This window comes from Miniopterus natalensis, chromosome 13, assembly GCF_054644295.1.
Source record: "Miniopterus natalensis isolate mMinNat1 chromosome 13, mMinNat1.hap1, whole genome shotgun sequence".
Classification (NCBI taxonomy): domain Eukaryota; kingdom Metazoa; phylum Chordata; class Mammalia; order Chiroptera; family Miniopteridae; genus Miniopterus; species Miniopterus natalensis.
The window spans coordinates 41,671,717-41,793,612 of NC_142093.1; the positions used below are offsets into that span (position 1 = coordinate 41,671,717).

The 121,896-nt window shown below is 50.3% G+C and overlaps 12 protein-coding genes and 1 non-coding gene across 19 annotated transcripts; 4 read left to right on the top strand and 9 right to left on the bottom strand.

Annotated features, from left to right (window-relative positions):
* Window positions 1-6,505: 6,505 nt before the first annotated feature.
* DCTN1 (dynactin subunit 1) lies at window positions 6,506-36,008 on the bottom strand. 4 transcript variants are annotated; one of them, XM_016202564.2, is made up of 31 exons: window positions 25,146-25,193; window positions 23,178-23,423; window positions 22,833-22,911; window positions 22,646-22,680; window positions 21,919-21,939; window positions 19,637-19,654; window positions 18,179-18,199; window positions 16,741-16,935; window positions 16,195-16,392; window positions 15,849-16,053; window positions 15,694-15,772; window positions 15,423-15,582; window positions 15,198-15,302; window positions 14,837-15,028; window positions 14,631-14,747; window positions 14,247-14,399; window positions 13,240-13,400; window positions 12,967-13,135; window positions 12,648-12,716; window positions 12,353-12,415; window positions 12,089-12,238; window positions 11,759-11,920; window positions 11,543-11,674; window positions 11,216-11,341; window positions 10,835-10,977; window positions 10,391-10,557; window positions 8,790-8,923; window positions 8,487-8,679; window positions 7,924-8,003; window positions 7,351-7,440; window positions 6,506-6,969 (listed from the first exon to the last, which is right to left on the bottom strand). In XM_016202564.2, the coding sequence occupies exons 1-31, from the start codon at window positions 25,176-25,178 to the stop codon at window positions 6,832-6,834; spliced, it is 3,834 nt and encodes a 1,277-aa protein (XP_016058050.2). In that variant the 5' UTR covers window positions 25,179-25,193; the 3' UTR covers window positions 6,506-6,831. The 4 variants fall into 4 exon arrangements, with proteins under 4 accessions (XP_016058050.2, XP_087679775.1, XP_016058049.2 ...); XM_087823649.1 differs by lacking the exons at window positions 18,179-18,199; window positions 19,637-19,654; window positions 21,919-21,939; window positions 25,146-25,193 and adding an exon at window positions 35,941-36,008; XM_016202563.2 differs by lacking the exons at window positions 18,179-18,199; window positions 19,637-19,654; window positions 21,919-21,939 and having other exon boundaries at window positions 10,424-10,557.
* Window positions 36,009-43,885: 7,877 nt separating this feature from the next.
* Window positions 43,886-49,290, bottom strand: LOC107529227 (retinol dehydrogenase 11). The gene is made up of 6 exons (XM_016202517.2): window positions 49,081-49,290; window positions 48,666-48,905; window positions 48,288-48,377; window positions 45,267-45,455; window positions 44,678-44,784; window positions 43,886-44,532 (listed from the first exon to the last, which is right to left on the bottom strand). The coding sequence occupies exons 1-6, from the start codon at window positions 49,256-49,258 to the stop codon at window positions 44,344-44,346; spliced, it is 993 nt and encodes a 330-aa protein (XP_016058003.2). The 5' UTR covers window positions 49,259-49,290; the 3' UTR covers window positions 43,886-44,343.
* Window positions 49,291-49,970: 680 nt separating this feature from the next.
* On the bottom strand, window positions 49,971-58,366 carry C13H2orf81 (chromosome 13 C2orf81 homolog). The gene is made up of 4 exons (XM_016202516.2): window positions 58,349-58,366; window positions 52,087-52,308; window positions 51,776-51,997; window positions 49,971-51,619 (listed from the first exon to the last, which is right to left on the bottom strand). The coding sequence occupies exons 1-4, from the start codon at window positions 58,364-58,366 to the stop codon at window positions 50,381-50,383; spliced, it is 1,701 nt and encodes a 566-aa protein (XP_016058002.2). The 3' UTR covers window positions 49,971-50,380.
* Window positions 58,367-58,931: 565 nt separating this feature from the next.
* WDR54 (WD repeat domain 54) lies at window positions 58,932-62,163 on the top strand. The gene is made up of 9 exons (XM_016202514.2): window positions 58,932-59,207; window positions 59,364-59,426; window positions 59,828-59,894; window positions 59,986-60,039; window positions 60,334-60,461; window positions 61,324-61,424; window positions 61,523-61,685; window positions 61,847-61,921; window positions 62,000-62,163. Exons 1-9 carry the CDS (start codon window positions 58,986-58,988, stop codon window positions 62,129-62,131), a joined length of 1,005 nt encoding a protein of 334 aa, XP_016058000.2. The 5' UTR covers window positions 58,932-58,985; the 3' UTR covers window positions 62,132-62,163.
* Window positions 62,164-62,560: 397 nt separating this feature from the next.
* On the bottom strand, window positions 62,561-77,573 carry RTKN (rhotekin). 3 transcript variants are annotated; one of them, XM_016202560.2, is made up of 12 exons: window positions 77,435-77,573; window positions 69,319-69,518; window positions 67,244-67,305; window positions 67,093-67,146; window positions 66,869-66,986; window positions 66,357-66,566; window positions 65,510-65,604; window positions 65,302-65,408; window positions 64,956-65,084; window positions 64,101-64,269; window positions 63,832-63,936; window positions 62,561-63,247 (listed from the first exon to the last, which is right to left on the bottom strand). In XM_016202560.2, the coding sequence occupies exons 1-12, from the start codon at window positions 77,543-77,545 to the stop codon at window positions 62,919-62,921; spliced, it is 1,689 nt and encodes a 562-aa protein (XP_016058046.1). In that variant the 5' UTR covers window positions 77,546-77,573; the 3' UTR covers window positions 62,561-62,918. The 3 variants fall into 3 exon arrangements, with proteins under 3 accessions (XP_016058046.1, XP_016058047.1, XP_087679777.1); XM_016202561.2 differs by lacking the exon at window positions 77,435-77,573 and adding an exon at window positions 75,362-76,261; XM_087823651.1 differs by having other exon boundaries at window positions 63,157-63,434.
* Window positions 77,574-85,767: 8,194 nt separating this feature from the next.
* INO80B (INO80 complex subunit B) lies at window positions 85,768-88,135 on the top strand. Its single transcript, XM_087823652.1, has 5 exons — window positions 85,768-85,840; window positions 86,072-86,264; window positions 86,475-86,593; window positions 86,751-86,920; window positions 87,530-88,135. The coding sequence occupies exons 1-5, from the start codon at window positions 85,783-85,785 to the stop codon at window positions 88,058-88,060; spliced, it is 1,071 nt and encodes a 356-aa protein (XP_087679778.1). The 5' UTR covers window positions 85,768-85,782; the 3' UTR covers window positions 88,061-88,135.
* A 625-nt stretch (window positions 88,136-88,760) lies between these two features.
* WBP1 (WW domain binding protein 1) lies at window positions 88,761-91,075 on the top strand. 2 transcript variants are annotated; one of them, XM_016202558.2, is made up of 5 exons: window positions 88,761-88,880; window positions 89,198-89,299; window positions 89,816-89,918; window positions 90,051-90,227; window positions 90,399-91,075. In XM_016202558.2, exons 1-5 carry the CDS (start codon window positions 88,812-88,814, stop codon window positions 90,857-90,859), a joined length of 912 nt encoding a protein of 303 aa, XP_016058044.2. In that variant the 5' UTR covers window positions 88,761-88,811; the 3' UTR covers window positions 90,860-91,075. The 2 variants fall into 2 exon arrangements, with proteins under 2 accessions (XP_016058044.2, XP_016058043.2); XM_016202557.2 differs by lacking the exon at window positions 89,198-89,299 and having other exon boundaries at window positions 88,762-88,880.
* Window positions 91,076-91,184: 109 nt separating this feature from the next.
* On the bottom strand, window positions 91,185-94,959 carry MOGS (mannosyl-oligosaccharide glucosidase). Its single transcript, XM_016202556.2, has 4 exons — window positions 94,508-94,959; window positions 94,100-94,326; window positions 93,437-93,633; window positions 91,185-93,201 (listed from the first exon to the last, which is right to left on the bottom strand). Exons 1-4 carry the CDS (start codon window positions 94,857-94,859, stop codon window positions 91,458-91,460), a joined length of 2,520 nt encoding a protein of 839 aa, XP_016058042.1. The 5' UTR covers window positions 94,860-94,959; the 3' UTR covers window positions 91,185-91,457.
* A 2,011-nt stretch (window positions 94,960-96,970) lies between these two features.
* On the bottom strand, window positions 96,971-100,953 carry MRPL53 (mitochondrial ribosomal protein L53). The gene is made up of 3 exons (XM_016202554.2): window positions 100,721-100,953; window positions 100,509-100,621; window positions 96,971-100,407 (listed from the first exon to the last, which is right to left on the bottom strand). The coding sequence occupies exons 1-3, from the start codon at window positions 100,810-100,812 to the stop codon at window positions 100,274-100,276; spliced, it is 339 nt and encodes a 112-aa protein (XP_016058040.1). The 5' UTR covers window positions 100,813-100,953; the 3' UTR covers window positions 96,971-100,273.
* On the bottom strand, window positions 97,006-97,176 carry LOC148091663 (U1 spliceosomal RNA). The gene has a single exon (XR_015715604.1). It is a non-coding gene; the product is annotated as a U1 spliceosomal RNA (small nuclear RNA).
* A 21-nt stretch (window positions 100,954-100,974) lies between the features above and the next one.
* On the bottom strand, window positions 100,975-107,863 carry CCDC142 (coiled-coil domain containing 142). The gene is made up of 10 exons (XM_016202553.2): window positions 106,743-107,863; window positions 106,359-106,445; window positions 106,135-106,281; window positions 105,872-106,002; window positions 105,688-105,801; window positions 102,948-103,062; window positions 102,556-102,733; window positions 102,232-102,431; window positions 101,610-102,092; window positions 100,975-101,055 (listed from the first exon to the last, which is right to left on the bottom strand). The coding sequence occupies exons 1-9, from the start codon at window positions 107,806-107,808 to the stop codon at window positions 101,833-101,835; spliced, it is 2,298 nt and encodes a 765-aa protein (XP_016058039.2). The 5' UTR covers window positions 107,809-107,863; the 3' UTR covers window positions 100,975-101,055; window positions 101,610-101,832.
* A 215-nt stretch (window positions 107,864-108,078) lies between these two features.
* Window positions 108,079-116,254, top strand: TTC31 (tetratricopeptide repeat domain 31). The gene is made up of 13 exons (XM_016202513.2): window positions 108,079-108,145; window positions 108,296-108,384; window positions 111,789-111,891; window positions 112,010-112,239; window positions 112,401-112,484; window positions 112,942-112,998; window positions 113,110-113,190; window positions 113,300-113,494; window positions 113,832-113,883; window positions 113,978-114,068; window positions 114,159-114,300; window positions 114,520-114,621; window positions 114,803-116,254. Exons 1-13 carry the CDS (start codon window positions 108,106-108,108, stop codon window positions 115,112-115,114), a joined length of 1,578 nt encoding a protein of 525 aa, XP_016057999.2. The 5' UTR covers window positions 108,079-108,105; the 3' UTR covers window positions 115,115-116,254.
* Window positions 116,255-119,828: 3,574 nt separating this feature from the next.
* Window positions 119,829-121,423, bottom strand: LBX2 (ladybird homeobox 2). Its single transcript, XM_087823858.1, has 2 exons — window positions 121,219-121,423; window positions 119,829-120,220 (listed from the first exon to the last, which is right to left on the bottom strand). The coding sequence occupies exons 1-2, from the start codon at window positions 121,421-121,423 to the stop codon at window positions 119,829-119,831; spliced, it is 597 nt and encodes a 198-aa protein (XP_087679984.1).
* Window positions 121,424-121,896: the final 473 nt, after the last annotated feature.

A 121,896-nucleotide genomic window follows, 5' to 3' on the forward strand; every position in this document is an offset into this window, starting at 1 on the left:
AAAGATTGCTATTGTATTGAAAGGAATGAATGTTACTATTTGTGAAACAATTTTGTGTGCCAATTATAAACATTACCTATAAATCAGCATTAGGGAAAATTCTACTTTCTTAACCTATTAATACCAGGAATTAAGTATGAAAAATTAAATAGAAAAAAATGACCCTGGGGACACAAATCTTTGAGAGGTTGGGAACCCCTTCCCTCAGCATTTATAAGTCCAGAATTTTGATGAGGACAGGAGTGGAGAAAGACATCTTTCCTGGTCACTGGTCTATAGCCTTCTTCACCACATCCAGTGCTGAGTGCAGCTCCATCATCCTCTCGTGCATTTGTATGTCTCTTCCTATAAAAAGAGGGCATGTTGGGGGCTCCTCCACTATTTCCTGTTGGTTGGAAAGTGAGACATCTTTGGATGAGTTGGAGGGTTGTAGCTTCAGCTATTGGACAGGTTTCCCAAAGTGAAGGCTTTGACACCCATCACCTAGAGCATCTCAAAAGCCAGTTGCTCTCCATCACTTTCCTTTCTCCCTGCCTCGACTTTCCATATACAATCCTTCTCAGCTGGACAGGCACTATCTAGTTGGTTCATTAATGGGCAATTTGAGGCAGAAATAGAGGTTACAATTTCTTTACATAGCACCTATTTGGATGCTGTTACAGACCGAATGTTTGTGTCCCCCAAAACTCATATGTTGAAATCTAATCCCCAATGTGATGATACTTGAAGGTGGAACCTGTGGGAGGTAATTTGATCATGAGGGTGGGGACCTCATGAATGGGATTAGTGCCCTCATAAGAGGCCAGAGAGCTAACCTACTCTTTCTGCCACGTGAGGATGTGAGAAGTCAGCTGCCTGTAACCAAAAAAGCACCCTCTGCAGAACCAGACCATGCTGGTGCCCTGATCTCAGATTTTCAGCCTCCAGAACTGTGAGAACTAAATGGTTGTTGATAAGCCACATGATTTACAGTATTTTGTTATAGCAGCCCAAGCTGACAGGTGCTTACACTTTGAATGAACGAAATCTTTGTAGTTTTGAAATATATTCTCTCTCCTTGACTTCCATCTTTTCTCTCTTCCTAACTTTGGGTCCATTTTCTTTTTTATTGTACCCTGCCTCCAGCAGCCCTATTCTTGCTGAGCCATGCAGGGGATCTTTAATAGAAAACGCTAAAAGAAAAATCTCTACTATCACTGGTGACTAGGTACTGGGACGCTTATGTTCTCAGTCTTCCTCTATGTTGTGTTCTTTGGATTCTCAGGATGATAATATATTATATATTCAAATTGCTGACACATTGAAAATGAAGTTTTAGATATATGCATCTAAAGCATATGTTGTATGGGTGCAACAATGGTAATTTAAAATATGGGACTCGAGCGACAACTATTTATAGTGTATTTCTTTCTCTTGAACTTTATCCAAATGCACATACTGTAAAACAAAACATTTATGGCACAACCAGGGAAATTTGAACACTGGATGTGTGATGAATTCTCTTTTTAGGTGTGCTAATGATATTGTAGTTTTCTTTCTTGTGAGAGTGCTATGTTTTAGTACTAAAATACTTGAGGATGAAATGATAAAATGTCATCTGAGATTTGCTTCCAAATAATCTGGCAGAGGGGGTGAAGGGAGGGTATCGATGAAAAAAGATGTCTTGAAATGATAAATACGGGCACATGGAGATTCATTACATTCTACTTTCTTCATTTATATGTTGGAAGTTTCTCATAATAAAAAGTAACAAAACACAAGGTGACAGACATATAGTTACTCTGACTCTAGGTCTCACTCCCAAACTCCCCAGCCTTCTGGACAGGAATGGAGGCCAACCTCCCAGGCCACTCCCTGAGCGCCTCAGCAGTGGTGGCTCGTCCATGGCAGCAGCGCTGCCGGTTTCAGCTGGCACGTGTGGCAGGGATGGAGGGAGGCTGGGTGCACGAACATGCTTCTCAATGTGCACAGGGGAGAGGGCAGCATAGAGCATGACACCCACCGGAGGCAGGAGGGGCTGCTGGCTTTCAGCTCCTGAGTTCTCTGGGTGCCTGGGCCTATTCGGCAGGGGTCAAGGTCTTCTGTGTTGTAAAGCTTCCTTGGTTGGAACAACATGCTCCTGGGTCACTTTCAACTCCAAGGCTGGGTAGGACAGAATTGGCCTAGGATTGGTGGGCAGGCTCATATTCTCTTTTGCCCCCTCTCCTGCTCCCCCTCAATGGTGGGGGAGCACAGAAAATGGAAACCAAGCAGGTAAATTCAGGTTGGCTAGGGGCCAGAAGTGCCACAAAACTTTGACTCTCCCTCAGCCTTGGACTGCTAACAGTAGGAGGAAACAGGCTGAATGATAGGAAATAAGATAGTAACCACCCATGGAAACCAGCCAAAAGCTGGGGCACCAATGACTGTCCATCTTTTGGGACCTAAAATCTGGTTATGTCATAAGTGGTTGTGTCATATCATGGGAATATGGCTATTTGTACTTCATTTCATTTTTATTTGTTCAATATCAGCCTCTCCCAAGTATCCTTTTTTATTAGTATCTATGTCAAACATACTATCTCATTTAGTCTTCCCCTGACATTACCTGAGGAAGGAATATCACCTGAGGGAGATGCTATTAGCCTCACTAGCTGAGGTCCAGAGGGCAAGCAACTTCCTCAATGTTGGAAGATGATTTTGGCCCTGGGAATTGGCCTGAGAACCCCCAAAACAGAGGAGTTCCTTGGGGACAAAATTGAGACAGCTCATACCCTGCCCCTGCCAACTGCCAGCCAGTCTGCATGTCACAACTGGCAGCTCTGGATTGGATGGATCGAAGGAGGCTGTTCCCACGCTGTGTTCCATCCTCAGTACACAGAGAGCCTGCTAGGCCTCTCCCCACCATCACATCCATTTCCAAAAATCTCTTGGGCCCTGTGAACAGCTCCCATTACCATCCATGGGCAACAAGGCTTGTATCAGCTATCTGCCATCCCCTGGTTGCCCAACCTCCCCGGCTGAATGTTGGACACAGTAATGCACATGTGCTACTCTCTCTCCTTCTCTCCACCATGACCCAGTCTCTGCTCCCTGTGTCCACCAAGACTGCTCTGGCTGCTTACTAGGTCCTCAGATGCCACCTTCCAGAACTCAGCTCACTTGCTCTCTTAGCTGTGGTAAGAGGCTGCCGACTACCTCTCCTTCCTGGCCTCTGCTCTAGTCAATGTGGGCTCTTTAATGCTCAGGGTTGCAGAGGGCTCTGCCGGCCTCCCTCCCAGGCCTTGTACACTCTCTTCAGGTGACCTGTGGCCTCCCCTGACTCCCAAGCCTCTAGCAACCTGCTCTGCCTTGACCAAGTCCTGTAGGCCAGTGCCCTTCTGCTCCTCTCACCAATTAACCCCCCAATGACATGCCATGCTGCAGGGCATGGGACTGGGCTTTCCCAGTGGCCAATTAACACAATCCCAGCAAATGAGGGGGACTGGATGTCCACAGGGCAGACTGGGAGCAACAGAGGACAGAAGACAGGAGGGAGAGCAGGGAACTTGCTCTCCATCCTTCCGTCAACCCCAACTTGACAATCCAGCCAGACACGATGTTTCTATAGTCTGTCCAGAAACACCCCATGGCAAGGGCCCACCTGAGTGTGGACTCAGTGGCTCAGTGGCCACCCACATGGCTCAGTGGCCACCTCACTGAAACAAACCTGTTTCCTTCTTCCCTGCCTAGCTTCTCTCTCTCACTGCTCTGGGATTGCATCTGCCAATAAGCCACCGGCACTTCAGCTTTGCCTCAGGCTCGGCTTCCTAAGCAACCTGAATTACAACAGTGCCTCACCCACACCACACCTGCAACCACCACAAACATTCTCAACCCATTCCCCAAATGTCCTCTCTAACCCAGACTTCTTTACTGAGCTTCAGACCCAATGGACATCTTCACTTGGACATTCTTACAGGCACCTCAAACTCATGTCCAAGATGAAACTCAGTTCTCCCCAAACGTGTCTTTCTCCTGTTTTGGGAGATGCAGAGATGGACACCCTAAAGGAGCTCTCAGTCTGTGTAAAGTGAGAGACAGATGTGTTAACTTACAATGAAGAGACACTTACAGGTACATAGTGTCGTAGGAGCACATACTGAACGAGAATGCCTGCCACGCACCACGGGGTGCTCAAGGCTTGCCTGTGTTATCTCATTTAGCTTTCACAACAGCCTTGCGAGATATCATTGTCCCCATTTTTCTGCGGTTGAGAAAGCAGACCAGAAATCAGAAACCCTGCTAAGGTCACAAAGCAACTAAACCCAAGCACATATGGGGAAAACGTTCATAGTCTTTGCTGCTTTCAGGAGAGGAGCACCTAATAGGCCACAGGGATTGGAGATTTCCTGGGGTGGCAATGCCACAGCTGTCTTAATAGATTAACAAACATGTCAGCTGAGGAATCTGGAAGGGTGGGGCAGGGAGGTGGGGTGGAGGAAGGAGTTAGCTGGCATTGTGGGGAGTGGGAGGAGGCCTGAGAGAGCACAGCAGGGCAAAGAAACTCTAGGGGTTTCCTACAGCCAGACCACAAAACACATGTGGAGTAGCCCCATGAGAGGATGGACAAGTGGGCAGCACCCAAATCAGGGATGGCCTCATGTGCCATTCTAGTGAATGTAAATTTTATTTCTAGTTGGAAGAACCATTTCAGGATCTAAAGTAGGGAGTGATATGGCCCATTCCGCACTTTGGAAAGGTGCCTCTGGTCCAGAGGCAGGGAGGCAGGGAGGCAAGGTGACCAGATTACAGACTGCACAAGTACCCAGAGCAAGAAATTATACACAAAGTTAGCAGCCAAGGGACTGGAAAAAAGTGAACAGATTTGAGAGATAGTAATGAAGGGAAAACTGAACAGGACTGAGTAACTAAATTAGCTAAGAAGTAAATTAGCTAATGAGAGTGATGGAGGTGTCAGAAATCCAGGTTTGTGGCCCATCACATCCAAGTCACAGAAGATGATTTCTGTTTTAGAAGTGCTAATTTTGACCCTGGCCGTTGAGCGTCGGCCTAGGATCCAGGCGATCGGGGTTCGATTCCTGGTCAGGGCACATGCCTGGGTGCGGGCTCGATCAATGACTCTCTCATCACTGATGTTTCTATCTCTCTCTCCCTCTCCTGTCCTCTCTCTGAAATCAATAAAGATATATTAAAAAAAAAAAGTGCTAATTTTGAGACGGATATCAGCAGGCAACTGGATGAATGAGTCTGGCGTTCTGGAGAGCAGCAGCCGTGAGACCAAGGCAAACGGACGAACAAGCCCCATCCTCTTCTCAGTAAGAAGCCAGGGGCTATCTGGTCTTGACCCTCAGTACCTTAACCACCAATCAGAAGGCAGGTCAGCAGCTTGGGGAAAAAGGACAGGAACACAATCCAATCCCACGGAAAGGACAGTGTGGCCTTCCATTTCCTTGGCCTTACAGGAGCCTGACTTGGAGTGTTGAGGTGAAGATTCTGCTATGCAGACACAGCAACCCTTCTCAGCCAGTTCTGTGAGAAGCCCTAACAGCCCACGGTGTCCCTCATGTGGAACAGATTCTACCCTGTGCATCTAGAATGGTATTAGCCACGTATCATCCTTCAGAGTACTGAGGAAAATCACCAGGTCACTTTCTCCTGGAACTCCAGGTGAGAAAGGCTAAGGTACAGCACAGGTACCAGACACCAGAGGGTGTCTGCCCTCCCCAGAGGGTGCTCGGCTGGGAACTGGGAACGTGCCAGACCACGGTGTGCGCTGGCTCCCAGCATGGAGCCTCGTCCTGTCTGCTTCCCTCGTGCTCGGGAGCCTGACCTGGCTGGAGATGGTTCTAAGTGCTAAGGTCTCTTCCTCCAACTGGATTGGAGCCTTCCAGAAGCCTGGGTAGGATTCCAAGTGGAAAATAAAAGAACATAAAGAGCCAGCGAACTAAACTGGTGCTAAGACCTAAAATGCCAGGGTGCTGCTTACTGGCCTAATGGGCCTTAAATCTAAGTGATTTCAGCAGGTCTGGGCCAGGGCACAGAAATCTGTAAACTTGTTAAAGCAGCTCCCCAGGCACTAATTTGTAGAGCTGGGCAACTTCTATCCTTCCTCACCAGTCTGTTACTTTGGCCTTCCTTTACTTAGTAAATGTTCCCTGAGAGAGGCCCAGGTCTCATGGGCAGACTGTGGCCAGTGCGTCAGAGAGCTGGCCGGGATGGTGATTACAACCTTAGCCCAGCTCCAAACTCTGGCCTGAAGAGCGCAGAAGACCCAGGGAGCAGAGGCAGGCCTGGCAGAGGCTGCACACTCGGCCCTCCTACTTCCATCAGTGAAGGCCGGTGCCAAGCCCTGGGTCTGGCCCTTTCCTCCCCTGCTCACGGTGCTGCATGTGAATCTGAGGGACATGGCAAGCCACTGGTCGCTAGAGAGGAGCCCCTAAATTTGGCAAAGCATCCCTTCTCCTCCACTCTTGCTCTGAGCCGAATGGCCCAGGACCCACTCCCAACACCACACAGAAAGCACTGAAGCAGAAGTTGCTTTAATCAAGGGGTGAAGTCCTCAATCAGGGGGACCTCACTCAACCTTTGGTGGTGGGGTCTCAGCCTATCCCCCAATGCCCTGAGGCCCCTCAGGAAGGAGGGAGCACCTGGCAGAAGCCAGACACTGGAAATAGGGGGACCCAGGTCAAGGGGTGGGGCAGAGCACTGCCAGGTGGAGTGAAGCTGAATTGGGGCCAGAACAGCTTTACACACACGCTTCTACCTGGGGGCTGGCCGAGGTGGCTGTGCATCAGGCAGAGCGACACCAGGAGGGCTGAGGGCAGTAGGGGACAAAAGGGGAAGGAGCACTTAGAAGATGAGGCGACTGTGAAGCTGGTGCAGCTGCTCCTGGGTCAGCACCAGCCGATGTCGCTGTCCAAGGCCAGCCGCACACGAGAAGGTCACTTTGCCCAGATAGACAGTGTCGTCCTGCTGCTCCTCCTTGGCCTGGGAATAGGTGAGAGGAGACCCCCTCAAGTCAGGGGCTCACTTGAACTGTGTGCCACTGATGGTCCCTGAGCCTGGAGACCAAGGCAGCCCTGGGAGACAGGTTTTAGGGTTCCTGGGCTATGGTGATCACATTTTCCAAATCAAAACTGGGGTACACAGTCGGACAAGGGAGTTTTGAGCTCCTCCTGGTGTCAAAAGGCACAGAAATTCTTATACTGGAAGCAATATAAGAACTCTCAGGTTGAAACCTGGCCAGATAACTCAGATGAGCAGCTGTTGGACCCGAAACCCCAAGGGCCTCTTCATATTTTGGGGAAGAGGGGAAGGACCCACCTGAGCCTCCATTCTGCCCCTCCCCCTGCCTATGCCCCCTCTTACCCTGAGGAAGGCTGAGGAAGGGAAGGTGGCAAAGTCCGTGGGGACTGTGGCTCCAGGGCGCTGCAACACAGTCTCCTTGAGGACCTCATCCTGATGGCAGATGAGGGAAACAAGGGCTCATTTAGTGGACCCCCACAGGCTAGCCCAGTATCTCCCCAGTTTCACAGGAACAGTAATACCAGGAGCAGGGACCTAGTCCCCTCTATCGCCAAACCTCTGCTCTCACCTCCAGCTCCACCCCCACCCCAACATCCTCATTTATAGATATTTATCCTTAAGGCCCAACCATTCTACCCTGCGGCGATCTCAGCTCTGACAGAAGCTGTACCTGAAGCACACACTTAAAGATGATCCTGCTCAACCCACTTTGTTGATGAGAATCTGCCTTCTGTTTGCACCGAGACAGTGAGCATCCAAGGCAGGAACCCTGCCCCCTCCCCCATGTGCCATGTAGCATAGGGCTGGGCCCAGAGGACTCTGGGAATGCCTGTGGATATGAATGTGCCAAGACTCCACCAGGGGATGCTCTAGAGCAAACTCTGTAGGGTGAGGAAGGGCAGGGTCAGAGCTGACCTTGAGCTTCTCGACAGTGTCACTTAGAGACTTGAGCTGAGCCATTTGCTCCAGAAGTTGGGCTGACGGGCTCTTGGCAGCTGTGGGAGAAAAGGCTGGTGAGGCCCACCAAGGCCCAGGTAGGTGGCTGTTCTGGATTAAGGGTCAGCAGTACAGGTACTGGACCCTCTTAGGAAGCAGGAACTTAAGAATGGATGAATCGTCCGGCTGGCTGTGGCTCAGCAGTTGAGCACTGACCTATGATCCAGGAGATCACGGTTTGATTCCCGGTCATGGCAGATGCCCGGGTTGCGGCTCGATCCCCAGTCGGGGGCGTGCAGGAGGCAGCCGATCAGTGACAACTCTCTCATCATTGACATTTCAACTCTCTCTCTCCCTCTTCCTTCCTCTCTCTGAAATCAATGAAGATATATTAAAAAAAAAAAAAAAAAAAAAGCGTAGATGAATCAAGTAAACTGAGCACTCAGACCAAAGGGCAGTGTGGGAACTGCACAGGCAGGGGCTACGTCCCTGGGGCAAGGGGAGGGGTGTGTTATTCATCTTGGGGGTTGGTGGGTCCATACCAGGGTTGGTGCGCGTGATGTCTACAACATGGATATGCGTGCTCAGCTGATTCAATGTCTCCAGCAGCTGGTTGGTCTTACGATACAGTGCTCCAGGGGCTAACTCATTGCCAGAGCCCTCACGGGGTGGGAGGGAGAGCTTTGCCACATGCAGAGGGGGCAGGGCTGCTAAGGAGGCCTTCATCTGGGCGCCCTGTGTGGGGAGAAATGGGGGTGATGGTAAGAAGTGATAGATGGCAGGGCCACATTGATGGGACACATATGCTCCACCTCTACCGCAGTCCTCTCCATAACCCCTCTCACCTTGAGGATGCTGTTCTCATGCTGAAGCTGGGAGATGTGCAGCCTCATGGCAGAGATCTGCTGAAGCAGCAGTGGTGAGTCCTTCACCAGCCCTGGGCCTGGAACAGACCCCAGTGCCTGCCCAGGCGAGCCTCCTGTAGTGCCATAAAAAATGTCCTCAGGTGGAGAGGGTTGAAGGTGGCTCCACCCTGCTCATCTCCTTTCCTTATCTCCTCCCACCCCCAATCCTGGTTGCTCCCAAGGGGAATGTCTCACTCTGCTCCCCCACCCCCAATTCCCACCAGCCCTGGCAACCCCCAGCCAGGGCAGGTCTCTACCTCGCTGCTGTTCTTCTGTGCTCAGGAGAGCCCATGGGGAGCAGGAAAAGAGGAGAGAGGAATTAGGTGATTTGAGAGTTAGGGGGACACACCAGAGGAATCCTGGACACACCTGCAGGAAAACCCTTTTCCTGATCACCACACCTTCTCTACCAAGACTCTACCTCTGCCTCCACCTTTGCGGGGAACAGCAAATGTGTGAAAGAAAGACAAGAAAGGGGAGTGAGGCCTTGAACCAGGCTGTGACGTGGTATGTTAGCACCCTTACTTCTCCCAGCAGCAAAGCTTACGTTGAGGATGCAGATGCATTCCTATGCTCTTCAGGTTCCCCATTGCTCAGGGGCAAAAGGACACCCTTTTTTGGTGGGAATATTCATAAATTCAGAACCAGTATTTGTTTAAAGGGCTTGTGCTAAAACAGTACAATGTGGTAATTCTGGAGTCCCCTCCCCAAGGAACAAGAGCCATCTGCACCATGGAAGTCTACAGTCAAGGAGGTACTTGGTCACCTCCCAAGATCGAGAGGTGCCAGTGACAGGGGCTTTGGTGAGAACAGCTGACAAGTCAGGTGCAGCAGAGGAGGTCTACAGATCCTGATGGCTAAATTCTGGAGTTTGTCTTTTGGAGGTGAGAAGGGTAAGTGAGAAACTAAAGAGCAAGCAAGAAGCAAACTCTAGGGCAGGTAAGAACTAAGATGGCAGTGGCCACCCCCTTGGTCAGGAAACTGGGGACACTGAGCCTATAAGTCAGAAAAGCTCGAGATAAGAAGCCCTGACAATACTACAAGATCAGGCCAAGGTCAGAACACAAGCCCCAATGAAACTAGGAGAATTCAGCCATGGAAGGGACAGCCACACCACAGGGTGAAGCCACATGAACTCTGTGGGGAAACGTGTCCAAACAGAAGAGTAATCAAGAGCAGGCATCAGGCCCTGCTGGGTCCACAGCAGTCAGCCCAGCTTCCTGAGCTGGTGACCCTCTGGGATGTAGGGGCTGGGTCAAAAAGGCCAGACTGCAGACCCAGGAGGGACATCTACTAGAGTCCAAATGTCATAATTCTGAGCTTCACTGACAAGGTTAACGTCCCACCTTGGTTGGAGGGACTCTGCACATCTCTTTGGGAATAAAATCTTGGTGAAAATTGCCCAAGTGAAACTAGACAAACACGTTCCTGGCTGAACATCGGGGGGGTTAGAAGGGTAGAGAAGTCAAACTAAAGGCAAGGACAGGGGAGAGGCCACTCAATCTCCTGTGAGCTGGTGCTGCCTGTCCCACTGCACTCACCACCAGCAATGCCAGAGACCAGGGTAGCAATACCCGAAGGAGGGGGCCCCCGGAGCCCCTCGATCGTGCGCTTGGACTGGCTGTTCAGGCGCTGCTTCAGCTCTGCCTTCTCTGCCTCCAGCTGGTCAATGTCCGCCTGCAGTGCATCCATCGTCTCCTCGAACTCTCTGTGAGAGGTAATCTGGGCTGGGGCAGTGTCCCTTTCCCGTGACCCCACCCCACTTCTCAGTCCTGACGGGTCCTTGGAGTAACCCTGCTGGTGAGGACCAGGGCAACACAGACTCAGAATGGGGTGATATAATGGGTTGGCAATGGGCAAGGAAAACGGTGTCTGCTTCCCTGGGAGTCTCATGATGAGAGGGCCTAGGCAGGGGATAGGTTAGGAGGCAGAGCTGCTCGTGAGAGGGAGGGCTGAAGTAAGCGGGGCTTGGGGAGGTGCCTGACTTCTCCTTCTTCCGCAGTAGAGCCTGGGTCTCCTCCAGCCGAGTCTGAACTTTCTCGATACGCTCGTCTGCATCCTTGGCAGCACTGTCCAGCTTCTTCTCCAGGAGGCTCAGCCGCACATTGGCTTCACTCAGCTCCTCCCCCTGGACAAGGACAGAGAGCTTCCAGTTACTTTACATCCTCCCACAGTCCCTCAGGGCCAGGACAGACCATGAGATAGAAAGCTCCTTAAGAGCCCACAGAGCTCCTGCTGATTAGGGCGCCTCTTCTTTCCTCAACCCCAACCGATCACCCATCTCAGTCCTGATCCCAAACACTCACTGCTGCCTGTGCCTGACAGTGCTCCCTGGCCCCCAGATCCTGAGCCTACCCTATGCTCACCTTGATTTTGAGTGACTTCTTCAACTCCTTGATAACTGTCTCTCGATCTTCAAGTTTCAAGCCCAGGCCTTCGGCATCTGTGATCTCTGCACGAAGGGCTGCAGCCCGCAGCTCAACAGGGGGAGGCTAAGGGCCAAGTGGGAGCAGAACGCAAGGGAGGGAGAGGACATCACCAACGTGTTTTCAGAGAGATCGTTTCTTGCCTTCTAAGCAGGATGGTGCTATCCAGACTCCTTCCTCCACCTCCCAGCCCTCCCACAATGCAGCAGCTCTGCAAGCCCTGCTCCTCCAGGCCCCAGGAGCCCCTCCAAGGAGCTCCCACCCAACCTTGCTGGGGGGCCGCTCTGCATCATACTCTCCCTCCTGCATTGCTGTGGCCAACTTGTTCATGGTACTGATGAGGATGTTGCATGACTGGCGCAGACACTCATAGGGGCTGCTGGAGGGGTTCCCATAGATCTGTAGGAGCCAAGAGCAGTAGTGAAAACCTCACAATGGCCACCTGACTCCCCTACCACCTCCTGCCCAGCCATCCAGGCCCACCTGCTCGCTTGCTTTGAAAGCCAACTCCTCCAGGGCAGCCACAGGCAGTCCCTCATTCTCCGCCAGTGGGGCAATGAGCTGGGCAGCAGCAGCTGCCACCTCCTGCAGCACAGCTACCACCCATGTCAAGTGTTTCCTGCAGTCAAGGAGTGTGTCGGATACCTGTGCAACAGGCTGGAGTCAGGAGCCCACCCTGGGTCCAGCACCATGGCTCCCAGCTACCTCAAAACCAATCTTGCCTCTATCCAGATCCAGATCTTGACATACTAAGACCCTCCTGGTTCTACTCAGCTTCCTTTCCGCCCCACCCCCCACCCCCCAGCCCTAAACCTGTGGTCCAAAGGCCAGTGCAGCTGGGATCCCAGGAGCATCTGTCCCTGGCATTCGCCTTCGGATCTTCTTGCAAAACTGGCGGATGTCACTGCATGATGTTTCCAGGTCCCGGAGCAGGAGGGCAATATCTGAGGCCTCCTGCCCACCCTACTCAAGGAATAGTAAATGAATGGGGAACCAAGTCAGCATTAGGGCTGGAGGTGAGGAGGCGGAGGAACTAAGAAGACAGAGGAGCTCAAACAGATCCAGTTGTGCTCTCACCTGCAAGAAGGCACGCAACCGTCCCACCTCCACGCCCATGCAGTCCAGAGCACTCTGGGTAAACTGTGAGGAAAGAAGCACGTGCTTGTCAGCACCTAGTAGGAGCCCTTCTGCTCCCTCATCATTTCTAAGAAGTCCCCACCCTCTGTGGACCCCCATACATAAGCAGGTTCTTTGGCTTCCCTTAGTGATTCTGTTCCAGCCTTATGTGACAACCTGAGGGCCAGACCTCTTGACCTGGTGGGCCTGTTTCTGATCTCCACAGGGGGCTCAACCACCAACCCAGACACTTCACCTTGATATGGTCGGCCAGCTGCATGGTACTGTCCTCAGGCTGTTCAGCGAGGTGGATGCTGTACAGATGCTGAGAGATGACAAAAAAAGCCTTTAGGCCTTGGAAAGATGGAGAATTCTTCCCCAACTGTAGTTTGAGCCCCAGTCATCATGGGACTCCAGAGGTATGAGAGAACCCGAAACCCTCAAGGGCTGCATCCTGAGGCGAGTTCATCTACAGCAAGCTGAGCCTCAGGCAAGACCTAGGCTATGCTGGCCACAGCCCCAGAAAGAGAAATCCACCCTCCCTGATGCACCAAGTCAGAATCCTCGCCCCAGACCTGGTAGTATTTGATGGCCTTGGTAAGAGGCTCGACATTGACAGTCTCATCCAGCTGGTCCTTGTGCAGCAGCTCAATGAGAAAGTCCAAGGAGCGTTCATGGGCACTCATCTCAGGGTAGAGGCTGCCCACCTTCTTATACACATCCACATTGCATTGAGAGAGGGCACTAGAGAGCAGAGAAGAGCCCTGTGAGGCCAGGGTCTGCCAGGCAATCTTAGTTCCAGCCAATCTGGAACCTGCGGCCTTGAATGGGGTTCAGGGGTCACTTACTGTTCATAGCGGTGGAGTGTGGCCTGCAGCAGACTCAGCGAGTAAACCAGTCCAGCGGCAAAGCTGAGCTGCTCCCCGACAGCTCCCCGAAGCCCGGGCCGCTCTGAACAGTTCTCACTTAGTTCAAACTTCTCCTGGGCCTGCTTCCGGATCAGCTCTGCCTGTGGGAAGAAGTGCAAGGGACCTGGGGCTCAGAACAGAGCATAGAGAACAGACTCAAGAATACAGAACACAGCCCGACCGGATGTGGCTCAGTGGTTGAGCATCAACCTAGGATCCAGGAGATCGTGGTTCAATTCTCAGTCAGGGCACATGCCTGGGTTGAGGGCTAGATCCCCAGCGGGGGTGTGCAGGAGGCAGCCGATCAGTGATGACTCTCTCATCATTGATGTTTCAACTCTCTCTCCCCTTCTCCCTTCCTCTCTCTGAAATAAAGATATATTTGGGGGAAAAAGTGATTAAAAAAAAAAAAAAAGGAATACCGAACACAGAGCTGAACTATGGTGGGGAGAGGGAGGGATAAAACAGAAACAGCTCTTAGGTGGGCAGGAAATCTCCCATGGGGCAAGGGCAATGATGTGGTGATTACTGGCAGCTGTGAGGATTTGAGATGTGCGGATGAAAGAAAAGGTAACCAGTGGGATCAAGCTCTTTCCTGAAAGCTTAAAACTGCTGTCCCTGCTACCCTTCCATTAGAATGCTACCTGATGGTTATCCTTCCACTAATTCCCAGTCACTTCTGGTCTCAGCTCAAATGTTATTCCTTCAGTGACATCCTTCCATCTAAATCAGCTCCCCAACTGTGCTCTCTCAAAGAAGATACCTCCCCTTCATAACAGGCCATCCGTAATATTCATCCATCTACAACTTTGTTGACTATGTCCCTCCACTACATCATAAACTATGTGTGCAGGGGCGCTGACTGCTGGCTTCACTCGGCTTCCTTGATGCCTGGTTCACCACAAGTTCGACAGCTTCCTGCTGAACGTATGACTGACTGGCCGTACCTTGCAAATGAGACGAGGCATGAGCAGCAGCACCAGGACACAATCATGGTCCCCACCTGGCCGAAGGAAGCTGTCGGGCATGAAGGCTGTCAACAGGGATGTGTGACGGTTGGCCTGGGCCACCTCCATCTGCCTCAGTTCCATCTCAATTGCCTGTGAGGTGGACAGGAAGGCAGGTGCTCAGCCAGCCTGGAGAGAGTCCCAGACCCACCATGCCTTGCTCCACCAGGTCCCCTATTTCTAGCATAAGCCCAGGCCAGCAGTTTTCCAAACCACCACACAAAGCATCCCCTCCCCCAGGAACCCCACAGCAAGCCAGTCCATAGCCACACTGAAGCTGAGCTCCCAACACTCTCCCCTCTCTGGCGCACTCGCTTTCCTGACCTTGGCATGGGCCTTTGTCTCAGCAAACTTGATTTTAAAGTCAAAAGTCTCTGGGGGTGGCTGCTGCTGCCGCTCCACAGATGCTTCCTGCTGGTTTGTCAGTTCCCGATTCACATCCTGGGAGCAGAGACGGACAGTAGGGCACTGCTGGGTGGTGAAGGAGCCCTGGGGTAAACATGGGTGGAGAGCAGGGGGAGAACAGGCACCTGCAGGTGGGCGGTCAGCTGGCGGTATTTCTTGATGGTTTGCTGGTAGTCTGCAACTGTCTCCTGGGCTGCCTCCACACGCTTCTGGGCCTCCCGTACCCGGGCGCCAGCCATGTCCAGCTGTTCTCGCAGCTCCAGTTCCGTCTCGCGTGCATTCTCCTGCAGCTCATCATTCATCTCATTTATTGCTTCCTGGGAGGCCACAAGGGAGTTGGGGCAAAGGAAAGGCAAGGTGAGGGTAGCAGGCCAGGGTGGGTCCACTCAGCATCCATCCTGCTCAAAGGTCAGGGGTCATGTGTCAGTCCCTCTCTCAGCAAGTCCCTCCATCCGGGTCAGAAGTCAGGCTCTGCTCTCCTCTTACCAAGTCCCCCACGGTCTCTCTCAATTCCCGCACTTTCTCTTCCAGATTCAGGTTCCGGTCTGTCAGCATTTCCACCATCTCCTCAGCACCCAGAGCAGCATCCACCTGCGTTACAGAGAAGGAATGGGAAGAAGGGCTGCTGAAAGGTGTCTAGAGAGGAGGCACCTACAGGAGTTTGAAGGGGTCTAGAGAGGGACTGTGGGCGAGGGGCTGGGTTCTCCAGACCTGCTCCTTGAGCTCATCGATGGTGCTCTCTGCCTGGCTCAGCTCCTCCTGTAGGCGCTCCCGCTGTTGCCTCACAACTTCCAGTTCTTGGTTCTTCTTTTCCATGAGCTTCTGGAGTTTCACATGCTCCTGCTTCTCTGAGGAAGAAAGATCCCGCATCCTGTGGGAAGCAGGGAGAGGGGGAGTATGTGTCAGAGTTGCTGGGAAATGGGCACTCTAATGCGTTTGGGACAGGAGTGGGCTCTAGAGCCAAGCAGTGAGAGGACCCTACCTCACCAGGGCATCCTTCAAGCGGGCGTTCTGCTCCTCAAGCTGCTTGAGCTGATAACTGGATGCAGCCCCATCTGAGCCTGAGAAGAACCATTAACACTGTCAGACATGAATCCAACCCCACCACCTGTTCCCCAGGAGCTCCTGGCCCCTTACCCTTCTCTTCAATCTCAGCCTTGAGAATCTCCAAGTCAGTGGTGAGCTCATCCACACGCTCCTTCAGTGCCTCCACCTCCTGCTGCAGGGACTCAGCCCGCTCTTCAGCCATCTCCTTGTCCAAGGTGGCCATCTCAATGGCATCAGCAGTGTCAGCCATCTCCTCCATGTAGCGTTCCTTTGCCTCCAGCGCCTCCTTGGCTTCCTGGGGGTAGAGGTTGGTGGAGGCAAAAATACAGAGATGCCTCATCTCACAGAATGTTCCAGGCTCCAGCTCCAGTTGAGTCTCTAGAGCACTGTTTCAGGCCCCATGCCTCCTTAGCACCCCCTTCCTCACGAGTCGCACCTTCCGCGCCTCTTTGAGGCGCCGCTGCAGGTCTGCCTGCTGCTCCTGCATTTTGCTCTTCCATTCCTGCACTTGCTCCAGCTGTATCTTGTGCTTCTCCAGCTCTTTCAGCTTTGCCTTGTCTTCTGCCCGTTTCAGCCGCAGGGTCTCCAGTTTCTCCTCCAGGTCCCGCACCTGGGCCCTCAGCCCCTCCTCCTCCTGCAAAAGAGAGACCCCTCATTCTGTGCATAGCCTCCCCTTCCTCCCCACCAAGGCTGAGCTGGAGGAGAAAGGGCAGGAATGTGTGAAAACATCATTCCAGTACCAGGGTCAAAAGCAAGTGGCATGTAAACATCTGAGAAGAGACCAAAACATATGGGGAAAGTATGGAAGAAGGGCAGAGAGGAAAGTATAGCTTAGTCAATGGTGGGATACCCAAATGCCATGTCCCCACCCTTCTGATCCAAGTTCTGGATCTCCCCCAACCGTGGGAAATGTCCAAGACCTGCCAGGGGTTACAGGCCTCTTTGTGTCTTGGTTCACCTTCACTCCAACTCCAGTCCTTACCTTGGAGGGGGAAGGAAGTGGGGGAGCTGCTCCAGGAGAGGTGAGGGCTGGCGTGGGGATGATGGGTGCTGCCAGTGGAGTCTGAGCCGGGGTGCTGGGCTCACTGCTACTCAGCTCACCTGCTGATGCTGAGCCAGAGGGGCCCAGGGAGCTACTGGCTCCGGCCACCCCAGTACTACTGGTTGGGCGGGTGGGCTATTCAGAGAGGGTAGGGGCAGACCAGAAAAAGAGTAGGGAACAGGGGTGGTGAAAGAGTGAAAGACAGAATAAGAGAATATGGCAAGGGAAGGAGACAGAAAAGGAAAAAGACAGAGAGTATCAAAGCACAATGAGAACAGAGAAACAGTGAAAGGAAGAAAAATGAAACAAGAGTCAGAGATAGTGACAAAGGACAGGGAGGAGTGAGGGAGGGAGATAGAGATGAAGGGAGGAAGGGATGGAGGAAGACATAAGATTATAAGGCTTCTCCCTTGGCACTGACCCCACGATCCTCCCAGCTCTGGCACTACCCCCTTAGAGCAGGATCCCTTACTCCCCAGAACTCCCTTCTGTGACCCACTTGTGAGCACTCTAGCAGTTTAATACTCCCAGTCCTATCATTGCTCCGGGCCTACGCCCTCCTCCCCCAGAGATAAAAAGTGCCTCGATGTCATTTCCAGAGAAAGAACAGACTGCAGTTTGTTCTCTTTCATGTTCCTAGAGAAGGCTGATCTAAATGTGGGGTACCAGGCTCTATATCCCTGCTAGGCCCTCCTTGCTCTTTGGGAGTCAAACTGACTCTCCCTCCCTTGGTCTATTTCAGGGGACCCTGCATGTAAAAGGGCCAAGGTGAAAGTTGTATTCCTAGACTCCCTCTTGAAACAAGGCCAGCAGAGCCAACCCTGCTGTCATCTCCCTCCACCAAGACGAAGAGGCTCTAATCAGGAACCACTATCCAGGCCTATGTAGAGCTGGGGCAGAGAAGCTGCCCTGAGGCCCCTGGTCCTGGAGCAGACAGGCCTGCCCAGTGCAGTACTGAGCTCAGAAGCTCTCCTGGTGGGCCGAAAGACACTCAGAGACCACATGTATTGACAGACACACCTACCTCCGTGTCCCCTGACATTTGTAAAGCCAAGTTCTTCTGCGCCTGTCTTTCAATCCCTGCCCCATTAAAACTAGTCAAAACACCCTTCTTCAAGAAAGCCTGCCTTAACCACAACCACTCTCATTTCTCTTTTGCACTCAAGCTCCTGGCTCAGACATCCTCCCCAAAGCCAGAAGTCATTTTCCCAGGAGTGACCTGTCACTACCTTCAGTCCCCTCACTCCTATGAAAAGAAAACCCAGGACGCACTGTGACAAACTTTTGCTTGGTCACACACATGCCCACATACATGCACATGCCTGAAATGTGTGTGTATGCTCTGCAATGGCTTGCACAGAGGCCTGTTATTTCTCACCTTGGGCCGCCGAGTTGTGGTCTGGACAGGCAACAGGAGCCAGAGGAGGAGGAGGAGTCAGGAAAGAAAGGATAATGGCACAAAGAAGGACAGCAAAAGGTACAGCAATGAGAGCAGAAGAAGTAACAGGAATGGGGCTACGATTAGCCACCCCTCCCTCACCCCCACCCCACTCCCTTCTTCCTCCAGTGAATCACCTTGTTCCTACTCCAGGAACTCAGAACTTTGGTTTCCCATTGGTTCCTTCTCCACTTAAGCCCAACCCTTGCAGACCTCACCACTTCAGACACCCTGGAAATCCCAGAACCCAGGTCTCCTTGACTGAGCCACAGGAGACCAAAGACAGCAGCTGGCGGAGGTCTCCAGAGACCAGGCCTTCTACAAACTTCTGGAACTCCAGCCCAAAGCCAGAGCCTCCACCCACCCACCACTCCCAAGGACTTCCCCAGGTGAGCCCCTTTCCTTCAAGTGCTAGACTCCATAGAGGACCCCCTAGAAATACCATGTGACAAGACTGATGACAAGAGGCCAGAAATGAGTGATACTAACCCAACAAAGGGAGATCAGGCTCCCAAGGCAGAACCATGCTACTGTCTTCCCTACCCCCAACCCCTGCCCAGGAAAAGATCATATAGCAGTCTCCATCCCTAGGGCAGAGGGCTCAGGTGTCAGGACCATGAATACTGCATTAGCCAGAAGCCCAGAGCTCAGCAAAGTAACCCCACCCAGCTGCAAGAAAGGAGGTGGGGGTGGGCAGCAGCATACATAAACTACTGCTGAAACCAAACCTAGAATCCCCTCAGGTTACTGCAAAGTGGTAAATAGATGATTAACTTCAACTCCCAAACAGCATTTTTGCTACCCAATATCTCCTGGCTCCAGCAAAGACTTTGGCCTGGGCCCCATTTCTAGGAGACACTGAGCCCAAGGAAACCAACCCCCACCCCTCCTACCCTGAACTAAGCCACAACGGCCGGCTGTGAGTCAAAAACTATTCGAGGGTCCTCATCCCACCCTGGGAATGCCCGCTGATACAAACCCTGGTGGGGGAAGGGTGCTGGGAGTACAACCAAGAGTCATTCTACCAAAGGTCAGGGGCGGTTGGTCTGCTGGAGGTGCAGAGACATCTGAACCTGCTTCCTCAGATTTTCACAGGACACTCTCCCAGACCTGCTTTGCAGCAGAACCTGCCTGAACCCCAAGCATGTAAGGCCATTGGGTACAAGGCCTAGAACACAGACTCAGTCAGAGCCAAAAGCAGGCAGGGCAGGGAGCAAAATGCCCAGGGCATAAGCCATGGGAGTGACACACACCTCTCCCTGCCCCCACCGTCATCTCTACCCTCCTCCCCCACCAAGGTAGACGGATGAAGTCAATCAGCCCCCACCCCCACCCCAGCAGCCTGCTGCCACCATCGCCCTGGCAACCCGGCAGCAGGACCAGAACAAGCAAGAGTACCTTTCGGGCTGTCGGTGCCTGTCTCATCATTGCAGAAAACCAAAGAAAGCCAGGACAGGAAAGAGGAGGGACAGAGGAGGATGGACACACAGAGGAAGGACAGACGGAGGGTGGGAGGGAAAGAGACCGAACAGAGGAGAAGGCGGCGGAGACAGGAGATTAGTGCATCAAATCCCAACAATGCAGCCTCAGCTTCCCGGCCAGCAGCTTCCCAGCCCGCAAATGGCTGTGGCTTGGATGCAGAAGCCCCGCAGATGCAGAGGAGCAGCCAGGCTCCTGCGGGCACCAGAGTCGCCCGGCCCAGTTCTCCAGCTTAGGCTTATGGCAACCTCAGTGGCCGCAGCACCAGCTCCACCTGACGTCATGCACCCACCCTCCTTTGCTCCTTGGGGGTGGAGCCACTGCTCCTCCGTCACCTAGCAACTGCCTGACTCTGCTGGCTCCTCCTCTCCTCCAGACTGGACAAAGCAACGCTTCTTCCTCCCAAGATCAAGTTCTGGCTCCTCCCTCTCCCCTCCCCACGTCCCCAAGTGTTTGTTCCCAGAAGCTAAGCTAGGGGCCATTCCAGAAATGGTACCCTCTGGGGCCAGCGCATCACTGGGCAGGGACGCAGGGTCTCACTGCTCCATCAGCCTTGCTCATACTCATACTCCCCTCAGCCCACAACCGTGTCAACTCTACTTGTGTCTCTTTTCATCAGAAACACACCAGAGCACCCCTCCTACAACAGCATGAACTCTGAGGGGCAAACAGTGAGATTCAGAAATCTTGGGGACCTTCAACAGTAGCTGAAGTGTTTGGCTCCTCTCTCAACCTTCCCCTGGCTGTGGGCAATTAAAGCCTATCTCTGAGGGCTTCCAGAAAGGACTGGCACCTTGCAGAGGCATCTGGGTTCTCTTCTGCCCTCCCTCTCAAAGCACATTCTTTTGTTCTGGAGTTAGCTCCCTCTTCTCCTTAAGAGTGAGAGCAGACACCCTAAGTGATCTGCTGTAAGAGAACACTACAGAGGGAGACCTGGGGGAATCTGACTGATACTGCACCATAAGCAAAAAGGACCTAGTCCCACCTTGGACAGCCCAGGCTGGGCTTTGACACATTTCCCCAGGCAGCTGCCAAAACCCCAGGATTTGGGCATGGCCCAGGCCCCACCAGCATCAGGTCAAGCTGTGGTGGTCAGGCTGTGGCCAGAGCTAGTTCCTCCATAGAGAGCAGACTGCAGGTCCATGCTCTCCCCTATCCAGGGCCCTAATGTGAGAGGGGAGCCCCAACCAGGAGACAATAATCAAGGGAAAAGGCCAAGTTTCTATGACCTTGGAATGGGTCCAGCATCCTTTAAAGCATTATTTTCCTTCTTACATTCCCATTCCCACCCAAGCCAGGACCCCAAGCAAATACCAGCATATGGTCTTCCATGGCAAGACTTCAAAGTGAGGAACCATCATCAACCAGGAGTCAAAAGGGAGATTGTTTTCCTCTCCCCTCCCACTTCCCCCATCCAGTAGCTCTCCATGCAAGGTCAGAAGGGCCTGAGACAGGTTGGCCACAGGACATCACAGAATCATACATACAACACAATACATACAGGTCAGACAGGCACATGCTGGTCAGAGACAGCCTGGGCACAGGCCCAAGGCAGGGGATGGTGTGAGGAAGTGGTCATGGCAGCAACTGAAGAACTGAGCCCCAGTCTAATAATAGTTGACGGGAGGCTGCAAGGGGTAGTAGGTGGGCCTCAGGCACACCACCAAAGGAAGGAAGAGGCAGGGAAAAACTGGTGGAGCAGAGTGAAGGTGGGCATTCATGGCAGCACCCACCCAGAGGCAGGCACACAGACTCTCAGGCTTTCTAAGTTGAGACTGTTCTTACTGTGATCTGACCTCCCACCTCCTTGCCCAACCACCTTACTTAGTACTTTCTGCATCCCCAGCCCTCCAGTCTGTCCTCCCACTGCCCCAAGCTCAGGCTAAGAAAGAACCTGCTGTAACCCAGTGAAGGCTCTAGGCCATGCTGCTGCTATTTACAGTCAAGTGACTGCAGTTTGTGACTAGAAGACCTGAGGTGAGATGTAGGGATTGTCCTAAAGAATACTACCTGGGCCTGGACACCGAGCCTGATATCCTTACAGCCCTCGAAAGAACTCTGAAAGCAAAGGCCACCATTTCCTCTGGCCATCCCAGCCCAAGGTCACACACAGATGCATGCAGCAGCCCTAGACATGCAGGACAGCTGGGGAGGGGGCTCATGACCCTCATCAGCCCAGGCACAAATAGTAAACACACCACCTTCTTAGGCTTCAGTCCCCGCTGCGTGAGGGGCAGGAAAGGAAAGAGTTAGAGAACAGACGTCACACTGTGCTAAGCGGCCAGACATCCTGGGTGTAGGTATTAATACCAACTCAGGCATGCACATGTAGAGGGAGTCAGGTCACTGTCAAGCTGTAGGTAAGTGAGATGAAGGGTCCCTCAACGATCAGTTTCTAGGATGTCCACACCCTTTCCCAAAGAAGCTGGAGAGTCTGAGCCCCACCTCACACACCCTGTGAAGAATAGCAAAAGGGAGCTAGGATGGGCCCTCTGCATACCACCTAAAAGAGGTGGTAGAGGGCCCAGATCCTTACCGTTCACTTGTGAACAGGAGAGCTCCTTCTTTCTCTAGTTCCTCCCTTACCCCTTCCCTCAGACCCTTTAGATCTTGGTAGCCTTGGGTACCAAAAGGTAGGAAGTTGACAGCAACATACTAGGGTCAGACGTATCCTTCCTATCACCCCCAGCCCAGGTCCCATTTGACCCTGAAGTTCTGGGCCCTAATAGTTGTTCATTACTACCACCTTTACTCACCCTTAAACAGCTAACTCATACCCAGAAAGCTTCCTTCTTAGGGAGGATGGGGACTGGAAGACCACCTCAATTTACCCACCTACTGCTTCTACCTGCCTGGCATTGGGCCTCCCTCCTCTCTTTCTCCTTCCCCTCCTCTCTATTACTTCCCACTCCCACCCCAACCACTCACCAGTTTGCTCGTCTTTGCAGCTGAGTCCGTTCCCTCTGTAGAAAGAGAACATTATGGCACATATGAAAGTTATAACAAGAGAAGATGGTGATGGGAAAAATCTCAGGATCCACTGTGGCCCTGTGTTCTGGGAGAAGTCCTATGGACTCCAAAATGTGGAGTGGTAACTTAAGTGGGTGGTTGTTACCTCTTTTGAGGGCCTTTGAGGCAGAAGAATCAGGTGTCTCTGGGGAAGTAGTATCTGCTCCATCTTCAAATACTTGGATCTGAGGCCACAGAATAGATTCAACAGAGCCAGATGAAGAATGTTATGCTGTAATATGGGGCCCTCCCCAGGCCCCAAGCAAGCCTGAGGTACAGGGCAGCTTCCCTAAGGACGCATGTCCAATCTTCCCTCCCCTACTACCTCCCACTCTCCCAACCAGAGAGTTATGTTCATGCCCAGGAAAAGGGAGCATCAACACACCAGCTGCACATGCAACAGAGCATGTGAACCTGTGTGTGTTCACATACAGAAGTAGGGTGTGAGTACCTGGGACTGGCGCACAAAGATGCCATGCCCTTCATCACAAGTGAAGTACTTCCTGCCTTGGACAGTTCCATCATTCTTGCCCTTTGCTTCATCCAGGATCACGCCTACCCATTTGCCAGTGGCAAAGAGTGTGGCTCCAACATAGGCCACAGTTCCTCGGTGTCCTTTTCCAATCACCTCCACGCGGGAGCCCACTCTCAGAGGCCGGGCGCTGGCCTCTGTACTCATTCTGCTACCGCTGGCTGTCTGAAAGACACATGCAAATATACACAGTTAAAGGCCTCAGGTCAAGGGTGTCATCCTAATGCATAAGAAGGGCCCCAGTCAGGATCCTGAACTGAAAAAGGACCAGGAGTCACTTCTCTGAACCCCACTAATAAGGTGAAGTGAACCCCCAAACTCCCTTCTGAAAAATGTCAGTGACATGTGCTTCTGAGACTTCTCTAAACTCCTCTGGAATCTGCCAGAATTTTTAAGAGTTTCTATTTAAATTTTATAACAAATCAGAATTCATTGACAAATCTGTGAATGTCACCACATGGCTGCTTTCTCAGGAGCACTGCCCCCCACCCCCAACAAGGGAATGAAACTCAAGTAAATAACTCAGTTTAGACCAGGCTCCCCACAACCCAATGCTCTGACTCAGGAGCCTGAACTAGAAAGACAGGTGATTCAGTGGGTGACCCCACTGAATCCTGTTCCCTTCCCGACTGTCGCTGTCTTCCCTCAGTTCAAATGGCTCTCTTAGACCTCTTTCTTCCAGAAGCACACAAGTGTGCTTCCTTCCAGCCCTCAAGTCACCACCAGTCCTTCCTGACCTGACTCCTCCCAACCCCATTCACACACCTACCATTACACTCCTGGCTGCCTCACTGCAGCCCATTCAACCATTTAACTCCCTTCTTCAGGACCCGAGCACTGTCCTATCAACTCTTTACCCTGCAAGCTCTAGAGATCCTTCCCCTCATGTTATGTTGCTACCTAACATAAAACAAGGCCAGGTAAATCAGGTTCCTCAGATCTGTCTTGTACTCTGCCCCCAAGACTCTGCCCAGTGGTCCAAATGGATGGCTTATCACCCCAAGGATGGACAAGGCAAAGAAATAGGCTAAACACTGTCCTTGGGAAGCTCTGGGCTTCTGACACACCAGTGATGACAAGACACAACATGAAAGTAGGTTCCAAATAGGCCCATGGTTTAGAAGAAAATCACACCTAAGCCATTTTCAGCAATAGCAGCTCCATGAACTAGGGGCCTTGCAGCAAACAAATGAATGAGGTGTGAAGAAGTGACACTATGGTCCTCATGACTCCACAGGCTCCCTCTCAGTGCCCTCACTTGGCTTCAGAAGGGAGCCATGCCAGAGCCTATCACTCCCTAACTCCCTTCCCCAAAGAGCTTATCCAAGAAGGTAAGGAAGGTTAGGAGCTCCCAGGGGCTCCAGGACCTCAAACCATACCTGGGATATGTAGGGTGCCTCTCACAGACCTACCAATAAAAGGAACTGACAGTGACATCAAGGCTGGCCCCAAACTTAAGAGACTCTCCCCAACCTCCCAACCCTAATAAGCCCCTCAGAGCCAGGTGGACACACCAGTGGGTACAGATTCAATCACAGTCAGGAGAGAGAGAAAGCAAGTGACAAACAACAAAGCGGCTCTAAAGAAAGGCTTCAGTGAAAAGCCATTCCACTCCACCGACCCCATTCAGAGTCCCAAAGATAGTCTATCCCCTCCTCAGGAACCTCTGGCCTGAGGTCCAAATAAAGTCAAAGGTCAGGCTTCACTAGTCCCCACTGAGGGCTCAACTCTGGGAGGGGAAGTCGGTCCAGCTTAACATCATCAGAGAGCTGTGAGTGGCCCCATCCCAGCTCCAGCCTGTCTCCCCAGCCCCCACGGCAATGTCCACAGACACCCAGGCCTTTCCCAAAAGCCCTCCCAGGGCCATCACAGATCAGGGCCACTTACCCGGCTATACACATGCCTCTTGCTCTGGGCCATGTTGCTCACCCGGCCTGGCCTCTACCCCCTCCCCGGCTGGTTAAAGACAGAGAGAAAAGGCAGAAACCTAGGCAGGAGGGTCAGGGCTCCAGGCCCTCATGTACAGACACAGAAGCCATCAGATGTGGCCCACCCCAGTCCATGGAACTGCTGGGATAGGGGTGGGGACAGAGATGGGGACTGAGGAGCAAGTCCCCTCTGCTGCCCGAGGATTCCTGAACCCAGAGACACCGAATCCTGCTTGCCAGCTGATGAGTCTCACTCTGCGCTAGTGCTGCTCTAGACTTGTCAGGAACCGTGCTAGCCTCTGGGTCCTAGTGCCCCCATGCTTCACCTGGTCCAGACAAGAAGGGCAGGGACTAAGGGGGTAGGCCCAGCCACAGACCCTCAGCACTCATCTCCAGAATACACTGTCCTAGGGCTAGGCGTACAGCCTTGACATTCCTCATAGACTGCACCCCCTCACCACGCTGCCCCCCACTGGGATGTGAGGCCTCAGCAGGCCCGAAAGCATCAAGTGACCAGGGCCTCACACAGCCAAAATAAGGCTCCTACACCCCCCTTTCTGGTGCTCTTCTCCCTCCCCTCTCTAAACTCTGGACTCAGGGTCCAAGCTCATGATATTAGGGTCTAGAATTCAATCTCACACTGCACCAGGGGAGCTAGGCCCTGCCCAATACCCAGCGAAGGGAGGGCAGCACCAAAGGCAACTTCACGCACACAGTAAAGTAAGTCAATACCCAGTCCCCCTACACTGGCAAAAGTAGCTCTTCTCCCTTCTGGTTGTTATAAAGGGTCAGGATCTGAACCTCAAGATTATCAGGTTCAATTGGATTCATAAGGGTAATGGTTAAAAGCAAAAGGCCCAATTTACCTCAACCACCTGCCCCTTGTACCCTTGGCCTTGCCTCCCAAGCATCTCCTTAACAGAAATGATACAATGGTTTATTTTCTATATCTCTGTAGTTCACAAAACTTTTTTAACCACTTATTACTTTTATACTGAAAAATCTTTAATTTAATAAGACTGTACATTCTAGTGAAAGGTCTCCAGTGGGCTATGTAAATGATAGGACTTCATTCGTGTACCCATCTAGCATGACTAGGAACCAACAGATCAGAGTCCCTGCCACTAAGTAGCCAACAAGGTTGGCTTTGGGTCTGATCTACGGCTCCTCTAGGTATGGTGTGGATCTAGATCCACTGAGCCTAGAGAACCTGCCTAGTCTGAACTGGGCTCCACTGAGTCTTCCTCCACTCCACCCTCTAAGGCAGGCCAGATAGCTTAATAGTAGAATGATAGCCAACAGCCAGATCTTAGGCCCCAAAACACTTCTCCACACCTTCAATCCTGAGAGATCCCCCACGAAACCACTTCTCTCATCCCCTGCAAAATCTCCATGGTGCCTCCTTTCTTCCCTAAACACCATTATACAGGTGGACAGGGTCAGGCAGGTCCTTGCAGCATGGATGTCACATGTTCAGAACACTTCATAGTCGACACAGCATTTTGGTTTCAGACTCAGGCTGCTTACATTCAATTAACTCCTGGTTTTACCACTTGGTAGCTACATAAACTTGGTCCAGTTACCTAACATCTCTGTGCCTCAATTTCCTCATCTGTCAACTGGGAACAATCAAAGAATATATCTCAGAGAGCTGCCGTGAGGACTAGCTGAAATAATCCATGTAAACTATTTAAAACATCGCCTGCTATTTAGTAAGTATTCAACAAAAGTTAGCTAACAACGATTTTGTTATCATCATATTTGGACATCACAGTAACACCATAGAAAGGCAGGCCAGGAACAATGCTGACAAGGAAACTGAGGCTCAGAGAACTGGGCCACTTCTGTGAAGTTACACAGAAGGTGAGGGCTAGAGCCAAAACTGGAACTAAAACCTGAACTGAAACCCTCTGCACATCCTCACTGTTTCACACATCTCTAGGCTTCCAAGCTCATGTTCTTCCTCTAGAGCACACTGCCTTCAGAGAGTCAAAAGAGCTCAGATCTAAGAACAACCTCACAACTCACTAGCCACACAGGTATATATAGTCACCTAAATTCTTGAAGGCTGTTTCTTCTCCTGTAACGTGGGAATAATTGTCGACGTTGATGTAATGAGGTTCAAATAAGATAAAGCACATAAAAGTGCTTTGTAAAAAGTGCAGAAGCTGAAGAAGTGCAAAGAATCACCTGACATGACAAGAGATGGTATATAAGTCTTAAAATAAAATATCTAGACAATAAATATTATAAGGATTATAGACAAGAGAGAGGTGAGCTACAAGAAAAGGGGTACCTCACTGAGCCTCTAATTTGGGGCTGTTTTTTGGATATGTGGAAAGACCTACAAACACTTTAAGTTGTGAACAGTGTGAGTAGAGACAAACAATTTTGCTTCACTAGGGAATATCAAAGAAGACTAGCTGGACTGAAGTGAAGGACTTAAGATGAGTTCTTCTGTTAAACTACAAGCCTTTTAAAGCAGAGCCCACAACATTTTCTCTTTATGATCCTTAGCTCCTGGAGTCAAATAGTCATTGACTAAATAGACACATTAATATTGAGATATACTAGAAGATAAATATGGATGTCAGGGAGTTAAACATCACATAGAGATAGATGGCCTTGATGCAATAACAACAGGAAACCAGTCTCTTCCTGAGCAGTAGACTAGCATAATGAAAACTACTTTAGGAAGATCAAACTGGTGGCAGAGAGAGACGGAACGGAGACAGGAGCAACTTGGTAAAGATGGAGTTAACAGCAAGAGGGCTGCTGTGATAATGGGCTGCTGTGATAATGAGCGAAGGGTGAGGAGGGTCTGAACCAGGCTCATGAGAAAGAGAGAGAAGAGGAAAGGAGACCATTTAGAGACAGTTCCAAAAAGCCCGGGAAGGCCATAAGATAGATCAGACATGGAAAAAGAGGCAGTGAGCCTGTATGGGCTCCGAAGACAGAGACTTGGGTACAGCTTGGGTTCTCCTACTTCCTCACCTGTTAATGAGTCTGGTCAAGATATTTAACTCAGAGCCCAAGTTACCTCATCTGAAAAAAGGGGGAAATAATGCCTACCTCACAGGGATGTTGTGAGGATGCAATAAGATTGAAGTAAAGCATTTAGCACAGTGCCTGACACAGAACATGTGCTCAAGGAATTGTAGACATGGTCTTCACCATGATCAAGAGGGTACATCAATGATGACTTGCGCACAACACAGTAGGAACACAAATGTTGCATAAATAAATGAATGCAGGAATAAGTAAATGAATGAATAAACTTGAAAGTTTTCAAGCATGAGTAAATGGAAGAATGAGGATTGAAAACATTAACAGAATTGGGTGGGGGAGATAGGAAGGGAAACTGAACACGTTAGGAGAAAGTAAGTCTTGTTCTTAAGGCCTCCTCTGGGGCAAATTTATCTGTGTACAGTACACATGTATTTCATTATCTCCTTCCAAAATGAGTCTGTCATGCAGGCAAAACAGATTCCATTATCTTCCATCTACAGGTGATGGACTTGAGTCTCAGAAGTCAAATGACTCACTCTGAGTCTCATGGCCAGAAAATGGCAGGGGACACATTTGACAGGTCCATAATACTTCCAGAGCACCACTGGGCACCACCCCATGTCACACAGACAGTTCCAAGCTACATGTTCCCTCAGCCAGGGAGAAGACCGATATTTCCTGGATTTCTAATCCATTTTCTTCCCCAGTGATACTAAATACTACTACAATGTAGAGGCAAATAGGAAGAGAGGAAGGAAAAATCTGTATCTGATAAATAGGATACTAATGATCTTGCAGAACATTTCAGAATATGACAGGAAAACAGGTACATTGCTGGGAATTGAGGAAAAAATGAGGAAAAGCCTCTTTGGCACCCAGACTGCACCATTTCTATCTTGCTTTTACTGGCACCCCAGCATCCTCTAAGCCTTTGACTGCCTCTTGTCTCACCTCACCTAACCTTAACCCTGGCCTAACCCAACTGTTTGCTTTCCCTGATCCCACTCATAAAGGAGCTAGTTTGAAATCCAGGCAGTCTGACAGTGGGGTCCACATACTTGAACTGAACTGCATTAGGCACTGGGCACAGACTAGTTTGGTTACAGAGATAAAATGAAACAGAATGATAATTAGCAAGATCCAGATCTTAAGATCAGGGTTAAGTTGTGCATCTCTGAAAGCACTAGCAGGGAAGGGAATAAGTGTGGATGGAAGTCCCTCAGGAAAGTAGAGAGTATGCTCACTGAGTGGGGAATGGAGGCTGGGGGGCTGGAAGCTTGGAAGGCTGGGTTCCAGATACACACACGAACCCAGAAAAAAAGACACATACAGAGCCTTTTGTTCCTAGATCCTACTCCTGTATCTGCTTTACAGATCACATACAGAGAGGGCCTAGACCCTAAATGAACTTTCTTTACCTCTCCAGCTCCTCATTATCCCTGGAAATGTCTGTAGCCCACTCCCAATCTGCATGCAGCTCTACCCCCTCCCAAAGTATCCACCTACTCCAGGAATACCCAGTGACTGCCAGGCCAACCTCCAAAGGGCCCAGACCTCCAAGAACCAGCAAGGAAAGCTACACAGCTTGCCTCACTTATCCTCAATAAAGGACCTTTTGCAGGAAGGCAACAGGCACTGGAGTGCACGTATGTACTTAAGAACTGCAACCCTCCAGTGCTAGCAGGAGTCATACTTAACAGCCTATTTGAAGTTCCTGCTGGTTCCTCCCCATGAGTCAACCAGCAAGTCCCTGGCACTAGGACCCTGCAGACAGGGAACCCTGAGCCTGCGCTCTAAAAAGAAAGATGCACCATTTCACAACTTCAGCAAAAGCCAAAGCAGCCAACAAAGCCACAGCCACCTGGGCTGTGCTGGGCTCTGCCTTTCAGGCAGCTCCCTGGCCACTCCCCAGAAACAGAGCATTCTGTCCTTTCTCTTTTTAAATTCACGTCATCACCCGATCATAATGGAAATCAATGTCAAGTCACCGCGCAAAGGCGTATCCATGGCAACCTCAAGAGGAAGGACAGGGAAATGATGCTCCAGTGGCTGCAGCAAAAAAAGGTAAGTCCATTTCTCTTCTATCCATGTCATCCACCATTTTCCCCTTTCATTCAAGTCAGGCATGCACCTTATCTGCAAATTCTTTCATACCAATGGGGAAAACATAAAAAGTGGGTGTTAGTTATCTATGCTATTATGTAAGGTTATAGGTCTTTCTAGTCCCATAATGGCAGAAAAAACTCTTTTTCTGGCTGACAGAGACAAGATCTCTTTTCTTATTCACTATCTCAGGTGACACAGTCTCAGCCTACCTTAAACTACTAGGCTTGTCTGTCTAGTCAGGATGCTGAGGATATCTCAAGGATTTCAGACTTCCCTACAGAGTTGTGAAACGTGAGCAGCAACACTGACCTCACCACCCTGCCCACCCAAGTCATGATCACGCCCACAGGCTGGCATGGTAAGACTCCCTCCTCAGCAGCCCTAGACTCCAGCCCCTCAAGGTCCAGATACTGGGAGCTGGAATTAAATTTCTGCCTTTTCCGATGCCTCAGGGAAAGGAATGCCATTTCTGCAAAAGTAAGAGATTCATCAAACACACAAGTACTATTGAGCCTAAGTAATCCTCCACGCCTCAATTTCCTCTACTGTAAAATGGAGATAATAACAATACCTAACAGGGTTGTGGTAAAAATCTCATTAAGAATGCCTGAACAGCACTTAGAAGAGTGCCTGGTATGAAGCACTCAATAAATGCAAGCCATTATTATTATGAGGAAGAGGAAGGAGAGACTACAGTGTAGTTTGGGGGTACTCAACACTCTTGGTGGGTATCTCAAGTCTGCTGTATCTCTCTTTCCTCTGGGTGGATATTTCAAGTTTCCCTTACTACTTTCAAGTCCCTATTCCTGTCTGAGCCCACACCAGCACCCTCACCCCTCAGCACATAACCTCACTGAGAAAGAAACTGAGCCTATTAGATAAGAATTCCTTTGCAAATTTAGATACAGCTGCAATAGTCATTGCCTCTTTCTTCCTACATTCTTTCCTTTCTTCTGTCATTCCTCTTCAAAGGAAACGATGAGCCATTCTTTTCAGGGCCAACTCCTCCACCCTTCTATGAGGGCCCAATTTAACAATCATTTCTCTTGTGCTTTCAACTGGAACCTCTCTACTGGCTCCTACACATCATTAGATAACCTATGCTCAAGATTTCTATTCTAGAAAAACTGCTTCTAGTCTCTGTTACATTCTCCACAAACTGCCACCATCTCTTTTCCTTCCTTCCCTGCCAAACTACTCAGTGAGTACACGCTCTCTACCCTCACTTCATCATCCATTCTTCAGTCTTCCTGGCTCCCTTCCTTACCCCTCCACTGAAGCTGCTCACACTAAAAAAGTAAAAGAGCCCTGGTGACCACAGCCTCCTAACTGCCCAATCTCAAGGTGCACTTTCCAAGCTCATCCTACTTGATCTCCCTGTAGCAACTGAGGCTGCTGATCCTTTTCCTGGAATTTTTCCTCTCCTAGCTTCCTGGACAACATTCTCTCTCACTTTGTATACCAATCCTCACCTCCTCTGTCTTCTTCAGCCTTCTATAAGCGTGGCTGGGGTCATTTAGTCCCACAGTATCAACTATCACACCTACCTCCCCTAGGAACATACTCTCTGAACCTCAGACCCACATTTCCACCTGTCTGCTAAGGGCCACAGGCCCTCGCCCCCCAAGTTCAACATGATCCAAAACACACTATCCTCCCCGCTTCTCCTCTGTATTCCCTTACTACTGGCACCACCTTCCACCCAAAACAGAAAACTGAGTCATCCTCAGCAACTCCTTCTCTCGTTCTCAACAACCAATTAGTCATTACATCAGGTTAATTCTGTCTCTACAGTGTCCAGATTCATTCCCTCCTTTCCATCCCCACTGAGCTATCCTTAGTTAGGCCTTAGACCATGTCTAGGTTACAAGAGTCTCCTAATGTCCCTGATCCAAATTCTCCCCTTTCAGTTTACTTCCACAGTTAGCCCCAAATACAATCTCATCACTTCCCTGCCTAAAACCCTCCAGTGGTTTCCCTGCCCACAAAACTGAACCTTCTTAGTATAGCACTATAAGCCATTAAAAATCTGGCTTTGCCTGGCCGGTGTGGCTCAGCAGATGAGCATCAACCCATGAACCAGGTCACGACTCAATTCAACTGGATTCCCAGTCAGGGCACATTCCAGGTTTTGGGCTGGATCCCCAGTATGGGGAGTGCAGGAGGCAGCCGACTGATGATTCTTTCTCATCACTGTTTTTCTTTCTCTCTCCCTTCCTCTCTCTAAAATCAATAAAAACATATAAAAACAAAACAAACAAACAAAAACAACACCTGGCTTCGTTATGAGTCTAATCTCATCAATCACCCCTCCTTTGATCCCAAAGTTCTCTTATATTCCAGCCACTTGGATTTACTTACCTTCCCCCTGACTCCTCTGCAAATGTTGCAAATGTCACCAAGGCCATTTTCTCTCCTTATCTTCAAGGCTCAGCTCAATTATCACCTCTTTCCTGAGGATTCCCCTGACATCTCCATGCAGAGCTAGTTATTCCCTCCTCTGCCATCATACAGCATTTTGGACATAGCTCTTATGATATCATATTTTATTTAAAATAAGGTTTCCCTTATCCCATCACAAATTCCTCCAGGGCAAAGAGTTTTTATTCACCTCAGTATCTTAAGCACTGAACACAGAAGACACTCAATGTTGACTAGAAGCCTGTACTTACACCAGGCTCTGGGGATATGTTGGCTCTGACAGCTTTCCTACAGAGTAGCTCCACCCTTAAAGAACACCACCATGGAAGAAATTACCAGTCACACTCAGTGTGTGATGCAGTAATGCACACACACTCCAACAGAGGTAGCTCTTTCCTCTCCAGACAGGAGCCCAAGAAACTAAAAATGCAGAGACAGCCCCAGGCCCTATGGAATTTGGTAGTAACACTAAATCTCAATCTCTATGTTTCTGGGTAAAAGCACTACAGAGACCTCTAGGCTCTTGAGAAAGTGAAGATCTGGGAAAACAGCTTTAGTGAGGCTCTGGGTAAAACAAGGGTCCAGTCTCTGCTTCAGTGAACCTCCCTGGGGATGAAGGATGGGGAGGTCAGACTGGACACCAAATTTGTCCATCAGTCAAGTGCAACTAGTACTAGCCTGGACTCCAAAAGAAAAATGATATAAAGCCAAATTCAGAGTCTCCAGGATGGCAAGCCCTAAATACATCTGAATCAGTGAATTGCTCATCACTTATCTCTCAAGGGATACTGAGGACCCAGTTCTCATTTCCTTTGGTATGGGACAGACAGCCCAAGTTCCCTGGAATCCTCTACTACGATCCCTCTCAAACTATAACTCCAGGAAACCACTAGCAATGATAAAAGATAGCAGAGTAAAACCTACAGTGGCAGTTATCAATGGTATTATGATTTTCCCAACTATTCTGACTCCTCCCTAACAACTTCTCCCCTGTACCCTCGTGTAAGTCACATCCAATTTGTCAATTCCTACTTAGTATTGCCTCCTTCATCCTTTCTCTTTCCTCCATTACCATGGTCATCACTTTGGTCTGCCATTTAATAGCTTCCAGAATTAAGGCAAATCATTTTCCCCCTTTGGTGCCTTATCTGTAACAAAGGGTAGCAGCTGCTCTGCCTACCTCACAAGGTTAATAAGTCAAATGAAATCATGCCTGTGAAAGGTTCCATAATCTGTAAAATGTTATACATAAATATAAAACATTACTATTATCAGCAACTTAGTCCTCTATTACTGAAATATGAAGCACATCTGGCTCCCTGCCTCTCTCCTTCCCCATTTCCAACCACATGATACACCACAGTAAAACTACACACTCTAAAATATTGCTTTGCCCATATATCTCACCTGCTCAAAATCTTTCACTAACATACCATGTCTTTCTTGAGCCAAACAATCCTGGATCTGACTTATGCACTGTCATCTCCGCACTACTGTCAGCTGTTTAGGATGCTTTCCCTAGTCCTGCAAGCCCCACCCATCCTTCAAAGTCCAGCTAAAGCCCCACTACACTCCATGCAGAACTAAATTTAAAAGAAAGGGACTGAAACAACATCATAGAGTACTAAAGGCAATTTTGTTTGGAGAAAACTTGATAGGAACATCTGTCATCTAATACTTTAAAAGTCACCTTTTTAACAGATTACACTTTTTTTCTGTTTGATTCTAAGAGATAACCAAGGACCACAGGATGAAAGTTACAAAGATGTATTTCAGCAACATAACTTCCTTATTGAACTATCCCAAGGTAAAAGGGGGCGCTGTATATGTAGTAAAGTTCCCATTATTAGAAAATGTTCAGGCCCAAATTGAACACTGGGCAAGAATATTTTAGATGGAATTCAACTATCACAAAGGTAACTGAACTAGAATCACAGCATTTTAGATCTAAAAGGAACCTTAGCGATCTCATCCAGGCTTCTATTTTATAGGCCTGGACAGGTGAAGTGACTCATTCAAGGCAACACAGTTTGTTCTGGAAAGCAGAAAGAACATCTTCTCTGACTTTCAATACAGTGATCTATACCTTGCTACTCAAAGTGTGGTCCATGTACCAGCAGCATCACCATGACCTGGGAACTTGTTAGAAATAAATGTACAACCAACCAGAATCTATTTTAGCAAGACCCCCCAGGTGTATACACCAACAAAGTTCGAAAATACTGACCTACACTGTCCCTTCCAAACCTTGAGTTTCTAACTCTGGAACTGCATTTCCCAGACTGTTTCAGATGTTAAACAGGGCAGCACCCAAGAAAAACTGTATTTCCCTGCTCAAATCCCGGACACTCTCCATATTATACTTCCAGTAAGAGATTCCCGGTAATGCCATTAGCATATTAATGGCTCTGAAATATTCTGTAGTAGAGAAAACTAACCATGAAGTTTCTGAACATATTCTGGCACAAAATGCCTTTACAACTGTATTAACATTCCCAGGGCTCAGGCCTTGGCAGTGCAGCCGGTAAAGAATGTCAATCTCGATCTCAGAGCTCCTTGACCCTCAGGGCCTTAAGCACACTCGATTAGTAGGTGGTCAGTGTGGGCTTGCTACTCCCCTCACTGCAATACATGACAGTGCGTTTCACTTTCTCTTAAACACAGCGGAGCTCCTCATCTGTGGGATTTAGCTGTGGTTCTGCCTCAATCAAGACAAGAGGGATGCGCCAGATGACTTCTGAAGGGTCATCCTGCCAACTCCAACTAAGGCGGACCCCAGCAGTGGGAAACACAGACACACCAAACCCACACCCGGGCCCCCCAGGCTTGAGTCCTCTATGTTTTTTGTTATTTTTGTTTGACACAAACTTCTCAACCATGTGCCCTCAGGAAACCTGTGGCTCGGAATGGGTTCAGGGGCGCCTCGGGCTCGCCCAGGAAAAAAGCGGGGACCCCTGCAATTCTGGAGGAATTCGGAGGCGCAATTACTCTGCCCCCTGAGAACACCGCCAGGCTGAGCGCTCGGTCGGTGGGACCAGCCGGGACCCAGAAGGGCAGCCCCCCCGCCGCGGCCCACCCCCGCCGTCCCCCGCCCCGCACACCGGGCTCCACGCTGCCCCCAGGCCAGCGCCCAGCCCCAGTCCACCGCCGGGAACCTGGCGAACAGGCGGCGGGGGGGACGGCGAAGGAGACGGTTGGCAGGGTCGCCGCCTCCGTACCTGTCGGGTCAGGGGCTCCGCGCCCGGATCCGGCCCCACGGGCTAGCGACGCCCAAGACCTAGCCGGTCCCGCCCCGCCCCGCCCCACCCGTGTGGGCTGCCCGACGCGCCGGCCGACCCCTCTAGGCCCACGCCAGACTCTCCCGCCCCGGAGGCCAGAGGCGCTCCGGGTCCAGGGAACACTCTACTCTTCCCCGAAAACAGGTCCGGGTTAAAAACTGTGCCCTGAGCGAGGCCGAAAAGACATCGATCAGGCACAAAGATGGACACCTGAAGGAGTGCAATATGCGCGTGCGCACTGTGCGTGGGAAGCGGCTTAGGACCACAGGAGGGAGGCGCGTCGCGGCCAGCGCCCTCTGCCGACGGGTAGGAGGCAGCGCGGAAGAGCGAGAGGGCTCGTTTGCCTCCGGGACGTGGTTCCCTGCGAGAGTCGCTAAGCTTTTGAGTGCTAAACATAACAATAGTGATAAACCATATCTTGCCAGTTAGCTTGGGGAAAAAATTAAATTTTGCTACTGCTCAGTGTCATCCACCATGTGGGGATACAAGCATTCTCATGCCCTTATGATGCAAATATAAAATAACGCAAATTTACATAAAGGCATGTTGGCATTTATTTAAAAAGAGAAAACATTGAAAAGTTCAAACCCTTTGACCCAATGCATCCACCTCTAATAATGCAGCCAAAGAAATAAAAGCCATCACAGAGCAAGTGTTCAAAGATATTTGTACAAGGATATTGGGAGAGCCAGGATTTGATAGACAGGCGGTTCAAATTCTAACTGCAATTTTCTGGCTGTGTGAGATCTTGGGTTGGTTGCTTCACCTCTCCGTGCCTCTGTTTCCTCATCTGTAAAATTAGAATGTTAATGATAGTCTCTGTATGATTAGGTTAGGAAAATTAAGTGAATCTATGTAAAGAGCTTGAAATGTAATTATTGTGATGTTATGTTTATCTAGGTTAACCTCAGATTTAAAACAACCTGAAAAATCCATAAAGTTGGTGGTGGGTGGATGTGGGGGACAAATGGTAGAAAGGATGGATTGGGCAACCTTTCCATGGCTACCCCTTTTTTTCCCATTTCATCTTCTGAGTATTTCTAATTATTATTCTGAATAGCTAATGCATTTGCATGATCCAAAAAAACAACAACAAAACAATATAAAAAGAATGCACTGGGAAATCTCCCTTCAACTCTTGTTCCCATCCACTTCTTCCCCCTTGCCCACTGCAGGTAACCCTTGTTATCAGTTTCTTGCTTATCCTCTCGATGTTTTATGTAAATGCAAACAAATATGAATATTTTGTCTTATTTCTCCCATTTCTTTTGCAAAAGGGAGCTAGCATACCATATACACTTGCACCTTAGTTTCTGCACTTAACAATATATCCTGGAGATCTTCCTAAATCAGTAAGTAGAGCTCTTCCTCATTCTTTTTTGCAGCTGCATAGCACTCTATTGCATGGATACACTTAATTTATTAACCGGCTTCTTCTAGTGGGATACTATGTTTTCAGTCTTTTGCTGTCACAAACAATGAGGGAATGTACATATGCCTTGTACATATGCCATTCCATAGATGAAGAGGTATATCTATAGGATACATCTGGGTCAAATAATAAATACGTCTATAATTTTAGTAGAAATAGCCTCCACCCCCTTTAATTAAAGAGGAATTGTATAAAAATTAAATGCATAGGTTATAAAAGGCACTGCATATACATATTTTTATTGTGGGTGGGAAAATACATATAACATAAGAGCATTTTAACTATTTTTAAGTGTACAGCTCAGTAGCACTAAGTACATTTACATTATTGTGCAACTATCACCAACCACTATCCATCTCCAAAACTTTCTAACCTTTTCATAATGAAACATAATAAAACCCATTAAGTACATAATGAAACCCATTAAGTACTAACACTTTTCTCCCCTCATCCTAGCCCTAGGTAACAAGCATTCTACTTTTTGTCTCTGAATTTGACTATCCTAAATCCCTCCTATAAATAGAATCATCAGTATTTGTCCTTTTGTATCTGGCTTATGTCTTTAAGGTTCATCCATGTTGTAGCATGTGTCAGCATTCCCTTCCTTTTTAAGACTGAATAATATTCCATGTAATGTATATACCATATTTTGTTTATCCATTCACCCATCAATGTATATTTGGGTTGTTTCTACCTTTTGGCTATTGTAAATATGCACATAATTTTTTAAACATAAGTACATATCCCACCCATCCCATCCCCAAGATCCCTACCCAAAGCAATGTTTTTTTAAAACAGCTTTATTGAGATATAATCCACATGTCATACAGTACACGAATTTAAATTGTACAATTTGATGGGGGGGGTTGTTTTGTTTTTAATCCTCACTGAGGATATATTTTATGGGGAGTTTTTGTTTTTATTTTAGAGAGAGGAAGGGAGAAAGACAGGAAGAGAAACATTGATGTGAGAGAGAAACATCAATCAGCCTCCTCCTGCACATGCCCTGACCAGGGATTGAACCCACCACTCTTTGGTGTATGGGGTGATGCTCCAACCAACTGAGCCATACCAGCCAGGGCCCAAAGCAACTTTTGATGCCTGTTTTTTGTTTGCTGTTTCAGAGTAAATCTCTGAAAACTTGAGCATTTTAGATATGAACAGCAGCTTCCTGAACCTTGTTTTTACCTCCCCTGGACAATATATCTTGGAGATTATCCATATTAGTACCTATGGAGGTTATCCATATTAGATGTACCTTGAAAATTTTTTAAGGTGTATTTTTTTGTAATTTGAGCTGGAGTCATTCTTTTGAGTGGCTTTACTTTATTATTATTATTTTATTGGTATCAGCATTACTATTCTCTTATAACATCTCCTGAGTCATCATAGAATTAAAGTCCCTTGATTTTATTTTTTTTATTGATTTGAGAGAGAGAGGGGAAGGGAGAAGAAGAGAGGAGGAAGGGGGGCTGGGTAGCTTTAACAATCCTTAACAGATGTGCTGAATTTTCATGTGAAGCTGCCAGGCCTCAGGTGGAAAGGGGATGGGGAAACAGGATAGACCCAAATGCTTCTCAGCATCATGAAAGGGCATCCCAATGAGTCTAAAGGACAGGATGAGCTAATTGGGAAATACCGTTTCCTTTACATTGGATTAGGCTGGTGGTCTTCAGGGAAATTCATATTTTCTTTGCCCTATGTGTCTTTTCATAGGTGCCAACCTGAGGCTTCCTCGGATGGGGGAGCCTGAACAGGACTGTAGGACTCTGAAAGTCAGTTTGCATGCCTGGAGCCCATCCTCCCAAACTGTGATGCTGAACAGAGACCATCTGTGCTCATCTGAGTGGAACTCTTGGCGTTCCAGAACATGAAGGAACAAGAGGAAAACCTGCCCTTGAGGAAAGGAATTCTGTTTCCCAGAGGAAGGAGGTGGTGTTCGGGCTGAGAGACTTGGAGGGGGGATTGGATGATGGCAGAGAGCATGTCAAAGGTGACAAAGCCAGGTATGGGGGTAGAACAGGTGTGGGGGAGAGAAGCGTTTAGCTTAGCTATAAAAGTACTATCCAATGGAAAGAAAAATAGAAATTTTGAAATTGTCTTTAGTTGAGATGTAGGCTAATAAATTTTAAAAAGATATTTTGGACAGAATTATTAAAATTAAATTTTATATAAGCCAGCCAGGCATATAATCTTAATTTTTTTAGCAGCCATAATTTTAAAAAGTAAAAATGAACAAGTGATATTAATTTTAACAAGATCCAAAATGTTGTTTCAACAAGTAATAAATATAAAAATATTAATGAGATATTTTACATTCTTTTTTTGCACAAAATCTTTGAAATCCAGTGTATATTTTGCACTTACAGCAACTCTCTATTCAGACAGTAAATTTTCATTGGAAATACTTGATCTACTTTAGATTTCATAAAACTTACAATTGAAGAAATAGATTCATGCGTGCAACTTGTTTAAAGCATATTTAGACATTTTCCAATGACAGGAATGATTATACATTTTTAATTTTAATTAAAATTCAGTTCTTCATTCACATTAGCCACATTTCAAGTACTCAATAGCCACATGTGGCCAGTGGTTTTTGTACTGAACAGTCAAGAGATAGAACTTCAACCCTTCTTCCCCCTGCTTTGTTATACTTTTATTAGCAGGTCTGGCCTTCAGGAAATAATTTAATGCATATTCTTCATTGCCTGGCTTTGTTACCACACACTGAGAGAGTGTGGGGAGACAAGGTGGCCCAGGGAGCATCAGACCTGCTGTTCCCCATTTCTTTCTGGGTAGAGGTGGGGACAGTGTTAGGATGGTCCCAGGGACCTTGAGGACTGTGTAATAAGAAGAATCCACAATGAGGGATAAGCCAGAACAACCATAAAATGATACTCTTAAATTGGGGACTTAGGACCATTCATGTTCTGTTGTAGAAATGGGAAAAACTTTATCTATAAATAGAGATGTTTTTGTTAAAACAAATACAGATCCTTGAAAAGAATACAGGATCTCATTAGATTCTCTAAAATAAAAAATAAAAATATGTCCAATATCTCTGATTCTAATTAACAGTGTATTCTAGGACATAACTAATACAATAAGGTGAGAAAAATATAAAAGGCTTAAAGATTAGAAAGGAAAAAATTAAACTGTCCTTTTGCACAGATGATAAAATGACTTACATATAAAATACCAAAAGAATCTGAAAATTATTAGAATTGATTATTTAAAATTTAGCAAGCTGGCTAGCTATAAAATCAATATAAAAATCAATTGCATTTCTATAACCAACAATAAAAAGTTAATATATTTTTAAAATAAAACTGATGCACCTAGCAATAAACTTAAGAAAACATGTGCAGAACCTAAAGTTATAAAATTGTATCTGAAGACATTAAAGATAGCCTAAATAAATGAGAGATATAACACTTTCATGAACAGGAAGATTTAAATCATAATTATCCCAAATTAATCTATATATTTAAAATAATTCCCATTAATATCCTATCAGGATAGTCTAGAAGCATGACAACATATTAGTATATTTGTAGAGATGAGCAAAAGGCCAAAATAGCGAAGAAACTCCTGAAGAAAAGGAACACAATTGTGAGAGTGACAGTGCTTATTTTAAAGTTATAGTAGTTAAAGCAATGTGGCATTGATGTCAGAATAGAAAAAAAGACCTTAAGAACAGAAAAGAGTCTAGAACTAAAACAAACACACATACACATGAAAATAATGATATCTGACAAAATTTATTTATCAGTGCAGGAAAGACACTATTCAACAAATGGTGTTGGGACAATTGGTTACCCACAGGCAAAAGGAGGAAAGAAAGAGGAGAGGAGGGAAGGAGGGAGAAAGGAAAAATTGAATGCTTTCATTTCTGGCAATTAGAGAACTAAATATCACAGAAAGTCCACCTGATATAGTGCAACTAAAAATGCTGGATGCAACATTTAACATACACACACACCTATTTGTGTTGCCGTAATGAACTGGCTGGAAATTAAGGGAATTCCTCAGACATTAGAGATGTTGTGAAATTATGAATCCCAAGGCACAGATGATCACTTGAACCTGTGTTTGCTAAGCCAACCCCTGGTGGCCTGGAACCTGTGTTTAAAGGGCCATAAGTAGGGACAGAAAACAAAATCTGGGGTTGAACAGTGATAGCGGGATGGAAAACTATCCCCTACACACATAAAGCCAGGATAGTCAAAGAGTAACACCCTGAGAGAGTGATCATTAGTACCTCACAGAGGGCAACGGTAAGGATAAAAACCTATCTTGCCTTATCCTTGGTTCTTGGTATAGTGGGAGAAAATTCTTCCTGGTAATTCAAAATAATATGCTTGTACGCATACAAGTTTGGGGCCAAATGTATACCACACAGGTGACACCCCGAACCCAAAGACACAAATGTAATATAAAGTGGCCCCAAGTTTGTAGAGTGCTCCTGGGAACCTGGCCAAACTCAATGTAAACCCTCTCTGGGGAATGCACTTTAACCCCAGGCCTCAAATAATTCCTTTATCTATAGTTCCAAGAGCTATGAGTGTACAATCAAAGTGACTAAGCACACAGAGAAACAAGCTACCATAAATATTCAAGCCTGCAAAGATTAGATACTGGGATTTTCAGTTACTGTATGCAAAATGGTTATGTTTAATATTTTTTTAAAACAAATTTTAATATGATGAAGAAACAAGCAATTATAAAAATTGACTAGGTAGATTGGCAAAATAATCAATTATAAAATATAGTAATAAAAATATAGTAATTATAATATAGCTATTAGATGGCACAAACAAAAGATTAATCATAGTTATTAACCTAAAATAAAATGCCTTTCAAAGTGAGAGGCAACAAGCATTTATTTGAGATTTTTTTTCTAAAACAAAAAGCTATTTGGGAATCACTGATTCAGCAGAAGCCCAACTAGTGTTCCAATTAAGAGACAAAGGCAAGGAATATTAATGAGAAAGGAGAGGGGAACAATTAAATCAATAGAAGGAAGGCATTTCTATTGGTTCAGATAAGCTAACATAGTTAACATAGTGGTATTAATTCTAAACAATATTTTAATTTTCAGTCTGGTAGACATCAGTCCAATAGTCATATCTGCTTTCTTTTCAAACAATTCTTTGGGACCCAATGTTGCTTTAGGCCCAGTCCAAAGGTTTTTTTGCCCTGTTAACATTCTGAAGCTTGAGGCATAAAATGTACAAGGCAGTTAGTTCCTCTGGGATTGCAGCTCTGACTCCATTTTAGAGTGGCTCTGTTTATTTTTAACTTTTTTTTACATAGCTGAAGAAAGAATTAGTGAATTGGAAAATAGATCTTAAAAAATGAGGGGGGGGGGACCAAAATGCACTATTAACATATAAGAAAAAGGAAAATGTGGAAAAGAAGTTGAGACATGAAAGATAAAGTGAGAGGTTCCAACCTTTATCTAATGGCAAATCCATAAAGAAAGAAGATAATAATATTCACATATAGCCTCAGATTTAGGAAATCCAAGGGATTCCCACCAAAATAAACAATAAGAAGTGGACATCTGGATTAACAATAGTGAAGCTATAGAAAAATAATAACAAAGTTAAAATCTTAAAAGGGCCCAGCCGGGCGTGGCTCAGCCGGGTTCCAGGTGATCGGGGTTCAATTCCCGGTCAGGGCACATGCCCGGGTTGTGGGCTTGATCAATGACTCTCTCATCATTGATGTTTCTATCTCTCTCTCCCTCTCCCTTCCTCTCTCTGAAATCAATAAAGATATATTTAAATAAATAAATAAAAATAAAATAAAATCTTAAAAGGAGCAAGAGAGAAAAGGCAGATTGCCTGCAAAGTAACTGTTATATTAACATCTGATTTCTCAGGAGCAAAAATAAAAGCCAGAGGACAAAGAAATATTCAGCAAAATAAGAGAAAATAATTGTGAACTTATAATTCCTTAGCCAGCAAAATGATCCCTCAAAAATGAAGGTAACATAAAAAAATTAAACAAATAAAACTAAGGAAGTTTACTATTGTTAGATCCTGTATTAGTTTTTATTGCTGCATAACAAATTACTACTAACTCAGTGGCTTAAAAGACACATTTATTGTCTCTCAGTTTCTGGTTTAGAAGTCTGGGCACAGGTTAGCTGGCTCCTCTGGGACCTCAGAGTCTCAACAGGCTGAAATCAAGGTGTCATCAAAGGCTGCAATCTCATCTAGGCTCCAGGTCTACTTCCAAGCTCACTGATTATTAGCAGAATTCAGTTCCTTGGGACTGTAGAACTGAAGTCTTAACTCTTAGTGGCTATGTGGTCATCTCTAAAATGTGGCATTTTGCTTCTTTCATGGTAAAGAGGAGGATCTCTCTGACTTCTGAGGTCTGACTCTTTTAAAAGGTTCACCTGATTAGGTCAGGCCCACCCAAAATAATCTCTTTAACACAAAGCCTACTGATTACAAACCTTAATTACATCAGCGAAATCCCATTTTCCAGGTATGTAACATAATCACAGGCATGAAATTTCATCATATGCACTAGCTCTGCTCATACTCCAGGGGAGAAGATTACACAAAATGTGTACACAAGAAGGTATAAATCTTGTGGTAGAATTCTGTCTACCACAAATCCTCATTAAAGGAACTTCGAAAGGATATACTTTGGATAGAAGGAAAATAACCCCAGAAGGAAGACCTGAGACACAAGAAAGATGAACAAGCAGAGAAAATATTAAACATATGGGTAAAGCTACACAAATCTCAACTATATAAGTAATAACAATATATCTCTGATTTGCAAGATGAATGAAATAACAATATAATTAAAATACTGGGTTACAAAAACATATAAATTCAAAGGAAATGATTAATGTTTAAGAACTCTAAGATCTGGGTCACAGAGGATCAGTCCATCTTGTCTAGGTTTGTTAGTTTGACTGAGGCATTCCAGAGGTTCTGTGCCACATGAGGATCCTGAGCATCTTTAGGGGGAGAAGTTATCACACAGGAACTGCTAAAATATTTTCCAGAAATGCCATCCAGCTCCTCTGCCAAGCTCAGGTAGAGAACTGGGTTTGCACCTTGTGCAGGATCCTGTGGAAACAGGGATTGGGGGGAAGGGGGGGTTGGGTGCGAGGACGGGATATGTCATCAGTCAGGCTTCAGCTGGCTCGGGACACAGTGAGAAGTAGAGCCCTGCCCCGCCCTCTTTGGGCCAAACCACTCTTCCTCTACCCACCTTAATGAAGAAGCTGGAGAGCCAAAAGAGTAAGCGGTATAACCAAGATAAGTGCTTCATGATCTCCGTGTATACAACACCTGGGTCCACAGAGTTCACAGTCACGCCTGAGAAGGTACGACAGAAGCATTATGCAAAGTGAAGTGAGAGGATGAGGGGAAGAAAGGACTGAGCATGGTTCTGCAGTGTGCAAGGAGGGAAGGGTCCTACCAGGTCTGTTGGGTAAAGCTGACCAGAGACTTGGAGGTGGTACCAGGGACATTAGTGCTCTGTAACTGAATGGTGGTACCCAAGCCAGTAAGGAGACACAAACATTTGAAAGTATTGGGTGAACTTTAACAGGAACATGATGCCTGGTGCTGGTACTGGAAAATACTGGGAGGAGAGGGATGTTATGGGTTATAAGAGAGTTGGAAAATGTTGAAAAGGAGACATGAAGACAGGGTTGAGAGAACTATAGGGGTACAGGTGGTAACTGGAAGAAATTAACAGCTGGCTTAGGGGACATTGGGAGTATTTTATTGTCAGGACATGTTGAGAGGTGTGAAGGGTTGGGAGTGGAGGAATAGCAGGTGTCAGAGGCAGTTACCTGTCCCTTGAAGTCTCCGGGCAAATTCCCCAGTGATTGAGGTCAAAAGCAGTTTGCTGCAGAAATAGTTCTGGTTGAAGGTCAAAGGTCCACCAGCCCCTGTCAGATGTTCCTCATCAAAGTACCCATGTGTTTGCCAAGAGGAAGACACATTTACCACTCGGGCCGACCCTGCCCGTTGTAGTGCTCCTGGGTAGAGAGAAGACCACACTTCTTCAGTCCAAGTCCTAGGGTAAACTCCCATGCCCACTCCCCAGCCCACTTCTCCAGGAGACGCCAGGAGGCCAGGGCCCATCCAGGACCTCAGGAGAGGGTCAGTGGGCCCCACCCAGGCCCTGGGGCTAGGCAAGGGAACAGACTTCATCTGCATTAGCCACTTTCCTAGAGCTCTTCTTCTCTTTTATTTTAGTGTTATAAGTTTTGTTTTGCTTTTCTCCCACTTGCCAGCTAGCTAATTTAATTGACCCTTGTTTATGTTTGACCACACTGACCACTAAGAGGGGAGAAAAGAAAGGCTGGGAACACTGCCAAAGCTGTCTCTCACGTATTCATACGTTCACTCACTTATACATTCCACAAATGTTCATTAGGCCCCTGGATTGTGGCAGACACCAAGATAGGTGCTAAGGACATAAGGGTTTGCAGGGAAAGACATGTGCAGAAATACTTGGGAAGGTGTTTGTTTGTTTTTAAATAACTATCTCCCAAAGGAACAAAAATAAAATTATAATCAATAGAACAAGTTAAATCTTAAATATATTTATATGAGTACCTAACTCTACAAAAAAATCTGGATTATGTAAATTATGAAAAATAGTAATTGTCACTTGAGTTTACAGTATAGTTTTCAAAATGCTAAAACTATTGGAGCCCTACATTGAAATGAAGAATCACAAATGACAATTTAACAGGTGGTATTTAGCCAAAATTTGCTAGAGAGAAAATTATTCTTAAAGAGGACAGTGGACCCCAAGCTTTCAGACATAGTGACATAAAGGCCAAAGGGGTGCCTGGTCAGTGTGGCTCAGTGGTTGAGCGTCGACCCATGCACCCAGAGGTCACAGGTGCAATTTCCAGTCAGGGCACATGCCCAGGTTTTGGGTTCAATCCCCAGTAGGGTGCATGCAGGAGGCAGCAGATCAATGTTTCTCTCTCATCCACGTTTCTCTCTCTCTCCCTTTCTCTCTCCCTAAAATCAATAAAAACGTATTTTAAAAGAACTATAAAAAGCTGGGGGGGGGCTCAGTTAGAGATTGATCCTCACAGAGCAATGTTAGTTCGAGGACAGAGATGTGTACAAGGGCTTAAGGGAGCGCTGATAATTGGGGGTGGCTGGGGAGCTGGAGATGTCAGGGCAGGATTCCTAGCACAAGCTATATCTGTGCAGTCTTGGCAGACAAACTAAAGTTAGCCAGGCTAAGGGGGTGGGAAAGGATATTCCAGATAGAGGGAATGACATGTGCAAAAGCACAGCCAGAGGGGGGGAAATAGAACATGGTCCAAGAGCTACAGATTGGCTGGAGATGAGGGTGTGGGTTAAGGAAGAGCAACGGGTAAGGTTCTCAGTCGTGTAAGTGAAGAGAAAGGGCTTAGAGTTTATCCTGTAAAGGACAGAGTACTGTCGAAGGATTTTAAGGAAGAAAGTGACATGGCTAATGGTGACTTCTAGAAGTGGCAGAAGGGAGAATAGGCTAGAAAAGGGGAGGCAGGAGAGAAAAACAATTTAGGAAACTATTATTTAGGGACACAATTTAGGTTGCTACCTGAATCTCTGTATCCTGGGCTAGAACAACTTTTGCTCAAGTAAATGCTTTTTATAAAAAAGAAAAAAGAAAGAACACTAATACTGAGCAAGGTGCAAACACATGTTAGAATTTCTGGAAAGAGGAAAAGTATTCATACTCACAAATGCATAGAGTCTTGCCTTGCTCTCTGTTTACTTTCGAGGTGGGCTAATGTAAATGGACACTAACGGGTGCACGAGAACCTGACAACAGCAGTTGCCTCCCGGGAGGGGAGTGGATAGCTGATTTTCAAGGAGAGGAAGAGACTTTTTTAAAATTTTATTTTTTTCTTTCATTTACTGATTTGAGAGAAAGAGGAAGGGGGAGACAGAAAAACATCAATTTGTTATTCTACTTATTTATGCATTCACTGGTTGCTTGTTTGTTTGTTTTTTTTTAAAAAAAGTGTTTATTGATTTTGAGAGAAAAACATTGATCAGCTGCCTCCTGCACACCCCCTACTAGAGACTGAGCCACAACCTGGCAAGTGCCCTGACTGGGAATGGAACCAGAGACCTTTTGGTGCCTGGGCCAATGCTCAACCCACTGAGCTACACTGACCACAGCTCATTGGTTGCTGACTGGAGATCGAACCCACAACCTTGGCATATCAGGGTGATTCTCCAACTAGCTGAGCTACCCAGCCAGAGCCAAGGAGACTTTTTTTCTGCATACCCTTTTGTACACTTTCAATTTTGTATTTTAGATATATATTACCTAACTAAAAAAGAGGCTATTTCACAGTAAAACAAAATATGTTAAGGAGAATCTGCCTGACACCCATTTCCCCCTCCTCCCCAGGAAAACCTCAAACCTCTCTAGTCAGAAAGGATTACAAAATCAGAAAGTCAATGGACCTGGGGCCAAGGCAGTGAATTTTTGCCTACTATCCCTGGTATTTCCTGAACTTCTTGGTGTTTATTTCCTTAGTGGCCTAGTGCCACCCTCAGGAAGCTTTGGTTGAGATGACTGACTACTGGTCTTACTGGAACTCAGAGCTGAGGGAAGGAGAAATGGGACCTTATATCCCCTTACTGATTATATTTTGAGCTGCCTGATTCCATAACCAGAATCCTAATCCTGACTTGTGTCAGGTGGTTCCCCTGCTGTGTGCAGCAAAAGCATACTGGATCATTGCTCAGTAAGCAGCTGGGTGCCAAGGGGAAGGAAGCTGCCAAGAAAATGCCAGGGGAATGGAGAAGCAGGGCCAACATAGAAGGTAAGCACACTTCCTTACCTTGCAGTAGATTTGTGAGCAGAAAGGGTCCGACATAATTGGTAGCAAAGGTGAGATCAAGGCCCTCAGGGGTTAGTGTCTTTGGGATTCCTGGGAGGAGATGAAAACACAAGAAGTGCATGATGGGGGGACTACCCTGAAGGAGACGAAGTCTGGGAGGACATGCTGGGGTTCAATAGAAACACCATAGGAATGTGTATGTGCCAAGATGGGGCAATGAACTTTGAGGCTATAACTTGAGGCAGGCTCTTTAGGGTTGTGAATGAATTGTTTCAGCAGGATGTACAGGTTAGGCTTTGGGGATGCCTGTTTTGGGGTCCCTAATCTAGAAAGGAGTCTCCTGAAATGTGTTTGGGGGACGCAAGTCAAGGCACATACCACAGACTGCAGCATTGTTAACCAGCAGATGTATCTCAGGACACTTCTGCAGAAGCCACCGGGCAAAGCTCCGGATGGAGGCCATAGAGCTCAGGTCTACCTCACCAAGTAGAAGGCAGGTGTCCTTTGAGGCTGCTTGGATCTCAGCCAGGGCTCGCTGTCCACGCTCATGGCTACGGCAAGCAAGGATCACACGGGCCCCACGGCGGGCCAGCTCCTGGGACACAATCTTCCCAATGCCTGTGGGAGGGCAGCTTCAGAGTAGGCTAGTCTGGGAAGTGACTAGAGGGCAATGGAACAAGGGTGAGGGACAGGGGTGTTGACAGTGAGTGCTGCTCCTCCCCCCTGCCCTCCCTGTTAAGGCTGTTAGGGGCTGAGGCCCCTAGTGAGGTGACAGGGTAGGAGGAGCACTCACCACTGTTGGCCCCAGTCACCACTGCAGTCTTCCCAGTCAGATCTGTGGAGCAGTGCTGGAGGTCCCAAAGCTGCGACTTATACCAGAGCCGCGCACTTAGTCTAAGCAGGAAGACTAGAATGAGGAGGCCAGAGCCAAGGCCCCAGACCTGGGTGCTGAGTAGGGCCCACAGCAACATAGCAGATTACTGACCGGCCACCCAGAGTGAGAAGAGAATGGGAGAGTCAGTCAATGCTGAGTGGGCAGTAGCAACGAGGCTGGTGTGGAACCCAAAACAAAATTTAAGGAGGCACTCTCACATTTGTTCAAGCAACTCATTTGAACCCAGCTGGGAGTTCCCCCTTATAAATTGTGTGACCTAGGTACTTGATTGCCTAACCTCTAATCAAAAATTAACAGAAGGGCCCTAGGCGGTTTGGCTCAGTGGTTAGAGTGTCAGCCTGAAGACTGAAGTGTCCCTGGTTCAGTTCCAGCCAAGGGCACGTACCTTGGTTGCAGGCTTGATTCCCAGTCCCCGTTGGCAGGTGTGGGAGGCAACCAGAAAATGTATCTCTCACATGGATGTTTCCCTCTCTCTCTCTCTGTCTCTCCCCCCCCCCCCCCCCCGCTTCCACTCTCTCTGAAAGAGCAATGGAAAAAGTATCCTCCAGTGAGAATTTTAAAAAAATTAACAGAAGTGCTTTCCCTGAGCCCTAAGGCCTGCAAAGGCTCAAATACGTCTCCAAGACAAACTTGGATTTGCATTCTAAAGTGACTTGACAGAGCTCCAGGGACTAGGGAAGCCAGAAATCAAGTTTCTCATGTCTTGAATCACTCTGTGTGCTTAAGCAGGGCCATCCCCTCCCTCCCCAACTGAAAGGAGGCTAAGTTCTCCCAGCTGAGGTAGACCCCACCTGCAGCCCTTACAACTGCTGCTTTGTGAGGAGAGGGACGTTCTCCAGAATTCTTCTACTGGGGAGTAGCCTTGGCCCTGAAGCACAGTCTACTATGGGTGCAAATGGGTTTATTCCCTGGAACCAGTGTTCTATCTTCTTCTAGACCTGCCAGGACAACTGCTTCTCTCCAGTTCAATGAGAATACACATCTCTGAAAGAAACTGACAGATACCAGGCTGATTCTTAAGGCAACTCAGGCGTTTATTTCTGGCAAGCAGACAGAAGGTAGGATTCCCACTGACCGAGAGGTTCAGGGCTTAGATTGAGGCAAGGATTTGGAGGGTGTGACCACACTATGGGGATCGAGTTCTTCATTAGCTGTGCCATGGTCACCTGGGCTTCTGGGCACCTGTCTGGATGGGGTGCTACTCAGTGGGAGGAGAGGTACAGCCTTCTTTGTCCTGCTGGGGTGTGCCAGAGCTGAGCAGCACCTGCGTGGTTGGGTTCCACATGCTCACACCAGGAGCCAGCTTCAAGGCTTCCAGCAGCAACATGGGCTTCCACATCACCTGGGACGTGGCCTCGAGGATGTGGGGTTCGGGATAAGACCACCTGTGAGGATCCTGGCCCTCCTGGTCCCTAGGGTCCAGGCCCTGGGGAGGTACATGGGTGTGGGCGGCCCACAGCTCTTCCAGCAACTCTGCCTCACTCTCCCAGCCCCTGGGCCACTTTGCACCAGGCCACATGGTGGGGCTGGGGCTTCGGGCTATGTGGGGGAGCTCCAGGTGCCTTTTAAGAAAGTGCCTCTCTGGGCTGGATAAGGACCCCATTGACTGGAAGCCTGATGATGACAGGCCTAAGCTTAAAGGGGGAAGTTGGGGGCCGGGGCCCAAAGCAGGGAAAGAACCACTTGGGGGCAGAGGGCAGGAAGCTGCGGGGGAGACTCTGCAACTGGAGCCAATGGCTGGGCGTCTGGCCAGGGCCTCTGTCTTCTTGACCCGCCGGGGCCTGCGGTAGACTTCCAGAGGGCGCACCTCAGAGTCTGGATCCACAATCTCAGCTACTGGGCATACCCACTGACTCAGCGGCCGCACCAAGGCTGCCTTGCGGCCCGCCCTGCGGGGAAGTGAGCTCAGCCGTGACTCTGAGCACCAAGGCTGCTGCGGCTGGAGGGACGCGGAGGGGCTGAGCATGGTGGGGCCCGAGGCTGTGCGGGGCACCTCCTCCTTCTTGAGCACCCTCGGGGTCTGGTCCTGGTTCCCGGTGGCGGGCGGCTTCGGTGTGCAAAAGAACTCCTCTATCGAGGACTGGGGGCTGAGGGGCTGTGCCCTCTCTGCCGATTCCTGGGAGCTGGCTACCAAGGACAGCTCCAGAGAAGGGTGGGGACTGCCAGAGGGAACTCTCTCAACCTCTCCCGCCACAGATGAACACCGCTCTTGGAGGCTCCTGTTCAAAGACCTTGACGGAGACAGGTGGCCTCCTTCCTGGTCTTCCAGTTCTTCTAAAGGACCCCTGGGCTCTGCCTCCTGAAACAGCTCTGGGCTGGGTGGGAGGCTGGGGGTGTCTCTCTGCTTGGAGGAACACTCCCAAGATTCCATCTGCTCCTCAAAACCTCTATCCATCCATGATCTTCCTAAAGAAATCTGGTCTATGCTCCCTTGGTCCTGGGGAAATGCAGGGGAGGTAGGGGTGGGAGGTGGGTAGTGAGAGGTCAGAAAGGGGGGAGAGGAGCTAAGGGTGAAGTCTAGAGAGGCCCTAAGGAAAATGAAGATGCATTGGGGTAGGGGCGGGAGTCGAAGGGAGCCAGGGGTTGGGCTTACTTCACTTTGGAAGGTGTCCTCCAGCCCGTCCGAGGCTGATGCGTTTAGCACAGGCACGGATCCCTGAGCCCAGGCATCCGTCATGCATGCCAAGGGCTCCTCGTCCTCACCCCACGTGGGGTCCTCGGCCACTGCAGACTCTCCCTCGTCCCGGGCCAGGAAACGCCACTCGATGACCTGCAGCATGGCCTCCCGAGCCTGGCTGATGGTGAACGGGATGCACTGTGGGAGCAATAGACGGTCTCAGGCAGGCAGGCAGGCAGGAGCTGGAGAGGGGGAGACGGGTCTGGAGGACCCCGATCCAGGCCTACCTGCTGGGTCAAGTAGACTTTGAACGCAGAGTCCATGACTCTTGCCAGCAAATCCGCCAAGATGTCCCCCACCACATCCTCGCCCTCCTCCACAGCCGTGAGAGCTATCCACTCAGCCTCGGTGAGCCGCCCGGGAATGATGTCCACCTGCGGCACCAGCACAGTAGGCGGCCGTGCCTTTTCTGCCTTGGATCTGGTCACCCCGCGGTCTCGGGCCTGCCTCTATGGGAAAGGAATGGGGCAACAGAGTGGGAAACCGAGGAGTGGAAGAGAGAAGGAGCTATAACCCAGGAGGAAGCTTTCTCAAGTAGTCTAGTAGGAAGGAAAAGCCTCTTGAAAGGGACAACTTACCAAGAGAGCCTACTGTGTGACAGATGCTTTTCAGGTGTTTGACCTAGCTAATTTAATTTTCATAACAGTTCACTAACCCCATTTCACAGAGAAACTGAAGCTTGACACAAGTTAACCAGCACTTGCTTGGGATTCCACAGTAAACCCAGGGCATATATGGCTCCAACCCCACAGTCCTTGCTATTTGCACTAGTTCAAAGTTCTCGAGAGGTCAAAGAACTTGACATAGATGAGTCAATATATGGGTGCTGGAATAATTGGTGCTGTCTCCTCGCCCTCCCCCAAATTAACTTAGATCCTTATTTCACAATATACATCTAAATAAATTCCAGGTGGATTAAAGGATACACACACACACACACAAACAACTAAAACAAAAACATAAACAAAAAATAAAATGTAGGAAAAATAGGTTAACTTGTCATATAATCTCTGGTAAGAAAGAACTATATGAATAATAAAGAAGTAGGTAGTCCTGGCCACTTTAGTTCAGTGGTTAGAGTGTCAGACCATGGACCAAAGGGTCACAGGTTCAATTCCCGGTCAAGGGCACATACCTCAGTTGCACATTGATCCCTGGCCCAGGTCGGGGTATGTATGGGAGGCAACCAATCATTGTGTCTCTCTCACATTGATGTTTCTCTCTCCCCCTCCTCTCTCCCTTCCACTCTCTCTAAAAATCAATGAAAAAAATATCCTTTGTTGAGGATTAAAAAAAAGAAAAGAAATAGGTATACACACACACACACACACACATATTAGGTAGATAGGTGTGTGCATATATATATATATATATATATATATATATGTATATGTATATATGTATATACACACATACCTATTTTTATAAACATTCCTAATATACAAGCTGATATTAGTAGTTACCATTTTCTGGCACTTAAAGTATAACAGTCACATACATTGTCTTGACTCAATTCCTACCTTTTTTAGACTACATACTATTTTTTTTTTAATATATCTTTATTGATTTGAGAGAGAGGAAAGGAGAGGGAGAGAGAGATAGAAACATCAATGATGAGAGTCATTGATCGAGCCTGCAACCCGGGCATGTGCCCTGACCGGGAATTGAACCCCGATCGCCTGGATTCTAGGTTGACGCTCAACCGCTGAGCCACGCCCGGCTGGGCTACATACTATTTTTATTTCCACTTTACGGAATTTGCCCAGATCCCACAGCAAGGAAGTAATGGAGTGATAATCTATATGCAGGTCTGACTCCAGAGCCTGACTTCATATTGCTTCCCCAACAAAAAGTACAGAGTGGGTCAAAAGTAGGTTTACAGTTGTGAATATGTGAAACACAGTTTATTCATATATTATTATTTTTTAATTATTGTATTATTTTCCATATGAATAAATGTAAAACATAAATATCCCCAAATATATTAAAAACTCATATAAAATAAGAACAATCATAAGACTCCAAGGATAATAATAGGCAAAGGACATAATATTTCACAAAAGTGGAATTGTAGTCCTTGCCAGGTAGCTCAGCTGGTTGGAGCATCATCCCCATATGCCAACGTTGCAGGTTCAATCTCCAGTCAGGACATATACAAGAATTAACCAATGAATGCATAAATAAGTAGAACAACAAATCTATGTTTCTCTCCCTCTCTCTCTCTCTCTCAAATCAATCAGTCAATCAATCAATAAAAAGTGGAACTGTAGATGATAAACATTTGAAAACATGTCTAACCATCAAAAATATTAATTCTAGTTTTATAAATGCACTCAAAAGCATACCCTAAAGTTAAAATTAAAATATATTCTTCAACATATCCCCTGTGGTGTGATTTATAATAGCAGAATATTGAAAACATGTGTCTGACAAAAAGAGAATAGATGGCCAATTGTGCACTATCTTCATGATGGAATATTATACAATGATTAAAGGTAATCTTTAGGAAGAATTTGCAAAAGCATAGGAAAATACTTAAGATTTAATGTTAAATGAAAGAACAGGATACAAAATTACATATAAAGTATGACCTTAGATAATGTAAACCTGCATGTGTTGAAGAAAAAGAAAACACCAAAATTGTAACAGTAAGCATGTTTCTTTCCTATGCTTTTCTCTATTTTATAAGCTTTCTACAGAGATTGTATCCTTTTATAATCAAGAAAAATCTACTTAGGAACTTTCCTAAAATCTCTCAAACAAGTATCATCTGGCCTCTGCATATCCCAAAGCTCTTGCTAAGTGGCCCTAGGCCCAGCACTAGTGGCAGCCCATCTTGGTTAGCAGCTTGGCCTCTCCTGGGCACCTCCAAGCCCAGTACAAGTAGCAGTTATGTGCAGATCACTCTGCAGCTCGTGCCTTGTGGCCCCAGGCAGGGCACAGGTGGTGGCTGACCTTGCACATCCTGGGAGGTCCCAAAGCTAGTGCACCCAGTGGACAGCTTCAGATCATGTTGGATTATAACCCTACCACCTCCACAAGTGACACACTCAAGGGGAAGACTTGGTGAGCACCAAAGCCCCACTGAAGCAAGTCTTGCTCCGTAAAGCTATAGGGTCGACTCCTAAACAGCAGCTCCACTGTTGTAGTTGAAGCCAGTCCTTGCAGTCAATCGGCCTGGGGGTCAATCCCTCTCAGTGATGCCAACAGCAATCAAGGCTCAACTACAAGAGGACAGTGCACACAGTCCACACAGAGGTGCACCTGGAATACCCAGCTCTGGTAACTGGGGAGGCTGTGCCACAGGGCCCCACGGTACACCTACTACACAAGGCCACTCTACCAAGTCTGGGAGACATAGCAGCTCTACCTAATACTAGAAACAAACATAGGGAAATAGCCAAAATGCAGACAAAGAAACATGTCCCAAATCAAAGAACAGGAGCAATCTCCAGAAAAAGAACTAAATGAAATGGAGGTAAGCGAAATACCAGACACACAGTTCAAAACAATGGTTATAAGGATGCTCAAGGAACTTAGTGAGAACTTCAACAGCATGAAAAAGAACATAGAAACCATAAAAAAGAACCAGTCAGAAGTGAAGGATACACTAACTGAAATAAAGAATAATTTACAGGGAATCAACACTACAATAGATGAAGCTGAGAATCAAATCAGCAAGTTGGAATAAAAGAAAGCAAAAAAGCCCAATCAGAACAGAAAAAAAAAAAAAAAAAAATGAAGATAGTATAAGGAGCCTCTGGGACAATTTCAAGCATACCAACATTTGTATCATGGGGAAGCCAGAGGGAGAAGAGAGAAAGCAAAAAATTGAAAATCTATTTGAAAAAACAATGACAGAAAGTTTCCTGAACCTGGTGAAAGAAACAGACATAGAAGTCTAGGAAGCACAGAGAGTCCCAAACAAGATCAACCCAAACAGGCTCACACCAAGACACATCATAATTAAAATGCAAAAGGTTAAAGACAAAGAAAGAATTCTAAAAGCAGAAAGAGAAAAGCAGTTAGTTATCTACAAGGGAGCTCCCATAAAACTGTCATCTTATTTCTCAACAGAAACTTTGCAGGGAGTGGCAAGAAATATTCAAAGTGATGAAAAGCAAGGACCCACAACCAAGACTACTCTACCCAGCAAAACTATCATTTAGAATTGAAGGGCAAATAAAGAGCTTTCCAGACAAGAAAAAGCTAACGAAGTTCATCACCACCAGACCAGTTTTACATGAAATGTTAAAGAGTGTTCTTTAAGAAGAAGGGAGGGAAGATAAAAAAATATGAATAATAAAATGGCAATAAATACATATCTATCAACAATTGAATCTAAAAAACAAAATAAACAAGCAGAACAGAAACAGACTCAGATATAGAGAACATTTTGACGGTTGCCAGATGGGAGGGGGGTGGGGGGAATGGATGAAGAAGATGAAGGGATTAAGAAGCACAAATTGGTTGTTACAGAATAGTCTTGGGACTATAGGGTACAGAATAGGAAATATAGTAAATAATGTTCTGATGACTATGTATGGTATCAGATGGGTGCAGGTCAATTAGTGGGTTATATAGTGTCTAATCACTGGGGTGTACACCTGAAACTAATATAATATTGTATGTCAGCTGTAATTAAAAAACAAAGTAAAATAAAATTGCAAAATCCTGTCTTCCCTCACCAAGGACACTTAGAGTAAATGGTTTACACTTCTCCCCAACCAGAGGGAAATAGCTTAAATCACCCTACTCAGGGAGATAGATAGCAGAAATCCAACCGAACCCAAGGGCTGTTAAAGTTAAGGGAATAAATCTCCTTTTGGCACATCAGCATAAAGCTGATGAATGTTCTATTGCGATCCTCCCCTAAACTCCAAGCCTTTATCTTTTTTTTTAATTTATCTTTATTGTTGAAAGTATTACAGATGTCCCCTTTAAACTCCCAGCCTTTAAAATCATCAAGACAGAGGACCCAGGTCATGCTCTCCCATGCCTCTCTTCCCTTTCAGGTGAGCATCTCCTAAATTCTAAGGGTCCCCACAAGACTTGCAACCAGGAGAACAATGGGCAGTGGTAGAAAAGGGGGGGGGGGGAATGAATCTACTTAAAAAGATAAAGACTAGTCCCAAAAATTCATTTCAGGACCTAGGAATTTCAGGACATAGCAGATTATCGGGAGCCTCCTCACTTCCCCACAAGAGCCTACTTAAACCTGGGTCCCTCCAAAATTTACCTCCAAATGCAATCTTCCCAAACCTTTGCCTCCTCATTCCCCAACCTTACTGATACCTGATGTTCCCCCAAAATCCATTCTCCCTCAAATCTGATATTTTCTAAACTTCACATGGAACTCAAAACCCCTTAAGCCTCATTTCCCCTCTCTGCTAGTGATAACAGCCCTGGTGGCAAACCTGAAGAATGGCCCAAAGACCAGCCGGGGCTTGACTAGCACAGGGCAGGCAGGGCTGGGAGGGGAGAGTCGGTTCATTAGACTTCCCCTCCAAGCCTCTCATGAGACACCCGTGATCGTGACCTGACTGGAGGGGCCAGAGATATATATTGTCACACAAAGGCTCTTCAAATGTTTTATTTTAAGTTATCTTGTTTTAAAACAATTTGATTTTCAAGTGTAGCCTCAGAGTTGTTGTTTTTTAATCCATTTCTTCCTGAAACTCTCAAAATGCATAATTTATTTAGCAACACCTTTCCCCAACCCCGTACCAATTCTCGTTAATCCATTTAAATGGGTACCTCAGGGCAAGAAACTAATTACATTCATTAGCTGTTTCCAAAGTAATTTTTTTAAAACTCACCCGAGGATTTTCTTTTTTTCTAATGTACCTTTTTATTGATTTCAGAGAGCGGAAAGGAGAGGGAGAGAGAGAGAAACATCAGTGATGAGAGAATCATTGGTCGGCCGCCTCCTGCACGCCCGGGACTGGGGGTGGGGCCCGCAACCGGGCAGGTGCCCTGACCGGGAACTGAACCCCCTCTCCTGGGTCCCAGGTCATGCTCAGCAGCTGAGCTATGCCCGGCCATTGCTTTTCAGAGAAAGTGGAAGCGTGAGGGAGAGAGAAAGAGAAACGCCGAAGTGAGGGAGACACATCAACTGGTTGCCTCCCGCACCAGCCCTGACAGGATCCGGGGACTGAGCCTGCAACCGAGGTCCTGCCCCGGGATCGAACCCGGTGCCCTTACAGTCCGCAGGCCGACGCGCTAACCACTAAGCCAACCGGGCTAGGGCCCAAAGTAACTTCTTGCTCTTGGGCTCTTCACCCCTCATTCGACCTTTTCCCTCAGCTTCGGAGTGCGACAGAGCGTGTGAGTGAGCCTGGTGCAAGTGTAGGGTTTTTGGCCAAGTATCAACGCGGGTTCCTTGGTCATCTTGAACGCCTGCGTGCTGCGCGGAGCCGGCCCACGATTCCCGGCGCCGACCTTTTTAAAGGGCGATCCGGCTCTGGTGCAACCGCAGCTGAAGCTTACCGAGCTTTCGTGCGCCATCGCCGCCTCTGTCTCCAACCCTGAGATTTCTACAGCTCCCAGCGGGGCAGCTGCGGCCACCTGGGCCGCCTAACGGTCGCCGGGGCAACCTCGCCCTGTGCTCGGCGGCTCGCCCCGCCCACAGTTGCCCCGGCAACCGCGCCGCGCGCGGCACGTTCCCGTTGTTCGCCCCGCCCATCGCCTGCGTACGTGCGTCGTCTCTATGGTGGCGGAGGATTTGGAGGGACCCGGCGATCCTGGAGTCAGGCAAGACGACGTGGGGCTGCTGTGTGACCTCTGACCCGGGCTGGGGGCTTCGGGACGCCGAACCGAGGATGGAAGGGCCTGGAGACTACCCTGCCTTAACCCGCCTTGACTCGGGCACTTGGGGTCACCATTCCTCCTCCAGGACTCCCCCGTCACCCCATGACTCAGCCCTGGGGCTCTATCTACTCTCTTGCTCCACGAGACCCACCCCAAGCCTGACCCACCATCACCGTCCTGGGGGGTGGGGGGACGCATTACATCAGACCCAGCCTCAGAGGTCTCCCCCAGTGTCTTATGACAGCACCTGCCGCCCCCCCTCCCCCTCCGGAATCATCGTTGTCGTCTGTTTAGCCCCGAGCGTTTCTCCTTTAGGATGTTCCGCCGGGAGCGCTCCATCCCTCTGCGAGGCTCGGCTGCCGCCCTGTGCAACAACCTCAGTGTGCTGCAGCTGCCGGTCTGCAACCTCACACACTTTGGGGTAGTCCATGGACCCAGCGCCCAGCTTCTCAGCGCTGCTCCTGAGGGTGTGCCCTTGGCTCAGCGCCAGCTCCACGCCAAGGAGGGAGCTGGAGTGAGCCCCCCACTTATCACCCAGGTGAGGCATGGAGTCGGAAGCGGGGTTGCTGAACCCAGCCCTAACCGCTCCTTCTTCTCCAAGCCTCAAGGAATAGGCCTTCCCTAACCCTCAGAATTTCTGCTCCTCTGAGTCCTCATGTCTCCTGCTGACCACTTCTCGATCCACCTCCCTCAGGTCCACTGGTGTGTCCTCCCCTTTCGAGTACTGCTGGTACTCACCTCACATCGAGGAATACAGGTAAGAGGAGGACCTTCCTTTCCTCCCAGATTAGTCTTCTCAACTTCTCTCCAAGGACCCAAGGCCCTTCCACACTTGCCTCTAAATACTCCCAAGTTTTACACATGCTTAGCCCACACTTCCTTATTTCTCATCTTCACTCCTTCCATCTTTTTAAATTCCCAAGTACCCTCTCCAATATCTGTCCCTTTGCTAGCTGTTTGACCTTGGGCAATTTAGTTAACTTATCAGAACCTCAGTGTCCTCCTCTATGAAGTAGGAATAAAAGTAGGAACAACTACCTGCCAGAGTTGTTTTAAGGATTCAGTTGGCTAAGGCTAACATGAGTATGTGACATAATCAGCATGGAGCACAGCAAAGGTTAGCTGGGTTGTGCCTCTGCCCTTGCCTTCGTCTTCCAGATGTATGAGTCCGATGGCTCCGTCATGGTCTATTGGCACGCGCTGGACTCTGGAGATGCCTCTCCAGGTACCTGCAGGACTAAGTTGGGTGTGGGTAGGAAGTGTTTGCTGGGCTGGAGGAAGCGCTATTTCTAATAGTTTTCCCCTTTCATACTCAGTACAGGCTGTGTTTGCCCGAGGAATTGCTTCCAGTGGTCATTTCATCTGTGTGGGTGAGAGGGCATTGAGGGGTGCTGGGGTATAAAGGTGTCGGCTTTGGTCCAGAGGATGCTGCAGGTCTGAGGAAATTGTGGAGGGTTAAAAGGAAGGGTGGAAGTGAAGGGGGGTCAGAGACTCTGAAGAGCCATGGACTGGTTCAGAAGGGCAGGGTGGGATAGAATAAGGGTAGTCATGCAGGGCTATTGGAACAGTGAGAGGTGGGTTTGTTACTAAGGTTTCTGGGATGGAGGCTGTGCTGAGTGTGGTGGCTGGAGACTCAGGAGGTCTAAGACACACTGCTTCTGCAGGTACGTGGTCAGGCCGGGTACTGGTATTTGACATCCCAGCCAAGGGTCCCAACATTGTACTGAGCGAAGAGCTGGCTGGGCACCCAACCTCAGTCACAGACATTGCCAGCGAGCCTGCTCAGGGACAGGTGAGTGGATTCCCCCTTCTAATTCCAATGAGCCTGTGGTCCTTCCCTATCTTGCGAAGCAAGAGATCTGAATGCAAGTCTTGGCTCTATAGCTAAGCAACTGGATAACTCTGGGCAAACTGCTGCACTTGCCTAGGCTTCAGCAACCTCAGGCCCAGTGATGAAGCCAGAGATACTTTACATTTACATGGCATTTAGTAGTTCACTAACACTTCTCAATACTCATGTGAATGAGTTGGGACAGATGGCTTCTAAGATGCTTTCCAGCTCTGACATGTGCAGCTTACTTCTCTGGACTTGGGCAAGTCCTACACTTCCAGTGCCACCCTCTCCGGGAAGTCTTCCCCCTATTCAAGCTCCCACTGATCTCCCTTAGCTGACTCCTGAATTGGTACTGTCCTCAACGACAACTCTTCTGTTGCTAATTGGATTGCAAATCTCTTGAGAACAGGGTTTGTATCTTCTAATTCATATCCTCTACTGAATCTGCCCAGAGCTGGGTCCATGGGCTATGTTGGTTGCCTGGGTTTGGGAGTCAAGAAGCTGAGTCTAGTTATGACCATGACTGGTCTAGTGAGACCTCCAGGTTATAACACTATGGCCTGTTTCATCATCCATCCATTGAGTACAATTATATACGCCTTCCTAACACATGGCGTGTGTGGGAAGGGAGAGTGGGGAGACTGTGAGGAATGCAGGGAAAGTATTTCATGCTGCCTGAAGGAACCCAGGGTCCAGCTTGTGAGGGCTCCATGTCTCCCTTTTCCCTAGAGAGGCCAAGATGCAAATACTGCCTCCATTCCCCTGTATGTAGGACCCAGCAGGAGAGAAAGAGAAGGGCTGACCTTGCCTTTCCCCTCAGGAATGCATAGCTGACATCGTGACGGCAGATGACTCAGGCTTGCTGTGTGTCTGGCGGTCAGGTCCTGAATTCAAATTATTGACCCAAATCCCAGGATTTGGGTAGGTGAGGCAAAGGGGCTAAGGCCTTCCTGAGGCAGCTTCAGGGTGGGGAGTGGGCTTGGGTCTGGGGAAACCAAGGAGGGGTGTCGCCCTTGCAGGGAGCCGTGCACTTCTGCGCAGCTGTGGCAGGGGATCCTAGCAGCGGGCTATGGGAACGGGCAAGTACGTCTGTATGAGGCCAGTACAGGAGCGCTACACGTCCAGATCAGCGCCCACGCCCGGGCCATCTGTGCCCTGGACCTGGCTCCAGAGGTGGGCAAGGTCAGTCTCCTCCTCCATCCCTACATGTCCTCGTTCCTGGTGCTGGCATGTTGAGAGAACTCCGCAGGCTTGTCTTTGCCACTTGGTATGGCACTGCAGCCTATACCAGTCCTGTCAGCACCTCCTGACTCCCACTTGTTCTCCCTGCTTTCTTTAAATAGCTACTCTCTGCTGCCGAGGACACCTTTGTACACATCTGGAAGCTGAGCAGAAGCCCAGAGAGTGGCTGCATAGAGGTGTGTGTGGAGAGAGGAGTGGAGTGGGGGGGCCCAAGCACGGGGCAGCAGGCCCTGAGCAGCCCTCTTCTCCCCCAGGTGGAACACTGTCATGGCGAGTGTGTGCCCGACACCCAGGTGTGTGGTGCCCGATTCTGTGATCCCTCAGGCAGCTCCTTTGCAGTAACTGGCTACGACCTCGCTGAAATCCTGAGGTTCAGCAGTGTGTGAGAGCAGAGAAGCCCTCTTTTCTCCCTGTGGTATTTATAAAATACTTCCTTCACCTAGTCCTTGTCTAATTACTCGGTATCAAAGTCATCCTTCACAACTAGCAAACTAAGCTCCAGAGAAGAGGGGATGGGGCAGGTCTAGGCCAAACATAGGCAACCTGATGTCAAGGACCAGGTGGCCCTAGCTGGTTTTGCTCAGTGGTTAGAGCATCAGCCTGCAGAGTGAAGGGTCCTGGGTTCAATTCTGGCCAGGGACATGTACCTTGGTTGCAGGTGTGATCCCTCGCCCTGATCCAGGTACATGCAGGAGGCAACCAGTCAGAGTATGTCTCACATTGATGTTTATTTCTCAATCCCCCCTCCCCCACTCTCTCTGAAAAATATCCTCAGGTAAGGATTAAAAAAAAAAAAAAAAAGACCAGGTGAAGGCTGCTGTTAAATAACTTTAATGGTCAATGTGGGAATCACAAGGTTGGTGTGTTCCCTCCCAGTGCTCTCCAGTGCCATCCTCAAAGCTGGTTAGTGCAGGAGGTAGGGCAGGGTTGGTTCCAGTTTTCTCCCAGGAAGGGTTTAGGGGGTCCCAGCCAGCCCCGGGAATGAGTCCCTCAGCACCATGGTAACCACAGCTTAAGAGGGGCTTCTGCTCCCCATCCCCAACCTACCCCCAGTCCAGCTGAGGAAGGGGAGGCCAAGCTGGCCAACCTGCTACAGATAGCACCGTATCCAGAGCCCAGCCACACACAGGTCATCTCTTCTTCTGGCCAGATCCTGTTGCCAGCACCTTTCTCTCACACTGGTGACTGAAGCCAAGTGCGGGGAGAGCCTTTGCTGCAGAGGCCTCTGGACCGTGGGGATCGATGCGGGGGGAGAGGGGCAACCAAGCGGGAAGCCTCAGGGGAGTGGTCTGGGGGGACAGCATCCAGGGAGAATGTTCGGGGACGCCCCCAGGGCAGGGGATGAGTCCGGGCTGGGGCTACTGAGGCAGGTGAGCAGGGGCTAGGCAGGGCAGGCTGGTCTGTAAACATGGCTAGCCAGGGTGGGGGCGTCTCCAGCCTCACGCCCTCCCGCTGGGCCAGGATGTCTGTCACTGCTGCGATGTCATCCAGAGGCTCAATAGCTGTGGCACCAGGAAGGGGTTGAGGGGAGGGGGCTAGTCAGAGTTTACGCCCCAGGTCTACCCAGCCCTGACCATCACCTATCACTGTAATAGGAGGAAAGCAAAGCCCGGATCTCAGCCGAGATTGCGTTATCCTGCAGGAGCAGCCCCTCACCTGGGCCCCCTGGAGCCCCAGGCTCTGATAAGACTATGGGATTCAGGGTGCAGGGTGGATGGGGATTGGGGGGGTTAGGGCAGAAGTGGGTGAAGAAATCAAGAAAGAAGGAAAATGAAAGCAGTGCCAAGCAAGTAAAGGTCAGAGGAAGAGACAGGAATCCGCATGCAGAAAGGGAAACAAAAAAGAAGAAATTAGGAAAGAAACCCATGAAATGAATCTGGTTCTTTGGGGTTTTGTTTTGAACTCTCGTGGAAGTGGTTCTAAGAAGGGTTGGAGGAGAGAAAGAAACAACAGAACTGGGTGGGACTTGAGTCCGTGAGCTCTGCCTTAGCCCAAAGTGTACTTTCTGTCTGTTTCCATTATCTGGGTTCCCTTGATGCCTCCAGTCCCACTTCCCACCAGGTTCCCAGGGTATACTTTCACTCACCCATCTCATGGTACAAGGACCTCTGCTTGGCCAAAACTTGGGGTGGTTTCCGGGGAGCTGGGGTTTCAATCTTCATGATTTCGTCACAGCACTGCTTCCACTGGCCTAAAGGGAGAGCACTGATTGGGGGTGGAGAGGAGGGCTGAGAGGGCCAGGCTACCTTCTCCTTTGCTACATTTCCTTCCACACATTCTTGAAACAGAGGCCCATGGTAAAAAGTAACAAACCCCAATTCCTCCCAAAGGTTCAATCCAGCCCCCTCCTCTTACTCATGTCAAAGAAAAGCTGCCACAGAGCCTCCATCCAGCTCTGCAGGGCTCCTCGACTCTCTGTCTGAAGGTTATGTGTCACCTTGTCCTCCCCATACTGGTTAGTGATGCTCAGAGTGAAGGGCCGGCCTGTGGCCTGGTCCAGCTCCCCTGCCTGGACTCGCGTCTCCTGCAAAAGAAAAAAGGGGTCTGCTTCCAACTCCACGTGGGTCACAGAAGTCAGCAGTGACTTCAGGAGGGTTTGATCTTCCCTGCCTCAGAAGGAGGAGCTCGTGGGGCTTTCACCAGGCCCTCTCATTTCCTCCTACTGAGCAGAGTGGGAAGGAATGGCAGGAAAGGACTGGGGATGAGACAGATGGTCTTCAGTCAGGAAGAGAAGCACATGAGACGGAAAGAGGGTGGGCAGGGGAGGGCACGGAGGCTGGCAGGAATGCTGAGGACAAATGTTCCTCACTACTTCCTCCATAAAAATCAGCAGGAAAGCCAGCAAAAGGGCGAGTGACTGGAGGGGTCATTGGACTTGGGTTGGGAGAGGAAACCAGGAAAGGGTGGAGTAGATGCAAATTAGAATCTGAGAGGGAAGATGGAAGGTGGATGAAAATCCTAAACTGGCTGTAGAACCCTCGCTGAGAATTCTAGGGGCTGAGGCTGCTATGTAGAAGGGACAACCCTTTCCTAGTGATGCTGGTCAGGGAGAAGAAGGCCCCTCAGTGTTCCTGGCCCTGGAGTTGGGTGCAGTGCTGCGAGGAGCAGGAGGCTTTGATCTCTCTAAGGTCTGCACCCACCATCCTGGGGCCTGAAGGAGAGGGTCCAGACCCCAGCACCTGGTGGCTTGACCAGCAGGGGACCCATCACCTTGTTGATCGCAATAGTAAACAGCGGCTCTTCCCCAGTATCTGCATCTTCAGGTTGCCGGTAACAGAAGAGATTTGTGCCTTTCAGGACTCCGTGCACTCGTGTCCAGTCCTGCCGCTCCCCAGCTTGCTGCATAGATACTCAAGGTTTCCTAGGGGACTCACACCACCCATCACCCTTCTTCCCAGCCCTCCATCAAGAATCAGCTCCTTTCTGCCCACGCCACCCCTTTGCCATACCCCTCCGCCCACCCAGATCTTGATTTTTCAGCAGTTCTTAAATTCCCAGGTGACCCAGCTCTCCTCTGCCTTCTCCCTGTTCCCTTCCACTCCTCAGGGGCCCTCACCTGCACCCTGAGGGAACCACTTGCAGTAGGCTGAGTCATGCAGAGAGGCTGAGCCACAAGGCGGCAACACACACTACCGTAAAGGGGCAGCCAGGCAGGGTTCTCCTCTGGGAGAGGGAAGTGCAGGGTGGGAATGGGGAATGAGAAGGGGGTCATCCAATGGCCCCTCTTCTCTCCACCCAGCGTCCCCATGCCCATACATACTCACCATGGCTGGCAAGGGTGAGGTCATGTGTGCGGAACCCATCTTGCACTGCTGCCAGGGTGAGCGTGGTGTGAGCCAAGAGGTGGTACCGAGGACCACTGCAGGACAGGCAAAGAAGTGGGCTTCAGCCAAGCAAGGAACACGTGAGAGCTGTGCTAGATGGCAGGAGCTATAGTGCTGAGCAGGTCTGCCCTGTTGTTCAGACGGCCACACAGAAAACTAGCCTCTCCCACAGGACTTGGGAACAAACATTTACTGAGCTCCTGCTAAGTGCCAGGTCCTGTGTTTTTTATGTATGTTATCCTACTGTATTCCCACGACAGCCCTGGGAGGTTGGTGGCATTCTTTAGCTAACAGATGAGGCTGCTTGAGGCATAGAGAGTTAAGAAATTTGTCCATAATATATAGCTGATAGGTAGGTGGTGGAGCTGGAGTTTGAACCCATGTGTGTCTCCAAAATCAGCATTCTGTTCATTACCCTAGACATTCTCAAACTGCTCCTCGGAGGCCCAGTGGTTCCACAGGGTGCTTCCATACTCCTGTAGGCGCTGCAACAGAGCCCAGGCTACCCTTCTCCAACCAGGGCATTCTAGTCTATCCATATAAGATGCATCTGTTGCTAAAAAAAGTGAAGACCCCAGAGCCTAGCTCTCCCTGCATTCCTATTGATTATCTCAGTTGGCTTGGGCCCAGCTCTGAGTGCCTCCCAGCCATGTGGCCACTGCTCATCCATGTCTGTCTGTACGTCCTGGCAGCTACGCAAAGTAGGTTCTGCAAGCTCCCCACTGCTTAGAGGTCACCCATGACCAGGATAGGCATGTGAGGGCAGTGGGCAAATGCAGGGCCTTACCCCACAGCCGGGGTGGGGAGTAGGATGGTACTGCTCCCTGAACCCCCAGCACTCTCCAGAGATGCCCTGACACGCCTCCCGGAGGAACGGCCCAGGGAGCTGCTGAGTTTGGTGGCAAGCCTCTTGGGGGCACCAGCCAGAGCCCCCTCCTCTTCCATGCAGGCCCCATACAGCTCCAGCCGCAGTTCAAAGTCTGGCCCTGCCTCGGTGCTAGGGGAGAGTGGGAAAAAGAGAAGAAGATGGTCCTGGGGAAGTCCAGGGAGGCATGAAGGATGGGGGTGGGGGAAAGGATGGATGTGGTACAAGTTCAGGACAGCTCCACAGGGAAAGCCCATCTCCCTTCCTCCCCTCCCCTCCCCTCCCCTCCCCTCCCCTCCCCTCCCCTCCCCTCCCCTCCCCTCCCCTCCCCTCCCCTCCCTTCCCCTCCCCTCCCCTCCCCTCCCCTGTAGCTACCTCATCAAAGCAGTGGGCAGAGTAGAGAGAGGAGGGAGCCACACAGACGAGGTACTCACAAGAGCAGGCTGTTCTGAAAGGAGATGTCTGTGAGGGTCCTGTCCACCAGGATCATTTCTGTGTCCTGAATGTCTTCCCCTAGCTGCAGCAGCAGGAACACAGCCCAGCGGTGCAGGTCTGGGGACAAAGAGGGCAAAACTGACTTAAAAAAAAAAGTGCCCCACAGGAGCTTTCAGCCTCAGGGTCACTCCCCTGCATTCGTCCCAGCATGCAAGGAACTCACCGCCTTTGTTCTTGAAATATTCTGTGTCCTTCCACATGAGTGGAATCCGGACGTCTAAGGGGCAGAGCGGGGAGAACAGACGTTGAGATGGGGCAGGAGGTCTTGTGGTTAGACAAGGAACACCAGGGACTGGGGTAGTGGTGCTTCTTACCAGAGATGCAGACCCGGCCTCGGCAGGGGGAGCGCTCAGCAAGCAGCCCGCTGTCAGAAGGCCTGTGGGCAAATCACAATGTCCTGGCCTGGCCTCCAGAACTACTCCCCCTGGCTCTGGTTCCCAAGGGCTCTAGGACCACCCACCCACCCCCAGTCTGGGCAGCCCTAGCCAGGCTGACATTGCAGGGGTGAGGGACTGTTAGATTTGTCCACTGAACCCAGGGTGGTGCTGGGGACACTAGAGGCACACAAATTCACACACAGTACAAGCTCTGGGCTCCCCCTCTCCAAGCACCCTCCCTTACCACCTCCCCAAAACCCTGCCAGGGACTAAATGAGGCTTGAGGGGACAGGGGCCTGGAGTGAGACTCCCTTTCAAGGGCTCTTCTCCATGAAATCCCAGGCTTGAAGGAGTCTGCAGCCTTTCCTTTTAACAATAAGGGAAGATGGTCACCTCCACCGTCTCATCGAGGCAGTGGAGGGTACTGGGTCAGTTGCAAAATCAAGTTGACCAGTTTTTGATGAAAGGAAAAAACCCAAGTAGTGGGGAACATTTGTGTTCCATTTGCCACAAACCTCTCTCCTCCCCCTCAGCTTTGATTTCTCCTTTACCCTCCTTGCTAGATAGGCTGTGCCTTCCCAGTGCCCCAAGTTCCCAGTGCCCCACTGCAGGGCCCCAGAAACCCTGCCTTCCTCACCTCCCCGCCCATTATCAGGACTCACCAAGTATGTCTCTCCCTAAGGTGACAAAGGCCACTTTACCCATACTAATTCATAATGCCAGTAATGTAATCCACGACTTAGTCAGGCCTTAAGCTAAATTATGTGATGCTAATGTCAATGTAGTTAATAGTCAGGGACTTGGGGTGTACCTCAAGTCACACTGTTAGGCCCTGTGGGCAGGGCAGAGACTAATGATGGCTGCCTCTCAGGAGACAGCAAACCCATAGTAGAAGCTGTCCCCCTGCCTGTTTGCCCTTCCTTTAGTTTTATGGGACAGGCATAGAGTGGGTTTGCCTCCCCTGTGGCTTCCTGGGTGAGCTCTGGAGGGCTCCTGGCAACCTCTCCTGTGTCAGCCTTCATGGCTGAGCTAGGATCTTCTTCCACTCAACCTTGTGGGGTCAAGCAGATTACTTTGCCAGAAGCCAGTTTTACAAATGACCAATTTACCAAAACAGCCAATTCTTGGAATGATCAATTTGCCAAATATTTTCTCCAATATTTTAGTTTTACCAGAGCATCACCTCAACCATTTCACTGCAGATTTCTCAGATCAGCAGAGTCTAATGTTAGTATAGCTTGTGTTTCACATCCAGAAAGAAGCTGAGCCCTTTTGGAATGCACAATCTAATTTATGTGAAGGGCCTTGGCCAGTGTTGCTCAGTGGTTAGAGAGCTGGCCTGGGCACTGAAGGGTCTCTGGTTCAATTCCCAGTCAAGAGCATGTAACTAGGTTGCGGGTTCCCTCCCCGCCCCTGGTTGGGGCACATGCAGGAGGCAACCAGTGGATGTCTCTCTCTCTCACATCAATGTTTCCCTCTCTCTCTCTCTCTCTCTCCCCCCCCCCATCCCTCCCTCCCTTCCACTCTATCTGAAAAGCAATGGAAAAAAATATCCTTGGGTGAAGATTAAAAAAAATAATAATAACAATTTATGTGAAGGGATAGACTTTCCCTTAAATGATTTTTTAGTCTCTTTTCCAACCTCTGCCTCTGATAGTGAACCCCAGGTACAATAAACTATTGTCAGTTTGTGGTAAATTGGCCTTTTAGCAAACTGGCCATTTGGTAAACTGACTTTGAGAAAATTGGCTTTCCAGAACCCAGCCAGCCAGCCTCATCAGATCACAGGCAGGGCTTAGCAAATGAGTGGTTTTGTATTACTACCCTTCAGACTGCCAGCCTTTCACCAAAAACCCTGGCTTTCCTGAGTCCAGCCCTAGCTTGTCAGAAGTGCACCTCTGGGCAGCACACTGAGGTGGTGAAACATCAAGGTTGGCTTCAGGGTAGTCAACGCTCCATATACACACATGACGTACCACTACCCCCCAGAAGGCCTCGTCCCCCTTGCTCACCGCCGGCCTGTCTTCCCCAGCACCTGCGCCTCCTTGCGCCGCTGCAGCTCGCCCATATAGCTGAGGATGCGGCTGTTGCACACCAGCAGGCTCTTGGTGGCCTCCAGAGTCTGCTCGCGCTGGGAACAGGCTGCCAGCAGCTTGCAGGCCCCTTCCCTCATCCGGATCTCATGGTCTAGCTTTCTCTGCAACTCTGTGTCCTAGCCGGAGTGGGGAGGATGAGAAGAACATGTGAGTCAGGGGAGAGGTGGAAGCACCCTCCCGTCCCCAAGTGGGGTGTGGCCCAGGAGAAACTGACAAGAAACCTATGTTTCAGGTACCTCAAGGGCAAGGGTTGAGGCTCAACCTCAACTGTCCAAGAATAATCAGAGCAGCTTTGTAATTATACGGATGCCCTCATGCATTTGATGGGGGGAGTATACATTCCTTCAGCATCTTTTGACTGCAGTTTGGAAAAAAATCTATGAAAACTACAGATTCACATATCCTTTGATCCAGCTATCCAATATCTACGAGTTTATCCTACAAATATAGTTACATGTGTGGGCAAAGCCATATTCATTGAAGCATTGCTTTAGAACACCAAGATTAAAAGTCCTTCAACAGGGCATTGGTTAAATAATAGCGCACTACACTTAAGGGGGGGGGAATTACTTCATAAATTATATAAATGTTTAATCACTATGCTGTACAGTTGAAACTAATATAAAATAATATTGAATGTCAACAGTAATTGACAAATTAAAAAATGGGATAGGTAAAAATAAAAAGTTACAGCACATCTCTACTATGGACTATTGCAGACAATAAGAGTGTGCAACCCTAGCCGGTTTGGCTCAGTGGTTAGAGCATTGGCCTGTGGACCGAAGGGCCCAGGGTTTGATTCCAGCCAGGGGCACGTACCTCGGTTGCATGCTTGATCCTCGGGCCGAGGCACGTGTGGAAGGCAACCAATCGATGTGTCTCTCTCACATCAATGTTTCTCTCTCTCTCTCCCCCTTCACTCTCTGAAAAGCAATGGAAAAAATATCCTCAGGTGAGGATTAAAAAAAAAAGTGCAAATATGAAACAATCTTCAAAATATATGAAATGAGAAAAGTAGAACAGTATTATAGCCTGCTACCATTTGTGCACCACATACAAACATGCACAGACATAGACATAGATATGCATAAAATCGTAGCAGTTGCAGGGCTGGGAGCCAGGAATGGAAAACAGATCTATGATACTTTATTTATATGTACCCTTCTTTACTACTGTACTATTGGAAATTGTGTTGCCTTTTTAAAAAATGGACAGGGGCAAGGAATGGGGATGGAAAGGCAGGTGAAGCAGGTCAGGAGTGAGGGGCTGAGCAGGCTGTGCATAGGGCCAGAGTGGGGGTACTAGGAGAGGCACCAGGATTCTCAGGAACCTTCTTCGCTCAGAAAGGAGCCCTGGAGGTCTTGGCACAGAGCAGAGGAGGGGAGCACCAGTTTGACATAAAGATAAACCTGGGTTTGAGTCACAGCCCTGCCAGTCTTAAGAAGCTGGGGAGAAACTTACTGAAAATGCACTGGGCAGTTTAATCAACCTCCCTGAGACTCGGTTTCCCCATTTGTAAAATGAGGATGGAAATAGTCCCCACATCCTGGGGTTTTGAGGATCAGTGAGACAGAAAGGTAAAGCACTAGCACAGTGCCCAGCACATGGTACATGTGAACAGTGGGGATGCAGATTTTAATGATGCTACTTCTGCAGCAGTAGCATTCACCCAACAAACACTGAAGTGTCCCTGTGCTGTCCACGGCTCCATTTAAAATCCAGCTGAGAGGTGAGAGATGCAAGACATTAATGGCTGCTCCGTAAGTGCTATGTCATGGCATAAACACACTCAGAGAAAACAGACCCTGTTTGCTTCTGGCTGAATGATGGGAAGGCTTCCGAGAGGAGGTGGAAGACTAACCCCAGTACAATGTAAAGATCAGTTCAAGAGGAAGCCAATGGTGGCACTGGGTTGGAAGATGGGTGTAAATGTGACCACCCAAAACCTGTCTTCTCCCTCACACCAGGTCTCTTCCATACTCTGTGCTCTTGCTTCTGTCCCTGGTGGCTCCAGCCTTCAAGTCTCCGAGACTTGAACACCCGAAATTCCTGCTTCCAAAAGCCTTGACCAGCCTCCCTGCAGATTCTTCCTTCACTATTTCCTGGGCCACTGTGCAAGTCCAGACTCTCATCCTCCCTTACCTCAGCACTATCCATGTTTCTCCATCCTGACCCATCAGAAATAGGCCAACCCAGTCCCAAAGCATCTTACACCAGGAAGCCCTCCCAGACTACACAGCTCCGCGGAGCTCCACTAGGTCTGTCTGCCCCACGGTCCCACCTCTGCTAAGCTTACCTGCCTGCCAACCCCCATCCCATTCTGTATCCAGCTTCTTCCACAAACACCCCAAACGGGTGAGAGCAGGGGCGGGGGACAGGCAGGCACCCTCAAGCCCCCTCCTGGCTGGCCCTCCATCCCAGCCCCAGCACTTACGGATCCTTCCCTAGCCCTGGCCATCGCGCCTGCCGCGCAGCCACAGGCGACCTCGCAGGGGTCCCGCAGGGCGCCGGGGCGCAGAGCGCTGGTCCGGAGCCGCGTCTGGGGGCCCCGCTCAGCGCCCCGCCCGCGGCGCTCAGGGCACCGGTGACATCAGCTCCCAACTGCCGCGAGAGTGCGAGTGGCCGAGGGGCTCCGAGGCAGCGCGGACCTTCTGTGAGCCCGGCCCGCTAGACTCGGGGCCCCCGGGCTCCCCGCGGCAGGACCGCAGAGAACCAGGCGCGGTGCTACCGAGCCTCCCGGGGCAGCCCTGGTCCTGGAAAGGGCTTCAGGGCGCAGCACTAGCCGGAGCCGCAGGAGGCCAGGAGGCACCTGCCCACGCGGTTGCCCTCCAAGGTGACCCCTTGGGGGGGGGGGGGGCGACAGGGATATAGTGTGTAAATTGGAATAACGTGTAAAATGGAATAACAGGCAGAAGTGGCTGCAGCCCAGAGAAGCCTAAGGGCCTAGACACCCCTGGGACGACCGCCCACCGCCCTCCGGTCCTAAATCCACTCTCCCACCGTCTAGAGACACCGGCTCCCATCCTCTGGGCAGTGCCTCTCAGGACTCCTGGCTTAGTTTATAGATCCCTGTGCATTGCGCCCCCCCCCCCCCCCCCAGGGATAGCTTCTGGTCGCCCCCTCCCCACCCACACACTCCTTCGCCCCAAGGACGCAGCATTTTCACCAGACTCTAGAGAAAGAGCCCAGCTGGATGTCCGCTGGGCCTGGGTCAGGGCCCCAGGGGCTGAAGGAGGATGAGTAATGGGAAGAAGCCCAACACACACTAAGGCCTCCAGGGACATCCTTTCCTGTCCCTCGGACTCGCTTCTGTCCCTGACTTCCGGCTCTGCTTCACCTTCTGTTCCCAGGGCTCAGTTCAAATCCTCCCTTAGGAACCTGACTAGCTATGAGAACATAACCTCTATAGCTTCAGTTTGTAAACTAGAGGATTATTCCACCTCCTTCATAGCATCATTTGAGGATTAAGTGGGGAAGTCTGACCTCCACCTGGGCCCAGCACATATTTTATTTATTAATTAAATATTTGTATTGATTTTTAGAGAGCGAGGGAGAGAAACATCGATGCACTTCCATTGGCTGCCTCCTGCAGGCCCCCTACCAGGGACCCAGCCACAACCCTGAATGGAACCTGCAACCTTCTCCTGCACAGGACCAAGCCCAACCAACTGAGCCACACTGGCCAGGGTGGACCCAGCGCATAAGTTTTCTTGGATTTATTCTTCCATGACTACCTCTCTTGCCAATCCCTTAAACATCAATGGGTCTCTCTGGGTAGGGGGGGTGTCCTCCCGAGCTTCATAGAGAAAGAACACAGCACCCTCAGCCCATGGCTGAAGGAGAGGTAACAAAGGTGAAATATAAGCTCCCTCCTGTGTCCCAGAACTTGGGCAGACCTCCCATGAAGAAAAATTACATGATGTGTGTGTGTGCAGGCATGTGTGCAGAATTTAAACATTTTAATATCTAGACCAGCTCTGAGCAATAAAATCTCCTGCAATGATGGAAATATTCAATAGTCATCTAGCACTTGAAATGTGGCTAGAGCAACTAAGGAATTAAATATTTTATTTTATTTCATTTTAATTAAATTATAAATTTAAATAGCCGCATGTGACTAGTAACATGGACAGTACAGAGGACTAGGGATGGCAAACAGGTTTTACCTCACATGCCAACACAGGATATTAAGCAGTGTCAGAATCCTAATGGGCACATTGGGTACCTTTCTGCATATTAGAAAAAGATGACCCTCTCCAGGCGAATAAATTAGATAAAGGTGCCCCCTCCTGATGCAGCCCAAAACCAGGTCAGGACTCCTGACTCTACCTGGTGCCCTTGTGAAGGAAGCAACCTGCACAATTTATGCCAAGGTTGTGCTGAGAAAGATTCTGAGGCCATGCCTGGGCTTGCTGATAAAGAGTGCCATGATTGACTCCTAATGTCTACTCTGATACAGGAAGAGGGGGTGGGGCCAAGAGAGGCGACATGAAATAAATTGTCATTCCTGATCTAGACTCTTATAGTCCTGCCTGACCTTCCTCAGCAGAAAATCCCTGCCTGGTCCAAGTGGTCATTTTCACAGCTTCCTCCATCTTCCTCAACTCAAGTCAACTGCCACACTGCCTGGTTAGTTGCTTAACCACACACCTGGGAATCATCCTGGGGTCCTCTCTTTGCGTCACCCCTCATGTTCAATCCATCATCAAGCCCTGTCAGATCTACAACCATCATTTGAAATCCACCCCCTTCTTGTCTCCACCATGAACACTTTCATCCACACCACTAGGTTCACTACCCTGAGGCTATAAGAACCTTTTTTCCAGTGGTCTTCTACTACCCCTCTTCCAACCTTCCTCTCTCCTACCCCTACCCCAGCCTAACCTATTCTCAGCAGCCATCATTTTAAAACATTAGATGAGTTATTCCCCTGCTTAACACCCTTCCATGGGCCAACATCACAGCGAGAGTAAAATCTGAGTGCCTTGTTGTGGCCTTCAAGGCCCCACATAATCTGGCCTCTGCCCATGAGCTCAACCCGAACTACTAAGTTCCAGCCACACGGGAACTGGAAGTCATCCCCATTTAAGGGCTTTTGTGCTTGCTTTGCCCTCTGTCTGAAAAGCTCTTCCTCCAGTCTTCAGGTAACTTCACATCCTTCTGGTCTCAACTCACCTATCTCCTCACAGAGCCTTCCCTGACCTCCACATCTATATCCTCAACTCAAGTCAACTGCCACACTGCCCAGTTAGTTGATTAACCACACACCTGAGAATCATCCTGGGGTCCTCTCTTTGCCTCACTCCTCATGTTCAATCCATCATCAAGCCCTGTCATCATCATTCCTATACCTCATGTTGATTATATTCCCGTTTTCATCATAATTTCACTATGTGAGATTATTTATGTGTTTGCATGTTTATTGTCTGTTCCCTTGTAGAATGGACAATTCCTGTCTAGTTCACTGAAGAATCTCATGATCTAGAAAGGAGCTTGGCATATAGTAAGTGCTCAATAAATGTATTTAAGAATAAATATATTAATAAAGAGTTCCCTGGCACCTTCAGGGTCAGCAAACTCTTTACATCCTGCCCCAAAGCCCCTTCTCCTTCTATAGGAAGGCTACATCCTTCCTGCAAACCTCTCTCACATTGAACTCCCCTTTTCTTCCCATACCTGAAAGGGCTCTAGCCCCAGAACACACATCTACACCCACCCATAAAGCTTCCAGAAGTAGGTGTGAAGACAAGACCTTGTTGTCAATATAATACTCTGATTGGCAAAAATAAGCCTGAGCCACACAGCACCCAATGCAGGGGATACAGAATCACCTGTCCCTCTCCCCACTTTGAGCAGGCCCACCCTCCCCCCTTAGCCCGAGGAGCAATGGGCAGGGCAGAGACTGGGGCTGGGATGCTTGCCAAAGAGATGCACTGGGGGTAGGGGTGGGGGTCATTACCTCCAGGCTGAGCGCCATCTGCCGAATGTAGAGCATATTCAGGTCCTCCAGGATGTGCAATCTGTCCTGCATTTCTGTGCCCCCTAGTGCCCCTTCCCTTGTCAACCCCTCCAGAGGGAGGGGGTGGGTAGGCACCACGTTGCCCCACAATTCCTCCTACTGCTCCCCTGGTCTTGAAAGAGGTGGGCAGTTCCTGGACAGAGGGCAGAGGCTGCCTCTGTCCCTCTGCACTCCTGTTAGACCCCTCTGGCTGCTGTGACAAACTTTCCTTGCCTACTGCTGTTCCAGGGCCCTGGTGGGAGCCAGGCATGAGAGGAAAAGAAAGTGAAGTGAGGATAAGTGGGGTCCCAGGAGGGGAGGCCAGCTGCAGAGGGGACTCTGGGCACAGAGTGTCCAGTCTTGCTTTGGTGGCAGCTGTTCTCCCAGCTGGGGAAGAAAAAGGCCCTTTCATTTCGACTCTGGCCCCTCCCCAGCTCCCGCCCACATCCCTGGCGGGGTGGACAGAGAATCTGTGTGCCAGGAGGGCCTGAGGGGCAGGCACAGCTGGAAGGGGGCAGGGAGGGGACGCCTCGTGTAGTTTCTACAGAGCCCTGGAGTTTGTCAGGACGTTAAAACTTTCTGAGAGGGTTTCTGGATAAGTCTGAGGAAGAAGAGGAATGGAGGTGAGGACTTGGGTGAGTGAGCCCAGGGAATGGGACAAAGGGGTAAATGTGGCCCAACCCCCAGGGCCACCTCTTCCAACTTGGGAGCCCCGTCCAGCCCGACCCACCCTAGGCTCACAATTACCTCGCTTTTCCAGCAGAAGGGAGGAGAGGGAGGGAGAAAGGCAGGGGTGTGCCTGTCTGCTGCTGCCCCCGCTCCCCTCTGCGGGCCCCTTCCCTTCCAGACAGGAAACCAGCCCCGATTCCCAGCCAGCTGCAGCTTTGCCACCCCCCCCCCCCCCCAGGCCCACGGAGTCACACACCCCTGGGCGGACGGTCAGGCCCTGCAGCTCCGCCCCTGCTCCTCCGCTTTAGCCCCCGAAGCCCGGGCTTATCCAGGGGCGGCCCCAGCTCACAGGCCCCTCCTCCTGGTCCCCGGGCCTCGCCCCTCACTCTCCCACGCAGGCCCCGGACGGGGTTGCTTTTGGGGGAACCGACCAGCGCCCGCTCCTCCAAGTCCACTAGCTTCTGAGTCAGAGACGGCCCGAGACACCCTGACGCGTGTGAAAGAGCCTTTGTTCTGGGCAGGCTGGGGGAGGCGGGGTGCAGAAGCCAGACCTGGAATCCTGGCGGGGAGGGAGAGCGGGAGGAAGGCCCCCTCGCTTAACCCTTCCAGGCCCAGCCGGGAAGGGCAGCTGACCTTGGGCAGCCTATTAGCTGTGGCTACTCACCCGCTCACCCAGACCTCCTTAGGGAGTTACAGGTGGGGTTCAGGCCTTGGCACTGTGGAGAGCGCACGGCCCGGGAGGAAACCGTCAGGCTAAAGGCTGAACCCCTCTCAGGCCCCAGGAAAGGAAGCCGAAAGTCTGGGCGTGGGAAACATCCCCTGATCATTGAAAGGGGTCACACACACGCACCCCCTCCCAGCCCTTCAGCGGCACCGAGGAGTGACTGGGGAGGGAGGGCGTGGGCGCAGTGGGCCGGCCTGGCCGACGGGGGAGACCGACGGCGGAGACTCTCCCGACGGGTGAGGCGGGTTGCGAGACGGGGCTGCCGGCCGGGGGCAGGACCGGCGCCCAAGCCAAGGGTCCGAGCTGTTGGGGCCTAGCTGCCCACCGCCCTGTGCCCGGGGATGCCCGGGAGGCGCCAGACACATTTAGGGACTCGAGCCTGGGGCCCCTTACATCGAGACCAGCCGAAGTTTGTCCAGGCAGAGCAAGTCATTCCAACTGGGCCAGGGAGTGTCCGGGGTGGCACAGGTCCGCCTAACGTGCAGGCGGTCGGTCCGCGCCTGACTTTTAAAGTCAACAGCCAGGGCTCCGGCCGCCTCCCGCGGCGTCTCCGCCCCCCGGCGTGCGCGAGGGCGGGGGCGACGCGGCCGGGGCTGCGGGAGCCCCGCGGGCCAAGGGAAGGAGGGACGCGGGGCTCTCACCTCCGGCGGGTCGCTGAAGAGGCTGAGTCGGAAGCGGCCGCGTTTGAACTCCATCTCCAAGGCGGAGCCCCTGGCCACCGTGACCCGGCTCCGGTGGTTTCGAGAGAACATGTTGGTGGCTTGGCGCGTCTGTCCGCCCTGTGCGCTCCCCGCGCCACCCCGCTGGGCCTAGTTTGCTCGGCTGCTTGTCCTTCGATGTCCGCCCGCAGGTCCCACCGGGAAGCTCCGCGGCCGGGTTCCCAAACTCCGCCCCCGGGGACGACACCTGGGCCGGGCAGGGCGCGGCCCCCTCCTCCTCCACCCCCGCCAAAGGCGCGCTCGGTGGGGCCAGTCCCGGGGCGCCCTCTCGGCCCTAGCTCAGCCCCTCCCAAGCTGGCCCGGCCGGGCACCCTGTCCGCCGGAGCACCCTACGCCTCGCGAGCTCCGCTGGGCGCACCATCCCTTCCGGCCGGGGTCGCGGGCGCAGCACCTGGGCGAGGGGCGGGCCCGGAGAAGCCCCGCCCCGCCAGCCGCCCCCACCTGGCGCGGGACCGTTTGCCTCGGAAAACCCCGCGGGCCCAGGGTCGCCGCGGGCACGCTGCGCCTCCAGCAGGACCCTGGGACGGCGCCCAGTCGCACCGGTGCCTAAGCAGCTTCCCAGGCGACCTTTTCAACTTCCTACAGCCCCAAATATTCCTTCCTTGCCGCCTTCCCTCTTCAGGCTCCCCGCTGGCTACGCGCCCATCCCTAGCGGCCGCATTTCCAGGGGCACGTCTTGGAAACCTGTTCTGTCACTTAATAACCTGACGCCCTGACTCAGTCATAGCACTTTCTGAGCTTCTGTTTTCTCACCTGTTCAATGGAGATGTAGTAACTATCTCCTCTCCTCAGGGTGCTAGAAGAATTACATACGACGATGGGCGTAAAATGCCCAGCATAGCACCTGACACCAGACAAGTGCCCCCTAAGTGGCGCTAAGAAGAAAGAGGAGCGGGCGCAGCACCCTTGTGCCCTTGGATGGGGCACCGGCGACTTCAGCTCCCTGGACCCAGACCTTAAACGCCGTCAGAGGGTGAGGACCTGACGGTGCCCACAGTGGCTATCTCCCAATTATTTTGCTGGGTAGCTGAGACAGGATTACCACTCTCTGCTTCTACAGAAAAAGGGGGCCCCTCCTCACCCCCAGAGAGCCTATTTAGAGAGAACGAAATGGCAGAGCATGAGCTTGCTGACCACACATGAGGAGTCTCCTGGGGACTTGAGAACTCACTGGGGAGAAGGGGGGGGGGGCTCCTTCATAGCACACGGGCTGGAGCCAGAGAAATGCCAGCCTTTAGCTTTAGGGAGACCAGGTTAGCATAGCCCTGTTGTGGCAAATTATTCAATAATTATTTTAGAGAACCTGACTTAAAATTACTTCAGCAAAAGAGGAAGTTTATTGGCTTAAGTAACCAAAATGGCTTAAGAGGTCAGGCTTTGGATGTGTCTTGACGCAGGCATTCATTCAGTGTCCAAAGGACCCTGTCTCTTCCCATCATCTGGCTCTTTTTCCTCCATGTTGGCTTCACTCTCCTACAAGATTGTTGACCAGAACTCTGGGTCTATATCTTTTCAGGGTAAAAGGGGGATAAGTGGTGACAGAAGAAGACTTGACTTTGGGTGGCAAACACAATAAAATAATAATAAAATAAAATTCTTATTTAAAAACACACATAGAATTTTTTAAACACTCCTAATCCTGCCTTTCAAAAATAACATAAAGTTAAAAATAATATTATAAACATGCCTTCCTCACCATTAGAGAAAAACACCAAGACAGTATGGTGCCTCACACTGGCTCATGAGAGACAACTGCTGAATGTTCCAGAATCGTGCATTCCAGTTGTTACAGCTTTAATTAAAAATTAAATTATAAAAACTCACAACTGCCCTGGCCAGTTTGGCCCAGCAGTTAGATCATCGGCCTGGGGACTGAAGGGTCCCAGGTTCGATTCCAGCCAAGGGAACGTACCTGGATTGCAGGCTCAACCCCTGGCCCTGGTCAGGGTGCATGCAGGAGGCAACCAATTGATGTGTCCCTCTCACATCAATGTTTCTTTCTCTCCTCTCCCCCTTTCACTCTTCCTGAAAAGCAATGGAATAAATATCTTCCAGTGAGGATTAAAAACTCACAACTAAATTAATTAATTTATTTTAGAGAGAGGAAGGGAGAGAGAAACATTGATGAGTTGCCTTCTGCATGCACCCCAACCAGGGCAGCTCTGAGGTGTGAACCTGAAAGCTGAATATGTGGGAATGGAACCCACCACCTTATGGTGTACAGGATGACGCTCCAACCAACTATGCCACACTTGCCAGGGCTAAATATGTTTTTTAAAGCAAAGTGATAAATAACTCAAAATGCATCACCTCCTAATTATTTTACTGCCTTTTCCTATTACCTCTTGTTTACATCTATATCTGTTTGGTGCAATTGCTATGTAATGGTGACCTACTGCAAATCTCTTCCCAACTCTGTCTTGATGTCACATTTGAAATTAGCCATGGTAGGAGTATTACACAACAGAAATAGGTGAACACTATAAATAAGGGCTCCCCCCACACATACACATACCCCGGGAGCTTCTGTTAAACATTTACCAGCATGCCAATGGTTTGGTGCATAATCTTTCCAACTTTTCCCTTTGCTGATGTCTGTATCTCTGTCTCTCCAACTATGAAGTAGATATTGGAGAGAAGGGGTTGTTGGTCACCCAGAGTTCAAATAAACTTTCTATTTCTGTCCTGTGGTGGACAATATTAGTAAATTGAGATTCCACCCTCTTCCTGGCAGCTATAGGAAATTCATCCCCCCTCCCACTCTTCATAATCCAGGGGGAGGCACTTGGCCTAAGCCAACCAAGTGGAATGCTTCCAACTGGACTTTGAATCTTGAATGAGTGAGAACAAGACCCAAGGAGAGTTGTTAGAATTACTGCACCTGCAGCCCATGAAGAGTGGGAAATCCTCATCAGCAGATTCCTGTGATGTGACTTTGGTGTGGATTTGATGTAACCTCAGCCATGTGTTCCTACTGCTTGGCCTCCCTTGGTTCCCACCCTTTATCTAGGTAAAGTACAAGATGAGCCTGAATCATTTTGTAGTGCAAGGAAGTAAAAAAAGTGCTCAAAAATTATGGAGACATGTTGCCCTGGCTGGCGTGGCTAAGTGGTTAAATCATCAGCTTGCAAACCAAAGGGTCTTGGGTTCGATTTCGGTCAAGGGCATGTACCTGGGTTTCGGGGTTCATTCCCCCAGCCCTGGGGCATATGCAGGAGGCAACCAATCCATGTGTCTCTCTCACTGTAATGTTTTTTTTCTCTCTCTCTCCCCCTCCCTCCCTTCCACTCTCTCTGAAAAAGCAATGGATAAAATATCCTCAGGTGAGAATTAAAAAAAAAAAATTATGGAGACATATCAAAAGGACAGGAAGCTATCTTAAAGAAACTGCCATTGACAAAATCTGCCTCAAAATAAGGAATGATAGTAATGGATCACAACCTGCTGACTGAGACAGGAATCTACACTGATATAAATAAATAAATACATATGTAAATGAATGTAAGGAGAAGAGAAAGCTCTTCTCCATAGTAGAATGCCAACTAATACATGTAGATGGAATAATGGAAATAAAAAGATTATTACAGCCCTAGCCAGTTTGGCTCAGGGGTTAGAGTGTCGGCCCATGGCCTGAAGGGTCTTGGGTTTCAGTCAAGGGCATGTACCTCAGTTGCAGGCTTGATCCCTGCCACAGTACGGGGTGTGTGTGGAAGGCAATCAATCAATGTATCTCTCTCACATCGATCTCTCTCTCTCTCTCTCTCCCTTCCACTCTGAAAAGTAATGGAATATCGGGCAAGGATTTAAAAAAAAAAAAAGATTATTACACCATTTGACAATTGTTAAAGTACTGCTGATTTATACTGTTTTTATCAAGGGATACTAAGGCTGGTAGACGGAAGTTTGATGAAGAACAGGATATTAGTTTCAGAGTATTTCCCCAGAAAATACTCAATTATAAAGGTGAAAAGAAAACTGGCAGACACCACCTTGATCAGGTGATCAAGTTTAGTATCATCAATGGTGGAGTAGGCTGACATCATGTGCCTCCTGATGTGATACTCTGAGAAGAACACACTATAATATTTTTTTGTGTAGTACTCCTACCAAGAATTTCTGAGCCGGCCGGGCGTGGTTCAAGGGTTGAGCATCGACCTAGGATCCAGGCGATAAGGGTATAGGGGTTCGATTCCTGGTCAGGGCATGCCCGGGTTGCGGGCTGCAGCCAATCAATGACTCTCTCATCTTTGATGTTTCTATCTCTCTCTCTCCCTCTCCCTTCCTCTCTCTGAAATCAATAAAGATATATTTAAAAAGAAGAAGAAGAATTTCTGAGTCTAGACATGCGGAAACACCAGGTGGATCCAGTTGAGGGACATCCTACAGAATCATAGGCCTATACTCTTTAAGACTATCAAGGTCACAAAAGATAGGGAAAGAGCGAGGAAATGTTCCAGATTAAAGCAGATCAAAGAGACATGATAAGTGAAAGTAATGCGTGATCCTGGATTTGGATTCTGGGCTAGAATGGAAAAGGCAACATTGGGCAGTTGTTGAAATTGGAATGGGATCTGCTGATTGGACAGCAGTGTTGTATACATGTTAATTTCCTGATTGGGAGGGTGGCACAAAGGTTATAGGACAGTGTACTTGCTTTGAGGAAAAGCACAGTGAAACATTTAAGGGTGAAATGGTATCATGTCTGCAATTTTCTCTCAGATTAATTAGAAAAGGAATGATAATGGGATAGGGGAGAAAATGTTAAATGTTAACAACTGAAGAATCTACTTAAGGAGATAAAGTTCTTTGTACTCTTCTTGAAACTTCTCTATAAGTTTAAAATTATTTCAAAATAAATTATATTTTAAAAATAAGGCTAATGCCCAGCCAGGCATGGTTCAGTGGCTGAGCATCAATCTAGGATCGAGGAGATTGCAGTTCAATTCTGGGTCGGGCACATGCCCGGGTTGTGGGTTCGATCCCCAGTCAGGGGAGTGCAGGAGGCAGCCAATCAATGGCAACTCTCTCATCATTGATGTTTCTATTTCTCTGTCTCCCTTTGCCTTCCTCTCTCTGAAATCAATAAAGATATATTTTTTAAAGATAAATAAATAAATAAAATAAATAAATAAATAAATAAATAAATAAATAAATAAGGCTAAGAAATCTTTCAGAAGTTCTTCCTTTCAGCCTACAAACATGCTCAGATCTCTCTCACTCTAAACAAAGCAAAACTAAAAACAAAATAATGAAGCCAGTGGCTACTTGCTGTCGCCATTTCCTCCCTGCGGGGTGTCAGGATGTGGAGGAAACACCACTGAGTCCAGTGTCAGGAAGCCTCTGTTTGAGGCTGGCTCTGCCACTCCTTAACTATGTGACTTTGGCCAAATCATTTAACTTCTCTGAGCCTCAGTTTCCTCATGAGGAACAATAGCATCTTCTTTAGGGAGCTGCTCTGGGGATCAAGGGAGAGAAAGGATATCAAAGCAGGTTATCAACTCTAATTCTAACTACAGGTGATCCCTCACTTTAACTCCTGGTGATACAGGACCACTGCCCTCACATTCTGTTAGAATGCATCCTGTTCTTGGCGCTCAGCCTGTCCTTTGCAGAACTGTACACAGCTGATCATAGCCTTCACCTCGTGATACTCTTTGCCCTTGGGTGCCTTTCTTGCCCCTCTTGACCTCCTCTTCTCGCCCTACCGGGCCCTTCTGCCTGCCCATCCAGGACAGGTGCCCACTCAGGTCTGTTCCTGGTCCTTTCTTCTTCATCTACTTGCTCATTCTGGGATGTCTCATATGTTCTCACCCCACCCAAGTCAGTGGTTAGAGCATCGGCCCTTGGACTGAAGGGTCTCGGGTTCGATTCCAGTCAAGGGCACATACCTCGACTGCAGGCTCGGTCCCCACCCCTTTCAGGGTGAGTGTGGGAGGTAACCCATCAATGTGTCTCTCTCACATCGATGTTTCTCTCTCTCTCTGTCTCTCTCTCTCTTTCCCCCCCTTCTACTCTCCCTGAAAAGCAAAGGAAAAAATATCCTCTGGTGAGGATTAAAAAAAAAAAATCATATGTTCCCATCCCTTTCAGGACCTCCATTATTATGCTGATGACACCCACCGCTCAGCCTTCTGCACCCGTTTCTTTCAGAGGTCAGTCTTATTCGGGCATTCCCACAGGCACTTCCAATTCACCTTAGGCAACACTAAATATTTCTTACTTGCCTCTCTCCCTATATTATCTTTATTTAAAACACCTTGTTCCCGCTAAATATTTGGGCTAGAAATGTAGAAGTCATTTACTGTTATTGTTAGCGTTTGCTTATGGAACGTCTACTGTGCACCGGCTACTACTCTGTATACTTTGTGTTCTCTACTCGCCTTATCCCGTGAAAGAGGCCTGTGAGCAGCTGCACTTCATTCCATCCTGCAAAGCTGAGTCTGAGGCTCAGGGAGCTCAAATAACTTTGAGCCCAAGGTCACACAGCTAATAAGTGATAGAACCAGGATTTGGTAATAGGCTCGTCTGCCTCCAATGTCCATTCTTTTAATATTAATCACTGTATTACATTGACTCCTTCCTGATTGAATTCCCATATATAATTGCTCATTGGTCCCTTTTCATTTTTATCAGTGAAATATCTCTTGAATCAGTTCTTTCTTTGTTCACGGCTGCTACCTTGTTCAGATATACATCTCATACATATTTAAATATATGCATATAGATGGTGCTTTGCTTTCTAATTATAAATGTGATGTGTACTGGCTGTAAGAAAATCCATTACAGATCAGGTGTGAAAGTTCTCCAACCCCAACTTCTAAAGATAACCATCATTAAGGGTATAGTATACACTCAATTTTTTTCTATGAATACAGTAGCATATTATGCCTTTAAAATTTTTTAAATTGATTTTTAGAGAGAGGGAGAGAGAGAGAGGAACATCAATGTGAGAGAGAAACATCAATTGGCTGCTTCCCAATCGGGGATCAAACCCCAAACCCGGGTATGTGCCCTGACCAGGAATGGAACCCACCACCTTCTAGTGTATGGTACCACGCTCCAACTGCACACTGGCCAGGGTTATTATGCTTTTTTAAATGGGATCACATCATCTTGAAACTTGCTTACTTCATGTATCAGGACACACAGAGCTACCTTGTTTTTTTAAAATTAGTTTAAACATACACATTTTATACAAAGCTCAACAGGCACAAAAGGGTATTTTATGAAAAAGAAGTCTCCTTTCACCCTTGTTCCCCAGCCACCTCTCAGAATTGCTGCCACCAGTTTCCTCCACCAGTTTCTTGGGTAGCCTTCCGGGGCCTCATTTCTTTTAATAGTAACATAGCTTCCCATTGTATGAATGTCCCAAATCCATATACCAAATTATTTTGGTGTTTCATTAGAGAACACTTAGACTGTTTCCAGTGCTATTACCTACTAGAATCTACATTCCATGTCAGTCTTATCAATTACTTATCACTCTATTTCTTTTTAATCCTCACCTGAGGATATTTTCTCCATTGCTTTTCAGAGAGGGTGGGAGAGAGAGAAAAAAACATAGAAGTGAGAGACATCCATTGGTTGCCTCCTGCATGCGGCGGGACCCGGGATAGAGCCTGAAATCGAGATACGTGCCCCTGGCTGAAATCAACTGGGACCCCTCAGTAGGGGGGCCAACGGCACTAACCGCTGGGCGAAACCCTCCAGAGTTCCCTCTTAACTTTTATTAGCAACATGGTGCTCCACATTGGACAGATGCGCTGTAATTCATTTACCCGTTTTTCTACTGATGGGAATTTAGGCTTAAACTCCATTTGCCCTGCTCCTTGGGCACTTGTGCTGTTAAGCACTTTTGCAGTTTTGCTGGCAATTTAGTTTATGTCCTCCACCGAACTGTGAGTCCTCGAAGTCAGGGAAAGTATGCATATTCATTCTTGTATCTTCATTGCCTAGCCCCGAATTTGGCCCGGAATATATGCCCACGACACTTGAGTGTAATAATTGTTCTGCAAATGAGTGTGGAGAGACAGAACGAGGGGAAAGCCGAGCTCTTTTGAGCTGTCCCAGGCTGAGAGCCCGGAACTATTGTTGCGCATATCGTTGTTTCTCAGGGACGATTTCAGCGTCAGTGTGTACCCCGCACAAACATGGTTGCTAAGCACCGGAAGTATCCGGTCATTTTGCTAGAATTAGTTCTTCCGCGGGGCGGAAAAGGTATGTCTGCCTGTGTCCTGACCATTTCCAGCCCTCTTTCCTAGCAGGAACCCATGAGTAAGCTGTGGCGGCGCGGGAGCACCTCTGGGGCTATGGAGGCTCCTGAGCCAGGTAAGCGCCGGTCGATAAAGCAACTTAGGCCTTTGCAGGAAAGGAGCTCCTTTCTCGCTCCTCCGAGCTTCCAAGGGACTTCGCCACAGGTGGGAGGAGAAAGGCGGGACTGTTGCTATGGTAACAGCGAGTACCGCGGGAAGAGAGGGACCCCTTAGGGATATTGGGGTTTTTCAGGACTCTCACTGCCCCACTCCTGCCTTATACCTTAGACAGGCTCTCCTTCCGCAGGGGAAGCGCTGGAGTTGAGTCTGGCGGGTGCCCACGGCCACGGAGTGCACAAGAAAAAGCACAAGAAGCACAAGAAGAAACACAAGAAAAAACACCATCAGGAAGAGGAGGCTGGGCCCACGCAGCCTTCTCCTGCCAAGCCCCAGCTCAAACTCAAAATCAAGCTGGGCGGGCAGATCCTGGGCACCAAGAGGTGAGGCCAAGAGAGCCAAGGTTTTACTTGGGGAACTTTAGGAGCAGGCAGAGATGGAGAAGCTGACTGGGCTTTCCAGAAGACAGAAAATGGACACCGTGACTTCAGGGCCCAGGAAGAACCCTAGAGGGTGTGGGGAAAGCTCGATGTAGCTGCTGAGCAGAAGGACGACACTTGCTCAGATTACAGAGTGGTCTTGCTTCTCTGCAGTGTTCCTACCTTCACTGTGATCCCTGGGGGCCCTCGATCGCCCTCTCCCCTTATGGTCGTGGACAATGAAGAGGAACCTATGGAAGGAGTCCCGCTTGAGCAGTACCGTGCCTGGCTGGGTGAGAAGGATCTGGAGGTGGGGAAACAGGGTTTCTCATTATACCTGATTAAAGGGAGAAGGCTGCTTCTGAGGCGAGTGAGAATTTTGAGTGACCCAGTATTAACTTGGCCAAATGTGGGTGCCCCATCTGAACAATTCTACTTTTATCACTTCAGATGAAGACAGTAATTTGTCCCCCTCCCCACTTCGGGATCTGTCGGGGGACTTAGGGGGTCAGGAGGAAGAGGAAGAACAGAGGTGGTTGGATGCCCTGGAGAAGGGGGAGCTGGATGACAATGGAGATCTCAAGAAGGAGATCAATGAACGGCTGCTTACCGCTCGACAGGTAAGTTGGTTCATTCTTTATTCAGGTACCAAATATTTAGAGAACTTCCCCGTCCCAAGAACTTTGCTGGGCAGTGGGCAATCAGTGATGGAAAAAATACACTATTTCTGTTCTCATGGAGCTGGTATTCGTGTTTGTTGGGGTGGGTGGGTAAATAAGTAATTCTGAAAAGCTGTTAAGTTTATGACAAAAATAGGGTGATGAAACAGAAAGTGGTAGGAAAGAAACCATTAGATAGGGAGGGAAGACCTCTTCAAAGAGGTAACATTTCCAGTACCAGAGGAGCTTTTTAAGCATTGAGCAGTTATGTAACTGATGCTCCATTGAGATAAAAAGATTTAAAACAAAAAAATCCCCAGAAATGTGGTGCAAAGAATTTGGTACTTAGGGCAGGTAGGTAACATTACTAATACTTTTCCCCTTGAGAGTCAAGGATCTAAAGTTGGAAGTCTGGAGACAGTATTAAGGGCTCCTGGAAAGGGTACTCATTCCACCCTTCTCCCAAGGCCTGCGCTCTTTAAGACCCTTGCTTTTCACGTGCTCTCTTCCCCTTCCCCGTGGACCTCGATTCTCCATTTTCTGAGACCACTTCTCTCTCTCTCTCCCCAGCGAGCTCTGCTCCAGAAGGCTCAGAGTCAGCCTTCCCCAATGCTGCCGCTGCCTGTAGCCGGGGGCTGCCCGGCCCCCGCCCTCACCGAGGAGATGCTGCTGAAGCGTGAGGAGCGGGCGCGTAAGAGGCGGCTGCAGGCGGCGCGGCGGGCAGAGGAGCACAAAAACCAGACTATCGAGCGCCTCACCAAGACTGCAGCGCCCAGCGGGCGTGGAGGCCGAGGGGCCGCAAGGGGGGAGCGGCGGGGAGGGCGGGCCGCGGCCCCGGCCCCCATGGTGCGCTACAGCAGCGGGGCACAGGGTTCCACACTTTCCTTTCCACCAGGCGTCCCCACCCCCGCACCAGTGTCTCAGCGGCCAGCCCCGCCTGGCCCTCCTCCGCGATGCTCCGTCCCTGGCTGCCCGCACCCGCGCCGCTATGCCTGCTCCCGCACTGGCCAGGCACTCTGCAGCCTTCAGTGCTACCGCATCAACCTGCAGATGCGGTTGGGGGGGCCCGAAGGCCCCGGGTCCCCCCTTTTGGCTACTTAAGGCCCTTAACCAGGACTCTGCGCCCTCTCCTGCCCGGATTCAGTGTTATCCCTACCCTATTAAATTTCATCCGACGCCTCGACTTGTACAGAATTTACCTAATTGGGGGAATGGGGTATGGGAAGCCAATTCCCCGTACACATATCTTGCCCCACCGGAGTTCGCGTTGACGCCTGGGAAACGTCCACCAGGCCAGGCGGCAGGAAGGCAGGACACTCCCGCCCAAACTCCGGCCGAATTTTGGGACCTCCACCTCTTCCTGCGGGATTACCTGGAGTGAACGGGCACTTGGCGTCATCCCCGGAAACAAGACTCAAGCCAATCAGTGGGAACTTTGCTTTCTGGGCGGCCGTTCATTGGTTGGCAACCCCAAGCCTATTCTGTTGTCCATGTTGGCTATTGTCGCTGTCAGTCAGGGCTGTGGGTCGAACCTTACCCCACTCTTTGTCTGGGAGAGCTCCTGTTGTCTGGGAGAGTGGCAGAGGCGTTGCTGTGGATTGGTCGCCGGCAGAAACCTCTGATCCGATCCTATTGGCCCGTTCGCCGGGGGGGGGATTCTGATTGGTAGGACGGAGCAACCTGGCTCCTAGTTGGCAGAGCTCTCCCCGGATGGGAGCTCCGGCCACGGAGTGATGGTGGTGGCAGCGGAGATGGGCCGGGCAGGGACCATGGCAGTGGCGGCAGAAGTGGCAGGGGCGGGGCGGCTGGCGGTAGAGGAGGCTGTAGTCTTCAGGGGGCTGTAGGTGGAGGCATGGCTCGGGCCAGCAGCGGGAACGGCAGCGAGGAGGCCTGGGGGGCACTTCGGATGCCGCAACAGCAGGTATCCCACCAGCTCCAAAAGCGTATCCCGACAGCCATCTATTTCCCTTTCCCCTTTCCTTTTGGGGGGTTGGGGAGGAACTCACGGAGCCAGAGGTATTGTGAAGTTCCTAAATATGTCCCTTCCACTCTTTGTTTAAACTTTGTAACGTAGATGCAGTTGCTTTTGCCTGCAGCCTCATAGACCGATCCCATGGCTGCAGTGGCAGCTTGCAGTGGCTCTCCAGTAACCAGATGCATAGTGAGGCCCCAGGAAGGCTCCCTCTGCCTTGCAACAGTTATTTGTGATGTTTTTCTGTGTGCCTGTTGTCACAACAGAGTCCGGCAGCGTCTTCTCTTGAGGGAGCAATTTGGAGAAGAGCTGGAACCCAGACTCGCGCCCTGGATGCCATCCTTTATCATCCACAGCAATCCCTTCTGGTTGGGAGCACTGCTCTGGGTCTCACACTGCTCCTCCTCTACCCTAGGAAGTCTGAGACCCAGAGGTGGAAAGATCCACCTAGGGGATGGGGAGTGGCAGGCTGTGGGGGATGATGAAAGCATCTTAGCTTTGGAAATTACTTTAAACCCTTTACTCATTGTCCAAGACTTTGAGATTGCTCAGACTGTCTCGTGGCTTCTGCCAAACACTCCGTTAAAAGAAAATACCCCGGGGGCCAGTCTATATGCAGAGCTAAAATCTTCCTCTGTATATGTCCCCATCTTCCCCCTGTTCTCTAGACTGATTTTTGCTATTCCAAATCCTCTTCCATGTTGACGGCCCTTCAGACATTTGAACACTCCTCTCAGCATCACTCTCCCCTCCTCATAGATCCCTCTGTGCTAAACTCGGTTCACAGGATGGGATTGTGGATGTGCATGCAGGGGCTTGGTATTGGGGTGGACAGTGCCTTGGGCTGGAATCTCCCTTGGTTCTAAGTGCCTCCTTGCTCCCAGCTTCGAGAGGTTTGCCCAGGAGTGAACAACCAGCCCTACCTCTGTGAGAGTGGTCACTGCTGCGGGGAGACTGGCTGCTGCACCTACTACTATGAGCTCTGGTGTGAGTCCCCATGGGGGCTATTCTCGGGTCCTTTTTTCTGCCCACCCTTCCTTGGACCTCAGAATTCTATCCTTTAAGGACCCTTCTCTGCATGGGAGGTATCTAAGGCTCTCCCTCTTCACCCCCCTGCAGGGTTCTGGCTGCTCTGGACTGTGCTCATCCTCTTTAGCTGCTGCTGCGCCTTCCGTCATCGACGAGCTAAACTCCGGCTGCAGCAACAGCAGCGGCAGCGTGAGATCAACTTGTTGGCCTACCACGGGGCATGCCATGGGGCTGGCCCTGTTTCTACGGGTTCACTGCTTGACCTTCGTGAGTTACTTGAGGCTCTGGGCTCACTAAGTGGCCCCTCCCAAATGAGGACCCCGAATCATCCCCACATTTTGCTTTCAGGCATTTCAAAGCACACTTTTCCCTAATAGTAGAGAGACCACCACCTCACCCCTGGTTGCCTTCAAACAACCATGCCATTCTTTCCTGCAGGCCTCTTCAGCGCCTTCAAACCCCCAGCCTATGAGGATGCGATTCACCGCCCGGGCTCACCACCACCTCCTTATACTGCGGTCCCGGGCTGCCCCTTGACTGCTTCTAGGGAGCGTACCTGCTGCTCCTCCACTTCTAGCTGCCCTACCCACTGCGAGGGAACAAATGTGGAAGGTGTTTCCTCCCACGGGAGTGCTCCCCCTCATCAGGAGGGTGAGCCTGGGGCAGGGGTAAGCCCTGCCCCCACACCCCTTTCCTGCCGCTATCGCCGCCTGACTGGTGACTCGGGTATCGAGCTCTGCCCTTGTCCTGACTCCAGCGAGGGCAAGCCAGTCAAGGAGGCTAGGGCTAGTGCCACTCAGCCAGATCTGGAGGACTGCTCCCCTTGTACACTGCCCCTAGATTCCATATCCCAAGTTTCTTCTGTGCGGCTGGCTTCCAGTGAAGGGGACATCCCATAAGCAGTTTGGGGAGGATGGGTGGGTTACTTGCCCACTAGAAACAGCCCTGGTCCCAATTCCTTGAGTTCTCTTCGGCCTCTCCTTGCGCTCCTACTAGAATCTGCCTGAAAGGGCTGGAGTCCTGAGGAGAAGGGCCATGTTTGGGGGACTGTGCTAGCTCTACCCCCAATGACATACACAGGAGCCTTTGATCTCATTAAAGAGATGTGAACCAGCTGCTTGTGGACTTGGGTGGACTAGTGCTCAACTCACTTCATTACACGTGACCTGACTGGACTTGGAGGAGACAGGTAATGGCCACTTTTCCCACCTTCTCTGAAGGACAGCAGGCAGCCCTAATGCCTGAATTGAGCTAAGACCTCTTGGTGAGGCAAAGCTGGCAAAAACAGTAATTTGGCATGGTTTTCCAGTTTATTTAGAAAAATAGACTCTGGATTCACATTCACCCCAGGATTGTGTGGGATGATAGTAAGGAGACACCTGAGATGAGGGTTTGAAGTACCTGGTATCTGAGGGCTGGCTGGGGGCAGAAGCTAGAGATGTTGTCCTGTAGTCCATAGTGGTACAAAGAGCCTGGTTCCCCTCCCACCCTCTCCCTTTAGTAGTCTTCAGCCATTGCTAGTAGGACAAGGCTGGTCCAACCTTGGAAAGGGCGGCAGCCCATGCCCCGCCCATCCCGGTCACTGTACTGCTCCCACAGGAAACCTGTGGCCTGATACTGCCGCAACACATTGCCCACCACATTGGCACGGAGCTCACTGTGGAGCTTGGCAGCGCGGGCTTGGTGGGGACCCTCTAAATGCCCATAGTAGTGGAGAGCCCCTAAGGCCAGGTAGTTGATATTGAGCCACACAGCACCCCGCCAGTAGGGAGGATCATGCTCTGAATTGCGCTGGCCATAAAAGGGGCTGGAGGCTGCAAGGGAGCGCAAACCAAAGGGGCTCCAGAGATGTCGACCGTCAGCTAGAACATCCAGCAGTGGTCCAAGGCGGGATGAGTGGGGGTCCAGCAGCTGCAGCAGCAAGGGAAAAAGACTGACATAGCCCAAGGCATCCACATATTGCAAGCGAGGGTGGGGCCGGCCCACCACCCGCACCAGCCCCTGAGGGGGCCGAGGCTTCAGCTGCACTGCTTTTGTGTGGTTCCCAAAGTCTGCAAAGATTCCTAGCTCTGGGGCCCAGTGTAGCTCATCCAGGATTTCCTCTGCCCCCAGTGAGGCAGCCAGTGGGCCCAGCTCCGCAGCTGCCTCAGCCTCTCCCAGCTGCTCTGCTAGCTGTACCAGTACACGGGCACCCAGTGCCACCCAGCACCGTAGGTCCAGGTGCCGTTCAGTGGCTGAAGGGTGTGAAGCACGGGGATAGTCATCCAGCCCTGAAGGCAGTGTCTTGGGGTTCAATAGGGTTGGCAAGGCTGGGTCCCGACCCCGCCAGCGGTAAGATAGTGGCACTGGCCCTGCCTGGCTCTGATGGAGCCAGGAGAACCATGCATGCAGGCGGGGGAAGGCCCTGCGGAGGAAAGCTAAGTCAGCAGGATCACCACCCTCTAGCATGTGGGCTATGGGCAAAAGCAGGGTTGGGGGGTTGGCATGGGCTGCCCGTTGCACCAGGAATTCTGGGGGTACCCGGGCTCGGGCCTCATTTCCCAGCACTTGCTCCCGCCCAATCCAGCCATCAGCATTGAGTAGCCCCAGCCAGTGACCTAGGGCCTCCCGGGTGAGGCGGGGATCCCACCGCTGAACCACTAGCTGGTGAAAGCCCTCGTCCCAAAGGAAGCCTCTTGGGAAGAACGATCGGGAGGGCACTGCTGTGAAAAGAGGGACAGGTGGAAAGAGGGCTGGGGCCATCTTCTGCTCAGACCCCTCATCCTTCATGTCTGGCAACACAAGACCCTGTCCATAGAAGTAGCCGATCCCACCAAGGAGACCGCTGAGGGCAGCCTGACCCAAAGCTTGCTCCTCAGGGCTCAGGCCCTTCTTCTGTAACTGGAAAGTCTTCTCAAAGCGCTCTCTAAAGGCTTCGGCATGGTGCTCCAGGGCTTGGGTCAGCAAGCTGCCTGCCAGCTGCCCCAGGGCTTGGTTTCCTCCTGCCTGGGCACTGCCAGATTCAAACACCAGCTCCACAGAAAAGGGGACTTTCACTGTCACCTGTTGTATCAAGAATTGCCCTTGTCCTTCTCCTTGCCCACTTGGGACTCTGTCTTCCCACTTCAGAGATCCTGGCAAGCCAAGATAGCGGTCAGGGGAGGCCCCTGGGGGCCGATGCTGAAACCAGCTATTTAGGCGACTCTTCACCATCTCTGTCAGCAAGGGAAGTCCTGGGTTGGAGGACCAGAAGACATTGTAGCTTGAAGGGAAGAAGATAAATAGGAAATATTATTCAGGAGGAAATAGAAGGGACTGTAAAGAGAAATGAGGTGATCAAGAGTTAGGATGGGAAGGTCTTGGCAATGCAGGGGACAAGGAGCCTGGTGGGAAGGGAAATAACTGGTGGAAAGAGGGTAGAGTGGAGGAGATGGAAATCAGGCTATGTCAGCATCCATACCACCCCTACCACCAGCCCGAACTCTTCCCCCAGTTACCTGCCGTACTTGGGAGCAGTATCCCCTGGACTGGTTGGTGCCAAAAGTGTAAAACGGAAGTCACCAAGTTCACTGGAGTGCCCATTGATGAACTTCAACTGCCCCTTAGTCCCAACCTCTGGCACTAGGACTTCCTTGCCATCTGTCACCACATAGAAGAATAGGGACACCAAAGGGAGGGCAGAGGTACCTAAGGCCTAGATGGCCAAGGAGGACAGATAAACAGCATTAAATTGGCATTCTCGAGAATCAAGAGAGGGAAAGGGGCAATATGAGAAACAACATATATCTGGCAGTGTTGAGGGTCACTGAGGGTAAGCACCCAGTGGGATGAGAGAAAGATCCCTGCACAGAGTTCTCTGGGAAATAATAAGAGTATTTCTGTGCCATGTATTATGTTAAGAACTACATATTATTTCCTTTAATTCTTACAATCCTGTGTTAGGTGCTATTTTTATCTCCATTTAACAGAAAAGGAAACCAAGGCTTAGAGATAGTAAATAGAGGTGGTCTTATAAGCAAGTATTTAAGATAGGCAGCCAGATTCCAACCAGAACGCCATACTCAGAGCTCTGTTACCCCCTACTTCCCACTGCTTTTGCTGGCAGCAAAGGAAGGGTGGAGGGAGTCTGGGTTAGGGGAAAGGTGTCCTGAGGCCCTGACCTGAGGCTCTACAGTCACTCTCCAGCTCCAGTCCCCTCCGTGTTGACCCCCAGGTCTCTTGACGAATTCAGTGGTGAGCCTTAAGGCCCCATCCTGGATGTGTTGCCGCCCGAAGGAGAGACCATCGTGGAACTCCCAGCCATAGGGACCCACGCCGTCCCCCTGCTCACAGGTATGCCTGAGCTTAGGGGTCCCTTGGGTGGTGCCTTGCTGTGCCCACATCAGTCCTGGGGGTAGAATAGCCACGTAAGTCAAAGAGAGCAGCGATCCTGTTCCTCTGTGTCTATGAGAACTTCAGGGTCATCCCTCTTCATAGCTCTCCTGATCCACTCCTCCCCACCCTTGCTCTGGCGTAAGGCTGGGGCACCCAGTAAGGCTTTGCTTGCCTGCCCGCCGGGACCCGGTTACCTGTGAGGAGGGGCTGCGGGCTACGAGTCTTCATGCCGAAGTAGACGTGTGGGCGGTACGTGCCCCAGAAGAGGTCTGGGGCCACAGCTGCACTAGAAGAGTTGGGAGGCAGCGCCGGGGGCGCGGAGTGCAGCGTGACTGCCCGCCGCGCACGGTGCCACGCCAGTAGCCAGCTTCCCGACAGGGTGAGGGCCAGAGGCAGGACTACGATGGCCAGAACTGCTCCCCCGACCGTGCCACGGGCCACGCGGATCCGGCTTTCCCTTCGCGCGGGGCCGCCCCGAGCCGCTCTCTCAGCCGTCTGCGCTCCATCTACCGGCGGTCCGCGGCGCCGCCGCTCGCCCCGAGCCATCCTGGCATGGAGGTCAGCGTCGCGGGAGCTCCGGGAGATGGCAAAAGAGCCAGGGTCCTGCTTCTCCTCCTCAGGTCCAGCTCACCACTCTACCCGCTACTAATCTGTAAGTCGCACCGGTTCGCCCGCACCGCCTATTCCGCTTCCGCCTCTCGCCGGAAGTCCCGCCCCGTCAGGTTAAATTCCCGGCGTGGCATGGGGCGCGTCATCCACGTTGGCTCTCCTGGACTGTGTCCACTGGGTCGTTTATTTGGTGTCCTCACGAAGCCCACAGGCTAGTAGGAAGAAAACCAATCTCACATTAGGCTCTTTTAAATATATATACCTGAGATGCTATCCCGAGTGTTTTTCAATTAACACTGCCCTCCACAGAACAGAAAGAGTTCATCCACCTGGCACTAGCAGAGCTGAACACTAAACACCGAGAACGGCAGTAGAGAAATATTGGCTATTTTGTTGGTAAATGGTGCCATCAGGGGTACTGGGAGATTTTGTTTTTTCTTCAATACGTTTTTACTGATTTCAGAAAGAGGAAGGGAGAGGGAGAGAGCAAGCGAAAGAAACATCTAACGGGTGCCAATCGGCTGCTTCCTGCATAACTGCAACCCAGCATGTGCCCTGCCCAGGAATTCAACTGGCGACCTCCTGGTGCATTGGACAACTTCCACACCAGCGGGGTAGAAGTAGGTATTGCTCAAAAGTCTGAACACCGGAATGCACGGGGCTGTAGGTTACAGATTATATAGGGCAAAATCACAAGGGTTGTGCGTCCTGCTGGGAGCAATAAGTTGGAGGTAAGTGTAATGAATCATTTCTCCAGGTCTTGAGGGCAGCTCTGAGGTGTGTCCCAGACAGGTCCCTCTGTCTGGTTTCATGGGAAAGTAGTCAAGCAGTGCTCTACCTTAGGACTCAGCAATGAAGCATAACTTAGGTCAAGAGGTTATCTTGCCCTGGCTGGTGTGGCTCAGTGGTTGGAGTATTGTCCCATACAACAAAAGGTAGCGGGTTCAGTTCCCAGTCAAGGCACATTCCCAGGTTGTGGGTTCCATCTCTGGTGGGGGCATGTGTGGGAGTCAACCAAACCATGTTTCTCTCACACATCGATGTTTCTCTCTAAAATAATATAAAATTAAAAAAAATAAAATCTGTTACCTTAAAAAAGAAAATGTTATCTAGCCTGCAAGAGGTCCACACCATGTGACTATTAGCCATTTGTTGTTTGTGCTACTGTCTTTTGCTGCCTGGTGGAAGCGGGGTGGGAGTGGGGTGAGGGGGGTTGCTGTTAATGGGGAAAAGGCTAGGTCTCTGAGAGATATGTATACATATACAGATATACAGATACAGGAGTCATAAAAACAGGTTTATAGTTGTGAATACATGAAAGTTTATTCTTGTATTATAATTTATTAATCATTGTATTATCTTCCATATGAACAACTATAAATCTACTTTTGCCCACTTCTGTATATGGAGAGAAATTATTTCTAGGGCTAGGATTTAAAACTAAATTTAATCAAAGTTATAAGGACCCTAGGTTTCACCACCACGTCTCAATCTGGTGGCTGAAAGCTGTGGCTTACAAAGTTCAAATAATTTGGCCCTGGTCACAGACAGGAAGTGGCTAGCTTGGAACCCAGATGTATCGGAATCAAACTGGATCATTTTGCCCACTTCCCTAGTGAAATGGAAGATGCCGGAGTGGACCCAAGAGGAAGCCTGAGTTCTGTTCCAGAAGTGTCTTTCAGAGACCCTGTGACTTTAGACAAGTTGTATCTCCACTCAGTCTAGGATTCTTTATCTAAATGAACCCTAAAAGGACCATAATGATGGTGCATGCACTTAGAGAATGCGTATTTTTTTTCTTTTCTACAACCCAGGAAGCAAAGGAGCTTAAGGAAATGGTTTCCTTATGGAATATGGAAGGCTGTAGGAAGGAGCACCTCAGTTTGACCTACAAGAGTCAACATTACATTTCCCCCCCCAACATTGTATTTGATGATGGTTCAGAAAGCAACTTAGATTCAGCTACTTATTTGTAACCAACAGCTCGGCATAAAAGGTGTTAAAATTTTCTGGGGCTGAGAAACTGGAAAAAGAGGCTGACAACTCCATTGTTTCATTAAGAGTTTATTTACTTCATTTTTTAGGGGAGATCACAAAAGGAGTCTCCCACTACCAAAAATTATACAGTTGAGCTTTCTATTTTGGGGGAAGTCGCAGGGTTCAGTATATCTGGAGTGCAATGGATAAGCCTTGCCCTGGGAAAACCACCTTCACCATCTTTGTGTTCATGGTATCTCCCCTGCCAGGTAAGTGTACATCAACAGTTTATTAAGGGAATTTACATATAGGTGAGTCTTGAGTGACAAAGACAACATGGAATATCCTCCATGCCACTTGGCAGGTGCTAAGGGCTGTAAGTCACCCCAGATAAGGGGAAAATGCCTTGCATACATGCCTGGAGCAGAGCAACAATGCTTTCCAGAAACCAACATGCCTGGGGGATAGGGGACAGGTAGATCAGACAGTCTCTGGGGGGTTTTCAGGAAACAATGTGTTTTGACCAGGATCTAGCTGGCCAGTGGAGCAGTGGTCACTCATGGAACAGTCTCTCCTCCACAAAAGGTTCATAAAGTACACATCCCTGTCATCTTTAAAAAACCCTACTCCATACCTTTATGCTACTCTAGCTATTATCACACTTCCCATTGAAGTTCATTATATAAAATACTTTATGCTGCATGTCCACTCCTATTTCATTGTGATTCAATTTCTGGCCCCACTCTGCACTGGTAGGCTTTTTGCTCATTCAAAAATGACCTTCTAACCAAACCCAATTGTCAGTTCTGTCTTTCTTGCTACCATTGAACCTGGTCCACATCTCTGTTGTAGCACTTATTACATACCTGAGTTTTATTATTCATCTTTATATCTTAATGAAAGTTATAGGCATAAGGTATGCTAAATATTTGTAAATTCAAGTGTTTATTGCACACACTGTATCAGGCACTATTCAAGGTGCTGGAGACAGAGAAAACAGCCCTAACCTCAAGTTTACATGTTTTCAGCAATGTTTGAACCATCCCCATTTTAAAAATAAGGAGTGCTTAAGTCTGGCCAAAGATAATAGCCAATTAACAACAGAGCTGGGGAATTCAAACTAGGTTGTAACTTCAACTGTAGTATAAAGCTTCTTGTGTATTACATGTCATTGATTAGCTCAGACTCCTGGCAAGCCATGAATGAGTTTTGTCCCCAGTGTCCTGTCTTCAACAGCTCTCCTCAACACCTGTAAAGTCATGCCTATGACTTCTTTTATGGAGTCAATTCACCTCATATTTGGTCTTCCTCTTTTCCTGCTGCCTTCTATTTTCCCAGGCATTAATGTCTTTTCCAGAGAACCCTGCCTTCTCACGGTACGCACAAAGTAAGGCCTTGTACATAACACTTATTTCATTCCCAGTAATGTTCTAGGTGTTTAACAGATGTCAACTCATTTTATCCTCTCAACAGTCTTACAAGGTAGGTACTATCATCCCCATTTTACAAATGAAAAAAGAGGCATTGGCGGACTAAGTAATTTGTCCAAAGTTACATAGCTACTTAAGGGCAAAGCTGGGAGTTCAATCTCAGGCATTCTGGATCTTTACTACACTATACTGCCTTGTGGTAGTTTTCTTTTATTAAGGGGGGGGGGGGGATCAGCCCTGCCAAGCAGGCATGACTCAGTGGTTGAGCATCGACCTATGGTCTAGGAGATCATGGTTCAATTCCCAGGGTTTTGGGCTCCATCCCCAGTGTGGGGCATGAAGGAGGCAGCCAATCAATGACTCATCATTGATGTTTCTATCTTTCTCTCTCTCTCCCTTTCTCTGAAATCAATAAAGACATATTTAAAAAAATAAAATAATTTTTTTTTTTTAAAAAGCCCTTTGTAGATAGCATCCTTTAAAGCAGAGCAGTGTAGTAATGCTGTAGGAGAGTCATGGAAAATGTATTTGGCAAAGTACCCAGCAGGCAGTGTCTAGAGATCCTTGATTGCCTAGCTAAGCATTCTGAAGTTCTCTAAACCAATGGCTAGCAACCATCTTTTTCTTTAACCTACAGTAAAAAAAAAAAAATCCTATATTGCAACCAAGTACATGCAGATACACACACGTACATGTATTTTATATAATATATATCTATATGCAAACATACAGTGGCCAAAAAAAAGTATACACACAATTAGAATAATTATAAAGGCAGTGTTTATGAAAATACATTTCATTTTCAAAATTAAGCTGTCAGCTGTTAAAGTGTGTATACATTTTTTTGGGACACCCTACATATAGATTCATAACTATATACTTAAAACTTAAGTTTCTTAAAACAATACTTCCCATTCCATGTGCTGTGCACAGATACTTTTTATTCTATTTTACTTTGTTTATTAAAGGCTGACTTAACCCCCTAAATTGATTTCATGATCCACACTAATGGGTGGTAACTCAGTATGAAAAGTACTTTAGGTGCTGTTCTCTGAAACAAGTAGTAGTGAGACATAACCAGTGATGTGCTTTGGAAAGATAAAATTAAGCAGCAGCAAAAATGATGAGAAAAAGGAGACAGGGTAGGAGAATGTAACAATAATACAGGAGAGTGAATGGGAATGAAGGGAACATTTCAGGAGCTTTTGTTTAAGAGAATATTCTGAACTTACTGACTGGATATGCGGGGAAAAGGAGACAGGAGAACCAGAGATAATGCTGTGATTTCTGGCCCAGGTAGGTGAGCAGATTTAGTGCCCTTAAAAGGAATGGGGAAGTCTGCAAGAAGCAAGTATATGTGTATGTAAGATTATCAGTTCTATTTTGGACAAAGAATGTTTGTAGGATTTGGAGAAAACCGGTAGTAGGTAACCTGACTATAGCAGAGAAATTGAGATTAGACCCAAACAGAAATGCAGGGTTTAACCCAAGAAAGCAGTTCAAGTTATGAACAGAAGATGAGATGCCCCGAAAATATAGAGAAGACAAAAAAGTTCACCTTTATGGTTAAGTTCCACAGGGAGTGAATTAAAAGTGGCAAATGCTACTGAGATGGAAAGATGAGAACTGAGAAAACAGCACTGGATTTAGCTAATAAGAGAAAGAGGTATTATACTTGAGTGAGTGTATCATATTTGAGGCAACGGTTAAGCAGTGAGTGATGGTTAGAAAATGAAATAAATTCAAGTTTGTCTAGACCCCTCCAGATCCCGTCTCATCCCAGAAGCATTGGTTAGATTTGTAGTCATAGGGCTCTTTTTTTTTTTTGGGGGGGGGGGCTGTGGCCCTCCATATAGTGATTTGAATGATTAAGTCAAACTTTTCTTGGATAAGTGTCCTAGTAAGTCCCAGGCAAAATTCTGCTTGTTGGTCTCTTACGCGCTGTCAGCGGCCCGCACCAGCGCCAGGCTTGTCCCCGCTCCCCGCTGCGCCCCTGGTCTGGATGTGGGAGGCGAAGGCAGTGAGCATTTCTTGGGCGGTGAGGTGGGCGCCGCGCAGAATCAGGCGATGCCCGTCACCTGGGGAAGAAACGAACGAATGAGGCACGGGAAGGGCAACGGGGCCGATGGGGCGCGGGCTGCCTGCCGCCCCTCCCGCCCGACTCCCCAAGCAAGCCCACCGAAAAGCACATCCACACAGGGCTCGGAGCCGTCGTGCCTCACATCCGCAATCACTGAGCAGTTTAAGTTGGTGGAGCGGACCTTCTCGCTGCTCACCGCCTGGAGGAAGGTCCTGCGGTGGGAAAGCGGCGTGAGCGCCGGGCCGAGGGAGTGAGAACCCCGGCGGGAGAGAAGGGCGTTCCTTTCCGTTCCCACTCCTTCCCCCTCGTACCTCGTCGACTCCACGTTCTTCTCGAAGGGGCAGAACTGAACCCGAACCTCCTTGACAGCCCGGAGCCCCAGCCGAGCCAAGGCCGCCGCCATGGTAACCTCCTCCCCGGAAGCATTCGCACCGAAAGCCAGGTCATTAGTGAAAGAGGCTGTGATTGGCCGCGCTGACGCAGGCCCCGCCCCCCGGCCTCCGCAGAGTACGACTCGGGGCGGCGGACCTCCGAGCTCCGCAGGCCGAGACGTGGAGGGCGGCCAGGCGGGAGAGATGGTTTCGGCACAGGGTATACAGTGGCCCAAAGTAAGCGGTCAGCGACTACTACCTATCCATTCATAGCCCTGTTGTACCACAGTAAAGATAATATGGGGTAAAAGCCGCTTGCACCTGGCTCCGGTAACAGGTCCTTCTGCTCCCTTTCCCCTTACGTTCCCTGTTGTTCCCGATCTAGGTTAACACCATCTTCAGTGCTGGTCCCTTACAAAGAGGACACCATCACCACGACAGGGATTATGCACCTACCAGGGGGTAAACCCCACTCAGGTAATTGAAGATTAAACATGTTGGACTCTGAGTAACCACGTGAAGGCCCTACAGCCCAATACGGTTCAACGCTGAAAGTAGTAATGGGGAGGAGAGTACAGGGTAATACAGCCCTTGGGACAGATCCAGCTGTAGAAATGACTATTTCGCCTTTGTGGTTTCTGATGTATTAACTTTGTGTTTGGCCTGACCTGGGGACTTAAGAGGAAGTGGCATCTAGGCTCTCTGCTTTCTATTGTTTTTTCTCTTTCCCTTTACTCTGAGATCCAACCCTATAGCCCTCCTCTCTGCGTCTAGCCCAGAGATGGCTTCACTGATGGGGAATTAGGCCTGAGCCTCCAGAGATGCTGACCTCCACTTTCCGGGCTGTGGTATTGCCATTTACTTTGGATTCCAGGTACTGGGATGTCTTGGATTCTTAGCGTGCAAGTCCAGGCTCTGTGTAGTTTGTTGTTCTCAGGTATGCTTTCTTCCAAGCATCCAAATGTAGTCTTCTTTAACATGCAGTTTCAAATGTCTGGGCTTTCCCAGCCAGAAATGCAGAGCGTTGACTTTCTGGCTGCTGATTAGGCTCCTTAGGATTCAGGACTGGTCTCCAGGCAGGAAAGAAAAGGCAAGTGCCACCAGGGGCGGCGCTGGTGCTGCCTCAGGGCAAGCCAAGCCTGCTGATTTCCCACCAGATAAGCCTCTGGGCTAGGTCCCTCACCCCACAGCGTGTTTAGCAGCTGAGCTGTTTGGGCTGGGGGTGCTCCAGGCCGAAGAGGGGGCTCCAAGCTCTCCAGGCTGTTGAGGCTGCTGCTGGGCAATTCCGAGGTCTGGACTTCATTACATGCACCTGGTAAGGCAGGAGTGGAAGGCAGGTGGCTGCTGGGGGATTGCTGAAGCCAGATCAATGATAAGCATGGGGGATGGGACACTTAAAGTAGTAAATGAGGGCCCAAAGAACCTGGAGTTGAGAAGGGGGTGTGACTCACAGCAACAGGGAGGCCTTCTGTGGCCTTGAGTCCTGGGCAGGGGCTGCTGCAATAGACACAGCAGGGCCCCATCCAGCCGCTGGAAGACGCTGAGCATCAGCAGACTCTGGCGAAGTTCAGGGGACAGGCCCCACCGCTCTTCTTCCAGCAGCTCCCCGACCACTCCAAAATCTTGTCTAAGCTGCAGTGCCCCCTGCAGGCTGAAGGCGGCGGTACAATGTGGGCCCCTGACCCTCTGGTCTTCCTAAACTGCCCCGCCCCACTTATCTCCTCCCCTTTTCCAGTTCCATTCGTACCCCTGCCACTGCCTCCTTTTCACCCCACCTGAACCGGATCCCATGGGTGAGGATGTGGTCAAGCCAGGCATCCAGGATGGCTGTCAACGCCTGCACAAGGGCAGGGGCCTGGGCTGGAGGTGACAAACCCTGCAATCCTTGCAACACAGGCTCCAGTACAGTGCGGACCACAAACCCAGCATACTCACTAGGAATACTGGGGAGTTCTGGAGTGAGAGAAAAGAAAGGACCGGATATAAAGCTACTGAGATCCACTGAGTACCTAATGGAGTGATTGAGGGAAGAGAGTAGGATTTCCAGTGTGGGGGCAGGGAGGCACGGGAGGTGAGGACAAAGATGGACGGGAGTGGAGACAGGATTTGGAGGGGTCGGGATACTCTTACCCCTGGGAACCCTGGGGATGCTGGAATGAGGAGTTACCAGGACAGAGACGATGCCGCCAGTACCGACCCCGTGGCATGTGAAGTTCGAAGCCCTGTGTAGCTTGTTTATGGCATTCTTGAAAAAAGAGACTTAGTGACTCTTCAGGCAGGAGCTATGGGGATAGGGAGAAGTAAAAGGGGCTTATCTGTTAGGGACTTGTCAAGCTCTGATGCTCTTCTCAATCTGAGGTGTTGAACCTGGCATCCATAAAACTCAAGAACAGAGTTGTATGGGCTCAAGCATTTTCTAAGGAGAGGTACCATTGCTTTTATTGGGTTTTCCAAAAGGTCTGGACCCAGAAATGATTGTGGGCAATTGCCCTAGGACTATCCTGCTCTCCCCAGCTTGGTTCAGAGGATGGAAATCCTCCAGGTTTTCTTCTATAGGAACATTAATAGGAAAAAAAGAGCGAGATACCTTCGCCATGACCAATGTTCAAAAGCAAATGCTAGGGACAGGCTGAAGAAAGGGGAATTGTACAATATCTGGCTATCATCTATGAAAGGAAGGCAGGGACTATGTGTAGATGAGGAGCAATGACTGTAACTTTCTGAGAATCAGGAACCTTTGGGATGTCCTTATACTGAGTATTCTGACAGCCCACTTGCATTTCTCCAGAGCAGTGTAACCCATAAAGTAAGAAAAAGCCCATGTGCTGATTTGGTTTCTTTGGTTCAATAGGTTTTGTTTTTGGAGGGGGGAAGATGGCAAAAAGATGGGTTCTCTACAGCCCATCTTGGAGGAGAAGAACCCCAAGAAATGGTGTATGTAGTGGCAGGTCTGTAAAGAAAAAATGATGAATGCGAGCAAGCCTGAAGAGAGGAAGGGGTGTGGGGGGCCAGACATGGGGGTGAGGGTAGAACCCATGTGGTTCCTGGTACATATCCTGACAATAGCCTCTCTAAATCCAAACTCCTCCTCTCTTCTCCCCCAAATCAGAACCTTCTCCTTATTTATGCCAAGGAACTGACCCCTCTGTCAACTGATATTAGTAAGGAGCCTCTGCATTCAACACTCAGGAAATACAAGGTCACATGATGAGACAGTCTTTCTCTCTGGGACATTACAGCTCAGTTGGAGAGAAAACTCACAAAATCGATTCTTTTTCATCCCAGTACTGTATGTGGTGGAATGCCCAGAGCAGACGCCTAAAGTGCAATCACCAGGCAGAGGAGCAAGGCATCAGAATGCTTTGCACAGTGTTTGCTTCACATGGTGAGCACACTGTCCCTGTACCTTTTGCTCTGTTCTCACCACTACTATCAGGAGCTGAACGGTATGTCTCCTCACCTCCCGTCCATCCTGATCACTATAGCTGGATCAAACTCTGTCACAGCCTTCACTGTTCCCCTCCTGCTCTTACAGTGGCACCCCAGTCACTCATGAGATAAAGCCTCAAGTCTGTGGCCTAGTGTTCAGTGCCCTCCACCTATTTACTCATTACCCCACCCACACCTCAGATGTGTGTGTGTGTACATGTGTGAGCTCATGTGCACACACGAGCGCACACATACACAAATACACTACACACAAAGGAATCTTCTGCTTTGGTCAGGTCATCTCCCCAATAATCCCCCAAGGAACTATAAACTGTCCACCTCCATTAACTCCTGTCACTCCTCTGAAGCCGCCAAGCCATCAGCAAACCATAAGCCTTGCATGGAGTATCTGTCACCACATGCCTCAGAGTTCCCATGACCATCACTGTCCACTCTACTCATGAGGAGCCTGCTTTGGGGCATGTTGAATTGAAGAAGGCAGCAGTAAATTGAGGTGGAAATGCCCAAGAGACAGATGCAGATGCAGATGCTAGATTAGGGTTAAACTGGGGTCGGGGTGGGGGACTCCTAGCACCAAGTAATGCAGAGAGAAAGGAATAGAGGGATAAGCAATGAACTCTACGGCTATGCATTTATTCAGGACAAAGAGGAGAAATTTGGGTCAGAAGAGGAAACAGCAGACAGACACCTTCCACAGTAGGGATAATGTGCAAAATGAGGAAAAATTACAATGGAAGCATAACAGTTTATTCATAAATTTAGACGAAAATAGAAGAAACACCCAAGAGTGGATGAAAGTAAAACTATAGAAGAGGAATCAGAGGTGGGAGTAGACATTAGAAGCCTTCTAAAATTATATTCTATTTCACTTTTAAACTATGGACATGTATTACTTTAATAAAAATACAAATTATATGTTTTAAAAAGAGGAGAGACATTGTATTAGAAACTAGTAAATAAAAGGAATCAACCATTCATCTTGCTTTTTCTCTACAAAACAGACCTCAGAATAATCAGATAATTAATGAGGACAAGTTTCACTTTATAGGAGTAAGCCAAATAATAAATGAAAAAGGAATGACAGAATTGGAATATCACCACTTTGCACCCCCTAATGAAATCATGGGTCTAGGCAATGATCATCAGTGGCTGTTAACATGACAAAATGAGAGCCTGATATGGGGGGTGGGAGTGGGGAGGCAGGGAATACATAGATAAAACAAAAGACCATTGTTAAAGCCTCTGTGTAGGAATACAGGGCTCCATTATACTCTTCTCTCTACTTTTGTATATGTTTTACATTTTCCATAATAAAAAGTTAAATAGAACAAAAAATGAACAAAGCAAAAGATAAATTCAGCAGAGACTCTAAGAAGATTCCAAATCACAGATATTCTGCACCCTCCCCACCCTCCAACTCAAAAGCTGGCCACTGTCAGGGTCCCTGCTCTCCTCACCTGGATCTGTATTGTCAGCTTCCGGATTTCCAGGCCCAGCTGCTGCTCCACCTCCAGGGCCAACCTTTCCTCTGAGGCCAGGCTAGATAGAGCTTCGGCCTGGCCTAACACAGGCTTTTGCAGAAATAGTGTGTGAGGTCTGAGCCCAGCCTAGGCTGCTCCCTCCCCATTCCTAGCTACTTACAGGTAAGTCCTTCTGGATCAGGAGCAAGAAGGAACCTGGGGCCCATGCTGCCAGATGCTGCTGAGCTCTGCCCCAAAACCAAAGCAAGGTTGTCTGCAAAGTGCAGAGCCCCAGGGCAAGGGGTGCAGGACCTGGGGAGGGACAAGTATCTGAGGAGTTATGGAGCAGCTTTGGGAGAAGGCAAGCTACAGAACAGAGAGAAAGAATAAAGGAGATATCCTGAACTGTTCTCCTGTTTCCCCAACTGCAGCCACTTGTCTCACCTTGAGGCTGACAGAGGAGCAGCCCTGGCTTGGTCTCTTGAAGGGCATCCAAGAGAGGAGGGAAGAGCTGTTGCAGAAGTTCACTGGTATGAGAGGATGAGGAAAGGCAGCTCTGATCACTAGCAGATCCCAAGGCCTGGCAGAAGACTGAAGATGAGGGGGTAGGTTTGATAGGGAAGGGCCAACTGGGGTTTGTGTCACTCCCAGTGCCCCTTCGTTCTCACCTTGGTCCCAGCTCCGGATAAGAGACTGATGAAATAGGCTGTGACACAAAGAAGCCAGCTCCTTCTCACACTCCTGAGGCAGGGATGCTAATGGAAGAAATTACTCTAGCCTGCAAACAAGGCCTCAATTTTCTACAACCGCTGCCCACTCAATGATAGGGGAAGAGAAGAGGCATGCCCTAAAACTCAAGACGGGTGGAAAGCAAGGCTTTGCCTTGAAAGCTCAGAAGCTTTACTTGAATCCCAGGGTTGTGGAGGGGAAGAGGGGCAAAGAGGTGTTCATTCTAAGGGGCCTGATTTTGTAGTCAGGCTGGCAGGTGATTGAGGTGACTAGGGAGTAGGGAATCCAGCCTTCCCAGAGGCCCACCCAAGCCCTCCACTCACCCTGATCCAGTGCCTGACTCAGCTGTTGTGCCGCTGCCCTGGGGTCCCTCCAGGGTCCTAGCCTTAGGTCCAGACTCTGAGCACAGGCTGTCCATAGCAGGGTCCAGTACTGGCTCCACAGGACTCCACCTCCTCCAAGCCCCAGTCCACTGCTGGCTGAACCTGCCACGCCTCCCATTAGGCCCAGGAGCCCTGGCAGCAGCTCCTGCTCCCCACGACAACACTTGCCGAGCTGGTCCCACAAGCCCGATCCCCTGAGCGCCTCGTTCAGCTGACCTGCCACCTGGCAACCCCGCTCCCCCGTCAGGAGGCAGAGCACTCGGGCCTCGGGGAAAGGGCGTGCCGCCCCTGGGACGTGGCTTAAGGCTTTTTCCTGCAGCTGATGATAGGTGGGAAGTGCCAGCAGCAGGTCGGCCAGTTGGGAGGACAGGATGGGGCTGGCGGGCGCCCGGCCCAGAGCGCGAAGCTGCATCTCGATGACGGCATCCAGGCGCTGGGTAGCCAGTCCGACGGGGCGCGCCAGGAGTAGCGGCTCGGGAGTCTCCCGAAGACCGGTTCGCAGGACTGCCGTTCGGGAAAGCTGCGGCAGCAGGTCGCGGCACAGCTGAGGCAAGGGGCGGGGGCCCGGAGGCGGCGCGCCGGGACTCAGCAGCCTCAGAAGGCGCACGGCCGCCCGTAGGTGGCGGGCGCAGTCCTGGGCTTGGAGGAGCTGCTCCCGCTCGCGGTGCAGCCGCAGCAACACTGCCCGGAGACGCTGCAGCGTGGGAGGGAGCGGCCCGTCGGCGGCGGGCTCCTGCCTGGGGTCTGCAGAGCCAGCCTCTTGGTGCTCTCCAGTGTCCAACGGCGCCGCCCCCCACGGCTGCCCTCCCCGAGCTCCTCCAGGCCGTTGGTCCAAGCAGGGGCTGCTCCGGGCAACCGGTAGCCCGGGCGGGCCACGGACGTCCCCGCCGAGAGCGCCCGCCCGCCTTCCCCCCCACTGCTCCTCCCCCGCAGGCCGGGCTAGCGCCCACGACTGCGGCGCGGGAGCAGGCGGAGGCAGGCCGTCCGAGCGGGACGCCCGCGCCATGGGGCAGCGTGCGGGAAACAAACCTAACGACTCCCGCCCGCCCGCGCCGCCCAACGCCCGCCGCCGGCCGGGCCCCGCCCCGCCCCGCCCCGCCCCGAGAGCCGTCCTCCCGCGCCCCGCGGCCGCTGGGACCGTCCTGAACTCTCTCGCGCTCCGTAGTCGGAGGCTTCCGCCCCTAACAAAGATGACTGCCGGCTTTGCCCTCTCACCCCCCGCCGCCCCCCCACACCCCGCCCCCCCTTCGGCCCACAGCAGATACGCGTCTGTCTTTCGCTTTCGGGTTCCTGCGGACGCGAGATGGCGCCGGTTCCGAAGACTGCGGGGCGGATCAAGCTAGGTGAGCAGGTGTGACCCCGGGAGGGGATCCGGGAGGGGGGCAGCGCCCCTCGGGTCTGCCCGTTTTCCGGAGGGGTTTGAGCTTCTCGCGGGGGCTGAGGGCTCCGGCCAGTCCCTCCCCCTGACGCGCCGCGGCTCTCCTTTGGCGTAGACTGTCCTCTGCGGCCTGGCTGCCCGCTGGGGGTCGCTGCTGTCCCCAGACTCTGCCAGGAATTCGGTCCCGAGGACTACGGAGAAGAGGTAAAAGGGACTCCTCGCTCCCCCTCGCCCTGTTTATGTCTGTCACGCCTCTTCCCAACCTGCTCCGCCGACGGGGCCCCGGCGGCTCTGGAGAGGCGCCGCCCCGGGCCCTGCCCTCGGGCGCGAGGCGAGCGCCGGGGGAGCGGCGGAGCCCGGAGCGCGCGGCCGGAGCGGAGGCTGGGAGGGCGCAGGGCGGGGCCGACTGGGGTCGCTGGGTCGGGAACTGCGGAGCGAGGAGGAGCTCCCTGCGGGGAGACACGACCGGAGGGAGCAGTGTGAGCAAAGACACTAGGACGAGGAAAAGTTAAAAGAACTTCACTGAAATGAAACCTGGGTGGAGGGTTCGGTGGGAACTGTAGGAGATAAGGTGGGGAGAAGGCAGCAGGTGAGTGGGAAGGCCTTGCCCAGCACAGGGTTTGGGTGTCCTCGGCGAGGTGATAGGGTTTTGAGGAGAGGCAGGATCGGATTTGGGAATACTGAAAAGCTGCGCTTGCAGCCCCTTCCTCGTTATTTCCAAAAACCTCAAACTCACAAGTTCATCATCTTTGCAAATTGGTTGCTTTTGCTGTAATCTTAGTTTTGGTTTACAACACCAACTCCCATCCAGTTGCCTAACCCAGAAATCGGAAAGTCATCCTATATAGTCCTCCCTCTCCTTTACCCTTTCCTGTACATGTAGTCAGCCACTAAAATCTACTTCGGAAACGTCTCTTAAATCGAACCCATCATTTCCCTTCCTGCGCCTGCTGCCTCTGCCTTAGTTCAATAACTCATTCTCTCTGGCCTGAACAGTTGTAACGGCCTCGTAACTAAACGTTCCACCCCTAAATGTCCTGGGCAGTATTTTATTTGAGTGTTTCACTCGACAGGACCAAGTTCTAACTCACTGGGTCACACAGAGTTCTTCAGATACAGCTCCTGGCTGCATCTCTGTTGGAATAGCCTCCTCTTGCTGAGCACCCAGGACACACCTAAAACAGACACTTTTTTAGTCTGGGAAGACAGTCTATCAAACAGACAAAAATCCCTTTATTAAATGGATTAGAAATATCCAGTGGGAGCAGCCAATCAAAAAATAAACAATGTAGTATGTCAGCTACAAGAAGTGCAAAGAAAAATAAAGCAAGGAGGAGGATTGGGGGCACTGAGTGGAGTTGAGAGGTTTCTTGTTTTAAAAGGAATGGCCAGAGAAGGTTTAAGCAGACAAGGGGACGAAAGATTGAGCCATTCACTGGGGAAAGAGCATTCTAGGCAGAGGAAACACGTACAGATGCCCCGAGATGTTAGAAGTGAAGCTTCTCAGTGCACTTAGTGTTGTAGGAACTTAAGAGAAGATCACTGTAGCTGGAGGAGGGTGACAAGAGGGTAGGAGATGATTCATGAAGGTATTGGGGGGCCAAGTCATGTGTGGCCAGGTAGTGAATTAAGGCAGTAGCACAGAATGTGTTTGGGGGAGAGGTGGAAGGTCAAAGAATTCTTTTTTTTTTTTTTTTTTTTTTTAAGATGGTTGGGCTGAGGAGGAAGAGAGAGAGGCTGAAGATATAGGGAAAAATATATATTTGAAAGGCAGGCACGTCCTGAGGAGGCTGCCTAAAATGGGCCCGGAGCCCGGCTGGGTGTGGCTCAGCGATTGAGTGTTGACCTAGGATCCAGGCGATCGGGGTTCGATTCCCGGTCAGGGCACATGCCCGGGTTGCGGGCTCAATCCCCAGTTGGGGGTGTGCAGGAGGTGGCCGATCAATGACTCTCTCATCATTGATGTTTCTATTTCTCTCTCCCCTTCTCCTTTCCTCTCTCTGAAATCAATAAAGATACCTTTGGGGGAGGGGGGGAACACGGGCTTGGAGCATGCATTATTTATGCCTAAATTCCAGTTTTGGAAATTGAAATGAACCCACCAGGAAACTGAATTTGAGAATAAGACTTTATGAAAGTGCCCAGCGATGTAAATGAAGATGCTAGTCAAGACTGTCTCCTGAGGGGAGCCTTGGATCTAAAATTGTTTAGAGGCTGACTGTGTGATCTGAAGTACTGCCTACCATTATTTTAGCAGTCTGGAGTTTCATGTGGCTTCTCAATTTCTCGGTCAGCAGGCCACCACCTAGTCACGGTCTGCTCTGTTTAGGCCTGATCTGCCACATAGGGACGTGGTGATTCTTGTCTATCTTAGCTTACACTGAGAAAGCGATTCTCATCAGAATCACAGGATGTATGGGCCTCATTTTGTGAATGGGGAAGTTGAGGTCCAGAGAAATTAAACAACTTGTCCCAAATCAAACAACCGGGCAGTGGCTGAGCCAGAACTAGGGTGCAAGCAGCTCTGCTCTAGCATAGTGCTCTTTCCAGTTCCATGGTGCCTCACTAATCAAGAGACCAATAGAAAGTAGTGAGTAGTCAGGCTCTAGATTGTATAACACAGTCTACAGCTTGGTTGAGAGAGGGCAGAGATCATTGGGGATGAAAGGGTCTGGCAAGTTTTTGAGGGAAGATAGAACTTGAACTGGAGCTTGAAGTTGAGACAAGATGTGGTAAGAAAGAAGCTCAGAGCCATAAGGGATTTGAGGACACTGGGGAAAAACCCCAGGGCTGGAAGCAGCCTGGTGGCAGAGCCTTTTTTTTTTTTTTTTAATGTATTTTATTGATTTCAGAGAGAGGAAGGGAGAGGGAGAGAGAGAGAAACATCAACTATGAGAGTCATTGATTGGCTGCCTCCTGCACGCCCCCTGCTGGGGATTGAGCCTACAACCCAGCATGACTGGGAATGGAACTGCTGTCTTCTGGATCATAGGTCAATGCTCAACCGCTGTGCCATGCCCACCGGCAGCCAGGGAACTTTTTAGAAGGTTACAAATCCCAGGCTGAGGAGCTAGATGCCAGTGTGTGGCCCTGGCAGTAGGGGATTACTGGAAGTTTCTGAGTAAGGGAGTAATTGTTGAGAGCTTGGTTTTGGTGAGAGATGAAGTGCAGAGGAGAGGCCAGCCAGGAATTGCTGCCTTCAGTTAAACGCGAGGTAGCTCCAGGTATATTATATGGGGGCTGTTCATATTCAAGGATAGGATGGGGCATAACTGGAAGAGCAGGTAAGAGAACTCCATTTTAGGACTTCATTTTAGAGGCCGAACTAGTGGCAAGTTGGGAGGAGATACTGGATGGTTGAGAAGGCTAGGGTGAAAGCCACACTCAACCTTTGGGAAGGCAGGAGAGTAGTGAGGTAAGGTGATAGACCATGAAGGCTGAAAGCAGTGTGTTTTGAGATGCTGAGCAGGAGAGGTTAGGAAGTAAGGTTCTCCAGGCTGGGTGGCTGCGTTGTGGTTGCCATGGTGGAGTGGTCAACGCAGCCAAGCCCCTTGCTCTCTCCCAGAGCTCTCCCCCAACACCAGCCTACCCTTCCATCCCCCTCCCAGGACATAGTGGATTTTCTTCGAAGGCTGGTGGAGAGTGAGCCCCAAGGCCTGCACCGGATCCATGTGGATGGGAGCAGCGGGCGACTACAGCTGTGGCACCATGGTGGGGAGTGAAGGGGCTGGGCCCAGGGATCAAGGCTGGTACCCTGGGGAGGGCTGGCCCTCAGATGATCCTCTCTCATATTCTACTTTCTTTCCTTTCTCTTTTGGTCTCCTGACAGACTACCTCCTGGACCATTTCTGTGATGAGGGGGAAACAACTAGACAGAGTGACAGGGGCAAGGGGGCTGAGGGACTGGGCACCTACTGCGGTCTCCAAAAGTCCTTCCTGTACCCTCCCCAAGGGTCTAAGCCCTGCCCTCAAAGACCCTCTGCCTCAGCATCCTTCTCCAGCAGCTCAGACAGCCTGCTTCAGGTGGCCATGCCCCAGAAGCTGCTGCTGAGTGAGGAGGTAAGACCATCTGCAAGGGGCTTCACCTTCCCCCAGGCTCCTTCCAACCCCCATATTCCCCTACCTATATTCTCCCCTAACCTGGACCTTTCAAGATCCATACTGCTTGCCTCTCTTTTGCTTTTTCTCTCTTTCCCTGTCACCTGCCCCTCCTCCTCCAGGAAGCCAACCGACTGGCTGAAGAACTGGTGGCTGAGGAGGAACGCACAAAACAGAAAGCAGAGAAGAAACGACTCAAGAAGAAGGTAGAGAGGGCAGGAGTGGGAGCTCAGAGGGATTTGGGTGAGGGAAAGAGGGAAGCTTTGTGGAAACAGGAGAGGACTCAATGTGGCCTACAGTGGATCCTCTTGCCAGGGGGCCCAAGGGGTACAGGGACCAGAGGGTCTCCTGGAGGCCACACGGTGCAGCAGTTTCCGGGGCCACACTATACTGCGTGGGTTGGAATCTGCCTCCTGCTTACTGTGAGACGTCTCCCACTCTTTCTGCTCGTCTGCTTTTTCACCTGTAAACTGAGGGTAACAACATCTATCTCAGAGAGTTCCGAGGATTAAATGAGATCGTGTATGCAAAACTCTTAGCCAGTACGTACATGACCGATAGCGTATATTCTACACATGAAGAATTGGCCTTAAGATGCAAATTGTATGTGTGTGTGTATTTAAGTATAGTGCTGAAAATACATCATCATCATTATTATTACAGCGTCAAAAGGACCGAAAGCGACAGGAGCGCAGGGAGCAGGATAGTGGGGTGCCCAAGGTGAGTGTCTGCAGGCAGGTACCAAGAGCACCAAGTGCCGGGAAGGTGGGGAATCAGAAGGTATGTGGCTCCAGGCAATCCCAGTTCTGTACCTACTTACCTTCCCTCCAGGTTGAGGCCTCCCCAGATGGGAATGGGAGCCCTCCATCCAGCCCTGGGAACCCAGCTCAGGGACAGTGTGGTGAGGAAGAGGTGAGAGCCCCCTTTCTTCCTCTCTTGGTCTCTGCCTACCACTACTTCCTCCTACCCCAGTACATACTTCATCCCTACCCCCTCCATACCTTTTCCTTTCTGTTCACAGGAAGCACTGGATCTATCTAGCACTTTCGTGTCTCTGGCTTTGCGCAAGGTTGGGGATTGGCCCCCTAGTGCCCTCAGAGAGAAGGAACTGAGCCAGGAGCCCCAAGTCAAGAGCCTAAGCCCTCAGAAGAAGGTGGGCCAGGAGGAAGGGAACTCTCCAAGAGAAGAGAGTCCCAGGCAGAGTCCTAAGGCAGAGGTAAGGTGGACAGAAGAACCTCAGCTGGAACCAGTGGAAGTGGTGCCAGAGGTTTCTGGGAATTCACATGACCTAAGGGTTGAGGGCAGCGGCCAGTAGAAGGAGTTCTCTGGCCCCAGGTTTAAGAGACCTGGGGTCAAGCTCTGTCATTGACACCCTCACCCTGGCTAGTTTCCTCTGCAGGAAGGTAAGGCTGATAGCATCTTGCAGAGCTGTCTTGGGAATTACATGAATTGGTTGATGCTAATTGTAATGTTAATTGGGTGAACAAAAGAGAAGACTTTGGGAAGGCTGAGGCCCAAGTCCTGCTTGACTTTTCTCCCCTTTCCATCCCTAGGCATCTCCAGGACTGCTGGCAGCTGCCTTACAGAAGAGCCAGGAGCTGGCAAGTAAGATTCCTTCTCCCTCCTCACCCCACCCTCCCTGGGGTAGCCCCATTGCAAGTAGCCCCATCTGAACCTTCCCACCCTCTCTCCTCACCAGAGTTGGGTACTGGCTTTGCCCAAAATGGTTTCTACCATGAGGCCGTGGGCCTCTTCACCCAGGCCTTGAAGCTCAACCCCCGGGACCACCGGTAGGTGGGGGCTTGGCCATTGTGCTGGGAGATCAGAGCAAGCTGGCAAGGTGTTGAGACCTGGACTTTTGACCACTTTGTCTTCATCAGGTTATTTGGAAATCGCTCTTTCTGCCATGAGCGGCTAGGTCAGCCAGTATGCGCCCTGGCTGATGCACAGGTGGCCCTTACCCTGCAACCCGGCTGGCCTCGAGGCCTCTTCCGCCTGGGCAAGGCCTTGATGGGACTGCAGGTAATGGGTCCCACATTGGAAGCAGAGGAGGAATTTGGGTGGGATGGGCGGGGATTGGGTCTACATTGACACTTTCTAGGTAAGCTCAATGTACCAGTGTCACGTCAGTGATACTAGGAGCTGGGCCAGTTTGAGAAAGGGGGCATTTTTAATATCCTTGACTCCTCCCCTTCCCCCAATACCTAAACTTTCCTCTTTCTGATCACTCTGGGACCAAAGCGCTTTGAGGAGGCAGCTGCTGTGTTCCGGGAGACTCTAAGAGGGGGGTCCCAGCCTGATGCAGCTCGGGAGCTCCACTCTTGTCTTCTGCAGCTCACTATGGTAAGGGAACCAGGCTCACTCTTGCTGAGGGGACAGCAGGAAGAATTGGCTGTGATTGAAACACCAGGCAGTGCTACCTTCTGCCTCAGTGGGACAGGGGGGCAGGAATGGGTGGGATGAGGGGCAGGGGCTGTGCTGCTAGAAAGGAGTATATCAGGTGCCTCTCCTTTTCCCTTCTCAGCAGGATCAGCGAGGAGGATACCCTGCACCACCTCCGCCAACTGGGTTCCCTCCGCCACCTGGGTTCCCTCCGCCATTTCCCCACACTGAGCCAGCAGCCTCAGGCCTCCTCTCCCTCAGTCACCCTCGAAGCACTGCTCCAAGAGCCCCTGGCCTTCTGAATCCACCCTTGAATTTTCCGCCTCATCACCCAAGCTTCTCCAACTGGCCCCACCCCCAGACTCAGAGTAGAAGACCTCTCCATCTCCAGAACCCCTCAAAGGGCTGGGGAATCCTGGGACCTGGGCCCCATCATCTACCTCAGACCAAATGAGGGAACACCTGTCCCTCATAGGATAGGCAATGTGTGTGTCCCATGGGAATGAGAGACACTGTGTGGTGGCTGTTCCCTGCATATTTTGAGACCTTGTACTTCAAAACCATAGTTAGAGACACCCCTGTTAGTCATTCCTCTTGCCACAGAAACATTCTGATGAGAGAAAGGAGCCCCAGGTCCACTAAAACAGCCTTTCTTCTCAAGCAGATGACTTCTGGGGGAAATAAAAAATAAAGTCCACCAAGGCTCAAGAAGGGAAACTTACAAGTACAAAAGTTCAGGTTTTAAGACTATAATAGACCCAGCAGGGGCCTTTGGGGCAATTTCTGCTCTTGGCCCTGGGGAACTCATTCACTAGCCAGAGCTCTGTGCTCGAGAATGGGGTCATAGTGATGAGTAAGGCTGAGTCCCACCCTTCACCTTGATGGATGCTCACCTCTTCCTAATCCCAGTTCTCGCCTTGTTTCCTCTAGCCCCAGCTCCTCGTGCCTTGTTTCCTGTACAGATTTTTGTGCACATTCTGACCTATCCTTTGCCCAGTGGTCTCATGCTCACCTCCTCTTACTGCTAGATGATTCGCCAAGGGTTTGCATTTCGTAATTCCCTTTCCAGCTCCTACCTGGAGCTGGCAGAGCCCATAACATTTCCCCACTTCCCCACTGCTGGCTCTTCTGCTGATGGGGCCTCAACAGGCACCCAGGATGCTGCTACCTTGGCCATGTTTTTTCTCCACTTCATCACTGGGCATTGTAACTAGTCTTTCCCTGTGTGCATTTATTCAGTTTTTCCACCAAGGGTCACTGCCCACAGAGATGTCTATAATTCTCTACTTTCTATGTAAGAATCATGAGTTCTCTTTGGTTTCTCTGAGGTCCTAGCAGCTGCCCCTGGCTGGTTCCTCCCTAGCCTTGCCTGGGACTCTCAGCTCATTTAAATGGATCTGCAGGGGACTTTTAGACCTCTCAGAATGCACTTCCAAGAGGAACCATTCAACAGGATAATCTGTGCCTCATTTCCCTCATCTGTAAAATGGGTGCAATCCCTACCTCACAGGGCTGTTGCGAGGACTGAAAAAGAAAGAAGATACCAAGTGCCTGGTACATAGTGACTGTTAAATAAACTAATTTTTATCTGCAACTGTCATACATACTCATGTTTCTCATGGTGGGAAGAGAGGAGTATGAATGAATTTCTGCCTATTTCACAAAATACAGAGTTCTTGGGATGGTAGTTCTCAAAGTGTGGTCCCTGGACCTGTGGCATCAGTGTCACTGGGAACTTGTTATAAATGCAAGTTCTCAGGCCCCACCTGAGACCTTCTAAATCAGAATCTGCAAGGCAGGGGCCCAGCAGTTTGTGTTTCAGTAGTCCGCCTGGTGATCCTGATGTACCCATCCAGAGGCCATTTTGATAGGACAGGTTTGAGTTTTGTTTGTTCAAGGCTTGATTACAAGAGGTGACAGTGCTGGGCTAGAATTTAGGAAGCTTCAGGTGGAGGAGGGTGATGGCTTAGAACCAATTAATTTGGCCCCTACCTTCCTAAGTAGAATTATTTGCCCTGGAATTTCTTTGCTTATGCCTGGTTGGGGAGTGGGGTTAGGGAGAGCTGGTTGTTGGCTTAAGGGGTGATTATATTAGTGACTCCACCAGAAGCCTGTCCATCTGGGCTTGTTCTGGGGGGAATTCTCTGTTTTGGGGACTCCACTAAGGCTCCTGGCCTCAAAGAATGGCTGCCTACCATTACTGTGCGGTATCTTTGCTTTCAGGCTGAGCTAGCTCCTTGCTCTTCCAGCCTCTCAAAGAAATGTTCCCTCCCTGTCCTGGACTTGAATCTTCTCCAAGAGCCACAGGACTGGCACTTTGTCCCCATACTCATACTGCTAACTGGTAGGGGTTGTGACCCAGCTGCCTGAATTCTGCGCCCCCAGGGCTGGAAAGCAGGGTGATAAACCATCCTGATTCTCCTGGGACTGAGGGAAAATTAGTGCTAAAACTGGGAGGCAAAGTCCTGGGTAAACAGGAATGAGTTGATCACCCAAATCTGAAGATTCTGAGAGGCCTTTAGAAGGGGGTGAAGGGAATAAGCAAGGGGCCCTAAACAAGAACCAGAGGAGGTGTGTGTGTTGTGTATGTGTGTTGAAGGGGCAACACAGGTACAAAGAATACTTTTTGTATATAATGGCTGACAGATTTTTAGCTCTACCCTAGGTGTCATTATTTCTGTCCATGATGCTATTTTTCTTCCAGTTGCCCAGGTTTGCAAGGTTGTCACTGACTCATGCAATTTTTGGTCACTGGGGGAATCACACTGATTCCTCTTTTCTTTTTTAAAATATGTCTTTATTGATTTCAGAGAGAGGAAGGGAGGGGGGAGAGAGAGAGAGAAAAACATCAATGATGAGAGAGTCATTGGTTGGCTACTTCCTGCATGCCCCCGACTGGGGATGGAGCCTGCAACCTGGGCATGTGCCCTGACCAGGAATCGAACAGTGATCTCCTGGATCCTAGGTTGATGCTCAGCTGTTGAGCCACGACTGGCCAGGCCTCTTTTTTAAAATTTTTTTGTTGTTCAATCCTCACCTGAGGATATTTTTTCTATTGCTTTTCAGAGAGACTGGAAGGGGTGGGGGGCAGAGAGAAAAACATCAATTAGTTGCCTCCTGCACCTGCCCCAACAGGGGCCAGGGATCCAGCCTACAATGGAGTTATGTGCCCTTGGCTGGGATCAAACCTGGGACCCTTCAGTTCACAGGACACTGCTCTAACCACTGAGCCAAAGCAGCCAGGCACCGATTCCTCTTTTCTGAGAACCACCCTCCCCCCCCCCGCCCCCCTCCAAGTATGGTCCTGAATTCTCTCTGCTCTTACCTTTTGCAGTAGCCAGAAATACAGTACTTCCTCAGACTCTGGCCCACCCTGCACATTGGCTGCCCTAAGCATTACTCTCATGCCTCTCCTCTAAAACCTCCCAGGGCATGCCTTGCCCCTGTGCCTGGGCAGGTGAACATTGACCTACGATCCAGGATATCCCAGTTGATTTTCAGCTCGATCCCCAACAGGGGGCCTGTAGGAAGCAGGCGATCAGTGACTCACTCTCTTATCATTGATTTTTCTATCTTCCTCTCCCTCTTCCTTCCTCTCTATGAAATCAATAAAATATATATATTTTAAAATATACTTTAAAATAAATAAATAAAACCTCCAAGGACCATACAGTACAATGCCTACATCTCCACCCTCAGTGCTTCACCGCTCCTCCTTCTGTAACCTCTTTCAGTTAGGCCCAGTCACAGGTACAGGGACAGAACCTAAAGTGGCCAAAAGCATGAACTCCTGAGTCAGACTAGCAGGCGAGTCCCAGCCCCACCACTTAGAAGCTTCATGACACGACCAAGTTTCCTTAGGCTTCCGTGATTCAGTCTCCTAATCCTCAAAATGAACTTAAAGCCTCATTATCTCATGGGGTTATTGTGAAGATTAATCCATGCAAGGCACCTGGAACTGCTCAGGAAGCGGTAGCCATCGTCTGAAAATGCCAGGTTCCCTTCTGCCTTCCAGCCTTGTTCACCGTCCCTGAAATACCCTCTCCTGGGACCTCCACTTGCAACTGAGGCCCTGGCTGAGCCCCCCTGAACTCTTGAGAGTGGGGTTGTGGAGCCCGGGCAGATGCATGGGAAGGTCTGAGGAGGGTGGAGGAACTGAGAGCGAGGGGAAGCGGGAAAGACACCTAAGCGCAGTCGTCTGCTAACCCGCGGGGAAGGCCGGGCACAGGGGAGGGTCTGCAGCGACTGGGTGCTCCTCTTCTCTCCCCATCACCCTGCCGGAGGGCGATTAGTCACCAGTGGAACAGATGCATCTGAGAAATGCCTGCGGGCGGAGGTGGGCTGGGGGTCTCGGCTCCACCAGGCGGCTGCTCCCAGCTCCGCCTCCGCGGGCGGGGCCGGGCCGTCCCACCCTCCGGCCCGCGCCTCTGCCACAGTTCTAGTGGGAACATTTTCTGCCCAATTGTGGGGTGAAGGTCCCGGAAGTAGGGGTGTCCCCCCTCTCCCGGCATGCAGCACTTTGTGACTCAGCTTAGCGTTCTTTTGGCGGGGGAGTGGGGGGGGGGCCCGGCGGAGAGGGGTCGGGACTCCTTTAACAAATGACCTCAGGGTGGGGAAAAGGGGAACCGGGCACGAAGTTGTCAATCTGGGGCTGGGCTTGAGGTTCAGAGCAAAGGCTCGGAGGCTGCAGGGGATGAAAGGAGCGGAGTCCTGCCACCCAGGCAGCTCGCAGAGGCGGCCCTCCCCAGGCTCCCGAGCTCCACCCGGGTCCGCTCAGCCCCGAGTCTCCGGGCTCTGAAAGCTGGCTGGGTGCCTTGGTCCAAATCCTGACCTAGGGGCCCTTTCTTTGTAAAATGGCCATAATTATATCACCTACCTTGCAGGGTTGCTATGAGGGTTAAAGAAAACCGCTCCGCACAGTGCCGAGCAAGGGACACCCGAAATAACCAGCGTATTTTGCTGTGACTGCCCGGGGCGCGGGATTGAGGCGCGGTGCGGCGGGGTCTCCACTTTATTCTCAACAGCGAGGAAAGGCGGGCGTCTGCACTGTGAGCCGGCGAGGCCGGGGTCGACCCCCGCCCTCCACCCGCAACCCGGACAGGGCGCGGAGCGCGGAGGCGAGGGGACGAGAAGTCCAGGGCCCCGGAGCCAGGGCGGCGGCTTTGCCTTCAGTCGTCCACCTGAATCTCCTCGTCTGACAGGTGGGGCCCCGAGTCAGGCCGCGCGGGGCCCAGGCCTCCGCGGAGACCGCGGGCGCCGTGGGGCAGCGCGAGGCGGCCCTGGCCGTCGGGGCACAGTGCGCGCAGCGAGGCCACGTCCGCGCGCATCTCCGCCACGTCGCGCTTGAGCTTGGCGCGCCGGTTCTGGAACCACGTGAGCACCTGCGAGTTGGCCAGGCCGAGCCTCGCCGCCAGCCCGTCGCGCTCCGCGGGCGCCAGGTACTTCTGGAACACGAAGCGCCGCTCCAGCTCCAGCACCTGCTGCGCCGTGAACGCCGTGCGCGACTTTCTCCGTCTGCGGCCCGACGGTCCGGGGCCCGCAGCGCCCGGGGCCACGCGGCCTGCGGGGATGGGGTGCGGGGGGTCAGTCTCCAGCCTGCGGGAATCGGGCTTAGGCCAATCCGGGGATGGGGTCCGGCCAGGGTGGGGGCGAAGGGACGGGAGCGAGACCGAGGTTCCTTAGCTAACTGCGCGAGGGTCAGGCCGGGGGGGAGGGGGGGGCACAAAGTGGAACCAGCCACTGGGGGCAGCAGGCTGAGGGCATCGTGCGAGAGGAGTGGGGGGGGGGGTAGGCCCGAGCAGGCACGGGGCAGGGTCCGGCTGCCTGGCGGGGGGCCTCTGAGGCCTTTGGAGGCCTGGACTGAGCCGGCTTGCAGGTCGGGGCCGGCACCAGAGCTGGGGGCCAACCGCGGTCGGAGTAGGGGCAGCTGACCCCGCGTGGTGAGTGTGGCAGGATCCGGGTCAGGCTCTGCTGTAGACTTGCGGGTTGTGCCTGGCACTCTCAGCTTACTCTTTTTTTTAGTGACATGCCCCCGCCCTCGAGCACAAAAGGGAGGTAGTGGGGTACAGACGGCAAGGAGAGGCGGAGCTCGGAGCCCCGAGGCCCTGGCCGCTCCGAGGTACCTCAGCTCCTGCGCCCTCTCGGGAAGAGAGGGACTTAAATCGGAGCCTGTTCACCCGGAGAGGCCCGAGCCTGCCTGCCAGCACTTTCTACGCCCCCCTCGCCCTAGTTCACTCATTCACAGCCTCGGGCTCAGGCCTTTTGTCTCCTTCGCTCCGGCCTTTCCGTCGCGATTGCCCCGCCTACAGCGAAAGGACCCGCGGGTGGCTCCGCTCTGGACGGCCCGGCCCTGCCCCTCGGGCCCCGCGGCCTCCCGGAGCGGCCGCGGAGCCTGGGAGCCAGCGGAGGGGAGGCGAGGGCGGGAGATGCAAGTCCCCGCACGTGGGCTGAGGGCAGCGGGCAGACTAGGGTGGCGGGCAGGGCGGGCAAAGGTGGGGCACGGAGGAGAGAGGTGGGGAGAAGGCCAAGTCAGGGTGCGCGACCTGGCCGGCGCTGTACCTCCAGCGGGCTGCAGAGCGTGCCCATCGAGTCCGTGGAAAGCGGTACTGGTCAGCTCCTCCAGCGCGCACAGCGGCGACGTGGGGCCTGCGCTCGCCTCTGGAAGCTGCGACGCAGGGGGTCCTCGGGGGGCCATGCCCGGGCCTAGGATGTCTGCGATGCTGAAGGGTGTCGGGGCCGTCCGGGGCTCGGGTCCCGAGCTCATGGCCGGCGGGGCTGTGGCGGTCCTGCCGCCCGCTGTGCGTGGCTCCGCAGCTGCCTGGACCCCGGCGCGGGGCTCCCGATCCGGGCCCCCCGCCTCGGACCCGCCCTCCACGCTGGGCCCGAGCCCCGTGTGCCCCTCCTCCTGCACCCCCACTCCCTCACCCCGGGCCGCCGTGGGTCTGGAGCTGGTAGGTGCCCCGGCAGCGGTGTTTCTACAGGCCGTGGGGACGCGCGGGGAAGCCCGCGGCGCGACCCGCCCGCCCCGGCTGCGGGGCGCGGCCCCGCGCTCACTCTGGCTGGACCCTTCCCGGGCAGCCCCCAGATGCTGTGTGCCACAGACTCCCCGCCTAGCCGCCGCTCCGGCTCATAAACTTGTCGGCAATAAAATTGCTTTCCCTGGTCGCAGCGGCCGGGGATTTGTAAAATTCCAAGGAGATCAGAGTTGACCGCGCCAAGATCCCCATCCCACCTAGG

What these genes read in the sequence shown, in the direction of transcription:
- DCTN1 (XM_016202564.2), bottom strand. Translation starts at nt 25,178, where the DNA reads ATGGCCCAGAGCAAGAGGCATGTGTATAGCCGG. An exon ending in GCCTCAAAGAGGCGCGGAAG is followed by an intron (nt 16,054 to 16,194) that starts GTGCGACTCGTG and finishes CTCTACCCCCAG; the next exon opens with GAAGCCAAGGAGGCGCTGGA. An exon ending in CACTGGCCTTTGGACCACAG is followed by an intron (nt 11,921 to 12,088) that starts GTTTAGGGCTGG and finishes CCTGTTGCACAG; the next exon opens with GTATCCGACACACTCCTTGA.
- LOC107529227 (XM_016202517.2), bottom strand. Translation starts at nt 49,258, where the DNA reads ATGTTGCTGTGGGCCCTACTCAGCACCCAGGTCTGGGGCCTTGGCTCT. An exon ending in TAACAATGCTGCAGTCTGTG is followed by an intron (nt 48,378 to 48,665) that starts GTATGTGCCTTG and finishes ATCTCCTCCCAG; the next exon opens with GAATCCCAAAGACACTAACC. An exon ending in GCTCACAAATCTACTGCAAG is followed by an intron (nt 45,456 to 48,287) that starts GTAAGGAAGTGT and finishes CTCTCTACCCAG; the next exon opens with GAGCACTACAACGGGCAGGG.
- C13H2orf81 (XM_016202516.2), bottom strand. An exon ending in AAGTCTACTTGACCCAGCAG is followed by an intron (nt 51,998 to 52,086) that starts GTAGGCCTGGAT and finishes TTGCTCCCACAG; the next exon opens with TGCATCCCGTTCACCATCAG. An exon ending in AGGACACCTTCCAAAGTGAA is followed by an intron (nt 51,620 to 51,775) that starts GTAAGCCCAACC and finishes GCATTTCCCCAG; the next exon opens with GACCAAGGGAGCATAGACCA.
- WDR54 (XM_016202514.2), top strand. Translation starts at nt 58,986, where the DNA reads ATGTTCCGCCGGGAGCGCTCCATCCCTCTGCGAGGCTCGGCTGCCGCC. An exon ending in TGGCTCCAGAGGTGGGCAAG is followed by an intron (nt 61,686 to 61,846) that starts GTCAGTCTCCTC and finishes TTCTTTAAATAG; the next exon opens with CTACTCTCTGCTGCCGAGGA. An exon ending in CAGAGAGTGGCTGCATAGAG is followed by an intron (nt 61,922 to 61,999) that starts GTGTGTGTGGAG and finishes CTTCTCCCCCAG; the next exon opens with GTGGAACACTGTCATGGCGA.
- RTKN (XM_016202560.2), bottom strand. Translation starts at nt 77,545, where the DNA reads ATGTTCTCTCGAAACCACCGGAGCCGGGTCACGGTGGCCAGGGGCTCC. An exon ending in TCTTCAGCGACCCGCCGGAG is followed by an intron (nt 69,519 to 77,434) that starts GTGAGAGCCCCG and finishes CACTCCGGCTAG; the next exon opens with GACACAGAGTTGCAGAGAAA. An exon ending in ATATTTCAAGAACAAAGGCG is followed by an intron (nt 66,987 to 67,092) that starts GTGAGTTCCTTG and finishes CTTTGTCCCCAG; the next exon opens with ACCTGCACCGCTGGGCTGTG.
- INO80B (XM_087823652.1), top strand. Translation starts at nt 85,783, where the DNA reads ATGAGTAAGCTGTGGCGGCGCGGGAGCACCTCTGGGGCTATGGAGGCT. An exon ending in CAGATCCTGGGCACCAAGAG is followed by an intron (nt 86,265 to 86,474) that starts GTGAGGCCAAGA and finishes GCTTCTCTGCAG; the next exon opens with TGTTCCTACCTTCACTGTGA. An exon ending in GCAGTACCGTGCCTGGCTGG is followed by an intron (nt 86,594 to 86,750) that starts GTGAGAAGGATC and finishes TTATCACTTCAG; the next exon opens with ATGAAGACAGTAATTTGTCC.
- WBP1 (XM_016202558.2), top strand. Translation starts at nt 88,812, where the DNA reads ATGGCTCGGGCCAGCAGCGGGAACGGCAGCGAGGAGGCCTGGGGGGCA. An exon ending in TTCGGATGCCGCAACAGCAG is followed by an intron (nt 88,881 to 89,197) that starts GTATCCCACCAG and finishes TTGTCACAACAG; the next exon opens with AGTCCGGCAGCGTCTTCTCT. An exon ending in ATCCACAGCAATCCCTTCTG is followed by an intron (nt 89,300 to 89,815) that starts GTTGGGAGCACT and finishes CCTTGCTCCCAG; the next exon opens with CTTCGAGAGGTTTGCCCAGG.
- MOGS (XM_016202556.2), bottom strand. Translation starts at nt 94,859, where the DNA reads ATGGCTCGGGGCGAGCGGCGGCGCCGCGGACCGCCGGTAGATGGAGCG. An exon ending in CCCGCAGCCCCTCCTCACAG is followed by an intron (nt 94,327 to 94,507) that starts GTAACCGGGTCC and finishes TTCTACCCCCAG; the next exon opens with GACTGATGTGGGCACAGCAA. An exon ending in ACTGCTCCCAAGTACGGCAG is followed by an intron (nt 93,202 to 93,436) that starts GTAACTGGGGGA and finishes CTTCCCTTCAAG; the next exon opens with CTACAATGTCTTCTGGTCCT.
- MRPL53 (XM_016202554.2), bottom strand. Translation starts at nt 100,812, where the DNA reads ATGGCGGCGGCCTTGGCTCGGCTGGGGCTCCGGGCTGTCAAGGAGGTT. An exon ending in AAGAACGTGGAGTCGACGAG is followed by an intron (nt 100,622 to 100,720) that starts GTACGAGGGGGA and finishes TTCCCACCGCAG; the next exon opens with GACCTTCCTCCAGGCGGTGA. An exon ending in CTGTGTGGATGTGCTTTTCG is followed by an intron (nt 100,408 to 100,508) that starts GTGGGCTTGCTT and finishes TTTCTTCCCCAG; the next exon opens with GTGACGGGCATCGCCTGATT.
- CCDC142 (XM_016202553.2), bottom strand. Translation starts at nt 107,808, where the DNA reads ATGGCGCGGGCGTCCCGCTCGGACGGCCTGCCTCCGCCTGCTCCCGCG. An exon ending in GAGTCAGGCACTGGATCAGG is followed by an intron (nt 106,446 to 106,742) that starts GTGAGTGGAGGG and finishes TTCTTCCATTAG; the next exon opens with CATCCCTGCCTCAGGAGTGT. An exon ending in CAGAAGGCCTCCCTGTTGCT is followed by an intron (nt 102,093 to 102,231) that starts GTGAGTCACACC and finishes CTGCCTTACCAG; the next exon opens with GTGCATGTAATGAAGTCCAG.
- TTC31 (XM_016202513.2), top strand. Translation starts at nt 108,106, where the DNA reads ATGGCGCCGGTTCCGAAGACTGCGGGGCGGATCAAGCTAG. An exon ending in AGAAACGACTCAAGAAGAAG is followed by an intron (nt 112,485 to 112,941) that starts GTAGAGAGGGCA and finishes TTATTATTACAG; the next exon opens with CGTCAAAAGGACCGAAAGCG. An exon ending in GGCAGAGTCCTAAGGCAGAG is followed by an intron (nt 113,495 to 113,831) that starts GTAAGGTGGACA and finishes TTCCATCCCTAG; the next exon opens with GCATCTCCAGGACTGCTGGC.
- LBX2 (XM_087823858.1), bottom strand. Translation starts at nt 121,423, where the DNA reads ATGAGCTCGGGACCCGAGCCCCGGACGGCCCCGACACCCTTCAGCATC. An exon ending in CGCTCTGCAGCCCGCTGGAG is followed by an intron (nt 120,221 to 121,218) that starts GTACAGCGCCGG and finishes CCATCCCCGCAG; the next exon opens with GCCGCGTGGCCCCGGGCGCT.